Source organism: Myzus persicae, unplaced genomic scaffold (assembly GCF_001856785.1).
Source record: "Myzus persicae strain clone G006 unplaced genomic scaffold, MPER_G0061.0, whole genome shotgun sequence".
NCBI lineage: Eukaryota > Metazoa > Arthropoda > Insecta > Hemiptera > Aphididae > Myzus > Myzus persicae.
Genome location: NW_019101091.1, coordinates 186,886 through 331,064, shown reverse-complemented (window position 1 = coordinate 331,064; position 144,179 = coordinate 186,886). Strand labels below are relative to the sequence as shown.

Genomic DNA, 144,179 nt, shown 5'->3' with positions numbered 1-144,179 from the left:
TAATTCAATAATAGTTTACGATTATTTCTTTAAAATCTTAAAAACTCAAATAAAAATAATATAAATGAAACATTCAATTATGTATTATACCTACCTATTATTATTGTTATTATTAATTACCTATTATAATTATAGTTGGATACCTCTTAAATCGTATACGTTTAAATAGCGTTTATGGTTCGATTCAATTATAGGGTCTCGTTTTAATACAATTTTAAATCATGTGCGTGGTTTTTCATTACCTAGTTATTATAAATTACAAAACTTGCTGCTGTTTAATAATATCTTGGAATTAATTTGTTTAGGAAAATGAAGAATTCTAGAAATCCGAAATAATTTTCTCGCAATTTTCTTTGCTGAATGCATATTTGACATTTTCTTTCCTTTATAATTACTTTTTATCATTTTACAAAAATACTAACATCTCTTTTGATTAAAAAGTTATTCTTTGATCATGAAAGACAAAGTTATTATCATTTCTAACGAAGTTTTATAACATCTTTTATAAACAACAGTATAAGAATACATAATTAAGCAATAGATAATTTTACTAATTTTATTACTTTAAAACATAATAACTGGTGTATAATATTTTACACAAATCTGTTTAATCAAATATTATTAATTTATCGACCTACCTATAAAAGAAGTTTTTCATATTATTTAAAGACAAAGACAAGCACTTGTTAATATTTATAAATTAATTTTAATCTGTTGGCTAAGAAAATACATTAATAATTTGAATATCTAACTAAAACTCATTAAAAATTGTGTTCATTTAATACAATAACGGTTTATACTTTACAAACCAATTATTTATATATTTAAAAAAATGCCGTTTGAACTGAGATAAGTAAATAAAATAAATATTAGTACAGCTTATATTCATGTGGAGTAGCGTGTTCATTCAAAATCAATTGCATATAAGTTTCAAGCTAAAGAGAGCTTAAAAAATAGCTATAATTTGAATTGCCAAATCGTGGATGATTAATGTTCGAATTATCGTTTATATTAAATCATATAAATTGTCCATACACAATAATTATTTTAGATTCTGAGCAGATAAACAAAAGAAATTGGTTTCTCAATGATATGTCTGATTTTATTTTTTTTTTTTTTTGTGTGCGTCACCTTTTGAAGTGGTAAAAATGCTCCAATGTTTTTTTTTTTGTGCAAATTGGATCTTGCTGGTGCTTTAAGGGGTCAAGAGTAAAACAATTCCAGTACATATCTTAATATGTAATCGAGAAAACCAGGGTTACGAAAAATTAGTTTTTGACCAACATGATATTGTTATTTTGTTGTTATTTAAGAATTACAATAATCGTAAGTATTTGAAATGTTCAACAAGTGTTTAATAGTATCTATACATGAAATTATTTTTTCAAGTATTTTTACTCTTTTTTTAGCTATCTATAGAGATTTAGATTTGTCTATTATCTTTTATAGTTTTCTTCTGTAAATATCGATTAAAAAATGTATGTTAGGTCAAAATACTTGAAAATTTAAAACAAAATTCCTCGTGAGATTATTTAACTGGAATTAAAAAATAAAAAGAGGTTAGAGATACACATTTTTAATTGATTTTAAAATTCTTATAACATTTGATATTCACTTGTAAAATAACGGTTTTTCCTCAAACAATTTTTCATATTTTGTTATAATTCAAAAAAATATTAACTGTGAAAATTTAAAATATTTCACCACTAATAAAATTATAATTTCCCATATATACTGATGTGTTCAAAATATTTAGAATTTTAAACTAACTTTTAAGTTTTTTTCCTGGTGTTAGTTCAATATTTGGGCACAGCCCCAAACTTTAAAATGTAATACAAGTTCCCACATTATTTGCTCTCATAAAAATTTAAAAATATAGAAAATATGTACATTGGCACAATATTTTTTATTATTATTAATGTGTAAAGTTCAAAATTTGGCATTTTTTTTTAAATTACTAAATTGTGCATATTATTTTTCAACTATAAATTCAAGCAGTTTTAAATTTTAAAACTCATGATTAAAAACCAATACAATTTTCGTCATAATTGTATCTACAACAACCTAAGCAGTAAGCAAATAAAAAATATATCAATTTTAAATGAAAACATAAAGTTCAAATGTTGACAAAATTAGAATATTTAAATAATTTTATTGTAATTTAAAAAAATATTTTTCATAGGAACTCGAATGTTTTCGACATTATGTATATTATTATTTACTATGTACACAATGAAATTCGCAAATTATTTAGATTAATTTTAGACTATATTAATTATACCACGAACCTATTCAGCACACTTGTCCACGGACTACGGTACGTGAGTATTGACTTAAAAGTTGATAACAGCTAGTCATATTATCTCGTATGAAATAATATTATCATATTTAGGTATCATAATATAGTATACCAACGCTCAATTTATCGTTGCAAAAATTAGTTAAACTTATTATTGGTACTAAGAGAAAAAAATTACTAAACTCATAGCAACGTATTAAATGTGTTCTATAAAATATCCTTGGAAGAATATAGGCAAACGGACCGAATCGAAAGCTGAAAACCGCGTTTTTCGGATGCGTCGTTGAATTATAAAAATTTAACACAACTATTACAACAGTGAATGGGTACCCTCAACACTCGAAACATTATGCTATAAAACAGAGCGAGTTCCCCGGTTTTATGTGTTATAGCTTAATGTTTAAACGTTCTCGTTTTAGAATAAATTACAATCGATGTTTGTTTAAGAGGAACTATATTATGTATTAGGTACTTGTAGATTTACATTAAAAAAACCACGTTAGACATGAAAGATAAAAGTTAACGTGATGCACAGCAAGCATTGCCCAGCGTGGTTGGATAAAAACATATTATTTTTGAAATTATTATCCAACGGTAGACTGGAAGCATATCCCTAATTAAAACCCAAAACAACATGACAGATAAAAAAAAAACCTATTAATTCGAAAATAGACACCAGCACACCGCCAATATTGTTAAAGCTACCGTCCAAACTGCTATAAACTATAAAACACGCAAAAAAACTTATAAATAAAATATAAAATAAAGCATGAATAATTAATAAGTAGAAAAATGTATAAGTACGTCTTGTATGATATGCGCATAACACATGGTAAATAATTAATACAGAGTGTGGACCCACTTACCAGTGACAATTTATTTTATGCACAATAATTTAGATAAATATACCATATTGAATCAATGTTTTAATAATTTAATGTGCAGTGTGATTTACCGTTCATAGATTATTATTCAGATTTGCTAGCGGGCATTTTCGGTTTGGACATAAAATCCCAAGCCCCGGGTCCATAGAAGAATGTTCGAATGTACCAAAACCAATGCATAGGTCCCCTCATAAAATATTCACGGGACACATAATTGCAATTGACAGGACTCACTAAATAATCGTGATGGTTATTATGAATTGGCTGTTTATTGATTGCATACCTGCAGAAATATACTTACTAATCATGCCGATCTGTATTCCATGCCTAGTTCAATACTCTTTTCTAAAATCTGTGAAAATCCATTTGGACGAATATAAAAAATTATATATAAAAAAAAAAAACGGATTGAACTCACATTTAGAAATCGTGAGAATCATACTCTGCTGGATCGAGTCATTGATTAGATCACTGAAATCTACATACACAACGTAGCTGTAGTAATGGATGTGTTACATTTAAATTCAATAGCATTTTAATCATTGCATACGAATAACGATTCTGAGAGAAGACGGAGTCAGCTCACTCGGCTCATATAATGCTATTTTATAATTTATTTAAATTACTATTTGGTGGATTCAACTGCTTATCGCCAAACACATCGGGTTTATTGTACAGCTAAGATAATCGTCTCAATAAAGGGTGTAACAGAAAGACCTGACAAACAATTTATAAAAATGATACCTATTGGTTAAACGTGTGAAAACAATTATGAAAATGATATGCATAATAAATAATTTAAGAAATATACTTATGTTAGGACTTATGTCCAAAAAGGATATTTAAAAAAAATTAATAAGTTTAAAATTAATTAGAGCATTTTCAAAAATAAGCTATTCGACTTGAATAAATGTTTTTAACATAAAAACTTGGCTAAAAATTAGACTTACAATTTGGCCATATTGAATTTTTCCAATATAAATATAACAAAGAATATGTTTAGATGTTCACAAGAACAAAAATTATTTAATTTGTCATGTCTTTTTGTTACACATTGTATAGTGTTATTTGATTACAATTCACTTTCATGCAAATAATTTATAATAGCCATAGTATAATTTCGTGTAATAAATAACTCGAAATCAGTCTTAATATTTAGAGAACAATTTTTTCATAAAATAAAATTTTACATAATACCCATGTATTTTCGATATTTTGTTGTAAATGAAACTCTAATGAGGAACGTTGGGTTTAGTTTTTAAGCACTTTAACTTATGAACAAAAATTTAAGTAAAACAAATTGAAATGTCTACAAATGCCTATCAAAAAAGTTAACATTTTGAGACCATTTATGATTGTCCGTTTTTAAATTACCATCAAAAATCGACATTGACAAAATCTCATTTTGCACAAATATACCTGTTTTTTCGTATTTTTGTTTTTTACAATTCTTTTGAAAAGTACTGGGAATTTTTTCTTTTGACACATCAAAGTACTAAGTAAATCAAATTTTCTATCAGAAACAACACTCAAGTTGAAAATCAAGATATTTTTCCTGCTCCAAAAAGTGGTGACGGACACAAATCAATTTTTTTTTAATCCACATAATTGTAATACCATAAATACTCAGTAATAAAGTAATAAAAGATTACCAACGAATAAATTATCACCATTAGAATAATAATTATTATTTTTCCTTACGAGGTATTGATGAAATAATCTAAAAAAGCACTCAGAGTTTATAGTGCATCGGGAGTTGAAAGTTTAATGAAACACTTAATTTTTTTTTTTTTGTATGTAGTATAATATTATGCTGGTATAGCTGCCAGCACAACGTGTCTCCAGATACGTCAAAGCATTTTGACATATTCAATTTAAAAATATATTCGTTTAAATTATTAAAATTATAAAACATCAACGGTATAAGAAACTGTTAAAATATTAAACACCATAAATTAGGTAGTTTGACGTGTGACGGCTTCACGATTTGCAATTATTGTATTTTTTAATTTAAACTGTTCATTTTAATCTAAATCCTACAACTTAACACTGATGGGGTGCGTCTGATGTCATTGTTTGTGGTTTTTCGTTATTCCGGGTGGAACAAAAAATTCGAATTTAGTAAAAAAAAATATTTTTCTATGGAGAGTTAATGTTTTAAATTTCAAACTGTATTCGCACTATTCGGTCCATTTTATAAATTTTCACTTACGTTTAATACCTTTTTTTTTAAATGTCGACCGCTTGTGCAGGTTGGCCCATTGGTCATTTTGGCTTTTCAAATAGTAATGGTAGACGAATCATAGATTTAGGTCCATTACTTAAATTACCACGGCCCTTCAAAGTTTAGTCAACTAATTAATGGTTCCGATTAAAATAATTGGATTAAGTTTACTTATTAGCAGTTTACATATTTCCAATATTTTTTTTTTTTGCAAAGTCTGAAACTGAAATTAGAAATCCAAGCACATTACTTATCATACGTTGTGTTCTCAACATTATAGTAAGAAAATAATTTGTTGAGACTCAATTATAACATATTATATCTACACGAACGTATTTTTTGGAGAAATAAAATGCAATAGATTTCTTTTTTATATTCGATGTAGGTAAATGGTTTTAATTCATAGAGCAGTTATTAAAAGGAGATTAGATTGAGTTTGATTTTTGACAAATATTTAGTGTGAAAGCAGTGCTCAAAAAGTACATAAGTTTTAATTACATAATACTGATGAATTCGGTGATTTCAATACGATTCTTTTTGAGCAGTGGTATGTTTTATTTTGTGGATAATATATAATATGTTCTGAAAACTATTTTTCGAAAAAAACCGGTATAGTTTCTTGTACTCGGAGAAGAAAAATATTTAGAGTCTAAATTGATTTAATTGTTTCGGATCGATGAGACCCCTCGTCCAGGAGTTCGCTACCTTAAGGTTGAAAAACGCCGAATTTCAGACTATAATAATATTATAACTAATAAGTTAGAGTGGTAAGTTACCCTATTACACTAATCTTCTAAAGTATATTTCGGGGTCTCCAACCAGTCGATCACGATCATCTGGTCGATTTTTAGATAAACTTTGGTCGATCGTACCTATTCAAAATATTACTAACTATATCAATATCGGTTCATCACTTGATCTTAAACAAACTTTTACGTTATCTATTTATACAGATCAATTTGTATTTATTAGCCAAGACAAGTATACGATTTTCGATAGAGAAACATTAAAAGAAAAATATTATCATGCAATAAATTTAGGTACATTATATTATAATGCAAATATTAATATAAATAATATACTAAGATTAAATCTATTTATATGTAGGTAGCTAATATTATATTTATTGTGCTGTAAGCTAATAATATAGAAGTTGATGCGGTATCATAAATGAAAAACAATAATAATATACCTAAATAAATAATGGTCGATCACCAGATACTTAAAAAATGTAATGTTGCTCGCTTGTTGGAAAAGGTTTGAGACCCCCGGTTTATTTCATATGTAAGTCTAATATTTATATTATATTGACTTTACTATTTTGACAGCAATGTGTACTTTTTTGAAAATTACTATTTGATAATGTAATTTTCAAACTAACAGTTTACTCACCTAGTTTTTAGAATTTATCCTCAACAAATTAATTCGACCTGCAGAGTAAATAGTTTTAAAACGAGCTTCTCAATATTCTCAGTCAAAAAAATGTGATCAATTATCATTTGTGAATCTATGCTTCAAGCTCAAGTTTATAATAACTTCATAATAATATGACTTATCGGAAATACAGCAGTATGATGAAAACTAATTTTTAATTAATTTTTGTTAGAGTCGTGAATATGAATTTCATGGCAATTTACAGAGGTATAGTACCTCTCCAAAATTTAACACGATCTCAGAGACGCATTGCTCGAATTATTGACAGGGAGTGCTGGGGGGAATGGAGCTCGTTCACCACTTTATTTTCATTTTGTGAGAAATCTTAATTACTAATTATTTTCATTATAATGATATATACTCTTTTAAAATATTTTTTTAACTGCATTTTTAACGGCTTTTGTACGTTCTTGAAAAATTGTATTGAATATTGAAGATATTAAAATTCAATTTGGTGAATAACTGTATACCTAACTCGGTGTTATTATGATGATATAAAAACACATATTTAATGTTATTTTAATCACATATACGATGTATTTTATCAGTCGTAACTTACACATTATAGTATGGGGAGTACTCCTAAATGATATTTGTTTGACAATCAATGTTGGGGGTTTCCGACATAGCATAAAACGCCAGACCGAGTTTGTCGACCATTGTACAATGGTGCTGGTTGGGGAGAAAGGGGCTGGACGATGATTATTATTTCGCTGCATGTCCAAGAATGGCAGTCCTTCCTTAATTCTTCCGGTCCGATCACCACCGGACACCGGTTATAAGCCTATAGCCCATTATCAGCCTTGTAGAATACTTAGATAAAAGTATTCAAATACTCGAATTCGTTTCTCAAAGTATCTGTGTTTAAAATAAAAAAACTAATTTTCAAATAGTTATTCGTTTAAGTTTATATATTTTCCATTTTAGTTTGAATTATTTTAATCGCGTAAAAAAAACAAAATCAAGAATTTATTTATTTATTCTATTTTTTACTCTAAATTTAGTTACTCAACCGAAAATTCTAATGTTCCGACAAAAAATCAGATGTTTATATTATGATGGCTGTACATGCCCAAACGATATGGTATAAGGTATATGGAGTTCTGTTGATTTACAAGGTTAAAAAAAAGTGACAAAATATTTAAAAGTTATTATTTGAAAGTATCTATTGTTACTTTCTTTTTTGAGTATCCAAATGCGTTTTATAAACACTTTTCAAAATAAGTATCCGTGTCTGTTGTTCACAAGTTTGCCTAGTATTATTATCGTAGTAAAATTACAAATTATTATCATTCTCCCCGACATCGTGATGGCAAAGCGAAAGTAACTTAATTTTGTCCCGTGCCCGACAGGTCAGCACTATCAGCTGCAGCCGCAGCCACACCAGCAGTTCCGCCGGCTGTCCAAGCAGGGCAGCAGTTCCATGGACGCTGCGGCCATCCACGTGCACACGTCCGAGTGCTCTCACTTCATACCGCCGCCGCCGTCGCACCACTCGGTGGCCAACGGCGGCGTCGGCTCACCGCGGGCAGGCAGTCCAGCCCGCGGCCCGTCCATCGCCGACGGAATGCTTCCGCCGCCGCCGCCGCTGCACCACGGCGTGCCGATGCACCAGCAGGCCACGGCCGACCACCACGGGTTCGAGTGCGACTTTCACTGTTGCGCCCTGCACGAGGAGGGCCGCCGGATCGCCGTGCACAAGTCGGTGGCCACGTCGCCGATCCAGGAGTGCCACCACGTGCCGCCGCCGCCGCTGCAGCCGCAACAGCAGCCCGCGGTGCAGCAACAGACGCAGCCGCTGCAGCCGCCGCCGCCGTCCACCGGCCAGCCCGGGTCGTCCTCGCTTTCGGACGGGACGCGCCGAGCGTCGCCCAAGGGCCACGTCCGGTTCTTGGACCCGGCCGGGTCGCCGCCGCTGCCGCCTCCGCCGCTGCTTCCGCCGTCGCCTCCGGCGTCGCCGGCGCGCCAGCAGCAACCGCCGCCGCCGCCGCTGCAGTCGCTGCCACCGCCGCTGCAGCTGCAGCACCGGTCCGACAGCTCCGACTCCGAGACGGAGACCACGGTCATCGAAGACGACTCGATGACCAGCGAGAAGTTCCTGTTGCTCATCGACCAGCTGGTCGACAAACAGGACAGGCACCTGACCGTCAAGGACATCGGCATCATACTGGAACGGCTCAACTCGAAAATCGTGGACGTCGAGCGCCTGGACCGCGACTACGAGGCCACCGACTGCTACAACTGGACCATCAAGGCGACCATCAGGGGCGACGTGCTCCAGGAGTACGGCATCATATACAACGGCAACTACTACGGCATATCCGAACACCCGGGTTACCGGCAGAACGACGAGGAGCTGCCCAACGAGGACGAAGAGGAAGCGCTGGACGACGACGACGACGACGGTGACGACGGAGCCGGAGCCGGCGCGTCGGTCGCGGCCGGCGGTGGCGGCGGGAGCGGCGGAGCCGGTAGAGACGACCGCTTGCACAGACGTCGTGCCGACGAAGAGGTTAACATTTAAATATATTATTATACTATTTATAATCACACGTTGTTACACGCACAAGTGGCACACACACACACACACACACACACACACACACACACACACACACACACATACACTCACACATAGGTGAGACTTGGTGACAAACATAGGTATTGGGGGATGCAGAAATTAAAGTTTTCGGAAAAAAACTGCCATAGATAAAACGCGAAAATGCATTGGAAAATAGGTAATAAAAATATACACACACTCTCGAGCAGTTTGCAGTTTTCTTTTGCCCAATAATTGCTCACAAGGCTGGTCCTCTGATGTATAGCCAGGGGCGAAGGTATCTTTTCTCGGATAACACACGCGTACAATAATTGCACCCTCACGACTCTCTACCCAAATGTCGCCTATTCACACACACACACGCACACACACATACACACACACACACAGTGTACGTACATTATGTGCGCGCCACATTCGCGGTCGTTTGTTGTTCGACCTCCCGAGGTTAGAGTTCTGAAAATCATGGGAAAAATAAAATATATGATATGACGTATCGTAAAAAACCATTATTATTATTATTATTATTATTTATTTCAATCGACGAGTTTGACTATAATATTAATTATTTGTACTAATTATCGGTATTATTATTATTAATACCCCCGATGCCAAACCGGCCACAACTATATCGTACGACAATCGTTATTCTACTTGACGATATCGATATCATTATTATTTTCATTATTTTCATTATTATTATTATTATTATTATTATTATTATTATTGTTTTTATGCCGTGTTGTGCGACTGTTGTGCCCCTCAAACACAATGTTCACGTTCTACCTGTCGCGGTCGATTCGCTGCCTTGTGGTCGATCATACCACATTACCACCTGAGATAAGCGACGTCGGAGTTTCGTTTCGTTTGTTTCCAATAATAATACTTTTGGTTTTTTTTCTCATTATTATATTAACCGCCATCGTGACTGCCACAACATACATATTATACACATAAACATAAAACACACACATCCACACACACACACACAAATTTACCGGGTCGTATAAGTTTTCTTTGTCGGAGAAAATAGAACAACGATAAAACCGTTTGGCTATAGACGTCTCACCCGAAGTACGACCTACTGTAGTTGTTTCGATACGACATACACACTCTGTCAGTGTCCTTTTTTTAAAAAAAGACAGTTCCTGCTTAGGGTTTTATGATTTGTTTAGATGAAACACAATATTAATATAGAAAAGTATTCCCCCATTTAAGCATTTAATGTAAAAATTATCTTTTGCCGACATTTACTTACGCACGAACTTAACGTCGTCGTTTATGCGTATACCATCTTTAATATTATTATCGCAATAATATACTATCATTATTGTTTATATTATTATCATGATGATAAGTATTATTATTTCTTATTATTTTTACGATGGTTATTATTATTACTATTAAGGATTATAATTATTATGGTTATTATTATTATTATTATTATTATTATTATTATTATTATTATTATTATTATTATTATTAAGAAATACAATATATTATATTATTGTTATTGCTGCGATCTGTACAAAACATAAGTACTGTTTGTTATTTTGTTTCCTTTCAAACAAAAAAAGGCTACACAGTTTTCCAAAGGTCAAGTAACAAAAGTGATAATAATTAGGTCATTGTGTTCAATATACGATTTTAGTACCTTGAAATTTGAAAGACACTGTTTAATGCCAAAAACAACCATAGTCTCAAAATCGTAATAAATTCGTAAACGGTCATATTGTCTGAGAAGATGCAAAATATATTATAGTTTTGATTCCTAAAAATATTTCATATTGGTATACGAAAAATTGGCAAAATTAAAATCGCAATCACTATGTTAAACCAATGAAACCAAAATAAATGAATTAACAATAGGTGATGTCTATATTAAATAATCACGATTTTCATCAATCATTATAACAATTTTCATCGGTCATACTCGTGTAATGCCGTTTCACTAGGCAAGGTAGGTTATTTATTTGAGATAATATAAGTAACTTAAGCTAAAGTTGTATTTTTTTTTTTTATTATTCAGAACAGTGTTTAAAATTTTAATTTATTTTATTTTAATCATGTTGGCAGAATATAATATATATATAGGTAGTGGACGGACAAAAAAATGTTAAAGAATTAATAAAATAAAAGCGAAAATACCGTCCAACGTAATTGTTGGATTTTATATATAATTTTAACTGGATCATCTTGTGAACTTAAAGCTTACTGTTTCGTTTGTTCAACTCATTCTTTTGATTCGAATTTTGTTATCTCGGGTACATCGGAATGTTTGTCAGAAGAATCTGTATGTAATTCAGTAGTTGTGTACACTCGTGTATTAAATGCTATGTATTTGCAATTGTTCGGCAGCATATTTGCTTACGGTCTGTATATTATTTTCAAATAAATCCACCATGCTTAAAATTCTCAGTTCAAAAATAATATATTTCGTTTCGTCTCTCGAAGATATTTGAATAAGAAAATGCTTATCAATGAGCTCATAATAATATAACGGTATTATTTTCGCCTACCTAAGACAGTCAAAGAATGTATCATTTTATGTAATGAATATGGATAAACTATTTCAAATAATATATTTTACTCTGTTTCTCGAAGAAGATATCTGAAAGAAAATATTTACCGTTAAAATAACACAATGGTTATTAAAAGATTCGGCCGCGTAGGTTCGCAAAACGTCTCAGTCGAATTATAATATGTATACTTTTATAAAACACAAATAGATGTAAGCCGCGGACTAAGATGATATTAGATGTATAAACTAATTTCAAACAAAAATCGCCAATCGTTTAGTTTTCAACTGCCTATAGATTATTTTGCTGTTTTCGGGTTTCGTTATTTTGCACGTTATACTTTTTCAAATTCTCATTCATCCGGTTATGACATTAATGAAATCGATCCCAAGCGCACAATAGATCTTGAACAATGTTGAAGGCCTTAAGTAAACCGTAATTGTATTACCATACTATGTTATACGCTATCGGTATTTCCTTTGCCAAAACATTTACTATTTTAACTTTGTTTTTATAGACATATAAAAATTAAAAAATAAATATTAAAAAAACATTAGGTCGTTTCTTATAATAATTTTATTATAACATTACAATGTCGCAGGGACACAATTTTGACATGTTATGTAAACCAAATCCCGCTCAAATCACAGATCAAATTTAAATATCATCGAATGTAATTAATTACCTAACAGTTTTGTTCGCTATTGTTGGTTAATTGTTAAAGTTTAAATTGAAAAACAGATTCCGAATAGAACGCAAAAAAAAAACACTCCACACTGGCGCACGTATTTATGGTTTTGAAAAACATTCATTATAATTTATAAATTATAAAAAATGATACTGCGTCATAGATAAATGCATTATTCCGCGCATAATCGGTCAAGAAGACCTAAATAACAATATGACATGGCTCGGACAAAACCATTTTTCAGTCCCATGGTAATATTATATTACCAAAATCAAGATGGTTCTTGTTCTCCTTGTATAAGACATTCTAATTCTACAATTCTACAATCAACTCTAAATCAAACTGGTAACTAAACTACTAAAATAATATTATTATTACCTACCATTCAGATCTATTATAGCTGAGATACGAATCGGGAGTATACCATCAAACAGTTTAGTATCGTTTTTTAATGTTACCTACCGCCTCAGTGGGTACGACTCATGCTCTGAAATTATTCTGTAATATTTATGGTTTTTAGCCGAAATGGATCTTAACAACTATTGACGGACATGCGTATGAAATATTAGAGACAATCCACCGATATTTCATCCACAGATCTAGCAGATAACGTACCTACTGTAGATTTTAATATACTTGTGGATTGATTATAATATATAAATTTATATCAAATTTTAAATCATTACAAAAACATCATCAGTTCGAATATTGATTTTGATTGAAACACGCCACGAAAGTTTGGTTTTAAAAATAAAGTATGAAGTAACATTTTGACAGTTGAAATCTTTGTGTAGTAGTAAATAGTTGCCACACTCGATAATACTTAAGTGTTAACAAGTTTCTGTCCATTCACGCTATTCAATATCGATCAATGCATAACATGCGTGTGACCACATACGGACGATAATTCAACTAGATCTTGACGAATTCGTAAACATTTCGCCTCTTTCTTACGAACTGCACTGCATTCACTTTATACATCCGTGTAGGTTCATCTAATAATAAGCTAATAATTTTCACCAACAGCGTTTAGGCATTCATTTTTAAAAATCGACTGTGTTTGACTAACGGCACTTAGCCCCGTTTTATAATTATTGTTATATGGGTTCCTTATTATTATAATATGATTATGAATTAATAATAATATTTTAATTACTGGATCTCTTTGCTCATCCTTGAATCCGTGTATAAAAATGTCATTACCACCTCTGCAGTTTTAAAAATTAATTAATTGTAAATGTCTACCCTTAATCTTATAAAATCCAGTGATTTTCTTTCCATTTAATTTTAGACTTTTAATCTTATTTTTTATTTTAGTCATTAAATTTTATCTTGGAGATTTTAATATTTATTTTCTTATCCTTTAATAGCGTAATTTGTCACGAACGTATTCTACAACTTGTCCTTAAACACATTTTATCGAAAGCCTGTCATGATGTTAAATTTAATTAGTATAGGTATATAGATAGATCCTTATTCTGACGCCACTTCTCTTTGAAAAATTTGAGTCATTAACTCGAAGCTTTAGTCAGCTTCAGAAATATTCTATACACACTAAACCATGCCAGAAATCTCATTATATAATATGCCAAATACCAACTCACAAAGACAAGAAATGGATTTTTATAGATATACCTACAAAAAATTGCTTAAAAATCATTCAACAGTAATCTAGTATAATATAAAATATAAAGACGGTAAACGGATGTACACGAAATACGTATATTGGCATCACAACACGTATCGATACGCCTATCGACGAATACCTGCCTCAAATTTTATAGGTATTAAAAAAGTATTAAAAATCTGTAGAATATGATATTTTTGATTTGAGCAAAAAATATGTCCACATTTATATGGCATTTCAGACATTTGGCTCAAGAAACGGAATTTGCAAATAAGATGTTTGTAATTATTTATGCGTGACCTAGATTTGAACGATGTCTCTTTGAGCTAACGTGACTACTATTGCAAAAGGTCTAAATTTACTTTAAACTTGTTATCATCGCAGTTACCAATAAATTAATTTAATTTAGTTGGTTTTAAGATTATTTATTATTTCTATAATTATTACAGTGAAAATATATTATATATAAATACAAAATAGATTAGATTTTGCTAATATTGTATACCCAATGTTTAAATATATTATTACATATTATATAATTTTGTTGAAAAAATGTTGTAACGTTAAATTTAATTATTATTATAATCTATGGACTAAGGTAATTAATTGTTTAGAAAACTAAATTTTGTTTTAAAATATTATTAAGTTATTTAAATATGATTGTTAATAGTTATTATAGCAGTGATTTTATACATTCATATTATACACAGTGCCGTGGTCGGGATTTTTTTGTGGGAAATAAGGGTCTCAACATACTCAATGGCCAGAAAAATGTTCATTCAATTCACAGTTTGAAAAAAAGTTAATGATTTTCTGACGTCACGAGGGACGGGGGGGGGCTTAAGCTTGTTTTAGCCTCCCCTGACTACGGCACTGTATGTAGCATTATTAAGTGATAGGCATAAACGAAATGTTTAATGTATGTACTTCTAATTATCCAACTCATAAATTCATTATATACATGAAACTTGTGGAACAATAAGTATATGTATACAGTGAATTGGTTGGTTCGTCGATTATATGCACAATGCGCTACACTGCCTATTTTTTTATTTATTTTTTTTTTTTTTGTTGTTTTATATAAGACAGGAATTCGTTGTTATGTTTCGTTTAATCATTTTATGTACAACAGTATACATATATACAACAGTATTATATATATTATATATTATAATGTTTATGTATATAATATGAATATAATATTATTATATTATTATATTATAGATATGATTTTATTATTATTATTATTATTATATAATACATTAATTTTATTATAATATTTAAATATTAAAAGAATCAGTTATATATTATGACAGATAAATTATACATTAAAATGTGTACACTTATAATGTATTATTATAATATTATAGTTTGATGTAATAACAAAATAATATACCACTAGTACTTTCCTATGCGAATAAAAATTGTACGGGCAATCTGTTTTAGATTTTGTTGTTGATAAAATATAAGAAAAAACATTTTTGCTTGATAAATAAAATACGTAATTAAAGCTCACTATCCGGCAAATAAGAATTTATTGGGGCCCGGTGGTGCTCGGAGGTTGGCCTCAGTCACTAACTCGTTTTGAAGCCAAGCATCGACCGGCGATCTTAATTCCCGGATGGGTGACCACTCAGGTTTTTAGTGACGAGTTCTCTGCCCCAAATACACGTGTTTCTCAACCAACCATAACCCCCCCACAAAACACTAAACACTAATGGCCGCATAGTTGCCAACGCTTAAGATCAATAAATAAAAATTATTTTCATCAAGTACGACCACATCATCGTCAAAAAAAATATTTTGATTTTTACTGTACTATAATACAACTATATATATTTTATAGCATGTAATATTTTAATATATATCTACTATATAAGTACGACATGCAAAAGTACAATATTATGAATTCAAAATCCCAGACGAAAGGCGTGCACAGAAAAACGTGTTTGTCAAATGCAGTTGAACCTGATTAAAATATTTTCGGTAATATAATAATATTATAATTTATGATATTTATATTCATGTACCTAAGTTAAAATAATTCGCAGGAAAGAGGTGCATAAAGTCGTGGCCGATATTCGATGGATCATCTCCCATAGGTGACCACCCATTATACTAGTCAAACTACCAGCATGTATCTATGTCCTTCTCCAGGTGCCTAGTTAAGTCATTTCAATTTTATACTAAAATTTCGACCAGACTGTACTAATTAGCTATAAAGTAAGTATTTTTGAAGTATCTACATCGATCGCCAAATAATTATTATGGCAAGTACAATTTATATTTTATGCCATCATGCACAAAATTAAATTTTCTTCATTAATTCTCATACATTTCTGCTTAGAAAACATTAAAATTACACAAGTAAAAAAGATGAGTTGGAAATACCTAACAACTATTTGTATATCTTATAATCAGTAGGTACTATTGTTTTTCTTAGCCGATTACTTGAGTAAGTACCTAAATCTGTAGCAAAAAATTGCCCGGTTTTTACAATAAATTTACACTTGTACGACATCCTACATAAAATATATTGTAAAAAATCATGGTATAAAAAATGCGAATAATGATTTTATTACATAATACACCAAAAATCTCCAAACACTCTCACAGTTGCATGGCTTTACGTCCTATGTCAAATTTTTAACTCTAATATTCAATTTCAACATTTTTGTCCATACATTCTATGCCTGATGGTCTGTGATTTTTAAATTTATTAATATTACACGTTATAGATATGCACGAACTAATTATTAGACTAATCTAGGTTTGTATTTTTGGGTATTTGAACAATTTTTCAATAAAAAAAGCGCCACATAAAAGTAAGTAAAAATAAATCTTTAAATATTAATAGCACAAACGCCACAAACTATCCAGGGTATCTAATATAAAAGTTTAATAAATTGGTCCTGTTAAAAACTGGCTGACAGGAAGCAAATATGATGTATACATATATAATATCTTCCCGTGAACTTCCCATAAAAGTACAACTAGTTAATGACTCTTTTGTACCATCAAAACAGTTGAATAATAAGGAATTTTTTTTTGTTCTTAACTTTATACTAAAATTAAATTGTTTGACAAAATGTACTGAAAGAACAGATTAAATAAATAGATTTAAGTTTTTATTTTTTAATACACCTTTGATGGATTATCATCACTGTCCATTAATTCTAAAGTGAGATGAACTTCTTCGATGTAATAATAATTAATTGTATTATTGTTGAATGACCGACCATTTAATTCTGATAATAAATGCTGAAAAAAGTCGTTGTTTTTTTTTTTAATAAACTTATTTTAAAATAGGTAAAATAAATACATAAACAAATATAAATACTTCACAAACCTCCAAGCGACGACAGGACACAGTTTGAGGAGCACTGATCCACAGCATCCCTTATTGATATCATTGGTGTTCTCTATATATGTTTTGTTTTATTTTTTAACACTTGTGTAACCACTCTGCTACATAGTAGCTGTCTAGAGTAGCTCGAAATTTGATTAGTAAAGGATAGATTGTAAAGGATTTGTTACATTTGGGTTTAACGATGAATCATAAATCAGATTTGAGCTCAACTTTTTCTATTATTCTTGTATGAAAATCTTACATGGAACCATACTCAATAGTTATATTGTCAAAACTTAAATTACGAATATTGAAAATTGTATGAAAAAAAACACACATGTTTGTACAATAATATAAGAATGAGAACTAGTTTTGACTAAAAATTAGTACTTATCCCAATACCCAACGCTTAGCTGTGGCCTGTGAGACAGAAAATACATTTCAAATCGTATGAAGGAATTATAGCTCAAATAATTAGATCGTACTACAGAAAAATCCCTTTGCATATTTTATTATTATTAATAATTAAGGGCTTTTACCGAGTGACTTTTATTCACCATATCATATTTTTGTATCAAAAACTTCATACAGTGAACTGTTATCTATACGAATAATCAGGAATGTATATGCAGTGCAGTAATGATGCTATGTAGGCCAAACGAGAAAAATTTTAAGGGCTAGATAATATAAATTATAATTAATATCTGTTGTTATAATATATACAATATATAAGATTTAGAGACATTTCAAAAATTAATAATTAGAAAAATAATAATTGGACTCACTTCAGAACATGCTCTGAACAGTACACCAGCCAAATACCTTCCAACTAAAAATCAACCCAACATTTTGCAGTACCAACGTTAGACATTTTATCCAAACCATCAATGGAAGTGGGTCAAATGTTTGAAATTTTAACGCCGTAAGTTCAAAAAAAAAGTGCCTGAAATATCATTAGTTTTTTGATGTTCACATATTATGATATGAATCATAAAAGTAAGCAGAATACAAAAAAAGTCTAAATTCATAGATACCAGTTATTTTTTAAATACGTGCGAGTAGTTGGTGAAACAAACTAACTTTAGTATTGGTTAAGGTAAGTCAACATTAAAAACGTTAAGTTAATAGTAAACAAACAATATAATAAACTCTACAAGTTTAAAGTTAAAATAGAGAAAAATTTTCACTAAACTCGAATCAAAAAAAAAGAATTCATTCAGCATAATAATTATTTTTTTTTTTTTAGTTACTACCCGGGTCACATATATGTCACATTAAATTTTATTAAAAATGCATCCTATTACATATTCCTTTTTATTTCACACTAGCTGTAGTAATGTAAACAATTAGGTACACATTTTCAAGTAAATAAAATATCAGTATTATGTGTATTGTGTATTATTTTTCAAATTCACAGATAAAGCATTAACTCGTTGTTTAAATTTAAAAGTTAATTCTTTAGATTACTAGACAAATATTTTAGTTAATATATTATACTTACTTGCTTCTTATTATTGTTGTCACAAAATAATTTTTAATAGTTTTAAAATCTAAATCTGAATTTTAAATTTTTTTAAAAAAATATTTCCAAACAGAATTTGTTAAATAATGTGATCTTAAATTAAATGTTATTATGCATTCGAATACATATACATCGTTTATCAATTATCTGATATTCGGACAGGTGTAGGTACTCCACCCATCAACAATTTAAAAAGTATTAAAAAATTAGAGGCATTAAAATTAAGTTCACCACAAAACCGTTTGATAAAACAAGTTTCAACTATTGCCATGCAATTATTAAAAGAAAAAAATCTTCACATTTAGTTCATAAGTATACGCTATATATATTTAACATATAATTCATCTACCAACAGCTGCACGTGACAATGATCGACGAGATATCGAAACTATATAAGGAGTATCTGAAGGCTCAGGTACCTGTAGAATTTATGAACATTAAGTCCACAGTAAGAGCGTATAGGTACAGAAACATAGTTTCTAAAATAGTTATTTTGCTACTATAATTATTATTAAATCGTTTTAATACCGTAGGTTTTTTACTTTTTAATGTAAACCTACTGTAAAATAATATTAGAAATGCCTTCAGTCAGAAATAATTCTACTCTGGATTTCAATAGCGTGATCAATGATTTTTGTGTCTTCTCGTGAGTAATATTATTTCGTTAAGCCCGCAAGGCGCAAATAACTAAAAAAATTAAGAAAATACTTGCTCATAGAAATTGGAGTGACTATATTAATTCAAAAGTGGTAATAACTTCGTAATAATTTACAACCTTTTTACTGTAAGAAAACTTAAAGTTTACATAAACCATATTATACAATGGTGTCGTCCATAATTGGTCTGATAATTTGATAATACTTCGTACCTAATCAATCCAAATCAATTTTATCTTAAATTGTTTATATTATAATATAGAAGATAGGCCTCACATTCGACAATATTGAATAATATACCACAATACATATTAAGCAAATTAAATTTTACAGAATTAAGTTTATCCAATAGTTTTACATTCATAGTTACTAACGTATTATAATATATTTTACTATACATGTTCAATCTTTATATAATATAAAATATAAATATACTATGTACTTGTGTAATAAACGAAAAAATAATAACACTTTAAAAGTCTAAAGATTCAAAGTAAAAATATTGGGTCTAAAACTTATAAGTTATTATGCATTAATACATTATTACGAAATAACTAATAACACACAAGGCTACCTATTGAAGAAAATATTTTTGAAAATGTATTCCAACTTCTATAAGAACTCTTATAATTTGTATTATAATCAATTTTTTTTCTTGTGTTCCCATGAATTATGAGAACTAATATTTTAATACTTAATAGTAAAGTTCATAATCAATTAGCTAAGGTATTTACTAAGGTATTCAAATAAGGAAACCAGGTGGAATTTATACTGAAAACAGAATAATCTTAATTTCAGTACCTCCAACCACAACTAGGTCCCTATATTTGTTTACCTTGGCACACCACATTATTTACGAAAACATTTACAATATTGAATATTTTATTTTAGATTGTAAACAGGAGTGAAGAAGTTGTATTGATTTTATGAGATTGAATAATAACGAGTTATTTTCGAGAGAATTTCTTTAAAGTCAGTAACTCAGTACAATAGTCATATGGCAAACCTCTACATAAATCTAAATGTTTACAGAGTCGTTACTTTATTTATTTAAATCTCACAAAATAACCAATATTTTTTTTTTAATTGTTCCATACTGAGTACCTACTTAAGACTACATATTAGAACCAAATAATTCAAATTGCTTTATTTTTATGCTTTTTTCATTTTATCAACTTTATATCTTTATCTGATAGAAAAAATTCAATTTGCGATATTATGAATTCATTTTTCTATAAAATGTTACTACTATAGGTAAATAAAAAAAACAACTTTTTACATACCTACCTAAATCTAAATACTAAAAAAGTAGCCGCTATAGTACGTATACCTACAATATTTTACTAAGGTGTTTCTTGTCAGTCAAATAAAAATCTTTTTTAAGCCACTCGCTATGACGAGATTGCGAGACTTTAGACTGTTCGATTTTTAATGCTGTTAAAATAATAACATTTCTCAACATCTCCTCAAGAGAACCATAGAATCACTTTTTCGAAAGTTTGAATTTTCGACCATATTGTAGTGTTATAATATCATGAAATTTCACTTTTTACAAAATGTTTGTTCAATATTGAAGAAATTTAAATTTCAAAAAAAAATCCTCGACCGTTCTTTAGAGGGTATTATGTTAATGAATGTTAGGATTTTCACAAAATTAAAATCTCACCAGCCTAAGTCTTACGATCCTGTCACATCCAAGGTATGTTTCTGCTCAAAAAGTAACGGAATATATTTTCCTAATTAAATATAGTGATATTCGCCAACGAGTGAGAGGACACTTTAAGATACAATGCGGTGTGAAGCGGCTGCAAGGGTGACAAAAAAAGATAATTTTCCTTGTACCTATATACTATATGCCTATAGAAAAAAAAATTATTTAGTTGAATAAATATTAATTATTTTAGTCTATGAATTTAAGATGTCACTTGTCGGAACATCTAAAATTGTAATCAAATCTAAGATTAGGACTATTAGGTACCTACGTATTGGCAGAGAACGGTGTTGTGGACCTTGTTTTCGTAATATTGTTTTTTTTTGTTATTTATAATTTGTAAAGAATGACGTATACTGCAGAACTAGGACCGTCGTATTTATTTTTGCTCTCCTATACATCGTCCCTTAATACGACCCTGTGCAGCACACACGCACACTAATATTCATTTACTCTTTCACACATTGACATGACCCGCATGTACCTGTCACACAATTGTCCTAATTCTTACTCCTTAGAAAATAACCGACTGGAACCCCTTTGATAGAATATAATATTTCAATATGCTTGGAAAAATATTAAAATGAAATATTACATTATTTATGTTTGAGAATTTTGATTTACGTGAAGTACAAAATTAAAACAAAATACAGTGAAATCTATGTTATAAACACTTCTCAATAGTGATGTGCTTATAACTTCCTTATATGTGGAAAATATTGTTCCCAACAGAGGGCATCTCTGAGTAACAAATACATTTTAACTTCCTTATCTTGTCCACTGAACAAAATATGTTTCAATGTATTTATTATAAACAGAAGTAATTAAAATTACCCGTTTGTTTATCGAGTTTCCAATTAAAATAAATCCTGCAATCATTTTAGAGCTATATTATCATTAAATAACAGGGATTTGATCTGCTCCAAGCCTATGATTTTAGAGGTGGTGAGAGTTGACAATAGCTATCGTCTATATCAATAATCAGAAATTACAAAACAAGTTCCTTGTTTTTGATAATTGCCAATTAATAACGTATGGAGTTTTGGAGTGGTTAGAAAAAGTAGTTTGGGGTGAATAGTTGTTATGTTAATTATTAAAGCTATATAGGTACTACATTAGGGGTTTCCGACATTATATATACATATCTATGAGTGAAGTTAAATATTTACACAACAATGTAACAGAATGAAAAAGAAAGGGCATAAATCAAAAAATTGGTACTTTTCGGAAGATACGTGAAAACTTTTTTCTTTTTAATATTTCTTAATTTCGTATTCATAATAATTGAATAATTCTACTAAAACAATTTTATTTTTTATTTATTTTTTTTTTTTACAAATACTAATGGCTATTATGACCTATAATAAATTGCGCTGCGCGCCTATACGATATAATAATTAATAACTCTTGTGACTTGAGCCCTTTAGCATTATTGCGTACCCACAACCTACTCTATGTATACTTTTTTGCCCATTGTCATATAACATATTATTATTGTTACAACAACTTATGTGTTTCTCTGAAAATTGTGAATAAAAGCACATTATTTTTATTGATTTTTATTTAATATGTGAAATAAAAAATACAAAATTGATAACACACTATATAATAAAAAAAAACAACAAACGACTAACGAATAAGTACCTACTAACGAACTACTGTTTGTTTTTCGTACAATAATGCGGTTACTAGACTATTCTGTTTACAGTTTGTCGAAATGTATTGACCTCGCTAGCATTCGCTGTAGGTACAACCATTTAAATTCACAATAAAATCAAAATCTAATAAAAGAATAGGAATAGGAAGAATCATTAATATATTGTATTATTATGACTCAGTCGTATTGAGCATTTGCGGGATAACTGTCGCTGTAAAATAATAATCGCCATAAACACTATCGTACCAAAGTAAAAAACACGATCCTCAACGGAGTGACGACAGGCGAGGTTAGAACATATACCATCGTCGGCCGTCGCACACGATTTTTGTGACCCAGTTTAGGTCTCGTCTATGACATCTATTATTATGATAATTTATACCATGTTCTCGCTGAACGCTCTGAATTGCGCCTGAGTAATATATACTTAATATTTGATACAATAACAGCTTATTATAATATTATTGTTAATCGTCGTGAAATTATTTGGGACACGTCGAGTTAGTTATAATTAATAATATTACAATACATCCGGGTGCATCGCAACTATTTGCGACCCACATCTCGTCAAATTTCGTATTTTCATATATTATTTGCAATTATTATCGTCCCAATAGTAATTATTAATATTGACATTATTATATAGTTATACTTTCTGAAAGGATTTCAATGAGTTTTTTACTGTTTCTAGAAACAGACTGCAGTTCCTACATACTTTCAGAAGTAAAGTATATACAGCCATCTATATTCTATATACATATACATAGTAGATATATATTATATAATGTTAATTATGACTTATAAGTTATTAGTTATTCATTTGTAGTTAGATAACTATTCTAGATGTAGAATTTCTAAAATGTTCATGTACCTACCTATGTAAGAGTTCCTATTCTATAATAATTTTTATAATACTAAACGTAACACATTACTAAAGCGCAGTGTTTCTCTCTGTATAAATCGAGAGAATCCTGACTTGCGGAAATAACATAACCATAATTATTGATTTTGTTCTTATTTAACTACCTTCTATTACCACCTACAATTCCGTTATTCTTGAATTTTTTCGTAAGTAGAATAAAAATAAATGATAATAATATATAGTCATGTTATAAACCCCCGAAGTCCAAACACCAACTATAGATTCAATTTCTACCAGAAAACCACGGCAATATTGAAATTCTAAGCACTTTTATTTTTTCAAAACGTGATGACAAACACAAATCATTGTAAAATCAATAAATTCATCTCTCTGCTCAGAATATAAAACAAATTACAAACCTATACTAACGTTAATATTATTCAATAAAAGCGATGGTACATCAATATTCAAAAAAATACTTTAAAAAGTAATTTAATGGAATTAAACTAAAAAAAAATTGTTTTAAATAATAAATACTATTCGTAAAAGTAATTTAATATTATGTATATTATATTATGTACTTCTAATGCTAAAATATGTTGAGACTTCATTTCACAAATTTTCGTTAGATATTACGAACTATTCATGTTTACCTCCTTAGTCTAAAATATACCACCATCAATGGAAAATAGAATGAAGTATTCATTTTTATTCTAATTCATATTGTCGGCTAAATTACAAAATAAGTACCTCAACTTATTACAAGATTTATAGAATGAATATGGTGGACATTCCAGTATATATGCATGTGCATAAAAAACAATTTACCGAATAACTGAATCAATAAATATTAAAATTTCTATTTCGATAATGTAACATTTAAAATTTTGAATGTATATACACTTTAAGATGTTCTACATGAATGAATTTTACAAGACGCACAGTGTGGAATATATTATATTCAATGTACAGATTATGTATATTTTGTTCTAAACAAACAAATTTAATTTCCATGAATGACAAGCCTCTATATACGAGTAGTTTATCCTTAAAATTGAATAAAAGTAATGGCATGACGACATTAGGTGCCTATACTGCAATAATATACTTTATATAATATGAAAAGAAGATACAATAACAAGAGTAGTATGATGTAAATCATTATAAATGTAAAAAGTTGGCCAAAAAAAATGTGTTAGTCATTTTAACAGATTAACGTTAGAAGAATATTATTTCTTAAATGGTTATACCTAACCTTACAACTCATACGATTGTATTAATTGTACCTACTACATAAATTATATTTTTGCATTTAAATTACATATTCATACATATATTTTTTTATGTTTCGGAGCTAACATCTGAAAATGTATGTTGCATGTTTTTGTCTTTAAATAGTAAATTTATTAGTTGCATTTTTTAAAAATCCAAGACACAAGGACTTTAATTTACTTCGTCAAATAATTATTGTACAACGGGTATCATTTTAAACTTTAAAGTCGAATGGGTCTAGTAAAAAATAATAAACTGATTATTAATTGAAATAAACTAAACTTTTTTCGTACATAAAATGATCTAAATATTTAACATATTTAAAACACAAAGTTCCGTTTTACGTTCATGATGCAACGATACATAGTGATCTTAAAACGCCAACAGTTAAAGAAACTGCTAAACACGCATACTTAAAATACCACGCAAAAGCTCTCCAGCTCTCAAACCCATTAGTTACAGCTCTCTCGTCTCAAAACAATCTTAATGTATTAAATAGGCGTCTAAAACAACAATGGCGTTGAGATCTTTTAAAATAAATTCGTTCTCCATCCAAAGAAAAAATAAATAAATAAGCATTCATCGCGTATAGTGAACAAATGGTTCTCTTTCTCCTCTCTCGCTTTTTTTTCAATGTAATTATATAATATTTTATCACTTATACTTAATGTACATTTACACATCATATTATAATAAGCATATTTATGCAAGATATTTTGTCTTGCAACTATATTGAACTACTTTGAACTATTCAAAAATAAAAAGATTTAAATTTTCCTTTTATACCACATATAAGATCTAGTTAAACATCTAAAAATTATAATATTTATTAAAAATAAAATACAAACTATTAAAGCTCGTTCTCCGAGCTTGCTGAATTCCCGGTTTTTAAACGTGTTTTAATACAGCGCAATAAATTATAATTTCATATTCAATTTATATACAATATCTTACTACGGACAATGAATAAATACCTCAATGGGTATTGACAATCATAACTAAATAATATATATAGTGATAACTATAACGGACGGACGGAGATGGTGGTGATATCAAGTGTTGTTGGCTTGTGTTTGGACCAAATAAATCTAAAATTATGTTAACTTTTTTAGTAGTTAATAGTCATTAATATCGAATATTAGTAATTATTTTTCTAATATTTTATTTTATAATCTGATTAATTTTCAATTAAAATAACCACAGGAACAATAGGCACGTGTTAGATTGAAATAATACGTAGGTAGGTAATCGAAAACCAATAACATCTTAGATCACGATTCACGATATTCACATTTAAATGTGAAATAACCAAAATTACTGAGACCAACATTTTAATAGTGTTATAGTAAAGTATCCATAAACTATATACTCAAACATTTATGAAAGTTCCACTTTTGTAATAATATGTTATAAACCAGAATACAACAATAACAAAAAGGGTTAATTCAATAAATTACTCGATAAATTATTAATTGCAATTTGTAATAGTATTATCAGTATCTGACCTTATATACTATCTGTAAACATTCTTGCAAGAACTCAATTGTTATTCGTTATTAATAGTTGTGGCAATTATGAAATTTCAATTTAGTGCATGAAATATTGCAAGCGTTGTGTTCAAACTTCCACTATATTTAGAAATTAGTCACCAATACATTTTTTTTTTTTTGAATACACACACATAAACACATCATCTTGAAAATAATGGATGTTTATTTCAAACATTTTGTTTAAATAATCTGAAGTCAAAGCTGAACCACATTTATGAAAATAAAATAATTATACTTTCTACTAATCGTATCACATCACTTTTAAGTTGTGTGTAATTTTATTTGAGAAAGTAAATTTTCAATTCCATATTCTGATACTTTATATTTTAGATTCCTAGGGAATCGATAAATGTATTGATTTTACAAAGATGTGTGTTTTTATTTTATTTTGTGTCCGTCATCACGATTCACGGTCTCTTGCAGTAAAAGTGATACGAATGTTTTCAACAGCAACTTTTCTGGTAGGAAAATGAATCAAGTTGATGCATTAAGGAGGTCAAAATTAAAAAATTTCCGATAGTTTTCAAAAGCGACAGGAAAAACGGGAATTTTTAACGCAAAACCAGTTTTTAAAAAAATCAATTTTGGTTTTTAGTGTAACACTAACAAAAATGGCCGAAGATATTATATGAAATTTTCACTGAATATCTGTGTTAGCATTTTCTACACACCATATAATTTTCAAAATATTTTGACTTGTGTTGAACTTTTATTTATAGGCATATGAAATTTTCGATTTGTATTCGTTTTTTAAAACTAATATCGATAAAAAAATTTTCACTCGATAAAAAAACTTGAAAATGTAATACATGGTTCGTCGTAAATTGTTGTTAATGGAAATTTAAAAAAAAAATTGAGCTGCACAGTAATTTTTTATAAGCGTTTGACTTTGAATTTTTAATTTTGACAATATTTGTAAAAATCACGAAAATTAAAAAATTATTCTTGGTGAGAAATTCATTTTTTTTATATATCTAACATTTAAAAATGGAATACAAGATTCTACGTATATTTACTTCTGTAACCAAAAATCTATAAATAAACGTGAACAGTTTTTTTTAATAGTTATTTTAATTTCAAATACAGGCGAAATTACATATTATCACAAGGAATAAAAATGTTAGTCATTTTGTTTTTAATTCGGTTCCAAAACAGCCCAATTTTATATGACTACCTATAAATAATATCTTTCCAGCATCACTGATAATTTAAGAATACTATTATGAATAATATTAATTCAACTTACCAGCTACAGTATTAATAATAAGCAATAACAATTTAAAATATCCTAGACTGGCATACCGTAGTCTACGCTCAAAATCATTTTTCGTTTACAATGATATTATATCATTGAATTCAAATTTAAAAGCATCCATTATAACAACCTTCTAAAATTCTAGATACCTAATGTATAATGTACAGCAGAGTGACATTTCCGTAAACGTTTTTTTTTTAATTGTATTTTTATTGTTCAAAAATAATGTAAACTTGAAACATTCCACTGTTCCTTAAATTATATTTTTCTTACACAATGATTAAAAACATTTGGATTAATTGTATTTTATTAATAAGCATTATAACTTAAAAGTTTGTGCAATTTTTCCTAAAATTGTTGATAAAAAATATTATGTTTGATTAAAAAGTTGAAAATGAAATAAATACTATGTTCTTTATATTTGTACTTATAGCGATCTTAAGATTGAAAAGTATTATTGATACTAAATATGCACAATATTTTTTTAAACGTTTGAAATTCAATAATGTCTAATAGCGAATTGAAAATATAGAAAAACAAATATATGTCTAACCAAGGTACTTACACATTTCAAATTCAGATTTTGACGAAATCAGATATTTAAACAATTTAGTTATAAACAATAATTTTAGTTGTTTTTTTATAATTCAAAAAAGTAATTGTATGGACTTTGACCACTTCATATTATATTATAAATATACACAGTAAAATATTCAAAATATTTAGATTAACATAAAGTCCCGTGCAATACCACTGACGTCGGTATTGACTATAATGTTGACACATTAGGTAATTTATTATTTGAAATAATCAAATATATGTTATTTTATTTTATTTTTCAGTAATTAGTTCGACGTAACAATTACACTTATAGGAATATAAGGTACTATATACCTACAGTAAACTCTCGTTATGCGAAATTCAAGGGTAACAGAAAAAAGTTTGAGGTATCAAAAAGTTCAAGGTATTGAGTTTTATTGTACCTTGTGGTAATTATACTACAATAAGACTCAAAGAGATTTCAAGGTTTCTTACTTACTCAATCTCCTATGAATAGCATATTAATGTCAATAGCAAATGATTTAAACATTGATTTCTTTAGTTTTAAATCTTTTAATTCCATTGAATTATTTAATAATTGTGTAAACAAAATTTGTTGTATTTAAATATGTAGTACTGCTTATTATTTATTATTATTGTATTATTACTGTATTATTATTGTATTCTAATATTCAGTTATAAACTATGTTATTTTAAATGATTGTAATTGGATCGTCTGATCCGTTGAAATAAATAAATAAATAAAATATAGAGTCCGAGATTACGAAAAGTCCAAGATACTCGTATCGACGTTCGACACAATAAATAATCTACTGCGGTAGCATTTAGTAGCAGTGATTTAAATATTTAATAAAATGGCCTTAGATGAGTAGATGACATATTATACAGGCTGAAAACCAAAGAAGTCTCTATAATAATCGTTTTTCGTGTACATTGATTTATCTAAGAATTCAAATTCAACACAATCAACAGCAACGACCTACACCTCAATGACGTGGCGAACACACAAACAGAAGAGGAGTGTGGCTTCGATGGTTTGCTATTGATAAGTCATCCACTTGACACAATGCGTTGTGTAGTTATTTGGGTAGCGTGGCTGTGTGACAGACACTTGTTCGACGCTATTATCATATCATTCATATCCGACCATCGTAATATCTGATGTTGGTCTGCTACAAAATACCGGAGAATGTTGAGCCCCGTGTCAGTGCACGGTACGCACTATACGATGTAACATCAAAATTCGTACCACAATAATATTATGACATGTGACCAACTTATACACTTTGATGTTAAATACGATATTGTGCAAATACTACGAGTAGTGTGTCATTCCATAACATATTTTTTATTTTTTACTGTCTGATTTCTGATATCAAAAAATAATGCGACAAATAAAAATATAAGACACAATACAATTATTACCAATGAGGTAGTGCACATTATACGATTACCATATAATATTATTGTCATTAATGGTATCAATAGGTTATTAGGTCTGTGGTTTACTTAAAAGGCAATAGCCTAAAATTAGTAAAAAATATTGTTGAGACACTATCATGAAAGGTAAATCATAACGATTTACCCAAGTAAAAGTTCTCCACAAATAATATTTGTTGACAGGTAACTAAAAACGCTATTTTTTTTTTTTAATATGCAATGTCATCAAAATTTAAACTTTAAATGTTTTTAAAAAGATTTTTGGGTTTCAGTAAGAACTATGTGATGTTTTGGCTTTTTTAGGAACTTACTCCGCACCCACGATGTGAAGGTTACAATTACAGGGGGACCAGTGAGCCGAGCTTGCACGTGGTTCCAATGATGGAATGTCCTCGCAGATTTTTTGTACAATACATGAATTATAATTATATTTGAGAGAGAAAAATTAAAACTTCAAGAAACTATAAGAAAATAAAATTGGAGTAAACAAATCGAGTCAATTTATATTTTACATGGCATAATAATAAATAATAATGTAAAATAAATTATATCGTGCTCGAATTGGAAATTATTTAGTAAAAGAGCTAAATCCAATAATTTAAAAGCTGATTTCCAAGTGCAAAGTTATTTAACATTAACATTCTAGCAAGCCCATTCCTTAATTTTTAAATTATATATTCCAGTTTAGCTTTAAGTATTATCACATTTTAACTTTATTATAATCCTAATATTTTTGGAATTATAATAAAATAATGACAATTCGTTAAGAATAAATCTTCAGTATACGTATTAATATCTAATGTCGTAACAATTTTGACTTCAATATCTGAAAAATGTATGTTACTTTAATTTTTTTTTTTTTTCATTGATTTTTAGTAATAAGAACTTATGAGGATTCTTATATTATATTTTCATACTTAATGTGTTTAAATTAAATAATTTACGTTTTTACCAACAAAATAATTTGCAGCTTTTTGTGATTTTGATAAGTTCTGTAAAAATTTGAACTTTAAAGTTCGAAACGCATACAAAAAAAATGGATATCAGTTATTAATATATTTTTGTATCGTTGCAAGAACAACTTATATGAGAAACCTTGTATAGGTATTTGACCTTGTTCAATTTAAAAGCTCATTTTTATTGAAAATCAGAAATTTATTCATACATTTATTTTATAAATACGTATTAATTTCCCATTTTTCCATATTATTTTGAAAAATACTGAAAACTATTTAATTTTAAACCCTTCCTCTGAACACCAACTAAAAAAATTTGGTAACAAAAACCACCCTCTACGTTAAAAATCTAAGCATTTTAACTGCACCTAAGTATGATGACGGATATCAAAAACAATAGAAATTTTTTTTAAGTAACATCATTATTGTGGTGATAAATAGTATTATTAATTGTTGTACCTAGTAGTAGAGAGTTAGCACAGGTATCTAATTAGCTATATTATGAGTCGAATTTACATTAACCAAGGTTTATAGATAATAAAAGATGTATATTATCTATTACAAACCTTGCCCTGCTACACCACCTGTTAAAATTTTGACCATGATAAAGATACCCAACATGTTACATTGCCAGTTAGGTATATGACAAGTACCTATGTCCCATAGTCGCTGAGCCTACACCTACTAGCTCCGATCACAAAACTCGAGGTCCTGTAAGGACCTCTTGCACTATTACCAGCCAATTGAACACGACTACAAGAGTAATAATTGCACTAGCACCCTACGCCTACTTTCGAACTTTGAATTGGAAGGTCCACCTGGTGTGGAGGGCTATCCCTATGGGGTCAGAAATAAGAGAGGGAGAAATATCTACCTTGCCAGTTGAATATGACAAGTACTTTTTAGTTATCTGCACGCATCGCCATACACCGACAAGACACGAGTATCGTGATAAATGATAAATTTTCAAAGGCCATAACTTTGAAAGTAATTCCGACCACCAATTCTGGCATTCCTGTTGTTTTCAGTGGATATTCTATATTAACTAACTTTTTTCTTTTAAATGGTGTCCGGTGAAGAAAAGTAACAAAATTCTCAAATATTATTTTGTTGTTAAGTCATCTTTGGAGCCTTTGTGCCACATTTTTAATTTATTGTTCTTAAAAATCTCACTTGAAATTTCTAAAGAGTTCAAAATACACTTCATAAATCCCAAATAAGTTTTCAACATTTTTGCAGGAGTACAACTCAAGTCAATCTGTTTGAACACGGATAGTTCTGTTTTGATGCGAAAAACGATACCTAGTGTGGAATCTCCCTAACTGTAAATTAAGTCATTATGTGTGTATTAATCGCGAACCGATGTTGTGGGATATGGGAACGTCACTCAGGGACGGACAGGACTTTTCACTATGACATACTTCTTGACGTTATTGTATTTAATATTACCTACCAATAATTAAACGTATTATTGAATCTGAACGCAGTGCATGGATAAATTTAATACAAATTATGTAAAAAATAATAATATTTTAGCTTCTTCAAAGTTCTACCACTCTACTGCCGGGGTTGCATGCAACATGTAATAATTTAAAGGTCCGATAAAATTTAATGGACCTATCATGGGCCACTAAATCATGTTTAAAGGACCATTAGCTCACTATTGATTCATTAAATGTTTAGTGATTGTCCGTGCAACACGGTATACATTATTTAGACGACAACAATGTATAGATTACCTACCAATAATTGTTAAAAACTAAAAATTAATATCATACCTACGTATATATTTTTTATTTTGTTTTACATCAACAATGAGGTTATTCGACGATACACATATATTATTTACATTATTTTATTTTATAAATAATAGTCATATTGTATAGGTATATACGCCTACCTATTATCGATTGAACAAATTACTGTTTAAAAAATCTATTTCTTACTTTTAGTTTGTCATAACTACTTCAAATTTCAATATATAGTGCATTTATATTTTTCTATGAATAGTGATTGTCATTCATTTTAAAAGTTCATTTTGAATTAAGTATCTTTCGACTGTCATACATTTGTTTAATTGTATGCGTTAAGTACAAGAATATTTTGTATGTAAATAATACGCTAAATACCGTAAGTATAAACACATAATATAAAAAGCTAATGGCCACAGTTGCCGGGCTCAGGAACAATAAAAAAAAAAAAAACTCATAATAGCTAGTATTTAAAATCGAAAAATGCTTCGTTCGATCCTGGACATAAAGCAAAGTACCTGCACGAGTACTAAAACTAAAAAATATGAATACAAGCTTAATAATATATTATATGAATACAAACTTACTGTTTGAAAAATTAAACAATGAAAAAAAAACTGACATTTAAGCAATAAAATATTTATTTGAATCATTGTATTTAAATACTTTTATAATATTCATTATACTTTTTAAAATAAATATTTAGATAATATTTCAAAGTTCAAACACTATTTATTTGGCTTTTGTTCAAATACACAAGTCAATAAAAAAAAAATAATTTTTATTCTTATTTGCTTTTTGCATTATACTGTTTCTAATTTATATTTATAATATTATTCTAGATGCTATAGTGTTTCCTTTGGTGTAAGCAAACCTTTCAGTTTCGTTGAGACCCTTTGTTGGGATTACACCTGAGTTTTTGACATTTTATGTCTTTGCTTTGGCACTTAGAATCGAAAAATGTTACGTTACATAAAGCGTTACGAAACCGCTACGAAAAAAATTGCTATGGAAACAAATAATAAAAAGAATCGTGGACTGAAAATAAAAAGTTTATAAATATAACATAAAATAATAATAAAATAAAAAAAAAATTGTACACCAATAGCAGTCGTGTCTTTGTTTTTTATCAATTACACTATAAATATTACTTATAGGTATGTGCTACATATGATAGCAAGGTCCAGCAAAGACATAAAATGTGGTGCTTCATTGCAGACTCGTATGCAATATGTCTCACCTGTTTTTGTACTCCTCGTAGAGAGTGTCTATTGCTGTGCCGACAGTGCCCAGACACCACTGTTAATTTGTCGGCAAACCGATGGTGGTGAATTTAGGTTCAAATCTCGGTTTAAGGACATTGAGTCATTTGATCCGGGTGTAATTCGCTCGTGTGTACGTCGGAACTAGGTGGACCATCCACATTTGGTGGATTGGATACTGTGACGACGCTCTGGTCACCGGTGCATGTCGTCTATTTTATTGTGCAACCAAGTCTAGATAGCTCGAAAATCTCGAAACAGTGGCACGCCTGCTTGGCCGTCTAAATTATATTATTCTTTAGCCATACAGCCTACAGGTTGATTCAACAAACAGGCTCACCCCAATTTTTCATTGTCAAAGAACAATTCAACTGTCAAAATATGCATTTTTTACTTTTAAGTATGTATTTATATTTTGGATTTTGTACTTTTCAAGTACGTATATAGGCACCTACTTAAAATCCATATGTTTATTCGCTTAATTTAGGTATCTAAGCTTCATAGGTGCCATTTAAGGAGTGTCCTATAACTGCTGCGGAATAAATATCTTTTTTCAAATAAGAACCACTATTTTTTACTGTAAATATTGTTACGCACATGATATTTTTTAAAACGTGTAGTATGCATATAAAGCAAAACGTTAACAATTATTATAGTTTCTGAGCTTAATAAACTGTATAGTTTATGTGCTAACTTCTAAAGATTGCAATAATGATAGTACTCAAAATAATATAGAATATAATATATTGTAATGTTATTACTTTTATTCAGTCTAATATTGTTATAATACTAGAACAATTTTTACATATCATGAAAGTGTAAAATAATAATATACACCTTAATGTGAATTATTATAAATCTCAAACAATAATAGTCCCATATCGCTTAAGACCTCTGACCTATATGCATCTATTAGCATTGATTATTTTTACTTCTTAGTATGTAGGTAAGGAGTAAAAATTCAGAAACAGTACACATTCGAAAAAAAATCATCTGATTAACAACGTACGGTAAAAAAATGGTCAACATTTGAAAAAATATAGAACATTATCCACCAAAAAAAATGTAAGATAATTATCACCTGTTTGAAAATGTATAGTGTTTGTATAACTACTTAAAAGTAAAACAATTTGAAATTGAATAAAATACATAATTAAAATACAAAAAATTGGGTTGAAACACTTGATGAAACATACTGAATACTGAATGATATCCTTTTAACGTAAAACACTCATCTTAAAAAAAAATGTTGTTGGAATATTTAAAAAAAATGTTTTATCACAATACGCATTCCTTATATACTTATATTTTTTTTTTATTTAATTCCTTATCCAAAGCAGAATATATTTTTGAGTACTTCGATATATATACATGTATCAAATTTAAAACGAATGGTTTATGAGTTATATTGTTATAACTTATAAATATATAAATTTTTGATGAGCTGGGTTCAAGAGTAGAGTGGTAGGTTAGGTTAGGTAAGGTTAAAGTAGAGCTTTGGAATATGAAATTAAAAATTTAGATATGTTGTCATTCAAAATTATAGCAATATGAAACCGAAAAAATTCATTGATTTCAAATAAAAATATTTTGTGACGACTTCTTAAAATGATGAAAAAGAAATGTTTTTAAAAACGTGAGTGTTTTTTAAAAATATGAGTGCGCCTCGCTTTAAATGGATCATTCCGTATATTATATTTATACACTGCAAACATCGCCTATAAATAACCTGCAGATAACGGAGACGTGCTCAGGAATTTTGAATGTGTGGGGGGGGGGTGAACCCTTTTAGAACGCCCATGACAGATAAAGGGGTAACAGAGAATAGTATACATAATAGTATATGTATCATAAGTAAAAACACTAATAACTGATAAGATTAGTCGCAGAAGAATTTTTCGAAAACAAATAAGCAATTGAGTTCTATATTTAAAACTGAATTCCATAATTTATTTGATGATTATAGTACTAACGACTTAAGTCAAAAATGTCTATTTTGCAGGAGAAACAATTTAAAGTTTGAAAAATGTTATCAAATGGTCAGTGAATTATTGAGTTACTTTATGTGGTCATATATGATACTATTGTGGGGCTAATTATGTATTTGTATGGTATTCAATTCAATTTACTTAAAATGTAATGTTTTTTTATAACTTGAGACAATAATATCTGACTACTAACATAACTTAATACTCAAATACCACATTATTACTGATTGGTGTTTTTACTTAGTGCAACAACTTACTAAAATATTAGAATACTAAACCCAATCACATTATTAAAAATAAAAATACAGACACAGACTTAGGGTGGCCCTTAAAAATAAATATTTAAATTTTTTTGTGGCACCCACCTATTTTTTGTAAATGCCCAACTGCAAATTTTGAAATCAATTGTTCATTTTTTAGCCGCGCTCTCAGGCACTTGAAGTTCAGTAGTTTTATAATTGTTTACAAAAATCACTGACATTGTTTTATAATATTTTTTTTCAACCAAAAAACATTAACATTAAGTAGTGTATTTTACCTTATACTACATTATATGAAAATTTCAAAAATTTCGCTCTTTCATTATTACATAATTTACTACTGACACAGTTACAATTTTGAGCAAAAAATAAGTAAAAGCTAAAAATATCTGCCTAAACCATTTTTTGTTGTTTTTTATTTATAACAGCCAAACGATTAAAATTACAAATTTACTACATTTTTAAAACTAAGTTGTCTATTATATAGTTTAAAAATAATTCCTTATACGTTTAGTCACAGTTTTTTTTTTTTTAATGTTTCCTTTTTGCAGTCAGGAAAATTTGTCTGTAATCACTCACAACTTGTAACACAAGTTTTTGTTTTTGTTCCTCGTTGGTGGTGAGTATTGAATTGTGGTCTCCAATCAATTTTATTCCCCTCTCGGCCGTATCATTGACAGTTTTCAGTTTAGAGACCATTTGCAACGCATTTTGAAAAGATAAGTTTTCACTCCAATCTGCTGGGTCATCTAAAAGAAATTCCGTATCCAAGTTAAATATTTTGAAAAAATCTAAAGTTTCACTTGCGACGAAAAACTTCATTTCGTTTTTCACAAATTCTGAAATTTCTGATTATTTTAAATTTTATCGTTTGATATTCTCGATTGAGTCTGTTTTATTATTTAGTTTAAATATTATTTTTCTTTTTGATTCATTAGAAATACTTTTATCGAAAAATGCCAATGCAACTGCTTCGGGTGTTAGATACCTCAAATGATTTTGACATTTATTCAGTGCTACTCTAGATATTATATTATTATCAATAACTTTTGCCAATTGAATTGCACCAGCAGTATTGAAAAGAGTCATATTATTTGGTTTAGCGCCAAGAAAAATCATTGTTAAGTGTTAACTCGAGTAACTCCTTGTAATCGTTTCGAGGTTGTACAATTTTCAAATGTTCTTTTACAAACTCTAAGACTCTTGTTAAATGTGGGTTAATAATTTCTTTAAATTGTTTGTCCGAAATACCTGGAGAAAAATTGTCCTTGTTTATTTTACTCCACGAGAGCTGAAATACTTTGAAAATAAGAACTTCTTTAGCTGACGGTTTATTTAATTTTTCATCAAAAACGCTTCTACAATTATTTCATAAATATGATGTCTGCATGGCAAATAAAATAATTTTCTCTCGTAAACATATATTATAAGACATTATTAAACTCAAAATATTAACAACAGTGTACAAGACTATGAAACATAAGTACAAGACAACAATTTAAACTTATCTGCAGGCAAACAGTGAACAGTGAACACCATTCATCGTTGAATGACAGCAAAAGGTACAATACTATTAATTCAAAACGGATTTTGTAATTTCATCTTTATATTATAACCACAGTAATTGACTGAAATCGATTATATTATAATTTAATAGTATGGTAGATTATTTTCGGGGTAAACACAGTGTTTAGATTACAATAATATTATTAATACATGATTTTTATACAAATATAATAACTACTTCAATCTTACTAATATTTGTTTAGACTTTAGTTTAATATTACATATATATTAATTTACATACTGCAATACATTTTTTGTACCTAGGTAATATTTATGCATTCTGAACCGTTTGACTGGTATAAACAAAAAAAAACAATAAAAAAACGGTTATGCAAGGTTTTTGGAGCTTTTGCTTATTTTTTTTATAAAATTATAACTATGCCGGGTAATAAATTATGTAATAATGTCAAGTGAAATTTTTGAAATCGTCATCAGATTTGCTTCCTAGAATAGTAAATGTTAAATGCTTTTTAGTTGAAAAAAATAATTATAACCCAATGTTTAGAGAATTTTGTAAAAAATTGCATAACTACTCAACTTCAAGTGCCCGGGGGCACGGCTTAAAGTTGAATGATTGATTTCAAATTCTGCAGGTATTATTTTTTTGGGCATTTTGTCTGGTGCCGTAAACTGTGTAATTAAAAAAAAAATTTACAAGAGTAAGCTAGGGCCACCCTGCCTGGCGCTGGCACACGTACGAATATAAAAAACCATCATTATATATATTTTAAGAAAACAAAAAAAAAGCTTTTACTTTTAACAAAAATAATGCTGACAAATTGTATTTTAATAATATTTACATAATAATACTGTGCCTATTAATATGTGGGTAATGCTACAGTAGAAAGCAGTACATTTTTTTTTTTAATTGAATAATGTCAAAAATATTTTATTTATCCCTAAGCAGCTTTCTTGTATTTCCGGCATGATTATCCATCTATTTCAGTAAAAATAAATACTTCAAATATTTAATTCATCCAGAAAAAATAAATACACAAAACTACATTTTTCCAACAATTTGATGTTTGTACGAGTAATTATTACTGCTTTTTCGGGGTGGATAGGGCGAATAGGTATCGCTCATGGACGTTCTCAGATATATTTTTCTTGAGTGGAGGGGAAAGGCATAGATAATTAAAAAAATTGTATTCTTTAAGAAAAATCTTAACTTCAATGTAATATTATCATAATATAATAATAATATGCGGTTTTTATGTTATGATAATATATAAGACTGAAATGTTGTCTAAAATATTATACATTATTGCACCATTACTAAACATTTATTTACTAGGTACCTATCTACATTACATCACTATCAAATGCAAATTGTAATCTAAATGGACATCCACTAAATTGTGTTAGTTCTTTTTCAATAAACTTCTTTATCTGAATTTACATATTCATAATGAATGCTCAGAACAACTTATTCGCTCGTCGCTGATCGCAGCCGCGTTTTAACATGTCTCAAAGTACTGAAAGAACATTCTGCTGTACGCAGGAGCATAGCCAGAAAAATATTTTTTTTTTTGGGGGGGGGGGGTGTTAGAGTATAAATATGTTATGTTGTATAATAAAATACGAAATTATAAATATATATATATCCGTATAATATGTATACATAATATAATAATATCTGTTTCTTAAAAACGTTTTAGGCGCTTTAAAGTTGAAAACGTCCTTTCAGGTGTTGATGTTGATACGGATAAAGTTCCCAACACATTTAATAAATAAGAAATTGACGGAAAAAATCTAAATTGAACTGAGACAAGGCGTTAAAAACAATTGAAGGCCTATCTTTTTCCTAAATCTCGGTCCATCTTTTCTGCCATAGTTAAAATTCTGCTTCAATAGCTAGTGAGTTTGGATTATCAATATAAAAATCAACACAAGGCCATCGATTACCAATAATTTATATTAGATACCGTAGGCTATACATATGTTGTACGAAAGTACATTAAGATTAGTTATCGCTTATCTAACACAATATAATTATAAAATATACCGTTTTATTTATTGTTTCTTGTAATCACAGTGACACATGTACGATGTACAAGTTTCAAATATAGTATGCATTTAAAACTATTCAATCTTATTTTTAAAAAAAATTGAAATCGCCACTCCCCCCCCCTGGTAACGGCCTTGGCTGTACCACTTATGGCTGGAATAAGAGACATACGTATTTCCAAAGCAACTGCTATGCTTGAGAAAAACATATAGTCGCAGTTTAAACATTTTTGTCCCGATTTCGCCAAAAACTGTAACAATTGTTTGTTTCTGCTTGTATCATATATTTTTTCAGCACTTTTTCTTCAAATTCTTTTAAATTACCAAGTCAAAATGTAATAAAAAAAGCATTCTTATTTTCATTTTCAAAATATCCATTTACAAATTGTAATGAATAGGATATGGCTTAAAAACTGAGACTCTTATACTAACAATCTTCACAACTTTCAGTTTTGAAATTAGCTTTCATGCAATACAAAAATCAAGATTTTTGTGTAGAAAATTATTTTTTAATTTGTTACCGAATACGGGTTACACACACTAATGGTAATTTACTAATTTACTGGTCATTACTATTTACATTACTATTTTCACAACACAGATGCACATGTCCTTTAAAAGAAATATTCTTAAAATTAGATTTACAAATTGACTGTTTATAAGTTTTCCAAAAACAAATCAATTTAATTTAAAAGTTTTTATTTTAGGTATTAAAATATTAAAATTAAAATAATGTATACATTACTTGTAGTTCATTCGTCTTTAAATTATATTAATAAACATTTTAATATTGATTAGAAGGAAAGTAATTTTCTTTGTCAGGTCATTCTGTTAAACGTTTTGCATAATGTATGCATTATATTTTAAGATATGTAGGCACATAATGATAATATAGATATTTTCACATAAATAATTGAATATTTATCAAAATACAATATTATCTTCTGCTATACTGAACACCGTTGTAGCCAGTTGCAAGGACATTGGGCATACCACTACCAGCAAATGAATAATCATCGGTTACGTATTATAATATTCGTTTGACGAATTTATAATGATAGTATAAAATATTTTTTTTATTTTTTTTATTTTTTTTTTTTTGTTAAATAAAACAGTCCACAACTGCTATGGCCATTGTGTACATTATAGACAACAATTAAACATTTTTGAACTTTCAAAAAATGAAAATCTTTAATGATAAGTACCAAAAATAAATTGTTTTCAGCCACGTTTTATCAATTTGATCTTTATCCCTCTGCTTTGAATAATTGTAAATATAGTGTACACGCCGTATACCTACAATCGTGAAGGAGACTTTTCGTCATATTTTTTTCAAAATATTATCGATGTATAATGTACATTACAATAGAAACTAAAAATAATAAAATTATATACGAAGAGTTAAAAATGTGTCACAATAAGTTAGGCGTGTCCAGAATTTGATCATCCATCATTTCTTTACATCATACAAGAATTAGTGTATCCCACAAGTGAAAGACAAAAGAAGTTTTAAAAATTCTGTTGAATTATTATTAAGATTAGATACCGCTAATTATTTCTGTGGTATGATTTTAACTGTCTTAAATTTATAAAAAGTTATGCCCTATATTGTACAGTATATAATACATCAATTTAAATAAATTTTTTTTTTGTGGAATTTGTACGCATTTGTTCTTGCTGCTAAACCGCATTCATAAAGAGATTAATATCGTAATACATTGTTTTGGAAACTAGAGGAAGGTCGTTGTTATTGCCAGAGACTATTAAAAATGCACTTTATGATAAATTAAATGTATGTAACTTTTCGAATTTCGGTCCTCGTCCAGTTGTTATTAGAAGGCTTTCTTTTAATGAAAAGCATGATGGAGTCCATTCACTTGCGATTTTAATTTGGGGGCCATCAGCCATTAAGAAAAATAAATAATTCCATCAACGAAGATTATGACGAAAATGAAATAGTACACACAAATAAAAATTACGGGAATCGTATGGTAGGCCCATGAGCATTTGGTATTTGTTGGAAACGGCCAGACGAAGTATTAGAACGAAGGTTTTTTTATCGTAGAAAAACGGAACCGAGAAACTCTTTTACAAATTATTAAAAATGAAATAAAAACTTTAACGACAATTTATTAGAGCGTACTCAACATTAAACCATCATGGACATGCTCATCGAACAGTTAACCATTCAGAATTTTTTATTGACCCGGAAACAGGAGTACACACTCAACAAATTTAAGGCTTATGCATGGAGAATTATAAAATCCAAATATAATATTACAGAGAATGGAGTGTGTCCTTTGCTAGATATAGACAACACCAAGAAGAGTGGTGGAGATCGTGTCAAAATCCCAAAACCATTTTCGATGACTTTTTGACCGATATGAAAAAGACGTTTCATAACAATACGGACTGAAACAATGCAGTTATTGACGACACTGAGAAGTGGAATAAAAAAAAGGTTAGTTAAAATAGTTCGTATTTTACATTCACGACGTAGATCACGTGTTGGACTGTAAATCAGTCTGTGGGTCACATATTGGACCATACATCAGTGTGTAGGTCGCATATTGGACCGTTACCGAATTTGTTAAATGTAAATAGTGTCAATAGTTTTTAGATCTATATTTCACGAGTATATTTTCTTAAGTTTGTTTAAAGTAAGAATCGGTTGGTAGTAGGGCCGTATTTACGGCTAGGCCCGTGAAGCTCGGACCTGGGGCGGCAAATTTTGTAAGAAATAAAAAAAAATCATATAAATGAATGAAATTTATATGAATTTTTTTCAGATATCTGTGTGTAAAATATACGGGCGCATGACACTGAAAATGTCATTAACACGAAATCAATTGTCTCGTAATGTGAGCTATAAACATAAGATACCTAGGTACATAATAATATAAGTTGTCCCTAAAAGTAATTACGATAAAAATATAATATATATAGAAATTGGCTAGAGATATTGTGTATCCACATCGCACACGATCACACTTCATTTCAGTTTATTGTTCATCATTGTCGGGAGTGCATATTACAACATAATATTAATATATTTAATAAATAATAATTAATAATTTACAGTATTTAGCATTTTTTCAATATGAGTGACGGTCGTAAACGTTTTAGTGGTTCAGAGTATAAAAAGCGAGCCAAAGATAAAGAATATAAAGAGAGTAAAGTTCTAAATAAAACACCTAAACTAAGTACTGTAGTGCTACACCGTCTTCGATTAAAGATTATTAAGATTATTTTAAGATTAAGATTAAAAATGTATACTGATAATGCCTAATTAAGATTTATAATTATTATTTGTTTCGTTTATAATGACTATTGACCTAATTTCTTTAAAATGAAATAAATTTATTAGAAATAATTACAACATTTTTTTTCGTGGGGTAGGGGTGGCATATTTCAAAGGGCCTAGGGCGGCACTTGTTCTAAATCCGGCCCTGGTTGGTGGGTACCTTTGCTAGTGAGTAGTTACGAAAAAATAATACGTGTAACCAGGTTTCAAAAAAATTAATTATTACTAAAAATATTGTTGATATCTTTTTAAAAATTACAATGATGTGGAATTCGTGAAAATGGGGTTGTGGAGAGCTCATAAGTAAAATGTGTAATACGATTTTTTTTTTTTTGTGAGAGTATATAATATCTTGAAATAAGTAAGGTATAACAAAATAAAATATACAAACAGATATAAATATAAAAGAAAGATGTATCTAGATGTCGAATAAGTTACTTTAGAGGTTTATAATGGTATAGTGATGATATATTGTCACAGTGTGGAGGTTTGAGAATTCGCGTGACAGTATATGATGATTATGAGATGTGTTGAAATCGGCCGAGTTTCGTGATGTTAGTTGGTTCGGGGCTTAATGTTTCGGCTAGAAATACGTAGTTTTCCACAAGACATGAAATATTATTATAGATGATTATCGTCGATGAGTAGGTACACCCACACCTATGTGTCGAAAATTCCACTCGTCGTCGTGACTCGCAAAAATGTGAAAAAACGAAGAAATCCCATCCAGGCATCCAGCTACATCGCAATATTGTAATATAAAAAATGTACAACGCCATACGTATAGGTACCTATAATATAATAATTATATTATGTCAAGCGTGTGTCGGACATGTATATAGTACACGGATATATCCGATATTCGAAAGCGTGTGAAAACGCGTTGACGCTGATCGATCACTCCGGCGATCGGCCACTGATTTCGTCGAGAGCATCGTTTTTCATTATTATGTCAAATGATAATAATATTACCTTGCCTACCACGCTTGCACGCGATACATTTTTCTACCAAAAAAAAAAAAAATGCCACTCGAAAATCTTGTTACGTCAAGTTCACGCGCGGCTGAGTTACAACAGGTGGTGTCAACTGTGGTTTAAAAATCCACTTCCCATAATATTGTTATTATTATGTACTGATTGTTGTGATCGATCTGCGAGAACGCTTTGTGTTTTTTTTTCCGCGAAGCTGTTGTAATATTATTGTTATTATAAAATATTACGATGTGGCCATAAATACTTCATCAAATGTGTGATTGCTGCAGATTAAACCCCATATGGGTAATGAACAATTTTCAGTTGACAAAACTATACCCAGAAACTTACAAACGTCGTGCTTCAATATTGATTATCATCATAGTTATTTCATAATTAGGCACCTACCTGCATAACGTATGCAATGTGTTAATGGACTAAACCGTTGTTTTAATTGTCTCTAAGACTATATTATAGCCACTATGATCTATATGCATAGTATTGTTTTTTGATTCGAAAAAAAAGACAAATTTTAAATGTATACTATAGATCAGCGGTTCCCAAACTTTTACGACCACGGCACTCTTAAAAAATTGTTTGTGTTTCGCGGAACCCTAATGTCTAATCCAACTCAACTACAATTTTTCTAAATAAAAAAAGGAAAATCAATTCTCTAAACTCTCAAGTCTAAATAATATTTTAATGATACTGTTAATAACTTTTCATTATTAAACTTAGTTTAAAAAAAAATTTTCAATCAAAAATTTTTTTAATAACAACATTAAATGAACATAATTTCCTCAATAATCTCATACATCTGGCGGAACCTTAGACATTGTCCCACGGAACCCTAAGGTTCCGCTTAACACACTTTGGGAAACGCTGCTATAGATTATTAAACTGTATATTAAAATATACTTATAGACAGCATGCTATAGAATATTATTGTCATACTATACTTACTTAAGAAAAGAAAAGAAAATAATATTTATTTCATTGAAGACTGCAGCAGCAGTACATAACAAATTACAATTATTGAATTATATTTTAAACAGTTAAGACTTATAAGTTATTGTCAGTTAGTGTGTGACCATCGAGTTATAAGTAAGGGTATTAGTATGAAATATTGAAAAATTCCTTTTTTAATTTTAATTTTAATATTGTGTTTTATAAAATCACCACTAGATGGTTAGACTGATTTCATGCCCGATTAGTGATTATCAATATTTAATTCCCGAACACGATGTAGAGAAGATATTTATTATGTAATTTACAAAACGTAACGGTGTAAGCAATATTTCTTTAACATTTTCCCCTTAACATTAAAATTAATTAGAGGTGTTATAACTATACTTCCTACAGTTGTTTTAAATTAAAATTTTATTTTTTATTTTTCATAAATTTGAAATATTTCATGAAAGTTTCATGAATTATTTCAAAAAAATTAATTTCATTAAACTTTAGAACCCTAGTTATACCGAAGTCATGACTCCTTGTATAAATGAAACTAAGCGTGAAGCTACCAAGCCATAGTCTGATCTAATACTGACTGCATAAGATACCGACTTAATTAAATTTAAAATTAAAATTAAAAATTCATCATGTAATTAGAAATTGTTTACATGTTTATCATTAGACTTGTCCTAATAAAATATTCTAGTTCCGCTTATGATTCTATATGGTACATACCTACTGTAATTTATTATAAAATTAATAATCAAATATTTCAAAGTTAAATTTTCAAGTAAAATATGTATTTTGCATATGTATTATTCATAGCTAAAACTCGAAGATTATTGAATTTACACGTTTTTGTGGGTTATTCGATATTGTATTTGCAGACTTGCAGTGTTGTAAATTCAAAGTAGGCTAAAAATAAGTTTCAAGAAACTACAAAAAAAAATATTACAAGTTACAGTACATGTTATGTAGTTTTTAATTTGCAAAGATTATTTCTTAATATTGTACAACCGTTTAGACATTAAAGCATAATATTTGATGATTAATGATAATACAAATTTAAAAATTCATAAATTCGTAAATTAAAATAAAGTAGTAAGTTATAAATTATAATATACTTATACAGTTACACGTATTATTTTTAAGAGGTTTCAGTTTTCAGTTTTTCACTATACAAGATTGTACCTACCTGTCCACCTATCGTGGTGTTGAAATACCCATCTGCCTATGGTTGGTTATTAAAACGTCAGTTACCTATATATTACGTTTTAAGTTATGATTTTTAATCTCTATTCTCTAATTTGTCACAGCATAAAATGTTTGTATTTGCTAATCCATAAACTGTTTTAATTGGTGAATACTTTCACATACCTACTTCGAAATGTCCGATTTAAATTGTTCACCTATGTATGCATTCTTAGACAAAATACTTTGGCTATTTAGGAAGTCGATTTACAGTTTTCGATTTTTTAAAGAACCTCAAGATTAAGACAATAATATATTCTTTAAATTCCGTGTCACTTGTATTGATCTTGGGCACATCAGATATCACCTGGAAAAAGTGATTCGTGTACAGCCCCGTTTAGAAACTTATGAATTCAACCATTTTTTTCGAAATTACAATCGAATTCTAGAAAATGCCTACCTATAACCCAGGGCATCCACAAGGGGGGGGGGGGGTTTAACGTTTTTAGACTTGAGTACTCAAAGAATTTAAATAATTTGGTTGTTTTTGCATTAGGTAACATCAGCTTTCATAAATATTTTATTAAAGTTTGAAACATTTAATTTTATAAACAACTTAAAATAATGAAATCAATTTTGACATTTGATTTATAAAAAAATTGCATTTTTTAATCTCAAACTCAATGCTGTAGGTAAGTTTAAGTTTCATCAATCTACATATTATTATAGTTCATAAATAATTTTTAAGTACTTACACGAAAGAAACTAGTCACAAACAAAATGCTTAATCACCAATCAGATACTGAAACAAAAATTGAAAATATTTTGCCCCTCCTATCTCCCTTGACAAATTTCTGCATATGCCCTTGCCTGTAACCTATGTATAACAATGAATTTAAGTATTTTTAATGTTAATAACTAATAATTTTCCTCGGCGTATTCTTGACAATTGACATGTGCGAGTGCAGGAGTTAAATGCTATAAAGGATTACATACACTAATGGTCATTTACCAACCTCAGACGTCAGCACATGCTGGTTAAATTGCCTAAATATTACTCCTTAAAACAATTTATTATATTATTTTTCTGTAGATATCACATCATGAGAAACATATTAATTATATCATAATCCAATATTCAAATCTTAAAATAAAATTTGAATAATATCTTGATTTATCATCAAGATAATCGAACTTTTTAATTATGAGGAACCCAATCAAAGTTTTTAAATGTAATCACGATGAAATCATTTATTTAGGAAACCAAGTATTTTGTTCATTAAACCATGAATTCAGATGTGAAAACAACTATCAAATTAAAGTTCTGAGTAGGTACTACTATTGACTATATTATTTTAGTTTATTGAAAATTAACAATCCAAATAAAGCACTTAATAATATGATGCCAAGCTATCGTACATTTTTAAAACTATGGAAAATAGGTATTATATATTATTTAAGAATAACAGTCACTAAAAATAATAAAACGTAATATTGAAAAATATTATATAATGATAGTTTCATTTTGCTGTTTATATTTAATTTTTAATCATCTGTTGTAACAAAGGTTTTTAAAATAAAGTTCACTGGTAGTCCATTATATTATAATAGATGAATTTTTGAAGAAAAAATATTTTTATTCCTTATCAGATCTTATTCATTGTTATTCCATAATACAGAGCCATAAACCCGCATCCAATTATTTATTATAATTGCACATATAGCGTACATTTTACCGGTTACTATGAGAGACACTATACACATACAGAACATTTTTATGATTTATTATTCAAAAATGACAATTTTTTTATATTTTAAAAATGCTCTCTTCTATTAAATGTTTTTAATTTATTTTTATTATTTCATATCATCGTATTGTTACATTACCATATCCATCACAAATAATAGATCTTACGTTATATTAGTTAAAATTTTTTTTTTTTTAACAGTCATGCAAACAGATGCTTATGTAATCTAAGGTTTTTGAACTAACGATGTGAAAATACATTAAAATATAGAACATAGTATTTAATGATTAATGACCAAGACTATTTAAATGCTGTAACTTAAAAATGATACATTTTATAATTTAAAAGTAAAAAAAATCTGTAATTTGAATAACACATCAAAAAATTATGTTATATTTTCACTAATATAATTGTATACTCATTAATAATGTAATAACATACAAGGAATTAACTTCAATTGGATAACATAAGAAAAATTAAAATAACAATAAGCCAAATGAAATGGATGACAGAATACCTAAGTCATTATTGAAGACTTTTACAGAATATTCAAACATTTTTAGCACATTATATACATGGTATATTCATTTTAAACAGATAAATAACATACAATTTATTTAATGAATAAAATAGTTATAACATAATAGGGAAATTATCATAAATTATATCTTAATTGGGATCCATGATAGTTATTTGTAAGATTGACAATAGGTCAGTTGAAGCGTTTAGGGTTAATATTAATTTAGTACATGGATTTACATTTCAATTGGCTATTAACACACGCTGATGTTATGTCAGTTATAAAATGAGCTTAAATAATCACAACCAAATCAGACTTAAGAAGAAACAGGGGACATAAAAGCAAGGTATATAGAAATTCATAATTTATAATTCATTAGTGTTGTTTTCAACATTTTCTATACCATCATCAGTTTGATCTTTTTTCTTTTTCACTTGCTCATTTAATTCCTTGTATCTTGCCATACATTCTTCCTAAAGAACATCCAACATACTTTACAATTTACAGTTTAGTAAATAAAACAATTATTTATAGAGTATAAACTTACTTTAGTTTTATTTGGTACACATTTGGATATCTTTTCCCAGCGATTTTCAGTGGATCCTTTAGGAAACTTAATAAGAGCATTTTCAAACGTTTTCTGTTGAATTTGAGTCCAAGAGCTATCACTTGAATCAAGATTTTCTGTCGCTCTCGTTTTAACTTTCTTTGGTTCTTCGGTGATAACTGACTCAATTGTCTCTCCAGGAGTTGGCACTTTATACCCATTTTGTTTCATTTTGTTGGCCATGTATGCAACTTCAGGAACAGGGCGTTGCATTGCTTTGCCAACCTTTTGCCACCTGTCTGACGTACCAGGAGGAAATTTATTTACCATTTGAGACAATTCGAATAAATCTTCATCAGTCCACAAACCACCAGCAACTGCTGGAGTATCACTATTTTCAGTATTAACTTTTCCCCGTGTATCTCCATTAGTGTTTTTATAGTCATTAATTTCTGGTATCTTATACGGCGTTTTACGACGTCTTATTCTCTCACGAATAACTGGTTCTGGTTTTTCAAATTCCACTTTACTAAAAATAAATAAAGATTTTGTTATTTTAATTATGAAAATAAAAATAGAACATTATTGCTTCAAGAACTAAAGCTAAATATATGATATGGTTAACTAGAAAATCATGGGGCTGGTTTTTTTTTATGAACTATGTAAAAGTAATGCTATTTTATTAAATACTAGTACTAATTTAATAACTGTGCTCTGTTTCACGAGAGAACATGCAAATGATAATAAGAATGCATCAGCTCAGCAGATCCACAATCAAATTCTCGATAAGTGGCACACGATCGTAGAAGTGTAGCTCTATGTCGACAGCAGCTGATTATATTTGTTATGTGTACTAATATCAGTCATCATCGGCGACATTTAGCGACATGGAGGGGATATAACGGCCAAATCAATTGACATACCTCATTCAACACGTGCAGAACCAGAATATTCTGTCGTGGAACCAAGTATAACTACATTTTGAAACTATTTTTTTTTTGTTGATATAAAACAAATTATTTTCATTTAACAAGTAGGTAATCAATGTTACAGAAATCTATTATAGTTGTTATAAATTAAAAATTATCACCCATAAGATGGTTCTTAAGACAAAACACATCAATTATATAAATAACCACAATAACTTGAATTTATATATTACAACATTATATAGAAAAAATAAGTTTATATAACACTTATTTATACAATTAATTTTCTGAGCCCCTTTGATTAACTTTTGAGTAAAAAAGGTTTGCGATTAAGTATGTATACACTAATTTATTCAAATAAAATTGAATTGTAAGACAGCTATGATTAATACGGCAAGTGATTTAATCCAACCCATAAATTGGAAAATTATTCACAATGTTAAAGACATTATTACTGTATAGGTACCTATTAAATAAAATATATGCTTTATTTAAAAAGAAACACATATTATACTTCATAGTTTATTTCAGTCAGTGAGTAGTGATGTGATAACTATTGGCGCGCCCCTCCCTTCCTTCTATTAAACACACATATTTAAAAAAATTCCTAATTTCCCCTCCCCCCCCCTTGAGACGGCTCTGATTGCAGTATTTGATTACCTCACTATACTCATTCCAGCAACAGAGCGCAACTCTCACTCAGACGTCCCAATGAACGCATTCTGCCGTCTCAAGATCATAATCCTCCTACCATGGGGTACCTTTATGTGAATACCACGACACTACTAGTGGAGGAGGCAGCATTCAACAGATGGTGTTTGCTTAAGGACAAGTTTTGGTCATCACCTAGATTTGCTCTCTTGCTGGATAGAGTATAGTATGTAAATACTGTAAATAACAAAGCCAAATTAAATAGATACTTACTTTTGGTTATTTTTTCTCTCTTTAAACTTTGTGATCAAAAATGATATGGCTGAAGTTGTAAGTGAAGGTGATTTTAAGATGAATACCCATATCCAATAGGGTAATTGACATGGAAGTGTATTTTTCAAACTGAAAAATTATTTATGTAAGAATTAAAAATATTTAATAAAACAAAAAAAATAATAATATCAAACAATGAATAAATCAAACCTAGGTTTTGGTATGTTAACATCAAATTCAGGCGGTAACGTTGAATCACCTCGATATTTCTTTTGTTTTCGAATTTTTTTTATTTTTGAACTCAATAACTCTTCCTATAAAATATTAAAATAGATCATAATTAGTAAGCTGATGATAATGAATATTAAATCATAATTACATACCACAGTGAATTTATTTTCTATATACGATCCCCAAGCCACAAGATATTGTCCAACACTTATTATAGAAAACAGAATAACAATCATTTCTAGGAATCCCATCCTTCTAACTCTTCTGTAGTAATAAACAGCATGATGCCAATCCGGTAACCCTTCACTTAAAACTTTGTCATAATGACCACGTTTTACAGGATCCCGTAAGACATCATGGATTGAAGCTAATTCTCTGAATCTGGCTTCAGCATCTGGAGAGTCATTCTTATCGGGATGTAATATTAGTGACATTCTTCTAAATGCATGTCGTATTGCTGATGAATTAGCATCCTAAAAAAGTGTAATGACATTAAATTACATATATACATTCAAATATATTTATCAAATATAAATATACTTTTTAGTCTTACAACCTTAAAATTGGACATGCAATAAATTGCACTAGTTTATTAAAAATACTAATAGTAATGTCTGATTTTAAAACATGTTTTATAAAAAATCAATTGAAAATTTTTTTTAATGTTTTATTCATTACAAATTCTTAATTGTGTTACATATTTGAGCTATAATAATACATAAAAGAAAAAAAAATTATAGTTAAATTTGACAAACAATGTGAAAACATTTTAAGTGGGTCGTATTATTTAAAGCTGTATAAAACATGTCAGTTAATAAAAAATAAAGAAGTTATTAAAATTCTTTAATCATTATTTAAATAATTTAAATTAATAGATGATTATTTCGGTACATATTTGTTTTCCCTTGGTCATTGAGCCATGTACAATGTAGTCAACTTGTCATTGTATTGTATGTGTACATATAATTTAAGTGGGTACCTATCTTAAAAATTGTATTAACTTATTATAAAATATTGTTAAAAATTAATTGTAGGTAGTTATGATAATTTCATAGGTAATTTAATTGTACATACAATAGTTATATATAGATAAAACTCACTTCAGGTACTTCTAGAAACTGATAAAAATTTATATTATTCATTTCTTCAACCAGATCAAAAACCTCCATTTGATCAGTATCCCATGCTTGAATTGATACTGTGTTGATTGCCAACACAGCAACAAATAAAGCTAACATTTTTGAACCTGAAAAACAAATAAGTACTTAATAAACATTTAATAATATTTAAAGAATAACATGAGTCATATAAATATGAATAAGAACCAAATAAAAATATAATTAGATAACTACATATGAATCATGTAACTATTAATATTATATTATACTAGTTAACACTTTACACAAGTAAAATCCTAATTGTTTGATTTTTTTTTAAATGTATATAAATATAAAATAATAACAAAAATTACTTAAATTATTTATATAATAACTAGGTACCTATATAATTTTAATATTTTTGCAACGTTTGTGTTCCACATGTTAAGCAATGTTATTCGGTCTATTGCCACCCAGTAGTAGGATTTTAGAATAACATAGAAGGGATTCGAAACAGATTTTTTTATGTTTAGAGATCTACTTTCATTCCAACATGTTGAATACTACTCAGTGATCAACCTTATTATGCCATATGGATTTTAAAAACAAGTTTAGATTTCTCATGCAGTTCTATATAGATCTTGCTAACAGCTTTTAAACAAATTTACCTATCAAAATTTCACCAAACAAATTTAAGACTGTTGTATGGTTACAAAGAAATAAAGGAAAAAGTCGTCAGTAGTATCCTAAGTAAATATATATAGTCGTTCAAATCCATTTTCAGTATTGTAATTCAAAAAAATGTTTAAAATATAAGACATAAGGCTTAATAATTGAATAGGTATAAGAATTCTCTTACTTTATGTGACTGCAATAAAAAAAAACCGAGTAATATGCAAAGCCCTAGGACTGTAATATTATATTATAGGTGGGTAGGGGCATATTTTGGTTATATGGTTATAAATTATGACACAATTTTGAGATGGAAAACAAGAGTTATATCGTATAATTAAGTACAACTTAGATTTTCTGTTTGTGCCCCTCCCCCCCTCCATAAGGAATTTCTAGATATGCCCCTGTGGGTGAGAATTATATACACACACCTGTTAATGTCCGATATCCCTAAAAACTGACGGGTGGCAATTGACCTAGATTTGCGTAACACAGAGATAACAAAACTTGAAGTGATTCAGTGATGCACTCTTAATAATATTTATTTGATGGTATACTCTAGAGTTACCTACCAATCTTCTAATAAAATAAATACTGAAATAATAATACATGGGTAACATTACTTACTTATCAATGTTAAACTAGGACAACTAGGTACTTCTTAGGTATCAAATGTTAACTAAATGTTGAGTTTTCTCTAGATCACATTTAATTGAGTCTAACATAGGCAAAATGTGAGTGTTTTAGAATTAAATTGAGGGGGGGGGGGTACTAACAGGAAATTTTTTTAACAAATTTAGAAAAATGAAATAACACAGAAAGTTGTAATTATGTACCTACCTAAATTAAACCTGTAAAAAATATTACTTAAATGATACTTCACGCTCACACATACCTAATAGTTGATTATTAAAAAAATTAAGTATAAAAATGAATCTACTAAATAGTATGGAATATATTTATAAGGGAATATAATATTATACTTCATTGTTTTTTTTTTTTAATATAAGAGATGAATATTTTCTCAAAAACTACCTACCAATTTATTTAGAAAAATACAAATGTGACTTTGACAACAAAGGTAGGTACTTATTTTCACATTTTGGCACAATATGTTAGCATTTACAAACCATACGATAAAGTATAAAAGTCTGTAGTTTCAAATGCAAGCAATTGACCTCAAAAGCATAATATAGGTCTAGAATGATGTAAAAACGAAATTAATTTAACTATACCTACAGAATATAAAAAAAAGATGTCTAGGGGGTTTTTAGAGACTGCCTTTGTATCTATGGCCATTTGAGTTTATTTGTGTTTAGGTATTGTACAGAAAAAAAAAAAAGAATTTTCTGAAAACAACAAACTCACAGCTACAAACCTTTGATATCAACGGAATGGAGCATTTGATGAACGATAAAACCAAAATCTCATTACTAGACCGAAAGAAATAAATACAAACGACAGAACCGTGTCACCATATTGTAGCAAAACTGGGTAGGTATGACGTACCACCTGCTGGCTGCTGCTACCTCTCTATACCTATACCTGCGACTATGTGTTCCAGATTTTCGAGTGCACGCAAGTCTTGTGCGGAGCGATCGCACTGTACAAACACGCGCGCACACACACACACGCACACACATACACACTTACCCGATATCGTGATGATATTTTTTCAAAAAATTTATTGGCACAACAATCGTGTGGCGAAAATAATGGCGACAAATCATAGCAATGAAAATAATTACCGATCATGTTCGTGGCGGCGGCACTGGCTTCTCAGTGGGCGAATGTAGGTTGCCGGGAGCGGTGTTCTTCGCCAGACACAAGGGGCCCTCGTCCGTTGGCGGCACCGGGAGACGGACACTTGTCAGTCACTCGACGACCGGACGAGAAACGGATCCGCGGCCGACCGTCCGCGTGTGCGCGCGGGTTACCCAGTCGAAACGTGGCAGCCGACGGATCGGTTGGTACTGCTCCTGACGACGACGGCGGCGGCGGCGGCGGCAGGCTACGTGTTGACGCCGCACGGACTTGACGACTGGCGGTGCGGTGTGCCGTCGGTAGTTAGGCGCTCGTGTTAGACGGTTAATGTGCGAGACAGCGGACGACTGGACGACGTCGCGCGACCGGAGTAGGACTCGCCGCCAGCCCGACAAGTGATAACGGCTCTCGGACGGTGATAACGCCACGCACGCACACGCACACGGGCACACGCACCACGCAAGCAAAACGATGGCGGCGCGGTGTGTGTGGGGGGGGGGGAGTGGATCTTATCACTCCGAGCGGACGCGGTTTGTGACGCGGCGGCGCTCGGAAGTAGAAAACCACCCACCAGATGCTGCTGCGGCTCGCCGTCGTCCACCCACGACCCGGCGCCCGCCACCCCATCTGGCGGCGGTGCGGTGCGAGAGGTTCGGCCCACGCGCGCTCCACGGCGACCGTCGATAAGTATGACGAATGCCGAAAGCGAGCAAGAATGCGAATACCTGCGTCGTTATCGTCGACGTGGGTACACGTAGCCAAAGTACACGCGTAAACGGTTTTCCGACTTTCCGTCGAAAGACGGGGAAAACGTACCAAAGCATATTTTAACTTGTCATCACCTATGATACAATAATAGTCGCAAATAAGGGGGGTAACCCCCCTCACCACAAATACTAATGTCATATATACGCTACACTACGGTGTAGGAAAAATGTTTTGTATCTATTTCTGCTCGAAATATTTCATTTCATCAAAAATTCAGATCAGTACAAGATAATGATCACAATACAATTTAATAAATTGTTATACATATTTAACAGCATTGTAAGTTGATGATTTTGATTGATAAATTCTGTTGGAGCGCAGCGAGGAAAATTTGTTCGTAATATAAGTGTTAGTTGAGTGTCCAATATAAACGTGAGCTTTAGCCTCCCAAATCTCAAACACTAAATGCGTCTATGGGTGTTGTTACACAATATAGGTGCTTAAATGATTTATGTCGTCTAGGTACTCGTCTGCCTTCGGAAGTTCGGATGTCGCACGATACTCCATCGCATAAACATTCTGAGGAATAAACGACTACAGTTCTTGGTCACGTTCTCGTTGTGGTGAAGCACACCCGGAACTATTTAGGTCCCCCCTCCCCATTTTGTCGGTCATCTCGTTTGAATTTGTATTTTATATTTTTACACAGATGTCGCACACCGATGGACATACGTAAATATCATAGACTGAGATGATATTATAATGGCGGTAATCACGAATTGATATACATATATACCTATACAGTATAAATGTATATATCATAATTCGTGTTGTTAATAAAAAAAAATATACTTAAGATAACAGTGCCATTTTGAGCTCAATTTACCTACTCAAAATCCCGTTCACCTACGGCTACGACATATAACGGAAAAAAACTGCCATGATGGGAGGGGAAGGAAACGAAACCATCACCCCTCCCACAAAGTATGTACGCAACTGCAGCTATTATATGATATTATATTGTGTACACAATAGCACAGTTACGATATTTCAATAAAGCGTTTGGCCGGCACAGTACGTTTCGCGTAAGGTATAGCTCGTCACGCATTTCGCATTTCAAAAACAATTAAGCCACACAGATACAGGTCGGAAAATGTGTTTTCTCAAGGTCGTCGTCGCTATTACACGTCATGATTATCATTTATCTGTGCGACGAACCGAAGAATGACAATAATAATAATAATAATAATAATAATAAAACATTATAAATGTATTAGCGTTGGCCATTCATAAAAAAAAAAACTATAACAGGTATACATAATCAATGGTATTAGTGATTGAGCCTGCCGTGGGTAGATTAAAGCCTATATGGGGGGGTTCACACAGTGTGTTTCTCATAATAAATTAAATCATCCATTAATTTCGGGAGGGGTTTTATCCCCAAAACCCCCCCCGTTAGTACGCCACTGTTCACACTACACCATGTCGTGTAAAAAAATGTTCTCCGATTCGCTGAACCGCGTGGTTTCCATTAAAGTATACCATATTGTGGAATATTTGTCACACGATACCACAGTAACCAAAAATTGAATGTTAGGTATATAATATTATTAAGCTTTTGACTCCAGTGCTGTTGTATAGCCGTATAATAGGTATTGTACCTATAGGTTTAGGTATGCCTAATATTATGTATAGTTGTGCTGAACTGCTGACGTGATGTGTACAATTATATGGATGGCTAAAATATGTGTGTCATAAACACTAAAATGTTGAACTATTTTAAACCAAATAACATGGGTCGTAGTTTTTTGTTTTCAGTGTTACAACCTATTTATTTGTAAATTAATATGCTGCAGTAGATTACAAAAATTACTACCTACTTTTAGGTCTTAACATTTTTTTCAAAGTAGGTAATTAACATATGTCTCTTACAAACATATGTCTCTTATATGTTTCTATCAAATCTAAATGGGACTTGTTATGATAAATCGCAATATTTTAATACATTTTTACCGTGGACATAATATGAGTACAACGTTTCTATAGATATATTAAAAAATTGTAATATTATAAAATGAAAATCGAATTAATTGACTGTATTGTTTTAGATAAAATTTACAAATCTGAACTAGTTATTTATTTTTGTCACGATAAAATATTTTTTGTATGCAGGTCATGAGACTTGAGTTTATAGGACGTGTGCATTAAAAAAAAACCTATCTTGCACTAAAAACAACAATTTATGATAGTAACTATCAAAAAAACATGTCTTAATTGTAATAATATTGACTTTTAACAATGTTTTGCCGAATAAAAAAGACAATCCAGATTAGTAAACCCAATGGTCTTATAAAACGATTTTGAGAAAATTGAACTTTTAACTTTTGGTCGCTGAACATCTATAGTTTGTAAACGAGATTACTGCAGTGGTCACATTGTCACTAATGCATCAGTATAGTGCAAAAATGTAAAATGTAAATATCCTGATCTTTAAGACAATAAGTAATAGTTAAATAGTTCACGTCGATACGAAATTATCGTACCTATAAACTCGAGTAAAAATCGAAACATTAAGAGCGCGGATAATTGGAGTGAAAGCCAGACGAGATATTATATTATTAGGTATATAGGTAATGTGTATATACAGACTGATCGCGGGTGCCGAGAGTGTCCATGTCGGCCCGACGGCAATGTATTAGAATATTAGATATTTATATAGGTAGATATTATGTCTATGTGTACAGTATACACACCGTAGTTTTTTAACGAAAGCAATAATATAACAATATATTAATATTATAACAAATATCAAACCATAATAGGTACATCTCTGCGTTCGCATTTAAATCGCTCAAACATTACAAATAGAATATATTAATCTGAATATGTATAGGTACAGATTTCAAATCGCTCACTTGTCGAATGAACAATTTATTCTATTATTACTGAGGAGTGAGGACATAGGTAAGTGTTAGGTAATTAGGTAGGTACCTACTGGAAACTTGGTTCAAATATGTATATAGAAATGCTTATATATACTTGGTACAAATATGTACATATACCAATGTTTTTTTCATTTATAAACATAATAATAATATACAAGTTATGTACAATGTTTATTATTCACAAAAAATTCTCAATACCTATACTACGTATTACATATTATAAATAAATCTATAAATACAAGTTACTAAGTTAGTTCATACAATTGTCGTAAAATTTAAATAATCGACGATGGTTAAATTTTAACAGTTCATAAAAAACAATAAATATATTATTATGGCCGACATTTTCGAGATATTATTCAAGGATCAAAATAAAATAAGAACATTATTAAATTAATACTCAAAATCAAACTGTCTAATTAAAACTTACTATAAAATAGTGTTTATATTTTATGCTTGTGTTACCTAAATATCTAATATATATATATATACATATACTTACTGTCCACTGTGGTATATAAACAACATTCACCAATAAGCTATAGCGTAATGTTTTATGGTGAGGGGCGGGGGTGGGGGATTGGGATACACTTTTTAAACTTCGAAATTTTTTTTCATACAAATTTATATTGATATATTTAAACTAACAGAAAACTATAACTAACTAAAATTATTTTAAAATCACCTAGGTCGTTTATTATTACTTAACATTTAATTATACACTCGAGGCGGTATGCTTACACTAAATTGAAAAGATTGTGTGTCATTAATTTGTGTAGTTAATTTGATATATTTGAAAGTATAGTAATAGTGAGTACGTACACAATACCTACACATAATAAAAACAAAGGGAATATGATTAATTAAAAAAAGCGGGTAAGTGGATGTTTTTTTTAGGTTACAAGTGTGTCACTGTATAATGGATGGAATTAAATTTGAATTCAATGATACAATATCATTGTATAAGAAAAACGATTCTGAGTGGAGACAGTCTTGGTTTAAGACATATTAATACCAATATATCTGAGTCAAAATTCGAATTTTAAATGCTTATAAAAAAAAATTGTGCCTATGTATTTTAAATATTTTACAATTGCTATTGTGAACAATATACTAGGAGCCTTGTATTAAATTTTCAAGTTTTTTTAACCAGCAAATAAAATTGTATTGATATTTATAGAAAAAAAAAATTGAAAAAATTGAAAACTGACAATGTCCGTAAACAGTTCAAAAAGAGTCAAATTATTTTCAAAATTTTACCATGTATAGAAAATGCAAATATAAACAACCTGTGAAAATTTCATATATCTACGGCCATTTGTTAAAGAGTTACACCAAAAACCAAAATTCCCGTTTTTCCTTAATTTTTCTTTTGTTTTTCACGTCGCTTTTGAAAACTACTTGGATATTTTTATTTTTGACCCCCCAAAGTACCAACTAGATTCACTTTCCAATCAGAAAAGTTGCTTTTGAAGAAAATCGAAGCAGTTTTACTGTCCTAAAAGGCGATGACAGACACAAAAAAAAAATAAAAAATAAATTAATTTAAAAAAAAAACACACATCATTGTAAAATCAATACATTCATCTCTCCACTCAGAATCTAAAAGGTGGGGGCAACTGTGATGAATGTTATTGTCATATAAACTAATCGCTGTAGGTACACGAAAAGCGATTCCGAGCGAAAACAGTCTGTCAGCCTATAATATTAGGTACTAGAAGTTTATTTTATGATATTATTGCTATTCAAGTAATTAGTTTTACTAGGTATTAGACATAGGTAAACAAGTAAAACAGCGTAGGTTGAATACATTTTTTCTGATGAAAATTTCATTTAAAAATGTCATTACTCACTTTGTAGTTCATACATAATATAATAAAATATAATATATATTATATGCTTTAAAGTTTCAAGTACCAAAGCTTTAACCAAAATTTGTGGGGCCAAATTCACGTAGCCTTACCACATTGACGGATAAATCTCAAACTTTTTTCATAATATAGCAACTAATTTGCAACTTTAGACAACCTCCGTGAAAAAAATTAAAACCTCGTGCAGGTTACGCCGAAATAAAATTCCTAAGTTGGTAGGACCAAAATCACCCGGCAACAATAGATCAGGGAGGAGGAGGCTCGAAAAATATAAGTTCTTTGCCTAATTGTTCACAAATAGTAGTCCACGCATGATCTGTATAGTTTTTTCAATATTCCAACTTCAGAAGGATAATTTATTATTTTCTAAAATGTTTAATTGTTAAATTTTACTAGCAGGCCGAATGTTTCTGACCCCTGCCCTAAGCCTTAATACCGCTATGGACCATATTTGCAGACGCACTAAACAGTGAAAACTGTAGATAAAAATGTTCTTTGGACAACTGCTCCTACTGCTCCCCCACGACCTCACTTCACAGAGTTCTCGAGGCTTTGATTCAAATCGAAAAAAATATGGCTACAATAAATGCAAAAACTACCTGTAAATATACCTATATCAATTTAATTGTACTTATACAATTTTATTACTTATAATTTATCAGTAATTCAAATATCCAATATACCTATAGAGAAACGCTATAGCAATACGACAAAACTTTCTATTTGAGCTATTTAGGTAGGGGTAAAATAATAAATAATAATATTTATTAACATTTTTTAATTTTGTACACATCATATTCATAGAAACAATACGTACACGCACGAATTTACGGGACCTTGATGCGCACAAGTGCTACATCCATTTTTTGTAATTTTCGGTAAACGCAAAAATAAGTCGCTGTTGTCTGATATTTCTATTTCAATAGATGATCATCACAAAATATGTTCTATGTCACATTTTAAAAATTATTAAAAGCTCAAACCTGTTATGTCTGAACTCCAGATATAAATACAAATATAAATAAATATACATAACATTATTGTGTCCAATCGATTCTGTTTTCGATGAAAACTTCGTGGATACCAATAACCAATATCACGATAATCAAAAAAAATAACATTTCTATTTCTATTTTTTTTTACTGACAATTGTGTGCTTTAAGGTATCGACATTATAGTTATTAGGGTATTTACAAGGCCGGAACTAGAAAACAATTTCGGAGAGGTCCAACATTATTTTAATACTGTCATGCTGGACAATTATCATTTTAACGTTTAAAATATGAAAACTCTTTATGCTCATTATTACTGTTTTAACGGAAATTTAAAATTGTACTTAATGTTATAAGAAATAAACGATATACTCACAGTTCAAATTGTTATGATCCGATCAGAAATAATGTCCATGGCACTGGACGCATATATAGTAGTATAGAACCTATCCACTAATACTTAAACAATAAAGTCTGAACAATATTAGATTGATTCGTCATTTTTATTTATAAATTTATATTTTGTTATTTTTAACTTGATATAATAATTTGTCATCAAATTTTAAAATGGTATTCCTTCAAATATATTATATTTAAGCTACCGTTGGTGGGAGTATCGGAATACTATAGGGGGGCTAAAATAAAAGGTAGCCCCCCTAGTTATGCCTATGGGCTTTAGACTCCATAAAAAGTTTGGGGTATTTTCATCTATGCCCGCTATGCTGACATAATATACTATAATAATTAATAGTTATACATATTATATGGTTCATAAAAATGAAATTCCGTTGTGTTATGTGTTGTTTAATGTGAATGAAATATATTTTGACCTGTATTATAGGCATTATTTAGGTTTAGTATACTCGTAAAATAATATTATTCTTTTATAGCTATATCAGTAAACAAATAAACATTGATTTTCTTGGTTAATCTATTTATTTAAAAAAAATATATTTTATGCATAATTTGAAGTAGGTAATTAATTAATAGGTAACTAAATTAATTACATATTTTTACGTCTTATGTTTTTTTAATGACAACATAAACATTAAATATTAGGCAGGTAGGTAGGTAAGTATATTTTATAGTTTTGTAAAATAGTTTTCAATGGCTAAATATTATTCTTAATTTATAGGTACCTATATTTGTATAACTCATCAACTGCCTACTAGGCAGTTTAAATTATTATTTTGATACCTACATCATTATTTTCATACAAAACAATTTACAGTAAGAAAAATTCATTAAAAAACAGTCATTAAAAAAAAAAGTTTGTACTGCCTTTAGATTCCTATGATAGCATTAAATTATATTTTTAAGAATGTTTTAATTTCCATCAGCCTATTGTTGGGCATCCCTAAACGAAAGCTTTCAATTTGTACCAACATTTACAGACATTTCATCAGATAGAAAAAAGGCCATTTAACCTCAAGTCAGTCTTGTTAAGAATACTTTTCAAATGTATTCAGAATACATATTTAAATACTTACTGCCAAAATTGTATTTGAATATTATCTTTCGAAAGTACCTACCTACCTACATAAATAGTTAAATATCAATGCAAACATCAATATTTTAAAAGTACTCAAAATACTTGACAAATACTTTTTGTTAGTGAATTAAAATTCTTTTACGTGTATCACAATTATACTTGAAATGATTAATAAATACATTCTTTAATTGGTTCAAGAATGTCACATGTCACATATTAAATTTTCAAGTTAAATTTCAGCAAGGTAGATATGAATTTTAAGTATTGTGTCATCTGCATATTCAATGAAATTCTTTTAAGCATTATAAAATATTATTTTAAGACCAAATTTTAAAATTGTGGTAGGTATACAAAACAAAAATAATATTTCTTGAAATACGATAGTAAAAAGAAAAGAAGTACTTGGAATTCTGGAATGAAATATAAAGAAAAAGTATTTTGAAAGTATTTAAATTCACTTGTCAAATAAATTTTGACTACCCTAAGCCAGAATATTGTAATCACAGTGTGCTTTTACCAAATTTTAAAATGGAGAGTACTTACTTAAATGAGTGTTAAAATAACTATAATAATATTGTATTATTATGTATGTCCAAGGATGGATCCATGATCCATGATCTAAGTAATTAGTTTGGAATATTTATTTTGCTGGCTACTCGGGCTCGCTACTCACATTGTATAATGTTATAATAATATAATATGGATAAGTACCTAATTCAAATAAATTAAGCTTACTTATAATTGTTTAAATTGTATTATTTTATTTTAATGATTAACAATAGGGTATTTATTACATAACTAATAGAGAATTATAGGCAATAGGTAGGTATATTGACTTCGTCCGAAAATTATTCACCTTTTTATTAAACTGATATAGGTACCTAATTAATATAATATTATGTTATTTACCATACTACATTAGTATAGGTAATATAAGAATAATATAACCAAAATATGTAATACATTAAAGACAAAGAAATTAAGAAATACAGTATCAATATAATATAATGTAGAAATATTCAATATCAAACTATTCATGACAACGATAAATTATAATTTATAAGCAAATACTATATAGGTAAACTATACTATATTATACTATGTAAATAAATATATAAATATATTATGTAAAACATTGAACAAGTGATTAGTAGGTAATAATATGTAGGTATACAATTTAAAATTATATCTTCAAAAACATAACAATACTACAAGCTATCCATAATAACTCTAAGGACTGATGATAGGTACCTAGGTATTATTAAATTCACTTTTTAAATCCAATAATGGTTTCATTCTAGAGGCTTACAGGTTATACTTGGATTATACAATGGATCTGTTGGAAATGCAGGTGTTAAATATTTAGAAATGATTTAATCAATAATATATTAAGTAGAATGATTTGAGTATTTAAAAATTAGAAAAGTTTATTTTTGATAAATGGACGGATTAAAGAATAACCATACAATTTAAAAAGTCTTAATTAAAAACTGATTTTACTCTTGTATTGTGCCGAAATTGGCATAATTATTAAATTATGTTAGCTCAATTATAATAACAACAAAATTTAGAAATATATATATATATTTAGGTGGTTCTCTTTAATGTCTTCAATACAATATTAGGTATTGGTAGAAACATAAATATATTTTAATCAAACTGCAAAACGAAAATATACGTAATAATATTATTTTAGATGATTACTTATAAATTGAGAGAGTTAGAGCAAACAATTTTTCTAAGACCTTTAAAAAAAATTTAATTTTTAAATTTTTATTTTACCTATTATAGTTTTTATGTATAAAAATCATTAATTAAACTCATTATCAATAAATGTATTTGATACACATTCAACGTCAAGTCGCTAAACTTTAAGCTTTTGACAAATAAGTTTTTAGAATTTTATTTCTTGTTCTGCTCATCTAATAAATGCATAAGCCATAATTCAATAATGTACAAAAAGATATAGTAAAACTTAAAATGTCGACAAGATCAGTAAAATTTAATTGTGTATGATTGATACCCACTAACCCCAAAAAGTTATATATTTTTTATTAAACAGTAATAAATTAAAAACAAATAATCATAGAATTGGCTAACTTATGTAGGTATTTTATTATTTCGTAATTTATCCATGCATTAACAGTAATTTTTCTATTATATGTCAAGCACTCAGCAACCCAACCGGCCGCCCAACGTCAAAAAAACTCTGGGGAATTGGCCTGCTCTTGACCTATATGGCTGGGTATAATGTGTTTAAAACATAAATATTGTGTTATTTTAATGTAACAAGATAATTGAAGCTCATAAACATCATAGTACATTATTTTCCTATTTTTTTTTAGATTGTAGGTAGGTAACTGTTTTCAATTGTACTGCCATGTTAGTTGAAAAAAAATTGATTCAACATTTTTAAAAGATTCATTATTAGATGCAATTATTATTTAAATATCGGAATAATATTGTTAGCGTTATTACCTAGATAAAAAAATAGTATTTTGTAAGAATATATAAAGCTTAACTGGTGTATATAATTTAGTCAGATTATTGTAATGAATAAAGTTTTATAAATTAAACACATAAAAAAATTTGAATTGGTAACATGATTTAAGGCCGCATTTTAAATAGACTTAAAACATTTAGGTAATTTATGTAATTAATACTTTTAAAATACAAGCAAAATATATATAATTTTATTTTGTTAAATTTAAATGTCTTGCCTACATAATGTCATACAAATTGAAGATATAAAATTATGTTTTAAATAAATGGTCTTGGCCACTTCGTGAAATCAAGTATTTAAAATGTACGTAAAGACATACAGTTTAGACAGATATTTAAGAAGCTAGTACAAATTAAACTTTATAAATTATTTGTATTTTTTAATAAATTATATAATAATAATAATAATTAATGAGCTCCACTAACATTTTTAAGTATGAAAATTTTTTTTATATTATAATATGAACTTTTATAATATTGTTATTCTTATCAATTTAATGTTATTAAAATATTACATTTGTATTAAATTGTTTGTTTCGTTATACATGTTGTAGGTAATAAAATATATGCCTTAAAACAAATTTCTCAAGTCTTCCTCTAAATGTATCAAATCGTAATACTGTTAATACTGTTATAGGTACAGTGTTAGAATTGGATAATATTATAGGCATATAAAGAACGTGAGGATTCATAGTACTATATTTAAATTTGTTTTTAAATATTTGAGCGTACCTTAACTAAAATTTTACAAAAGTAGATTGGCGGGTGTTACTTATAACATTTTAGAATATCTATGTATTTTTTTTCAAATTCTAGCATTAATATTAATACAATATGATTAACCTATTTAAGTGTATATATAATGTTAAAAATGTTAATACAACTGTTCATTTAATTGACTTTCGATTCTTGACAAATTCACTGATCATTTTAATGTTAATAAGTTAATTATATAGAATTCATCAGTTATCCGATAAGTTAATTATTATACCGATTTCCAACTTAAACCATGCATTAAACCTACATAATATTTTTATATCGTTATTTATTATACTTTAGAGTTTAGAAGATAATATTATAAGTCAATAAATAGAAACATCAATATATTAAGATTGGTACGAAATCATAATTTATCGAATAGGTACCTACCAACGAAATGGGAATATGTTTAAGTCAAAGGGATGAATTATATTCGTAAGTACTTTCATGGATATATATATAGGCCGGTAGCTAATAATCAATAATAGCTAGACTATTACAGCCTTATTAGTAAGTATGGACCAATAATGAAACGTTTATAGGCATATAATGTTATAATAACTGTTAGCCTGCAACCTTTGCCGTTGTTTGATCACGGATATAACTTATAAAATATATTAAATTTAAATCCATGCAACCATAATATTATGTTTTTTTCTGTTTTGTTAACAAAAACATATATTTAATGCAAATGCAAGGCTGGATATTTACTTAGATACCTAATATAAAGTCCATAGGTACAACACCTAGACGTTTTGATGAAAAATATAATTAAATGGCACAAGCCTAAACAAGAGTTAATAATTATTAATTATTGTAACTCTCTGTCATTTTTATAAAGTATGACGTAATAACTTTAGGAAGTGAATAAAATCGTCTTTTAAACGACATCACTCACGTCTCTATTATATGTGCATAATATAACATATGTTAACGAATCGTTTAGAATTAAACGCTTTAAAATAATATTTGGTCATAACACGTAGTTCGTTATATGAATCATAAGTAATATAATATAATATTTGGTTCACGCGGTAATGACCATGGTCTTACAAGACCGTGATAACCGTGACCAAATTAACAACAATCAGATAATAATTAAATGATAGATTATAATAATAATATTATCTATATAATATAGCAGTTCATTTTTTTGTTTTAGCAGTTATAATGTCAATGCTCATATCGAATAAAGTTGCGCGCGCCTTTCACTATAACAATAACACTAAATCGAAGAGGTTGCTGCAAAAACCACCAGATAAATTCACTTATTTTGGAAAATATACATTTTCAAGAAGAATCGAAAAAAAATTCCCCCACAAGTTGGTACAATTACATACCCCGGATATAGGTAGGTACTATTTATATATAATAACATAATATAAGACATAAGGTTAGGTTAGGTATAGTTTTTATGAACAGACTTATCTGGATTTATTATTATTATTTAATTTTGGTGGAAGAATTAAACAAGTCCCTGGACTTTACTATTCTCGCTGCAAATAATGGTTACCTGCATTATAACATAAAAAATAATCACAAGCATAGGCTCTATTTGGGGGTGCTTGATTTTTAATAGCATCATCAAATTTTCATTGGTTATAACTTATAATATTATATCAAAAGCTTTATGATAAATTTATTACTAAGACATAATTTTCATTTTCATAATTATAATAATAATAATACACATATATATTTTGGTATTAGGTAGTATAGGTAATTGTTTATATTAAGGCCACGCAAACATTTTATTTTTAAGGAATTGTGTTTAGGCAATTATTTCGTTCCTTGCAGTGACAACTCGTCTTTGTGTGTAGTACCTAAATGATTATTATTGGGTCTTTTTTACTGGCCCGAGCTAGATTTTCAAATTACATCATACAATTTTAAAGTTTATCGTCTACACTATATAATCTATTTAACATCAATTAAAATGTATATTTTGAGTGACCCTTTTTTTTGCTTTCTATGGCCTGCTAGATTTTAATTTTCTAAAAATTGGCAGTCCACTAACTTTGAATTGCCCGTCTCTGGTATATTATAATTCTTACCAATCACCCTCATCATACATATTACACAATCTCATGCACATTTCATGTAGCCACTAGATCAAAATATTCAAAATCAATTTATGGACTTGAAATAGCTGTACGCCTGACAAAATTGTGAGTACTTCCGATTATCCGATTAAAAAATGTAATGTAATGTTTGAACGCATAAACAATATATTGATTTGCATTGATCGGAACACTTTTCAGTTTTAGCAAATTCATGACTGTAACAAAGTATTAAATATGTTGAATATGTTATGACCTATGCAAGTTAAACTTTTTTAACCAACTCAACAATTTTTTAATTTTTTTAATTGGTCCTTAAGAAGTAGGTACCTTCATTTTTGTTATTCGATAAGGTCGTTTTAACAAAAAATTGATGTAGTTTGCAGGGACTTAAAAAAAGTTAGTCTAATGGTGGCGTATGAATGAAGTGGCTTTTTAGCCACTTTGGTCGACATGAATTTAACACCCCCATAAATTTAACCCAAGTGGAGCCTACGATCACAAGTAAACATAAAACTATCATAGGTTAGACATACAGGACTGTCATACATTCCTTGACTTGATAAATGTCAAACATGGTTTGAAAAAAAAAAAATAATAATTTAGTTGGGAAGAAACCAGATAAGTCAATGGCGGTGAAAGTCTGTTACGTTTTTATGAAATTAAGGTGCCTACATAGAACACGGACAGTGTCCCCTGCCCATTATGTACGTCCTGTAGTATATTTTACGGAATTCAAAACCGTAAATACCTGAGTATATAATCTACCTAATTAAAAAATAATAATAATAATAATGCGAAACACTCAAAAAACGCTGTATATAATGCATTGAACCTATTTCAAAAAGTAAACTTGTGTGGTGGTTTTTGCGGAAAGTCCTTCAATTATTCAATTATTATAGTATAATATCAATGATCGATATCGCATGCGTATGTATGTGTGTGTGCATTATTGATCTTCCGTGGTGGTGTTCTGAGGATCGATGTTGTCCAGCCAGTTGACTATGAACATGTTCCTGTCGTATCGGGTAAACGCCTTTGGCTGATATCGCTTTATGGTGTCGGTGCACACGGCAATGTCGTCCGGGCACAGCGGCTTGCCGGTCCTCGGTACGCTCAAATATTTGTTTGAACCCGCGGCGACAGCTATGGCGGCCGCGGCTGCATCATTGCGGTCGGGCAACTGCAGTTGTTCTGGTACGTGGTCGGCTCCTCCTCCGGAGCTCTTGTCTAAATTGAATTCGCTCAGCGACAAACGTTCCAATGTCTTGTAAGTTATCAGTAGACGCCGTTGAATATAATTTTGCCGCACCTACAGTGGACACATGTACATCATTAATCATAATAATATATAGGGTTTGGATTTAAAGGCAAATTTAATTTTTGATAAAGATAGAAAAATAGTTATTATATAGTCATATAAAAATGTGTTTCGTAGCATTTCGATGCTATTGAAAAAACACTTTTTTTTATGAATAAATGCCATTTTTTTTTTATGTTTTGTGTTAAGGTTGATTTGATCGCGATAATTTTAATCGTATTTACCGTGTAAAATGTAAATTGATAAAATAGATCGCAAAAAAGATACATGTTCATTGTTATGTTTAAAATTAAAATTACTTATAATGACTAGAAATTAAGTGGGTGAGTCGTTCGCAAACATATTTTTTAATAAGTTTGTCAAAGGTAGGACAGGTAGGTATTGAAAAAGGGTTGATAAACGGTGCTGACTCCATGATATAATTGATAAGATTCCTTGTTAAAGAAAAGTGCATACCCACTAATTTTGTATTGTTTTAAAATAAAAATATCGAAAATGATATAGTACTATGTATACGCTATTGTTTGGTATCTATTGTAATAATTTCTACTTTCTTATTCCAATACTCTAGTTTTAAATTGAATTATTGAAACACTGAAAGTGTAATGTGGGTGAATCGATCAAATTTTTTTCCCCTTGGTGATTTTGAGATATTTCTCTGTAACAAAAAAAACTACTTAATCGCCACTGCCAATACATACTCGGATACGGTACGACCTGCTGAATGCTGAAGGCCAATAAATCATCAGATGATGTATTCATCTCCGTAAGTAATGACAAAATGTATGTGTATTGGCTATTTACTCAAGTTAGTACACGAATGTTTTACCTGCACAATTCAAGCTCTTTTTTTGTTAAAAAAAAAGCACTTATAATTAATAAGTTTCTATAGCCCACACACCTAATATTATTTTTTAAATAAACATATATGATACGTCAATTTAGTCATATTTAGACATATTTATACTTAACCTCCATTAAAGTCGTGTGGCTATAATGACGTGAATGAATATTGTGTCAACAGTGACTGTTGACTAAAATATAAAATATATATTTTTTCGTTCTACACACATTATTTTAGGTCATACACATTACACAAGACTTCATCTAGATTCCTATAATAGCCATCAACTATTTTGGTGATTGCAGGTTTTGATTGTTATAAATACATTACCTATCGGTTAATAATAATAATTGGGTACACGTTCCCATAGGTACACATTCAGTGTATATATACATTTACCAAATTAGGTTAAGGGTGATTAAATATTTTATTTTCCACATAACCACGGGGTGGGTAAAATCATGATATAAAATATAAATTTAAACCATTTAAATTTGAATGTATTATGGATTTTGTATAATCAGTTCTAGTTATTTCATAATTACCCAGGTAGTATCTTATCAGTATATTCCCAGAAATCGTCTACTTAGGTTTATTATTATGTAGATCATAGGTTGGGTTCTAAACTATAGTACGCTAATAAAAGGTCACACGACCGTAACCAAAGACACCTAGCTATAATACCACTATAAGACAAATACGATAGAACGGAAAATAAATTTGTTTTTTATTCATTTGATGTTTGTGGGGCATTTAGTATTATCTTACATTTTTATAAATTATATTATCATATTATTGTAAGTTATTATTAAATATTTGTTTCTTAAATTGCCGAAAATTCATCAATATACTACAGTAGATAACCGTAAATACAGGCGGAAGTAGATAAGAAATAAAAAAAACTTATAACGTAGCCACGTAATTAATATTTTTTTGCTACTTTATCATTTTGATATTGACGATTTTTAGCGAATTTTAAATAGTTCTATCTTCAGCCATTAAAGTGGTACGTGACTGATCTGTAATAAACATGAATGGTAGGTTATTTACCTTTTAAACTTGAAAAACAAAGTTTGAGACCAACTGATTTACACTATTGTATTTAATAATATTTGTTAATTATTAGGTATCTTATTTTAGACAGGTTTACTATTTAATTACCTACCATTTTATTTTACAGTAGGTTTTTATACTGAAGTTCCCCTGGGTAAGACATGCGCAGGGTGCCCTGCGTAGACACCATGAGGAAATTGGCTACCTTAATAGTTCCCTAAAATTTGGCAACTTTAATACAAAAATATTTTTATTATTAAATACTGTATGAAATATAAAAATATTTTAATATTGTGTAATATTATTACATAAAAGTAGATTAATCATTATGTACGACCTATACTAAATTTATTAAAGCCAAAAATCTTTATTTTTGTCTTTCATCTTTTTTTGGGAACTCAGTCAATAACAGTACATCTGTTTATTACCTAACCTGTGTACTATGTTGGGTAGGTACTTATAATTTATTTATTTATTTTTTGATTTCTCTGTGATTATGGTCATGATGTACCCAAATACATTTTATTCTATGCGTCCAAACGTTGTATCTATTTGTACCCAAAAGTGTTGAATTTTTGGTCAACTTGTCAGTCTGTTTCAAACAATCACACACACACACACATACTCCTGTGAGCTCAAATAATAATTATTTGCCTATACCTTTTTGTTGACGGATCTCACGAGATCGGTGGGGCTGAACGCGGACGAAGCATAGCTGTTGTGCAGCGAGCTAGAGTACCGGCTCGGCGATGGCAGCTGCGACGTAGACGCCATGTCGCCGACCACCACGCACGTGGACAGCGACCGCGACGTGTTACCCAACCGGCCCTGCATGGTGGTGGCCATCAGCAGCACGTCCGAGTTTATGCGCAACTTGTTTATGGCCAACTCGGAAGCGCTGTGCGGCATGCGGACGTCCTCGCTGTCCGCCAGCCAACATCCGGCGTCCATGTTAGTCGCGTCCGCTATGTCGCTAGTGCTGAAGCTCTTGGACAGACCCAACGCCGACTGTAGTGCCCCGCAGCTTTTTATCAAATCGTTCTCTTCCTCGAACCACACCGAGTTCGTTATATCCTGCGACATTCTGTTCCAGACACAAGAAACAATAATATTATTGTTTAAGTATAATATATAATGTGTAAGATAGAGGTATGACCTATGACCTATGTATATATATATATATATGTCATGTGAGGTTTGGCGCGATCGAATAATAATTAAGACGATTATCGTTCCAAGCAAATCTAATTTTAAAACGTGTGTGTGTTAAAAACAAATAATAATTGGTCGAATAATCTACATTTTGTCGAAAATTGACGTCGGCCCTTATTTTACCAATGAAATCCAACAGATATAATATAATATATGTAGCAGAAATCACTATAACTAGTGGTGATCAAATGAGAGTGGGTGAGAAGAATAAATCTTCTCATGACCTTTTTTCAATATTTTCATGGTTCTATAACTATAAATTATATTTTTAATAATAAAATAGGCTATCTTGAAAAATCAGCCACAACTCCTCTTGAAAAAATAGTTTGACCTCCACTGATTTCAACGAGAAAAATGTCAAGTCCCAGCACAAGTCTATATGATTGTACCTAAATTAGATTATAAAAATATACCATAGGTACGTTTACCAATAATTTCCAATTATTTATGTAGTTTTACGATAAGTTGATCTTTTAAAAATTAAGGCACTTTTTAATAATTTTTAAACTATAACAATAAAAATATTATACAATAAATTCGTATTATACGTGTATATATATATATATGTGTATTGTATAAATAAATAGGTATATTGAATATTGATGGGACGGTACGTATCCGACAATCTTGTGACTTCTGTAAATACCGGTACATAATAATTATAAAATGTACCTATTAATGTACTACTTTACAACAACGTACTGCCTATATTAAATATAAGTACCTATTAAATTGATTAATGTCTATATGTTTTATACTTTTATACAAACAAACTGATTCAGCATTGAAAAATAAATATTGAACGTAATTAGTATTAATATGTGTTCTACAAAATTGTAAAATGTAAAACTACTCTGCTGTAAAATTTGATGTTAGTGATGTACAAGTTACTCGTAGATATTGTGCGCCGGCTAAACACGTGATATGTTCCATAAATTAACGATATTATCAGATTTTAGATAGGAATCTGCTATACTACGAAAGGGATATTTTTCGCAAATTTTATAGTTCACTGAAGGGTTTGTTTACGGACAAAATATATTATTTGTTAGACTCATATACCTTATACTGCACGGCTAAACAGTTTTGCAATTGATTACTTAAGACGAAGGTCATCGTAACGAAATTGGAACGACTACCTAAATTCAAAGTAGGTATAAATATAATGAATAATGACCAATATGAGTAGGTAATAACCTACGTTATTTTGATACGTTTGAAAATTAAGATCCAAACTAACCTAACCTAACGGTCGACGGATAAATATTTTAACTTTAGTATAAGGTATAAACATATATTTATGTACATATAGTATACTCAGATCAGTCAGATCTTATATACAATTTAAAAACGTGATATAGGTATATTATATTTCCATTGAACAGTTTGGATCTTTACGCATACCTATGTAACAATAATTATTTAGTAATCAGCACAAAAAAAAATTTTATTTTATCTAAAACATAACATAATTATTATTATTTAAAAATATTCAGCCTGATGATTATTATTGTTATTTTTTTTATGGTATTAGCTGCATAGTGCATATTATGGTTATTACTTATTACTACTAGACGATTTTACTGCGAAGGAGGACACGATTGATTTGGAATACGTGTATGTATGGCAAAGACTGATTACTAAGAACCCGGGTGGTCACCTAACCAGGAACTAGTGACACCGGATGATGCAGACACTCAAAAGACGTATGCAGACTGTAACTGAAGCTAAACACCGCGTCACACAATCGTCACCAAGCCACCAAACTACTATTATTATAGGTAGGTATCATTAAATACAAATTAAAACAGAAACTCATTTTAAATATGATATAATATCAGTGGTGAAAAATGTATACACCATGTTTACAAACACTAGTCAATATACTACTATAGTCTGTATAAGTATCGATAATTGATTATCAGATTATTAGACATTTCGATAAATACATAAACCTCCAATTCATATTTCTGTTTTAAAGTAATTTTCTGAGGAAATTTTTTTTATACATTCTAACAAATTTTGTGTGGGTTTAAATTTAAATTAGATATTGATTTTAAAATACTTTTTTATTTTTGTTTATTCTATATATAATAAAATCAATACATGTGGTGCACAATTTATTTATATAGGTAGGTATATGTAACTTGTGACAATATAATCAATAACATATAAGAAATGGTTCAAGACAAAACCTGCACCCTTCGGCGATAAGTGATAACATATGTAGAGATTTTAATATTTTATAAATATCGAAAATATTCTTACACGTGTTTGATTAAGTATTTGATTCAAATGAAAACAATTAATGTTGAAAAAACCTACGTAAACCTTAATGAAAAAGTACGAATTGTTTTCAATGAAAATCAGGCTACATATAGGAGATAAGTGGTAACTATGATTTATAATTTTATCCAAGAATAAAAATTAATTTTTTGAATCTGTTTAATAATATTATAGTATTTTTGAAAAATAAAAATTGTTGATAATTTTAACTTTTAATTTATTTGTACTGTAATATATTTTAAGAAAAAAAAATGTATTGTTTTTAAAAATGTATTAAAATAATTTTTGCTAAAAATAAAAAGGTATGTATAAATATATTTTATACGTATCTAATTTATTGTTGGGCACTTACTCGTAAACAATTTGTACGAGTAAATGTTGTTCATCAATTAAGTATATTATAGGTAGGCATACCATTTTGTTTATAAATTATTAAAATATATAAAAAAACACAAACTTTTTTATTTTATATGTGGATCTCACATAATATGACATAATTAAAAACATTAAAACTAACATAATATTATATAACTACCTAGTTTTCAAAAAACGTTGTCAGAGATAAGATAATCACCAATAATGTGTATTGCAATATTTATTTAATCAAGTAGGTAATTCAAAAAAAAAACACAACATGTTTTTTGGTTATACTAAAAGAGAGATACGAAGGGATTTCATCCCTCCATTTATTTTGAGCCACTTCGACCACTGGTTGTACTAGTTTATTTGTATATTATTATAATTATTATTATATTCACCTGTGAAGCTTTATTATGTCTTTAATAAAGCCTATATTCTACCAATTATTAAACATAAAGTTAATAAAAAAAATTATTTCATACAAAAATATGGTATAGAATTGTAGAACGTAATTTAATATGTGAATATTTTAATGAGAATAAGGAGGTAATAACTTTAAATGAACTTTTCAATTCAATATTATCATTAATTACAAACACTTTTATTATAGGTACATTCTTCTATTATACACACCTATGGTATTTATAAATTTATTATGAATGTTATAAGCAAAAATATGTCAGTCCTTGACATAACTAAGTTGATTAAATATCTTATTTTACTGAAAAAATTTGATTAAATTTAATTATCTATAAAAACATTAGGTAGTGAAATCTCAAAAATAATAATTTATTAAAAACATTTTATTACGTGCCAGTGTAATGTACGTCTTAATTTATAAAATTATTTGAACAAGTATAGACACTTAAAAATAGAACATAATACAATGTTATTCGAAAACATAACAAGTAAGAATTTAAAATTAAATGTTTAGTTAAGATAAATATATGTGTATCGAAGTATAAGTATTGCGATTCCAGATATGTATCATTTTATTTCAAATAATTCGAATAATGAAATTACACATCAAATATTATGAGAATCGTGGAGTTTAAAATATTTGGGTTATTTACTATTTATTTTATTGCATACCTACTCAAACATTAAAAACATTTTTTACCAGAATTAATGCCACGTCATTTTTCATGATCCATATTTTAATATTCAGTGGTGAGTACCTGCATTCGATTAATTTTAATTATTTGTGCGTATAATGCATATTGTTTAAAATATTAATTAACTCATATTTTTTAGAGTAAAATAGCTTGTTATATTCAAACGAATATACGATATGATGGTGATACGTTCTGACAATTTTTATGACATCTCTATTTGAAATACATTTTTAGAGTACAAGTTGCGTGTCAATAAATTATTTACTATACCAAACTCGACTGTTTTAAACTTTTAACTGTATGATGATAATACTCATGTTATGTATAATTCATTCATATTTAATTTATATTGAATATTTCATATAATTATGTAGATCATGTAATCAATACCACCTACCTATATTTTTTTACACAATTCCATGGCCGTTTAAAACATTTTCACTGCATATTGAATAACGAGAGTATCTACATAATATTAAAATTGAGTAGACTCAAAAATCATAAACTTATACACTATAATAATATAATTGTTCATATAGTATAACTTATCACAATCAATTTATATAAAATGGAATATGCCTTTAAGTTGAACTTAACAAGTGGTTGAAACAGGCTTGTAGAACTTGATCCTTTACAATATTTATACGGTACGTAGGTACAGTGAAAATCGGTTATTGCAACAAGTTCCAAAGGTCAGTGAGTTTTTCTCATCATAACTGATATACCTCTTTCTATATGGATAAGAACTTAGAAAGTGTGTTTGTTGTAAATTAAAAACTGGAAAATACTAAAAGAAAACCCCGTCCTTTTTCCTTACTAAAAACTGAAAACCCGTACTTAGACTGACTGTGTGATATTATTGGAAGTTTTCACTAAAAGTACTCGTATAAGCAGTAATACAGTACATTTATTTATAATACTATACAATATTGAAAAACAGTTAAATATTATAAACGTTTTAATAAAATAACGTTTTTAGCAATAATAATATTATAATATTTATAAATATGTTTTTTTCTCCTCAATTAAACGGTACTTATGATTTATTTAATTGTTTTTGTTCTTGCCTATATTGACACACGGGTACTAAACATTTTTAATTGCTAGTTAATTTTTACCTATATGGTTTTACTAATATAAAAAAATGTGTGTACAATGTCAGACAAGTTCATACCTTATAAAATATAAATGTAGAGCTAGTAGGTATACCTATATCAATAGTATAATTATATTCCACATCCGGACATAAGATTGTAAGATATTTCATTTCTCTCCAAGCGATTGAAATCTATTGCTTCTGACAAAAGTAACAATAATTGTCCGTTCATGTTATATGTGTGGGCTTATTGGTAAAGATTTTTACATTTATTATATAATTCTGTACATGATATGTTAAGTGTCATATGTTATGCAGAAAATAGAGTTATTTAGACTTATTACAACATTTTCAGGCTGAACGATAAAATGATAAAATTAACCTTGTTGTAGTCAGTTGACTGCTAGTGAAATGATTTCGAGAAGAAGAAAAAATTGAAGCACAACAGTACCTATCGCAGGAGTTGTATATCTACTGAATTACGTACGATACGTTATGCGTTATGGGTAAAGTAGGTAGGAAATTCGTCCGTTGCCCGATAAATTAGGAACATTTATCTGAAAAAGATAATATTTAAAGTCCAATATTTCCTCAATGCTCAAACACAGTATAAGGAAATGTAGGGGAAAAGGATATACCTAACCAGTGGATAAAGTTAATTAAATAAAATAATTGTTAAAAAAAAGATAATGGATGATGTGCCTGTACTTTGTACATATTGCACACTGGCCACTGGCCAGTATTATAGTATCACAATAATGCTGAGTAAATTATCCAATTTTCAGAGTGGTTATGGATACGATAGCTGTACATCACGACCACGTATGACTCTGTGAAAGAAGCATATACATGTGGTTGCAAAAGTCCCATTATAGTCGTTCATTAAAACTATTATTAGTTTTGTGTAATATATATTTGATCAAATTTAAACTTAAGTTCTTTATAGTAATTTTAACTAATAATAATAGAGGTTCGTATAAAAAATAACTTAATAACAATTAGGTAGGTATTGCTTTTAGTTCTAACAATATTTTGTTTTAATATGTTAAATAAAATATTGTTATACACTTTAAAGCTAGCTGTTTGGTTGTAAAAAGTCAAATATTAAATCTATTTTAATTATCGTAATTGTGGTTAAAATTAAAAATAATATTAAGCACCCCTAAAATTATTTTGTTATTTAGTTATTTATTTTTTTTAATTAAATACTAGGTAGGTGCCTACCGTGTGTGTTCGAATTTCTCTAGTTTTAATATGTATTCCCAAATGCCCACTATGTCCGGACAAGATAAACTATATACAATGTTCCTACTTTAATCACTAAAATTACGGGCAATGTACACGGTTCTACGAAAAAAGAATGATGTTAATTTATTTTAAAACTATTTGGAAATTGAATATAAACAAACTTTTTTATATACCTTTAAATTTTAATGATTTCGTTTATGTACGTATAAGTTCTATGTTTGTTATTAGGTAATACTGGTTATAAACGCTTGAAAATAAAATATTGATTTCTTAAGAGAATCGATCCTTAAAAGAAAATGTATATTATATGATCAGTAAAACTTAATCGAAACGAGTTCGGCCACCCCTGTAAATATAATAATAGTATCACCATGCACGTCCGCGTCGTCGTAATAAAATTATTATTTACCTTTTGAAAAACGCTTCGGGATAAGAGCTGGTGACGCGGTTCAGGACGACGGCTGTGGTGGCGAAGGGCTGTTGTTGCTGTTGATGGGCGCCGGCGGAAGTCCTGGAGGCGGTGCACGAAGCAAAGTCCTTGTCGCGAGACGGCGACCGCGGCATCCGACAACCGGTGGCCATTATGATCGGCAGGTTTTGGCCGACGCCGCCCCCGCCACCGCCGCGGTTGTCCTGCCGGCGACACGACTGCAGCCCTCCGTCGCTGGACGTCATCGTTGCCAATAAGCTGCGGGCGCCGCGGTATTCGCGGTATATACCGCGACTTGACAGCGTTTGTCAATATAACAGTGCAACGATCAAAATATAAGGTCGCTAGTATTACACTCGCTGCCGGGTTCGGAGGTGTCGGTGGCGACTGGGCGCCCGGCACGACGTTCTGCTGCAACTTGTGGCGCGGCGCACTTTTGCGCGCTTTCCGCTTCGGCGGCGACCGGTGGTGTTTTTGCGGCGGCAGCGATGGTGCGCGTTTTCAGGCCGACGGGCGCGTACTGCGCTCGCAGCCGGGCCGGGTCGCGCGCGTAACACAACAACAATACAACTTTAATCGATAGCGTAGAGAGACTCCCGTGGTAGGCGGCGTCGGCGGTGTCTGCGATATCGGCGGCGGCGGCGGCGGCGTATCATAATACATTATATTATTATTATTACTGTATATGTACATAAATTATGATGTCACGTCCAGTGTGACCGCTTCGGCGGGGCCGGCGAGTGTATAGGTCATATTATCTGGTATATATGGTATACCATACACGACCGGGGTTGTGAATTTGATGCACACGATAAGACCTCAAGTAATGTATAATTATATACTAGGAACCCGGAAAAACGCCGTTTCAAATGCACCGAAATTATATCCATTTAACATTTTGTTTAAACGTTTAAAAGTTACGAAGGTCTTTAAAAGTTTTTAGTTGCGACCAAGAACATTAAATAAAGTCCATTATTTGCAGGGTAAACCGCACTCGTACAAATCATAATAACGAAACCGCTCCGTACAAAATACTTCATAAAATGTGAAAAAAAATTATTAATGGCAGGAAATTATTTAAGGAGGTGAATTGTGTCTAAAAAAACAAAAGAGGTTATAGCCATATTATTCTACGTAGGTGCTTTAACTGCGTCCCCCAAAATTTTGTTTATTTCCATTCGGGGTGATACAATTTAAAAGCAAGTACCACCTACCTGAATAATGATCTACAATGACGTGTTATGTTATTGAAGTGTTAATTTCACTAATTAATTTCATTAATTGAGTTTACCGATTGAAACTAACCTTGAAAGAACTTAAATACCACACCACCCAGTGTGTGCATTTAATCGTATATAATCTCGTGTTAGTGAACAGTTAGTGTTGCAGGAATTCCTCACGAATATAAAAAAAATTAAGCTTATGATGAGTGAAAAGAAAAACAATGAAAGGGGTCTATTGCTAAACATTTTTAAAAAAGCCATATACAACGTTGGATTCCAGTCATTACAATATAAACGTGTTTTTTCTTTTAATTCGATGACAAAAATATTATGTGATATATTATTCTTTTTATTTTAAAACCATCATAAATTGTATAGAATGTATAGTGTGGATAATTTTAGTGATCGAAATCATACAAAAATAAAGGAAAAACAAATAAATCTTAAGTAACTTAAGATACGCTGAACTCTACATGTGTAGTCTTCATCTTATACAAACTTTTTTAACTTTGATAACTATATTTACTCTAATGCAAAAGCTTACAGCACAAAGTTAGTTCTACTGAACACAATTTTATTTTGTTTGATGTTTGTAGCCCGAAACCTTCTTATGGAGGGCTTGGGGGGGGGGGGTTCCCGAGCCCTGACATTATTAGGGGGCTATGGGCATATATTACTGTAAAACAGTCATGTACGTTCTATTAATACCAATCAACATTAAATAATTACTTATAGACTTATGGTATTATTCATTAATGACCTTAAAAATAAATTGAATATAAAAAAAACGATATACCTACCTAGCAAAAACAACTAAAATTAAAATTTAGGTTGAAGAGCCTCACCAAAAATTTAGTTTCGGGTCAAACAAATCTTAAGTAAGGTTCTATTTGTAGCTTTGTAAGACTGGTAGATACTACACGTTATGTGAGTTTGTCGTCCTTACAACCTGACGTTATGTTCAATAAGACTTCTAAAATATTGTTTATGCTGAGTTAAAAAACGCAGATACTGAAACGTTAACATCTTAAGACGTAAAAAATTAAAAGAAATTTACCCAATCATCTCGAGCATTTATATCTTATAGAAACTCCCTGCTACTTTTATAAAACTAAAAGTGACATTTTTGACGATATGGAGTTTATAAAAAAATGTATGACAATGAGCTACAATTTAACACATTCGTTACAGTGATCAACTAGACACCTATACTGTACAGCATATAAACTACTAGAAAAAGTTTATTCTGGCATACAAATTAATTAATCACATAATTGTAAATAGGTAATCAATTTAGTAAAAAATAGAGTATAAAATAATAGTATATTTTATTTCTCTATACCTACATGACTACATTAAACAATTTGAAAGTGCAATACAATAACGTGAAAGCTTACAATATCTGTATACATTTATTTATTTGTTTTATTGATCTCAAAGCATAAGCCGGGCATCTAGGGATATTAATTATAGTTAAGTAATTTACAGTTATTTACAAATATATATTTAATAATAATACCCAGGGGCGTACACAGCTATTTTCAATGGGTGGTAGGGGTATATCAATACAACAAAATATTATGCTGTTTTACAAGGATCTATATTATAATTTATAATTAACATTTTAATAAAAAATTTTATAAATACAATAATGCTACTATAAAATACCTTATTGTATATAAAATTCAAAGTAATATCCAATATCCAATGTCCAATATCTAATAATAACATCAGAGGATACTGTCTTCTCACAGTACATTTTTAATCGAAACTCTATGGTGAAAATAACACTGCAATTCGTTTATATTTTTTTTTTAATAAATTTACTATGAAAAATTTTTTTTTTAATTTTTAATTCATTTTTAAATATTTTTACGTAATTGCGTATAGTGAAAAAAATACCAAGGGGGGTCCTAATATCCTAACCTGATAGACGATAGTATTGTGTTAAAAGTAAACAGTATTGTGAAATTATTCATAAAGCTAATTTTAAGTAATTATAGAGCTAATGATATAGGTTATCATATTTTAGATTCTGAGAAGAGCGATAAATGTATTAATTTTACAATGATCTGTTGTTTTTTTTTGTGTCTTTTGTCACCTTTTGGCACAGTAAAAATGCTTTGATTTTCTTCAACAGCATATTTTTAGATAAGAATATGAATCTTATAAGTACTATGGGAAGTTTAAAGTAAAAAATTACCATTAATGAAAATTGTTGAACAGGCGATAGTTCAATCACAAATGGATGGTACAATAAAAAATGTACTGATTATACGTATACCTATCACCTATAGTATTATAAACATATTATGCGTATGTATCCATCAATGTTCCAGAATTCCCAAGACAGATACAATCCTCAATAATGTATGCAAAATAAATAATAATTTCTAATCATATTATCATATATAGAAATAAAACTGTTTATTCAATTCATCGCGCCCAAATAATATATTTAATTTCGTCAAAGTTCTTAAAACTTGCAATGTTCTATGCATACCTACATACCTAATATTATAATTCATGTACAGTGGCGTATCAACTAGGAGGGGGTGTTTATACCCTTAGGTATTTGTTACTATATGTATATAGATGTCTAAAAATGAATATAATTTAAAAAAACATTTTTATATAATAAATATATATTATATACACATACATATACATTTCTTATATAAGCCTCCCATCGAAAATATCTGTGCACGCCTCTGTAAATGTAGTATAATATAATACGCCATAATATATATTAGTTTGAGAATTAAGGGGGGAAAAGTACAAAAAATATGTAATTACGTTTTTGCTACTTACAAATTTATTGTGAGAGTTCTAACGAGATATATGTTAAGCTGGGTTCTGGGACTTAGCATTCATTGCAATATTATGCTGTCGATAATACGCTGATGTTCGATTACGATTCCATCTATAATGGAAAATCAGAAACATCGTGGACTAATACAGTATCGGAAACATAATATTATGACAATATATGCAAAGTCTGTACCCGGCTTTACGTAATTTCGTTAGAATTTTTTATAATGCTACCCAACACTGCAACTATTTAACTATTGCAATACTTGCCTAAACGGTAATAACGATTCCAGAGATATTTTATGCACTGCACGTTATGTACGGTTCTTCCGTCCTTTTCATCCTTCTAACCTAACCTTACTGCTGACCTAACCATTTAAGATAATCCATTTTAATTATAATAATAAATAATAATATGATCGGGACAATACAGCAATTATTGCATAATATGTCGTAGATCGTGTATATTTTTAGACGAAAAAAACGTCAAATTGAAACGCATGGGGTAATTTAATTTTAAATAGACGGAAAATAAATAAATATGAAATAACCTATGTTATAGCCGTTATAGGTACAACTATTGTACTATTGTGCATAATATTCCAAGAACCGATGAACAGACTTTAATTGTATATGCAGATTGCTGTCTTTTTAAGTACCTATTCAAAATTCAAATATTTGTACTTGGTACTGTCCAATTTACAAATATAAGGTAGTCTATATTCTTATGCAAATGACACACCATTAATTGTGACTGGTAAATGGCAGTTAGTAATTAAAACAGCAGAAAATTCATTGAAAAAAACTAATTAGATGGTTCTCAAATAATAACTAAGCATTAAATTAAAATAAAACTGTTTTATTGACATTTTCAAATTTAATTAAAACATCTCCTAATATCTCCAATATCCAACATTTCTATGTCCATTTCACTTGATGTACAATAATTATAAACAGAGTTCCAAGGGCTTCACATATAGAACATGGCAAAACATTTTTCATATAAAAAAATACATATTATACTTCAATATAATCCCTCACAGAATATGGTATAGTAGTCTAGATGAGTGCTACACAAATCCAAATAAATATATGGCAGCTATCTGATACCGGGATTGAAATTATGTGAAAAAGTTCCGACAACAACAAAAAATTGCCTGTCATTTGATGTTTTTAAATTATTAAAATAAAGAGATAGTTGACATAATTATGAAGTAAATCCTTATTATAGCTATGTTTTTATTAAATTTGTCTTATTATCTTTCATCGCTTATATTATATAAAACTTATTAACTATTATTATTATATATAGGTACATATAAATATTTTGTATGTTGTATATTTTTTTCTATCTTTGGGACTTGCATCTATCAAAACAGGAAAACATCCTTAGTGGTAGACTATGCAGTGTAACAATATTATGTAAATAATTTCAAAACTGATAAAAATAAATTATTTTATTTATATACTTTTTTAGTATTTCAAATACGCTTTAAATACTTTTTTTTGTACTTTTATTCCAGAATACAAAATAATTTTTTTTCGTTTTACCGCTGGATTTCAATTACCAATATTTTCGTATTTTCGTATTTTTAATTTCGTTTTTAAAATAATATCTTATAACAGTTGTAAGAATGTGTTATAAGATATCACCTAATGTTTAAAACACCTAAAATGTACATCTGCCTAGCTGAAATTTAACTCTAAGTGATTAATTTACCTATTACCTACTATATTATAACAATGTGTGAGATCTACAATTCTTGATCTTATTTAGTATGTAGGTAAATCATTATTTAATTTAAATGTGTTAAGTATGTGTGTATGATTAACGTACAAATGCATTAAACTAAACAAAATATATTTGAATTTACATTCAAATACATTTTCCAATTACAGATAACAATTGTAGGTATTTAAATATTTTTGAAAAGTAGCATATCTTTTTTTTTTACCAAATGATGACTGAACAAAATATGTAGAAACAATTTTTACTTATATTAAATATGATGAATCAAGTGTTTCGAACAATATAATACAAATGTAATGGTTCTATAATGAAACAAGTTATGGGCTGCGTTCAAAATGTTTAAACAGTAGGTACCTATATTGGTAATGAACTGCGTTAGACCAAAGTCAAAAGTGACTTGTGATAAGTTATAAACGCTAAAACGCATAACGGTAGAAAAAATGGACATAAATTATACAGTTTAAAATTAAATTATAACACATTGAATGTATTTTATTAAAAATGTTATTTTCCCCCACAAGTGACGTATTTTCGTGAAGTGTACAACAAAAGTTAATAATTATATGGCTATATATTATAGTTTGCATAATAATATCAAAGAAAGTGTTTAGTGTATGAAAATTAAATCCCCATCAACTAAATAATTATAATTGTATGATTAAAAAACTCTTAATTTTTTTTTATCCTTCTCCCTTTCTATAAAACATATTTTCACTGCTGTCAAAATGTTTACTGAACGTATTGGTCCGGAAAATAATTAATAAATTACACTAATTTGTTTTGACTCAGTTCCAACGACGAACGACAGTAATGAAATTACTCTCAAACAGTTTGAACATACGTATATGTACACACACGCCCAATGTTTGACACTTGTTTCAGACTTTTCGCTACGATTTTCGTTTGGATTGCGTCTTACGCAAGATGTGACTCAAATCTATTAGCACAATGTGCTGTGCAGTTACTGAACGTAAGTAATCTAATGCGGACCACGGTTTACGTGACAATGAGTCCGGGAGTCACTCGTAACTTTCAATCGGAGCTGTTGTTTTCTATGCACCAAAACTATAAGCCCGCGTTATTATTGAACGAATTTCACGTGAAACTATTCAATCCGAATCGTTATATTCTGCCACACGCGTACCTGGTGGCCGCGCGTAACACATCCGATTTGGTCGATCATTTGGACACGATTAACGTCACAGATGCGTTGTGGCAACCGGAAGCGAATTTCATAGTGATCTTGGAAACATTCACTGAGCTGTCTCAACATATACTAGAGCCGGTGTTTCGGCGATTCTGGACTAACAACATGTTCAGGTCGGTGTTACTGATACCGGCGATCGACGGCGATGCAATTGAGGCGTTTTGCTGGTATCCGTTTCAGAAGAGGTGTGGCGAGTATCACACACCGACGCTGGAGGACTTGTGCACACGGAAAGACATCAACGACAGCCAATGGACCGTTCTCGACGTGTTTGAAAAAATAATACCGGACACGTTCTACAACTGTGTGGTGAAGATAGTAGGGTTCAATTGGGCTCCAATGACTTTGCTGTCAAATCACACGCCTCGGAAGATGTTACACGGCATGGACGTCGAAGTGGTCAAGCTGATGGGCCGGATAGGGAAGGTGAAGCTGGAGTTTCACGAGGTCAAAAAGAATCAACGATGGGGCGTCAAGTTGTTGAACGGAACTTGGAATGGTGGGTTTGGAGAGTTGAGCAGACATCGAGCTGACTTTCTAATCGGTGGTGGAATTCTCACAGCCGAGCGTAGGGAGATGTTCGATTCGTCGCCGGCACGACAAGTCATTCGATTCCCAATTTACACACCACTACCCAGGAAGTTGCCGTACTGGCAAAACATGTTGAACGTGTTCTCCGGTAACTTTTGGCTAACATTATTCGTTGTTTTCTTCTTGACGTCTACCCTGCTCTGGATGTCCGGTATTAGTTTGCCGTCGGAGAAACGTGCGTTTGCCGACTATGGTTACTGTCTCGTTATTTCTTGGGCCATATTGTGCAGCGTAGCCAGTGGACAACAACCCACATCGGTGTCTTCGAAAATGATTTTCCTCTCGTGGGTCATATACATGTTGCACATTAGTGCTGTGTACACTTCGATGCAACTGATATACCTGTACAAACCAAAGTACGAGCAGCCTATGCGCACCATAAACGACGTCAGGGAGTCCGGACTTGTAATATGCAGTGTACCGACTTTTATACCGATCGCGCATGCGATGGACAAAGAAAATTTCAACTTGACCGAGTATACACCCTGTATAGATATGGTAGCATCTGCAAAAAGACTTTTGAAAAAAAAAGATATCATTATACTTGACCCGGAAGACCATTTCGAGGCGTTGATTTCGGGTTCGATCAAAAAAGTCAATAAAGTGGAAGAAGTGGTTATTGTTTACAATATTGGAATATTTATGCAAAAGGGGAATCCGTACAAAGGAATACTGTCGAAAGCCCAAATCACTGCATATGAAACTGGATTGCATGACAAATGGAGACAAGATGCAACACCATCGCGTCCAATAAAGAAAGACAGAAACATCAAAGTGAAGAAATTAAATGTGGATGAATTACAGGGCGCGTTTTTTATACTTATATGTGGACTTGGCATGAGTTTAGTGCTATTCATTTTCGAATGGTTAATCGGACCAAATTAATTTATTATATCATAATCAATAATTTGTACAATACATTTGACAATCTTGATATTTCCTACACTTCATGGAAAATCAATTAAATCAATTATATATTTTTGTCGGTCACCTTTCTAATATAATAAATCTATACATAAAAAAAATAATAATACGTCAACAAATACGGTTTATGGAGTAGTGCAAAATCAGTAAGCAAAATACTTTTTATTTATATGTTAATGTAACAAATCGCAACTGTAATGCGTAATGATCATTATCATTAATATTATTTTTTAATATTATTTATTAATCATTATAATTGAATATGCAACGATCAACCTATACAACTTAATAACGATTAATCGATATAACTTGATAATAATCGTTAAGAACCAAATAGATCAAATTTTCTATCAGAAACCACCCTTAAAGTTGAAGATCGAAGCATCTTAAAATTATAACGTGTACTCGCTGACACCCACATATATTACTGTAAAATCAATACATTTGTCTCTTCTTTCAGAATCTAAAAGATCGATTGGTGAATTTTATCTCCCTATTCTCTTTCCCTTTCCCAAATACGCCATAAATACAAATTATGTAAAATCAATTTTTACTGGGTCGAGATTTTCTTGATTTTTAATTTTCGGAGAATTATTAACTATAATTTATATGTATATGAATTTTATTACAATAGGATTAAGCCACTAGGCACAGTACTTTAGCCAGTACTCGAATTTTCTGAACCAGTATGCGTTTTTTTAAGTAGATATTCAACATTTTAGTGGTCTGTTTCTAACATTGTAACAATTTTATAATAGTTTAATGATTCTATTTTTACGGAATGCACTTTCGTACTCTATAAAATTGACTGTACCTCTCAAAACATTAAACGAATTGTTCGCTTAAAACTCAGACCTTAGTCTTTATCTACTATCTAAACACTTGTGTATGTGTAAGTGTAATTGTATGATACAAAACTTTAAAGATGCTATGTACTCTGTATTGAATGAACTATTAAATATAAAGGTCTGAAACTCTTTACTGCACTTCTCGCAGCCAATGTATTATTCCTACGTCTCTCCAAATAACAAAAATCGTTCTCCAGTTTCGGAAATCTGTGTAAATACCTACAGAAAAATCTAGCTACAATTGACTACTTTCAGTTAAAATGTTAGTTGATCAATTTTTAAATTTCATATTTCGTAAAATTACTTGACAAGTCCATTCTATTCAGTTATCAACCAACTTTCTAGCACTCGTAGTTTCAGAGTTAAAACAGAGTTTTCATTTCTAAACTCGCGGACTTTACCTATTTTGGATTCAAATCTTTAAACTCCTATATACTATAGTACTTGAACATGATAAAATCAGATCTATTAGTTCTTTAATATATACTATATTAAAGCTAACTCAACCTATTCATTATTACTGGGTTACATTTTATTATTATCCAGGCATCCAGCTATACCTACCACAAATTCTTGAAGTTTTCAAAATTCAGATTTTTTCATTCCAATTACTTACTATATGTAGGTACTCGCTTGATTAAAAAGCAAGAAAGTAAAAATAGATTTTTTAATAACGTTAATACTTTTTGAGGTAGGAACCTACCTAATGATAGTGTGTTCACTGCTTAGTGCTTACAGTTAAAATAGAACCGGCACCCGCCAACCGCCCCGAAGTTGTTCGATCGGCGAGACATTTACGTAATTGCTAGCGACTGCAGTACACGACATAATACAAATTTCGCTGATATCAATGATATTATATTATCCACGTTATTTTAGTATTATTATTTCAACAGTTACGGTTGGGTAGACCCGAGACCTGAAACATCGCCGCCGCTGTGGTACACGTCACATCACAGCGATCGCGAGTGGTCTGCGCTCGTTCTCGTAAAAAAACCGTAATAATAATAATAATATTATATTACATAGAAATACGCGCGTGCTGCGTGTGACTGTGCTGCGTGTGTACATACAATATACTTTTACTGTGTACACGAGCCGTATAGGTATATGCTGTATGTATATTATAAACTGCAGCTCGAGTGGTGCCCCGGATATACGAGAGCGTAACGAACGGAGCCGCCGACTTGTGAAATTATGTTTAGGACATCTCGTATTAGAGGTACGTTATGTTGTGATAGCGGGGCTGCAATGTAATTATAAATGCGGAATGCGTGTATATACTTAACATATAGGACATATTAGACTCGTGGCTCCAATATATAGGTATATTGTATTACACTGCTGCTGCAGTTGCACAGCACTGGGCACCGGTAGTGTGACAAACTACTGCAATCAATTATAATATAATAATACGATACCGGGTGTGATCCATTTAATGTAAGACGCACTCGTTAATATTTTAAAATTGTTAACGTTTATGAAAATATTTTTTTTCGCGTAATTTGAAGTCGTTAAAACCAGGATTTTTTTTAAAAATGTGTTTTTACTATTTATTTTTTTTGTTGTTGTCATTGTTTTTTCACTCGTTTTTCCGTCTGACAACACAATAATTCCTTATTCAAAATCAGAATATTTTCGATAAATAAAAAATCTCGAATTTTAGACGAGTATAGGTATATGAGTTATAACAATTAACAAGTATTTGAAGATAGTGATTATAGTGGAGTGGAATTTTACAGGAATACTATACGCAAAATGTTGACCCACTGCTACTATCCCGCTTGTCTAAACTTTGAATAGGTACCTATAAAGTTATAACTTATAACTAATGAGCTTAGGACTACTCATCCAAAATTCGATTTTTATTCATTGAAGATAGAAATATCCCGAATAATATGCTGCTTCGGAACATGAAATTAAAAACGTGCGTTGCCATTGAAAAGAGTAAGAAACTTAAAAAAACGATAATGACAAGAAATATCATTTTTTTTCCAAAAATTTTATTCTGTACCTACCTAAAATGATTTTCAACAAATATTTTCAAAAAGTTGGTGCTTATGAATGGCTAAGTGTCTTACATGAAATGAATCACCCCGTATATATTTATAATACCTGTGTATAAGCAGTACCTATCTATATAAAGTTACATAAAAGAGAAAACTGCAGTCGGTTGACGGGCCGTCAGTTCAATATCACTCTATTCGCTACATTATATTATCGAACTGTGAAACCTGTATATAATGGTATATATAGTTGCCTTCCGAAACCTCCCGATAATTTTTATACTAATTATTGCCTCCCTACTATATGCGAATTACATCCCACTACACTCTAAATTTTATAGTAATCGAAAAACGTTCAACAATTACACAACATGTGCATTGGTATGCACAGGTTATAAATAATAATTTCCTAAACAATACAAATGTTTTAATATTTATAGGTATAACTATATTTTATTTTATTTATAATTTTAATTATGTTACCAAATGTTTTTTTATCCTTCGATAAAATAAAATTTAAAAAATGAATAAAATTTTTAAAAAAATCGTAAACATGAAAATATTATATTTATAATTATTTATAAAATGTCCTTACTTTTAACAATTGTGTTTACAGCCATATACATGTATATAGCATAAACTTATACGTAAGACTGATATTTTATTAAAAGTACCTACATATTTTGTACTACATAATTATAAAAAAAGTATTCAACAATTACATTATTCTCAATAAATGTAGAATAATGAAGTTATTCATGAAGTTCTTCTTAGACTTAAAATAAAATCACTATGTTTACTATTAAAAAATATCTATAGTAATATACCTATCTATATGAGAGACACTTATGTTTATCATTATTATGTAATATTATTAGTTACTAGTTATTAAATTGGTTTGTAACACAAAAAATATATGTCACATATTAGGTACATTTTAATGAATACTTTGTCATAGTATACATCACGGTAGAATAATAATGTATTTTTGGTTGCCTCATGTAAAAATACATGTCAAAACAATAAAACATTACCACTGTAATTGTACACTCTTGTACACAGGCACAATTCCAAGGGGGGAGCTAAGGGTCTTCAGCCCCTCTCCACGTTGAAAATGTTGGATAATATCAAGTGTTAACTTATGTAATAAATAAGTTATCATATCATAAATTTAAAATACAGGTGTCAGGTGATCAATAAATATGTTAACATTATTTTCAAATCATATCTATAATGTATTATCTATATTATTATCTAGTATTTAATAATAATATTATAATTATTGTGTTTTTTTTTGAAAAAAGTTAAGAGAAAAAAATTTAGATTTCCTTTTTTTAGATTTCTAGGTCCACTCCTACGTAAGTACCTATCTACGTCATATACTCCGCGACAGATTAGGTTCATGTACAGTAAAGCTTTGACGGTCAAGGCCACACGAATGTCCCATTACAATATGTCAATATTTACCTATACTCCTGTGGTATATTGTTGCATTAAATATAATTATATATTTATGTACGTACGTTTAATTGGCCTGCGATGTATCAAGTATGTGTGACCCTTATACAGTTAAAATACGTAATAATATGTATGAATATTTGTTATTAGGTTTTTTTCATAAAAATACAATAGGTATATTTTATATTTTTATATCTGCACAAGAAAACAGGTCCCAACGTTTGTTTTTCTCAATACACACCTTACATGAAAAACTCTCAGGGCTCGTGGACTGAAACTATTTTGATAGTTATTAATTTTTCTGTTATAAAGAATTCTTACAGTGCACGTATATTGGAAGTCAATTAAAAAAATTATATTTCTAAATCATTTAGGATAAGTGATATAGGTAATTACTATGATTTTAAATATATTATTATTACGACCAACTTTTACAAGATTTGTATATTGTTTTTCATTATTTTTGTTGTAAGCAACGTAATCATGAATCAAATTCCACTGCGCCCTGTAGAATATCAACCTCAAACCACTCTGTACACAATAAAGGACAGTTTTTTTTGTTAATTGTATGTTTTGAGCAAAAGATCAATTTTTAATTTTTGGGCGGCGGTGCCGTTGACATGTTTTCGCAACGTGTGCATTGTTGAATATTATAATTTACGACGAGCTCAATATACCTACCTAATATATTTTAACATTATTACATATTGCCTAAGTACTACCCCTTTTTAAACAGACATGAAGAAAGCCCTTGACACTTATTAAACTTAACTATTAAAATACTAAAGCCTGTCTACGATGGACCACACCTCTGTATTGCTGACCATGGTTTATAACCACGTTCCCGCTTTTTTATGGTACCGTGGGCCATGGCTCTCCGGCATATACTACATGTTTCACTGGACTGGATAATATAGGTGGTAAGTACAGAATTTTAATCGTATAGATCAAATTAATTTCTTCAGCTCTGGAAAAGAGAATATTTGTTGTACTTACCTATTTAAATTGTTCGTATTGGTTAAACATAAAAATAAACTATTAAAATTAGTAAAAATATAGCATATACATTTTTTTACAAATTAATTTATAAAAAAAAGCATCAACAAATATTTTATACATAGCTACCAATATATTTTACATTAATAAATAGATAACTGAAAAGTCCACTTGATATACCCTTAAATACATAGCACATAATAGTATAATACATATTATATCATACCGTATAACTTAAAAGTGTCTCAATCTTAAAAAAATTTCTTTACATAGAAAATTTAGTAACTTTAAATTTATGCTCAGCTCTCCGTTTTTAGATTTGTTAGTTTTAATATGAGAGTAAATGATAACTGACCAAAGATCCAATTTAAAGATAATTTCTAACTAGTTTACAATATTTGCCATGTTTTCACCTAAGTAATCGATTTTTTACGATATTTAAATCTTTAGCAAGTACTTATGTAAAACTATAGTAATTTTAAAAAGCACAAATAAATCACTTAAAAATTAAAATAAATACCATGAAACCTGGTATATGAACCAGATAAATTTATAATGTTATTACTTATACCTAGGTACTTGACTTAAAGTTTTCAATTTGATGTTATATGAGAATGTGTACTATGTTTTTTTTTTATCTATTTTAAATATTTTATTTAAATAATGCTTATTTTTGTGTCGATGAAAAAAAACATGACATATAATTTATTATTGGTATCACATAAAAACTTATATTCGTACATAGGTACTTAAAATTTTCATTTTAGTTTCTGATCACGATTTTCTGAGCTATGAAAGTCCGTCAGCTTATGTTACTAGGTATATTTTATTATGTCATTATTATTAAAACATCTAATTAATTGTACTATTAGACATTCGTAGTATAGTAAATTAAATTGTATTAACATAAACCAAATACATTGCGATTAAAAAAAATAACAAAATGAATAATATTTTTAAATTACAGCAAAATAACTAAAATCGTTATTCATTGTTAAAATACCTATCTAATGTTGTCCGAATTTGAACTTAAATTGTCAATAAATAAAACTATATTTATACTTATACATTTTATAAAGATTTTGGTTACAGTATGAACTTTCTACTATTGAGAAACTGTGTATGACTTGTTCAACTCTTAACTATAAAAAATGAACATTTTTAAAATTTAAAATTATAAAATATGTCCAACATTTTTTGATTTTGATAAATTTTATCTAAATTGTATCTTTAAATGCTTGTACAAAAACAAAATTGTGCCGGTGAATCGTTAATGTTTTTTTTTCATTTTACTATCTTAAAAACCAACATAAGAACTCAGTTAATGTTTTACCATCAAGTTTCATAATAGTTCGATTCATTCTAATTTTTAAAAGTGATCTGCTGAGAGTAAATTTAAGCTCCCACCCTTTAAATCAAACTTTCCTATTCCTGATTAATGTATACTTAATTTGTAATCGTTTTAACTTCGGTTGTATCCTTGCACTAAATTAACTAATAGTTCTCACACAAACTATTTTCCAATATTATTCCCAATATATAGGTTCATTTTTTACGTACAAACTACGAAGTAGTACACAGGAGAGAAAGTCACCCCCGAAATTTTTTTAAGAACAATTGTGTTATAAAATAACAAGTGATGAATATTCTAGTTCTACAAAAACAATAGAAAAAAAATGTTTTGGCTTCGTCATTGGAACGAATTATGCATATTATGTTTTATTGTATTTTGTTGTACCTACCTACCTAACTTCAAAGTATATTATACTTTATTTTGTTGCGATTTTGAAAGTATATTGTATAATATGCAATATGCATTTATTTTTATTGTTACAAACGGTGATGACTGGCCCACATAGATAGTTATTCTGAAACCGATAAATTCATCAGAACCTAAAATACTTATATCAGATGAATAACAATACATTATATAAGTATCCAGTTGTCACAATTCACAATTCTACAAAAAATATAGGTAATTGTTTATAGTAAAATTGTTGGTGTTAAATAATAAAATATTTGTTTTTTCCAATCTTATTGAAACAAAATAAATGCATCGAAGAAAAATTAACTTTTAAAATAAGTTTAAATTCATCAAAAATATAAATTGTGTAAAAATTGAGCAAGTCGTTATTATAGAAACATATTTAACAGCCATACATAATAATAAACCGTAATTGTGTATTAAACAATTCATAAAATATTAAGAGTTCATTGTTTACTTTTAGTTTCATAATATTTTTCAAATAATGTAATAATTTTTCTGTAGACTGTAATCAGACAAACTAATACTTTGTTTAGTTTATAACAATTGTCCATTTTCAGAAAATTGACTATTACAACTTGTTTTTAACATTGGGAAGGCTAAGTATTTGTTGAATGATACCAGTGTGACACTTATATTCTAAATAATATCATAAACAAGGTAAATACTGTAATAGTAATGAAATAATAGGTAACTACATACAATAACAACATATTAGCGATTGAGATATGTATTATAAATTCATCCAAAATAAAGCTATACAATTCCAATACATCTATGACAGCTAAAATTAATAAACATAATCAAGAATAAAGTGTTCGAAAAATAAAACATTAGGTCACCTGCTAGGTACAACTTTACAAGATAAAAAAATACAATAACATATTTGAACACTAATTAGTCAGTGTGGTTATGGTTATAAACCATAATAATAACAAAATCACAGTAAGAATTAATGTTTATGATAATATGTATGTGATGTGCGAATAAAAATTGTTAACATTCAAATTAATATTAAAAAATGATATTTCACTTTTAAAAATGACTTTCAGTTGCATATTGAAAAGTTTAGAAAAAACTGTTTTAGGTTTTTGAATCGAGTCAACGTCAACAAAATAGATCCATGACATCAGTGAGACAAACACCTCGTGGAGGAGGCGACGGGAAAAAGTGAGAACACGACTGTTGCGGACTGACGTATGTAGGTGGAAAACGAGGCAGGAGCGGCGAACGCAACGTCGACTCGATGCGGTAAAGTGCGTGCCCCTAAACAATCTAGGCCGTCTAGAAGACTACCGCGCGTTCTGCAGCTGCCACTTTTGGTAGGCTCTAGGTTAGGGACTCGGGACACCCGTAAAAGCAGACATTCATTTTCGGCACCTCGTCGAACATATCGACACCGTAGAACACGATCTCGTTCGATAACACTAGGAACGACACGTCTGCATCGGGGGGGCGCACGAATTCGTGGTTTCGGTACCCGTGCGGCTGCGGATTGAGCGTGTTGGCGAACCGCGCGCACATTTCCGCGTCCAGCACGGTGCACGGCGCCAACAGCGAGTACGCCTTGACCGACCGGTCGGCGTCGAAAGTGTCGCTGACCAGCAATTGGCCGGCGAACTTGTTTTCCGGGAGCGAAGCGTGCTGCCGGTACTCGGCCAACAGAGCGGCCGGGTTCCGGCCGACCTCGGCAATGGCCCACTTTAAGTACTGGTCCGCGGCGCACCTCTCCAGCCCGAACATCAAGCAAAACTCCTCGTCCACCTTAGAGCTCGTCTCGCCCCGCCCGGCCAGTTCAGCCGCGGAATCGTCGTGCAGCGAGGACAGCTTCTCTGCTTCCCGCACAACGCGATCAACGCAATACTTGGCCTGGGCACGGTGGGTTGCAGGACTCTCGGCCGCGTCCCTTCGTAAGCCGTCCAGCAGCTTCGTCAAGCACCGGTCGCGCAACATGTCCTTCTCTATCCCGTCCGCTTCGATGCCGTCCACGACGTGCCACAACAGGTCGCTGACGTCCAGCGCGGTGATTTGTTTCTGGTAGACGTTCATCAGACGGTAGATCTTCTGCCACGCGAACAGCAGATTGTCCATCGTGAGTTCGCCCAAGAGAAACATCTTTACTCGCTCTGCGAACACGCCGAAGTGCATTTTGAAAAAGTAAACGGATTTCCAGAAGTGTTGACTTAGATAGTACGGAAATGTCTCCATGGTTTTGAAAATCGGTAACCACACGGCTTCTGATGACATGCCCTAAAAAATGATTCGATTAGAAATTACGCAATATCTGAATGTGTAGTAGGAGGTGCCTATAATATTAATTTACGAAATTACCTACTGAAAAATCAGTGTTCTTTTTAACATAACATAACATTTTTGAAATATGGAGAGAAAAATGATGTACTTAATTATAATTGATGGAAAGTATTTACTAGGATTATGCGTATAGCGTATCACAGCATGCAGAACGTAACCAAGTAGATACCTATTTGCAATGGACGGGAAGTATTTTTAAAAACAATTTGGTATAATCATTTAGTATTCAAATTTATCAAACAATTGTAAAATATTTTTAATATTGTTTTGTTTAAATGTTATCCTTAATAATATGTTTGTCTATTTCTTTTTATACTTGACATAATGATAATTATATTTACATATTACTACCAATAATTTATAATCAGTATAATAACTCTTAAAAATTAAAAAAGTTGAAGTTTGTTAGAACACATGTGGCTACTTACAATTATAATATTCTTTATATCTTTTATAGGAGTTAGTGATCCTGTAATAATGAACAAATCTAAACTGAGTGATAAGACATCTTTCCATCTTGGCTTAGATTTCTTATCCATGGTATTCAGGGTAGTATGAATGATTTCTAATGAATATCGGGTAAAACAAACACCTCGTTGTAAAAGAGCCATAGACTTTCCCAGTCTTGATGTATTTGTTATCGCATTCATTTCTGTAGTTACTGAAGCTATGGCTTTCACTGGTAATAATGATGTTACTATACCAGTTGCAGCAATCGAACATTTAGCCCATTCTTTACATAATTGTGATGCTGTTAAACATTGTTTGTGTCGGTGAATGTCTATTAGATTTTGAACTTCTCTTCCTGTTTCCCATATAGCAGAAGATCCAAGTGATGCTGCACCCAACACTACAAAAGGTGCTGTCAATGGATTTAACAAACCATAAAATAATGACAAGGAACCAACAGTATTTACGATTCGCATGGATAAGTCAATATTTTTTAAAATTTTTTTGCTTTTTCTAGAAGCCGGCGTTGTATACGGTATTAAAGGAATTTTTTCATCATAAAACCCTGATTTTGGGTAGAATATATTTCCTTCAGGAAGTGTATTATTTTCAATATAATCATCCCAATTTTTGTATGTTCTTCCAAGTAAGAAATCAACAAAATAAATTTGACTATCTACCTTTATTCGGATTAATTTCCATTGATGTATAATATCCTTGTCAGGAGTACTACCACATGCATTAGTAGTATCAAACAATTTGCACTCTGTTCTACAAATACTATATGTTATGGTTACTCCTACTTCAATACTACTACTTTGATCATTTGGTTGAATACATTTCTCTATTTTCTTAACTATATTTATAATATTTTTTTGAACTTCATTTTTATATAGCATGAATATATCATTAACATTTTCATTATCAATATCTTTTAAATCATTATTGTATTCATCGCCTAATGGGTAGTCATAATATGTGTATGCCATAAATAATTTTAGATCATTATTTTTTAAGGTTGTCCATTCTGGCCGACCGTCAAAATACGAATATTGCAAAAATTCTAAATGCCTGAGTAATTTAAGTGTTTTCTGAAAAAATAAAATAATAGATATTACTTTTGGATAAATTAAATAATAATGTTAGGTAACTTTTAAATGAACAATATTAAAATATATTGTAAATGCATAATTATTTGAAAACATTGTTGAAATTACAAGTGTTGTTTTTTTTTTAAATCTACTTAAATATAATGTAGGATTTTTTTATAAATTGGATATGTTGATTTGTACACCTTTACAGTATGATATAAATTTGTATTAATGTTAAATAGTTGTAAATATAATAAACAAGGCCTGGATTTTATAGCACTAAAAGGAACTGAAATATGTGCTATAATATGACCTAAAAAATCTTAAAATAAGTGCTACAGTATGCTCTGAAAAATAACAAAAAATAACAGGTTTTTAATCATTTTCTCTTCTGTTGACAATTTTAGAAAACTTATATTTATTAAATAATTGTTGGTCAAAAATAAATAAAACACAACTGATACCTATGGAATTATAATTGTATATATTGTTCGATGGGAAAATGCCTAATACAGCAGGCTACCTAAAAATATATAATATAAAATAAAAATTGTGCATATTTTTAGTATGGATTCATATTTTAAATGCTAAATTGTTTTTAATATTTTTCATTCAGTATAATAGAGATTTACAAAAATGTAAAATTAATCCTTGTTAATTATTATGCATATTAGCACAAAAAAATAGAAGCAAAACTTGAAAAAAGCACAATTAAAAATCTAAAATACTTCAAAAAAAATAGGAATATAAAATTTCATATTTGAAGTGAATAAGAAAAATGTATTGTTTAGCTCTCTCTCTCTGCAATTTTTATCTGTATTCTATAGTAATTGGCAAATGCTATACAATCTGTGCCTTGGTAGTAAATAATAATAATGAAAACTTAATTAATATCTTTTATCATTTGTATAGGTAGTATAGGTAGTATTTATTATTAAATTGAATTAGACTTAAAAAAAAATGATATATTTATTTAATCAAATGTGATATAACTATGAATAATTAATTGCTGTGAATGGTGACAAAGTCATTAAGGTTATATTAATTAATTTATATTTACTTTAATGGTATCTTCCTTGCTTTTATCCATATTGAAAATCAATCAAATTCGTTCACTAGCCAACAGGAAGATTTCCTTAAAAATATAAAATATAAATATGAATATATTAATATTAATTCATTTTATAAACACAGAAACACTTAATTTTCATTTAAGTTATAATATCAATGTTGGAAAAATGAAACAAGTTAAATGATACTAGGACATTGGGCTAGGTTTAAAATAAAATCAAACATAATGTCAGTATTCAGTGTTTAAATAAGGATGTGAGAAGGTTCATAAAAAATACAATTTTGAGCAGGAAAAAAATACTGAGAGAAATACAATTTACATGTACTTTACACTGGACAGTCGATACAATTTAAATTAAAATACATTAGAATATATCCAGAAAAAAATAACTTAATTGATCTATACAAATTAATAATTTTGGGTTTTGTTAACTGAGGCATATATATCTAATAAAAAAGATTTTTTTTTAACGCAAAACTTAATTATTGTCTGAAATTGTAGGAATGTACATATTATCATTATAGAACATGTGCAGTTTTTTTTATAAGAGTACAAAATGTGAATGATTCATTCAACAAAGAATGAACAGGAAAAGTTGTATTCTGTATATTTTAAAATATTTTAGATGTTATGGAGTATTTAGTTTATTAACATATCTTGAAATATTGCATAAATTAGGAGAACAAAATACTTCTAAATTAAATTTTTCAAGTAGGATTACATTTTCAATTATGATTTTTATTTAAAAATAATATAATCATTTATTTTGATTATTTTTAAAATACCCTAAAGCAAAATAGTATTTATAGATTTTTTAGAAAATATTAGTATTATATTTCAATTTTTTTATAAACCTAGAAATCCTGACTCTAGTTACTATAAATTAAAAATACTATAATAAGTAGTAAAGACTCAAATTTTTTTTGCATATTATAGTAGAATAAATCCACCCTATATATTAATACTTGAAATCTGTAAATTTAAGTTAATGACTTTCTTATTTTAAAAAATTTAAATAATTTTTGAAAAAAATCTGATATCAGTGTATATAAAGTATTGTTAATAATATTTATTACTATTTATTAGTTTTAAGGACATATTATGATAATTATTATTGTTATTTATGAATGGTGTAGTGATTATCAAAAAAATGTATAAAATATAATAAGACATCAAAAAATGTAAATTGTCTTTTTTATACTCTGACATTTTTCACATTGAGGTTTAGTAGTCCAATACGATGACCATATATTATATAAATAAGATCAATAAGATCACATTTTTGGTTGATTTAGACATTTTTATAGTTCCAAAAGTAAAATTTCTATAGGACAGCCAATGAATGTTTAAAACTTTTTTTCTAGGAACAAGTACCTATAAGGGCACAACCAAAGTATTTTTTTTTTTTTTAAATTATTGTAGGTACTATTCTTTTAATTTTATCATTAAAGACTTACTTTGACATAAGTGCAATTTGCTAAATGTTTTCATGTTACGGCCAAATCTGTAATTCAATCGCCTATGTATCTTTTCAAAAAATGTGACTTCAAATATTTCTTAACTTGGAACATGAATTAAGATCGTCTGGAAATAGAATGAAATATATTTCAGTCTAAGTGAGTGATAAAAAAATATTGGTTAAACCATGATAAAATCGTCTAAAACTTCTTCTTAAACCTCATCTTAAACCAAAATTATAAATTAGTATCAACAACATAAATTAATAATTATGGTACCTAGCACACTAGCACAGTATATAAATATACCACTTATTAAAATTAAGTGTAATAATTATGTCTCGTGTAAAACCAGTTAATTTGGATTTGAACAGTGTATAACAAATAATGAATACTTTTATTAAGAATTTGTTCAACGGCAATTTTCCATTACAATAAGCAACTGGTTCAAACTATTGTCCAACAATTATACAGATGGTACCTATGAGTATTCATATTATTAAACTGGTAAAATATTATGTTAAAATGTTTAATATAAGTGGCTCAACCTTAGACTTTATGATGGAGCTTCATAAAATAAAAAACTGCCCTACATCTGATTTGAAAATACCAAAAATATTACAATAACGCTTTTAGGTCAATCAACATAATTAACAATGTTTTTTGCAGGTAGGTACCTTAAATAATAAAGCCAAAAAAAAAATAGACCACAGAAAGGCTTGATGATTGTGTTGCTATCCGCCTTAAGTTTTTGAAGATATGGAATAGATGATGTACCTCGGATACGTAATTATTATAGAGACAATTATTTTTCATAGTCATTCACAACTTACAAAGCAGACTGGGAATCAGACATCTTATCGAATCATTCATAATAATATGAACGTCGACAACAATGAACTGCAGCACTGCGTATTGATATTTGATAATATCAAAATGGACATAAATAGTATAGTCTCGAGATGTATCTAATTTAGAATTAGTTAATCATGATTCAGGCCTGTACTTTGTAGCCTGTGTCGGGCACTTACATATATATCTGTATTCCGTGGGCACTTATGATCACACATGATATCCCAGAGCCTTATCTTCTGAGTTCTGAGGTTCCAAGAACTTCCCACTGAAGTAATTTCAAAGTTTTCGACGACACTACAACGGCCAGTGCGCTTATCTGCGGCTATCAAAATCTAGTCTCGTTATCAGTTGTTATCACTTGTGAGCAAAAGCGCACCGACACGAAATCGAAAATAATAATATTCCATGTTGCACTTATTACACTTATTACAGTATTATACACATAGTAGCAAGTAACCCTTCATCGTTCATCGTTGTCGCGAGTTTCCGTTATGATCGGACCCGCCGAAATAATAATAGAAAGGCATTCGTCGTAGTCGGGCCACTCGGCCGACGTGATAAATATTAAAGAGGAGTACCTCTCATTCTACAGTACTCTGTCTATTCTGGTGCTCCAGTCATTAACCAGTAGGCAGTAGGCACTGTCAAACCTTTTTTTTTAAACCTTCATCATAACAATTTTACTTACTGCCTAATAGTCAGACGGCTGCTGTCTCAACGATGGACGGCATGCATTTTGTTGTGGAATAAACAATCATCATGAGAAATAACAATCATCATTCTCTGACGGCCGTGTAAAATGATCGGACCGCCACCACATTCCGCCCAACCGGACATCGTCTGGTTCCAATGATACAGGTACGACAAACTTTGCACATGCACATTTATATCATAGCATTTGGCTTACTCATACTTGTGGCATTTTAATAACCAATCATGTATCACCTTGATTGGGCCAAATAGTGCCTACAATCAGGACTCTATAATATGATTCATAGCTTATGTAGAATTAATGTTGTGTGACTTATCAACTCTGCTCTCGGATAGGTAATATTTAAGGAGTGGCATAATTTTAGTTTTTTATAGGAAGGGGCAAATGTTTTGACCAGCCCAAAAACCTGAACAAAAAAAAAACAAATAGTTTTGCTTGCAAACTAATTTCTACTTACATTTTTATCTTGATACAATTCACATCTTACATAACTTAATACAAGTCTAAGGCAAAAATACGTGCCCCATTTTAAAGCAAAAAAGATGTAGAGGGGCTAAATAATTATTATGGTACCTGTCTCGGTGGCGTAATTTTATATTTTTCTAGATGGGTCGATCAAATTATATTGCAATATGAAACATTGCTGCTAAAACGTATTTGAAAAATCGAAAATCTTAGGTTAGGTACCTTCTGTAGTGGGAGATTTTTTCAAATCATGGAGAAATTCAAGAGTGATATAATTTTACTTTCTATAGTGTCAGCATCTATTTATTTGAAATAAAAAATCATAAATAATTTTAAAGATAGATAATAGTTTTATAGTGCTTTCACAATATAGTTTACAATCAAACAGGGGGAAAATGGAAACCTTGCAACTCGAATTGTGCAATTGTTTTCAAATTGCTTTCAAATACCCATACATTTATTTCAACTGGAAATAGGGACATTGTCGGCTAAGTTTTAAATTTTACATAACTTTCTTAAAATGATTTAACATGAATAACGAAAGTAGTATCTAATAAATTCTAATAGACCACCATGGTAGTTAAGACTTAATAGTATATAATAAGCTAATGGTTTTAAACTTATATATTTTTAGACTTTTCTTTCTTTGGATTAGTTTTCAAGATACAGTAAACAATATAATACTTACTTATTTAAACTTTAATTTTTTTAATGAATGTATAAAGTGTATAGTGTATGAGTGCCTAACTTATTTATAACCAATTCAGATTGTATATACTGCAGTTTTAAATGTATTCAATAAGATCATCAGTTAATTATTCTATAATACAATTAGGTATCAAATATATTTCTATAAGTATCTAAAAAACAACTTCTTTATATCATAATTTTTTAATGAGGGTGTAATTAATTTTTCTATATCCAATCAATTTGCATATCTACTCAATTAAGAATTTATAATGTGATTACCTAATCCTAAAATAACCATTACATTGCAAATAATATACTTATCTATAAAATAAGATTGCAATGCAGTTATTTTTAAAAATAATAACAAGTCTATAAGGTTACTATTTAATTGTATTAATTTTTGCAGTTATTCATCATTCAATTATTCAAATGATCATTAAACCAGTATGAGATTAAACATAAGAACTCTCTTTTTAGTTCTTTCGTCTTTAATTATAGTATGCACATTATCATTATGGTCCAATTGCTCAAATCAAACATTTGATACATTTTCAAAGAACATTAAACCAAATTATGAAGTAAGTAACAAATTATTATGATATTTATCTATTAAAATACCAGTTATAATTTAATCAGTATCAAGTGTATTAAAAATATTTGTTTTTTTTTTTAATATGACTGTGTTTTAGTCTTGTCTATACATTTCATAACGTTATTTTATTTAGTTCCAGCTATTTTTTTTTCTTTGATTGCTCACATATACACAATACATATCTAGGTTTATAGTATATTTATATTTTATATCAATATTAACTGTGAAATAATATCAGGTAATCAGCATTCAAAAAAAAAAAAAAAACTCGGTGTACTAAAATTGGTTTCTTTTAAATTCAAAATACTACTGAAGATTGAGTAGTCTTCTACATGTTACTATATTATATAAATGCGAGTATAAATGTGAATTGATGGTGTTAATTTATTAGTGATTTCATATAATTCTACATAGTGTCCCATGAGGATACCCATTAGCTATAGAGGGGGACTCACTGCTCAGACAAAACCCTGTTTTTTGCCATTTTATCCATCAACTAAAAAAATGATTAAAAATCTTGAAATTAATGAAAGTATCGTTAAACTATAGTTAACATGTTCAAATATTTTTTTTTAGATTTTTTGGTTACAATATAAACTACTTATGAGATACCTTGTTTTACATTCTCAATCCTTAGTTATAAAACTATTAACCAACTATTAAGCCATTAACAACATTTCTTATTTTTATAAACCTTTTTTTAATTCTTGTAGACAAAAAAATGTTTATTTCATAGTAAACTTCAACATTTAATACAAGGCTCCTTGTAAGATGTTACTAGTGTAAGTAAAAGAGCATAAAGAGCATAAATTCACAATAGTTTTTTGAGTTTGTAAATGCATGACATTTTTCTTCTTGTGTCTAAGATTTTCAACTCAAAAACACTTAATCGTAGATATGTGACATTTTCACTGAATAATGTTTATGTTAGCATTTCTATACAAAATAAGATTTTCAAAATATTTTGACTTGCTTTTAGCTGTTTAAGGACATTTTCAATTTTCAATTTTTTCAATATTTTTTTTATCATTGTCAATAAAATTTTATTTGTTGGGTCTAAAAGCATAAAAATGTTATACAAGGCTTCTAATATCCTGTCACATACTCACATGTCAGTTTAAAAATATCAAAAATGCATAAGCACAATTTCTTTTTATGAACACTTAAAGTTAAAATGTTGACAACATTTATATCATTTAAAGTTTACAAATATTTTTATAGTTTAAATTTTGTAAGATTTTTGACTTATAGCTAAGAGTTGAAAATTTAAAACAAGGTTCCTCGTAAATGGCTTATTCTGTAAACAAAAAGTCTAAAAATATAAAGTCATCATTTTTTTATGTTCAAATGTCTACATGCAATGACTTTGAATGAATTTAATCTACCGGGCAGTACTAATGCTTACAAAAATAATAAATTACTTTAATCGCAACAATGTCATTAATACCATGACTAAATAGATAGGTATGATCACATCGATATGTGTTCTCGATCATTCTAGAGCACCATGCCTACTGTAGTTCTCGTTATTTCATTGGTCGTAATAATTTTGGTGCCAATATTTTATAATATGTAAATATTACAATATACTACTGTGTTGATACCATCACATACTTATGCACTATTACATGACTCAAAACCAGTCATAAGATTATAAAAAAATATAATTCAGAAAATCAAAAATAATAATTTTGAATTTATTTAAATTAATTATTAAATATTAAAATATAAACTAGTGTTGATAATATGAGTAACCAATGAGAACTGAGTAATAAACATGGTCTGAAGGGGAATCTGCGTATCAGTAACAATGTGATCATAGCTATCTATTTAGTCATGATTAGTACTAAATAACTAAGTCATGTTATAGACTGGCAGAATCATTTTTCATATACAATGATTTACATCAATTTGAACACCATGTATTACAGTGACCTACTTGTAACCTTCCGTACAGCAGAGCAAAATCCACTTGCCCGCTTTTTTTGATTTTTATCCTATATATATATTGATCAAAAAAGTTTGCTGAGTCAAAAAGATATAAAATTGAATTCAAGGCTCATCATCTTGTTATAATAACAGTTCAAAAATATTGCAGATGGATAACAACAATTTTTTTTGTAACCTTTTGAAATTTAAATGTTTACAAAATTCATTAAAATTACTAAGATTTGCAAATTATTTTATACATGAAATGTATAAATGTTATACATATTTAGATTCCCCACAAGCAAAGACTCCCACTAGTCAGCTTAACATTTGTATGGGTACATGGTGCTTTATATGTTTTTAATAAAATCAATGCTCAGATGCATTATTTAATGATGAATATGTAATAAGACGGTCTTAACTAAGATGTTGTAAATCGTAATGTACAGTATTTAAATGTTGTATGAATTTATAAAATACCATTTAAATTTTACAAATAATTCTTTCCCTCTATTGTATTTGCATTTTTTTTCAGTCATTAGTTCAAAATATAAAACCAATAGACTGTCTCATTAATGGAAATAATGTTCATGTGGATTGCCTTTTAAAAAATAACACAGTTTATATTCCATTTTCATTTCTAAAAAATTATTTTGAGGTATGTATTTCTTTGATATTATTTTCTATCATTTGCATGAATGTATACGTAGATGATTTATCAAGCTATTTATGTTATTATATCATGTACCAATTTAAAGTAATCGGTAAAAAACATTTAAGTCTATCCATTTGTTTAGTAAATTCTAATGAATATAAACTATTAACTATCTTAAATAATACTAATTTAATTTTCTGTTTAGGTTTATGGAAAAATTATTGAAACAGATGAAAACAAAAAGAAATTCCTTTGGTCGCATAGTTATTCTAAAATATATCATCAAAATGGAAAATATGACTCTCGGGGTGTGTTCACGAATTTCCAAAATTATAAAGTTGAAGAAAGAGATCGTGTAAAGTGTGTTAGTGCTTCTGAAGGCAAGTTTTAAGTTACCATTAATCATCTTAATATATTCATATATTAATAAGCAATAAAATAAGTAATTAATTATTTTTTAAATTAAAAAAAAAATAATTTTGTATTTGATAATCATAGGAGTCCCAGTATCGACTCAGTGGAATCCTCATGGTTATTATTATCCAACACAAATAGCTCAATTTGGGTTATCTCATTATAGTAAAAATCTTACTTTACCATCGCCAAAAGTAAAGGTCTTAGAAAGCGGTCAGTTAAATCCTCTATGGAATGTTCCTAAAACTTCAAAAATACAAATAGCATTCAATGCTCAAGTCAATAGTGATGTTATTGATTTTTTCAGTACCGGTAAATTAAATATACAACATTTTAATAACATTATAAATGTTTTTTAACATCCTCTGTTAATTCAAACAACTCAATATACTTATACGCCATTAAAAATTACTCATATTGTAAAATTATTTTATTTAGATCAACCAATTTCTTTAAAAATTGACAGCAAAGAAGATTTTTTCATTAGTTTTGATGTTGCTTTGTCTTTATCAACAAGTAGTAGTATCGTTGTTAGTATAAAAGAAATAAAGGATCAAGAAGTATGGAATCTTCATTACATATGTTCTAAAACATTTATATTTGCAAAGGTAAAATACAAATGTCATATTATGACTTTAGTATGACAATATTATTGAAGTATTTCCTCTCAAAGCATTATAATTTATAATTTTTATCTAAAAATAATAATATTTTACTTTCAATTATAATATTATAAGGTGTCCTATTATAAGGTATATAAAGCTCCAAATTAGAATAATTAAGCAATACAATAATAATAATACATGCTGTTTTATCATTAGTTAATTTTTATTGTATTGTATAACCTTTATTATACAAACCCTCTATTATCTTTCAGGGTATTATCGGATATTCTTCATTGTTTGTTTACGTACAATTTTGACATTAGATATCCCCCTAAAAGGTATCATACAGTGTAAGATTGCAAGATCTAGAAGGCCATTCAGGGTACCAATGCAATAAGCTGTCCATCTACTCCATTATGAAAATAATCAAAATCAAATAAAAATTCACAAAAAAAACGGCATTTCATAAATTTAAATAACAACTTATAACAAAAATAAATCATTTTAAGAACAAATGCTGCTAAGTTCAAATTCAACACTAAATCCCAAACACCCTTTAATTTTAAAAAATATTCAAATGGTTTTTATTTCAAAGTTATGCAGTTATAATAGTGCAAACATAGATTATAAATGTGAATTTAATATTTATGATAAATTATACAAAGATATAATATTATTTAATATTGCAGTATATACCATAATTATTTATTGTTATTTTTTTGATTAGGGTCATAATATTTATCATGGAATGCATTGTGGTAAAGAATTTGGTTGGAAAAAATTGACGAGAAATGTATTAGTTGACTTACAAAAAGGCTTACATGTATTGAAAAAAACAACAGCAAAAATGTTTCGTTCAAAATATAAGGTAGAGTCGTTTTCCTTCATTATCAAAATACATATTATTTTGTTTATCGTTAGAATTGAATATTAATCATGCTTTAAATTTTCAATTATGATTTTATTTAGTTATGTGATTTTAAGCTGTATGGAGTTGGATTCTTGGACAACCTAACACTTAGTTCTAGTGATCATATTAGTCAATTTTATGCTGCAGCACATTGGTTCAATAAACATCAAGATAAAGAGTCTGGAGGTTGGATTAATCCTGTTACTCGTAAAATATCACCTGTTATCAAACCATTAAAGCCAGGATGGTAAGTTTACTAAAATGTTGCTAATTATAAAATAAATGTACTCTTAGAATCAGTGTGTAACAGAAATAATAGACTACGTAATCAGCGATGTAATATTATATATATATATTACCGTAACAACCCGATTACTATATTCCGTTCAGCTAGAGAATGAAAGTGGATGCAATCTAAAGCTCGTCTATTGCTGCGCATTTTCACCACTTTACCGGCACGAGTACTGCCATCAAACACCATCGTTGTCACTAGGTTTGCTCCTTGGTAAAAAAATGTAAACCTTATGATTTGTGCATGTCCATTTGGATCCTCAAGCAACTTGCTTTCTCTCGCCAAATGGAGTATAGGTAAAACTAGGTTTTACTAATTAATTAAATGTTTTTCTGTTTGTAAATTCTGAAAATTCTAATTTTATTTGGGCTTTTACTAAAGATATTGTATAAATCCTAGAATGTACGAATTAAGTTAGTAAAAGCTATGATAAACACAAATTAAAATGATAGTTGTATTTTATGAAAACAAATTTCTAGTGATTTCAATTTTTTATTCATGCATTATGTACTATAGTTAAATAAAAACTACAATGTACAATTAATTATTTGTGCACAATGTACTATTATAGCACCCAATGTTACATTTAACACCTAAAGTTACAAGTGTACTAAGTATACTCAAATATACAATGTAACAGTAATGAGTTCTGACTCCTTCAGCTTATATATCTTAGGATATACACAATGTGTCTAGTAAATGTTCAAATAAAGTTATTATTTTCAGCATTTACTGAGTAAGAACAGTAAATCCTAGAATTAATTATTGAAACTTAGCTTTACCTAGTAATTAGGCTTTTATGGTAACATATATATTTTTAATACGTTATTAATTTATATAATCTTAATAATTGAAAAATTGATTAGAAGAAAAGTGATTACATATTTAGTTAATCATATCTGTCAGTTCTTTCTTTTACATCCTGTATTATTAATTTAAATATTGAAGACAATTTTATTATAAGACCAAAGTTTTTTATACTGATAATAACATATAATTTATAAAATGTCTAATGCTGTCAAAATTTGTTCAATAATTGAAAATTGTATATTATTAATAAAACAATTTTACTCTATAGGTTATCTGCTATGGGGCAAGGCCAAGCAATATCATTGCTATCCCGGGCATTTTTCCATTCTGGTGGCAATGAAGTATATTTAAAAACAGCTCATACGGCTCTAAAACCGTTTAAAATTCCGACTAAAAATGGTGGCGTTTTGTCTGAATTTATGAATGTACACCCATGGTATGATGAATACCCTACTGTTCCACCAATATTTATTTTAAATGGTTTTATGTACTCCTTGATTGGATTATATGATTTGTTTTCATTAGCTCCTAATGGTTCAGAGGTAATTTAAAATATGTACTTTTTATAATTCTATATTTCATAAACACAATGATTTTAGGTTTCCCAAGAAGCTCATTTACTATGGAAACAAGGTATGACATCATTGAAAAATCTGTTACCATTGTTTGACATGGGTTCAAGATCAGCATATGATCTCAGACATGTAACACTTGATATAGCGCCAAATATTGCTCGATGGGATTACCATGCTACACATATCAACCAACTATTGTTGTTAGCAACGCTGGACAACTCAACAGTTTTACAAACTACAGCTAAAAGATGGATTGGTTACATGAATGGTGCTCGTGCATCGCACAATTAAGTTATTTAGACACTAAGAGTATTGAACATAAATTTAGTAAAATATATTTAAGAAAATGTTGGGTAAAAAGTATGGCTGTGACAATTTTTTTTTCCTAAATATGTTGCATTTTTAATTTTTTTTATATTTTTAGGGGAAATGTGCATTAACAAAAAAGCTAACTTTATTATTTGAATATAAAACAAGTAATTTAAAATTAAGACCATGAGTTCACAGCAAGTAATAACATTTAGTTTTAGTGAAGTGACTTCTTTTAAAAATAACTAAATTTATTATGTATTATTTATTATAATCTATATAATATCTATAAATCATGTTGGATTTGTCAATCAGAATATCAAAAATTAAATAATTAAGTTCTGAACTCGGTTGCATCATATAATTTAGTGATTTACAACTAATATTTAGTTGAAATTTTGTTGGATTGGTTAAAACTATTGTTAATACATTAAAAAATCATTACCTTTGATTTTTGCCTAATCAGTATTAAAAATAACATAATATAAGAAATAATTGAAACACTAGGTAGGATTTTATTTGACAACAATTAATTTGAATAAATATTTTCATAGTTTGAACTGCTTTAATATTATTTAACTCTGGTTACAAAAGTTTTGAAGTATAGCTATTCTAATGAGATTATTATAGAAACATGACATATTGTAATTTGTTACATGAGAAATATTATGTAAAGATGGTTTTATTCCTATTTTAATTAAGTTTATTAACATGTACCATAAAACTCGCTTAAGACACTTGATTTGTCTCTATCTGATGAGTCCGATGAGGCGCTTTTTTTCAGCAGATTTCAATAAGTTTCAGTGATTATGAGACAATAAAAATAGGAATTAGGAATGTTACTTATTTACATGGAATAGTCTAGTATCGATCCAGTATCGACTCCTACAATTAATGCTGGTTTACAACACCTATCAGAAGTATGAAAAGTACTCTCCTCTGTAGAAAATTCTGAAGAAATTTTGGGTCATGTTAACAAAATAAAAAACCTTCTTGCCAGTACCCACTCTCAAGCACTCTCAAGCAAACAAAAATAGATACTTTTATTCATAATAACTAAAATATGTATACGTAAATGGATTTCTGTTTTAATCAAATTCAATAGAAAAAATAATAATGAATCCAATATTTCAATCACTTACATATTTTTTTTTTTCAATTCCTGCATAAGATGCTTTCTCGGTTGAGACGCTCTAGAAAGCGGGTATCTTGAAGAGCGTTTTAATCGAGTTTTACTGTAATTCTAAATACTAACACAGAATTGTTTCATGTATGCAAAATATCACGATTCCTGTGTATATTTAAAAATTTATGAAATATTTGTGTAACAGTTAAATCTTCTGATATAACTTTTATAAAAAATAACCATCTGATAATATGTTGTTATAAATAATAATTTAAGTATATTAAGTCATATCTAACAAAAAAAAAAGAAAAAATTATTTAATGTTTAAAAATAATTAAACCATTACATCATAATAGTTTTGAATTTTTGATCAAATTAAAAGGAAATCAAATTTTAAAAAAGACATAGCGCCCTACTTGATTTTTTACCTTTCAATGAAAATCTATGAATCATAAATCTGTTTTTAATTGGGGAAGAGACACTAAAGTTTCTCTGAGAACTATTTTTTTTTCTAAAAATACCAATTAAAAGCTGACTTTTCCATATTATATCATTAATATTCATTGTAGATTTTTGCCAAAATACCAGATACCCTATATCGTTTTTAGGTACTAGCACTCTTAGGTGGTGTTCCTGGTGGACGTTTTGATGCAGGGGCTTTATAATGCACTGATCAAAAAGCTCAAATTTAAATTAATAATTTAAAGCCACATATGTCTCTTTACCAATCAATGTTAAGAAACACTGTATTTCAGAAATTGCTTCACCAATTACGCTTTTGTCGATGGCCGCTTTTCCTGAAAACGGCTATAGTTGTTTATTGATATCAATATTATCACAAAAACCACGGTAACAATAATAAATGTTATAAACGTCACAAAAATCGGTCAGAAAAAAAATATTTGTAGCTAACCCAAAAACATATTTATATTAAAAATCATAAATATTTATTTCAGATGATTATTGTTTAGTTTGTATACAAATAACTAAATTAGAAAGTTGATAGAAAAATAAATATACTCCTTCTGTTAAAATCATATCTGCTTAGTCGACAAATTTAACATGTATTACTGAAAATGTTTGAAATCATTATAATTAGAAATAGTATTAAATAAAATTGTTATTGATGAAAAAAAAATAAGGTAGTTAATTATAATATATATATTAATTTAGGGTGGTTTAATTTATAAATGTACAATTAAAAGAAAAAAGTATTATTGTTAAAAAGTATTTACTTTGGTATTATTATTTTTTTTTTTAACAGTTATGTTTTAGTTTTAATTTACTTTCAATGAAAAATATGTACCAAATGTAATGTTATTTTATGTGGTTTACACATATGATATTTATGGAACTGTTCTGTTTTTAGGGTTTTTTTTTTTTACCTTGCTGTTATTTGTTTATTATATGATTATCATGTAGTGTTAAAATTTACAAACAGAACCATAGAAAGTAAATTTATAAATACACTCCATTAGAATTATAGCGACAATCAAAAGTTATAATAACATCTTATTTTTATACAGTTTATACTATTAACTTCATAACTATACACTATATGATTCCCATTGCTCTTAACTTGCCTATAACTGCACTAGTGATCTCATTATAAGTTATTATAAAATCTATGTATAAGGATAGTATTAACAATTATTAATAATAGAAATTATTATAATATTATGCTCTATAACTATATTATTTAATATATAAACATATATGTTTGATTTAAAACTGCTAAAAATATATTTATGTGTAATAAATATTTGTAACCAACACTAGTTTTGTTTTTTTGTATTTAAATTTTAAATACATGTTATAACTTATAGGTAAATATTTGTACCATACAATAATATGCGCCTAAGACATGGTGTCGGCACCAATGCGGTCAGGACATTTGCGGTCAATTTATTTCTATTTACCTGACTATAAAATTTGGGTGCTATATATAATATATATAAATGTATTGTATACTTAATTTGTGCTAATAGGTATATATTTAATATTTTATTATATTTAAACTTCCCTTCACACTTTTCCAGGCTAAGGACTGACAATATTTTTTACTGCCATGTTTAAAAGCTTATTATTATAAATAACTCATATAATATTAATATATTTGTCAATCACATTACATAATAGAGTACTCATTTTTTTTAAACCTTATTACAATTATTATAGAAAATTCACATGATAAGAAAACAAAAGAAAACATATTATTTTTAAACTCAAAATTTTCCCACACAGACGAGACATTTTAAATTATTTTTAAAACAGAAACTAAGCAAAAACCAAACATTGTGTGGACCTGTCAGAATATAACAAACATATCAAGTATATAGATATTGAAAAATAAAAACTATGGCTTATTTTAAATTTTGATTAGGCTAGGTACATATAATATGAACAATTTATTTAAACATTGGATTTATATTATAACTATTGGACAAATTTTTTAAAACTTTTTTTTTTTCATGAAATTTACAATATGTACCAGTGGCATGTAACATAGGGTCCAAGTGTTGCTCAGGCAACACCTTAAATATGGGTGGGTGGGTATTGATAGAAGAAAAATAGGACATTTTATAGGTCGCTATAACAGTATAATGAGAAGCAGGTCACCTAAAATTATTTGAGCAACGCCTATTTTTTTTATGATACACGCCACTGATCTGTACCTAATTGTACAATGACTAAATGCTACACAGAAAAACATACATACAAGTTTATAAGACAGTCAATCAATCAAAGTGAAGAAAAAAGTTAACAATAATTACTTGAACAAAACACACGTGACTAGTTTGTGGAAAGCAGCCACATATTAGCATCACTTTCATATGGAAGAATTGATTTTCTTAGGCCATGACACCATTTACATTTTAATGTTCATGGAGGGTAGCCGGGAATTGTTGGTGTAGCAAAATGTCTAACAAGTGGATTGGGATGAGATAGCAAGCAAAGGAAGAAATGTTTATAATATGATTTTATTTATGTTGGACTTTTTAGTATTTCCTTTAAGTTGTAGGTCATGTGTCCACACAGGTTCAAGCAAGGATTTATAAATAATAATTTTTTGTATTGACTTGTGTATGTTTGTTATTTTAATGAGGTTTATAGTAAACGTAACTGTCCATTTGAGTTGACGCTTCTGGATTTAATATGCTGGGCCTAAATCAGGCTTTTATCTAGGATTATGGCAAGATGTTTATATATTAGAGCATATGAAATTCGTCAGCCATAAACAGTGACGTCATGGCTAAGAGGTAGTCTAAGGGTAAACGTTAAATGAATAGATTTTGAACGGTTGATTTTAAATCTCCAGTTAGTGTACCATAATAAATTTAAAAATCTGTCTATTTCACAATTTTTTGGTGAAGTGACACAGGTATTGTTGCTTTCAAAAATCTTTAGAATGTATTTCAGTGAACATGTGAACATGGACCATATTGCAATGTTTATTGATGTTTTGATGATTTTTCAACAATGTTAGAAAACAAAATTAGTAAGTTATACAAATTTAATATATTAGTCATTAGGCATAATATTTAATAATTGATCAAATAAGTTTAAGTACTTATTACTTCAATACTTCAAATACTAATACATAGTAATACCATTGATTAAATAGGTTTAACATTATGTATAATAATTAAAATTATTATTATAAATCTTATTTAGTAAGTGTGTAATGGTGTGCTTCATAACAGTATGTATCTTATGTTTATCGTTCAATATCACTTTAATGAGTTTTTAAGCATTAAAGTGATTTTTTTACATTTTTTTATTATTGTTTACCCTATCGTGTATAATATATCATACATGGGTATATTTTTTTTTTACAAAATTGGCGATTGTTGTTAAAAATCCATTTCTTTGTATAATTTCAACAATGCTTAATGAATAATTATCTTGTGATGATTGCTCCATTCAATTTTTTTCAATATTGTAGTTCAGTAGTATAAATTTGTATTTATGTTTATATAGATTAGAGATGGCAGTGGCGGCGGGATATAATACTATTTGAAACAATTGCTTCATAGCTTCATAGCTTCAACATAGTAAATTATCATTTTGATGTAATAAAGGGGATGGTTGGTGGTAAAAATTATTATAAATGTACAATTTGCTTCAAAGACTCAAAAAGTTTGCGCCGCCACTGAGATATGGTATGTGTAGATTTAAAAGAGAAAATAAAGCCAGTATAATATATTATGGCGGAACTTGTACAGCAGTTGCATAGAGACTGTGACCTATTGATGTAGGTACCTATTCCTAAAATACAACTGCAGGTCACCGCCTTAATAATATTATGTTTATGTAGTTACGTTTAATAGGTATCCAATTGGTCCATATAAACCATAGGTCATTGCATACAATTAATTTCAATTTCATTCATATGAACAATAATATTATCTACAAAAAGTTAACTCAACAAAAAAATAGTGTAGGTAATCAAATTATTCAATTATTAAATTGAGGAAAATGCCTTCTCATAAATTATATCACTTAATTTTTTTTTTATTATAATATATTTAGCTCAACAATTACATAAAATTACCTCATAAAATATCTGTAAATAATATTATTGAGTATTTATACTTTCGTTTTTCTTAATCAATATAATGCATAGGTAGGTACCTACATCGTTTGACATTCTGAGCGGATCGATGAATGTACATATTAATTTTACAACGATATTATGTATGTGATTGTTTTTTTAATTATTTGTGTCTGTGTACACGATAAGAAGTCGAAATAATCCTTCGGTTAATTTATACCGAAATACTTATATATCTAACAGTATCTTTTCCGGAAGAAAAGTGAATCTAGTTGATTAAAAATTAGACTTAAAATAAGCAGTGGTTTTCAAAAGCTCCGGGAAAAAAAAATTTTTAACTTGAATTTTCACTCAAAATCGATTTACACACACCGAATGGTATCATTTTTCTATACTTGATAATATTTTCAAAATTCTCAAAATATTTTGTGTTGTTTTGAGCTGTTAACTGAAATTTTAAGTAAGCATTTTAAGTTCAAAGGTTGATAACATTTATCAAATTAAAAATTATTTTGTAAAATGTTCAACTTTTGTTGCCAACGATTGAAAATTTAAAACAAGGTTCGAGGTTTTTATTCTGTTACCAAAAAATCTAAAAAAAGATGTAATTTAAAAATATTATTTCATACTTGAAACATTGAAAGTATATTATTATAGTATGCGAATAATATTCATTCAACCTCCTGGCTACAGTAATATTATAATAATAATAACAATATAAAATATCCTGGGCCGACAAACCGTCTCCGCTCAGAATCGTTTTATGAACAAGCACAACGATATTTCGTAACAACTAACATTATATCGTTGAATTCAAATTTAATACCATCCGTTAAAGTGACCCACTTATAACTTACTAAACAGCTGAGCGTCACCCACGACCCACATACCGGCTTTTTAATAGTTGTGGCCCATGATGCGTAATCTATTTTTAGTAATTCAAAAATAACTTAACAAGTATAGTATAAGTAAAATAACCTAAAGGGAGTGTTGCAGTTCGTATAGTGAATTTAAAACCATCATCAGATTGATCAATTTCTAAAATTCTTAATTCAGGTGTAAGTCGTTCTTCAGTTGGTATTGATTAGGTAGGTATTTCATTACTGTTTCTTATTTATTTCTTAAACATTTCAGTTATAAAAATAAAAGAGCAAAATATGGAAATAAAATTGCAAATAGTTTTCCCTTGTTATTGTTGGAATTTTCTTTTCATATCTAAGATTTGAAAATTTAATGCAATATTCCTTATAAGTTTATCTACCTTTGTAAAAAAAAGTCAAATTCAATTTTGATGAGGGTTTGAAGTTGAAATTTTTACTACGTTACAATATATTCACTAGATGTAGCGATTTTCTAATTTTGTTGCAATTTAAAAACGAATAACCGTAGATACTTGAAATCTTCACTATATGTTTATTTCATCAATCCATATAATTGATAAAATGTTCAAAATATTTTAACTCATTTTGAGCTGTTTACAGACATTTTAAATTTTATTTTTTTAGATTTTTTTCCAAAAATGTCAATTCAATTTTACAGGTTGTGATAAAAAGCTTAACAATTTAATACAAGACTCTTGATAAATTGTTACAATAGCAGTTGAAAAATATTAAAATACATAGGTAAGTTTTTGTTTTATAATCATTTACAGTTCAAATTATGACAACATTTCTAGAATTGAAAATTGAAAAATGATTTAGTAATTAAAAATGCATTAAATGTTAAACTTTTAAAGCTAAGGATTGAACATTTAAAACAATATACTACGTAGGTAATTAATTCTGTGACCAAAAAGTCTAAAAATAATCATTAACACGGCTTTTTTTATAGTTAATTTAAGTTCAAATTTAGACGAAATTACATTTTAACCCAAAGAATAACGATTTTAGTCATTTTTGTTGTAATTCGATTCCAAAACATCCCAATTTTACACATAAATATAAATATATTCGTCGAGCATTACTATAATTAAAAAAAAAATATTATTAATAAAATAAATTTAACTTGCCGGTTACAGTATTAATATTTAATTATAAGTTATAACAATAAAAAAACATCCTAGACCGAAATATCCTAGACCGATCGTTTTTCGTGTACAATGATACCATATCAATGAATTCAAATTTAATACCATCTATTGTAGTGAACTCCTATAGACGGCTAGACACCTAATATACAGCAGAGCGACATCCACTTACCTGCTTTTTTAATATTACTAATAATATAGTCATACATAATTAATATTTAAGGTGCCTGCTGCCTGCACTTCGCCTTTTTTCTCTCAAAAACATGTCTCGCACGAAAAACTCGAGTGCCTCGTAGAACTACCCGTGGTCCAATTTTTAAAAATTTTTTTTTTAAGGAGATAGACTTCTTAAGTGGCCGAGCATTGCAGTACTCCGATTTTCACACCATACAATGTGATTTTGAATATTATCAATTTTTACATGTTTTTGTTTTTTTCAAGCGAGTTTTGGGCAAAAAATCACACTTTTCATTTTTGGCTGTTGCCCCTTCCCCTTGGAATGTGCATTTGCCGTAAATAGTTCGGAATTACGACCGTATACTCATACTTGAATAAATTATCATTTACAACCATGAACTATAATAACATAATATTGGCGACGAGATTGCATAGCGTTACCTAAATATTGCTATTTAATATTTATTGAATAAACAGAATGGCTTTTAATCGAATCTATAAAAAAAAAATGCAAAAGAGCCCCTTACCAACAAACACTAAACATTCAATGCTCTAATTATTGATATTATTTTTCATTCATTTTAAAATAATGTATTGCAGTGATTTAAATATGTTTATAGTATACCTAATTTATAATAGCTTAGGTACTTTTACATCATATTTATTTGTTTATTTGAATAAAAATTCAGGGGCGTCATTTGGGGGGGGGGGCAAGAGTATGCATTTGCCCAACCCTAGATTTTAAAGTAGCCAAATGGGCCGGTGGCCCACGGTGGTCTAAGCGGGCCGAGTTTTCTATAATCAATATAATCTTAAATCTACTAACTATGCTAGAATATATTACATAATATAAAAATAGAAATTTGTGGTATATCCATAGACCTTATACTAATACAAATATATTAATTAATACGTTATTATTATTATTATTCTATTCTATGGAACTACATTCGTTATCTCAACAATAACGATTGTTGAATTTTTTATTTTGAATATGATTTGACTTAGGTTAGGGTTTGAAGAATTTTTAATAGTAAAATTGTATTTTGGACGGGCTTGGACTTCAAAAGTTAGGCCCGTGCAGGCTCTAGTGTCTTAGTGAAACAGTGCCACAGTTGTGGTACTTTAATGCATATTTCATTGGGAAACTATCATTAATATTATACAAATATAATTAATTATTTGGTTTTCAGAGTAAACTACATTGAAGATTATAATAATATGTTAATATGAGTTAAGATTAGGTATTTATGTTTTAATAAGTAATATGTTGACAAAAGCGGCTACAGTTTGTGTTATATAAATTATAAAGTATAAAAATAATATTTGAAATAAAAATTGGGCTAGGTAGCGAGCGGAGCGAGCTCCTTTTTTCATATATACTTAAAAGTGTTAAAGTTATAGGGCCAGTCATTATTGTGCCCTACCCTATCAAATATTGAAATGACGCCCCTGTAAAAATTATTACAACACGCTGTACATATTTACATGACATATTGAATACTATATCGTCTTCCTTAAAAACGGATTCTTAATGTTCAATTACATTTCTATTATTATTAATTTACTCGATAGTCGGTACGACGATACCTGATTCCTTTAAGTAAAACCTTGCGGTGGGACTAATGGGAGTTCACGATTAATTAACCGTAATAATTTTAACGTAGAAAATAAGAAATTACATGAACGACTTGCAGAGAATCAATACAATTCTGCATATTATATATATTTTTAATTATTTCATATTTAAATTTGCTTTGTATTGCCCAACATCAGGTAAGTACACTAAACGTTGTTTTTCAATCATACGATATATTTTTGTAATTGCAACAGAATACCTTCGTCATTTTCAAGAACAATGTCAAGTACTTTAGTTTTATTTCCAATACATCACATTATTACAGTGCAGCGTGTTCAAAAAAAATATACATACCCATTACTCATATTATATTCCATAACAGTTGACTTGAAAATTACTGTAGAAAAAAACCGCTTGATTTGCTGTGGATATAACAAGGGCGATACGGGAGTTTTTGGACACATAGTATGTTATATGGGTATATGATTATTTGTATGATTTTTTTCCGGGGCAAATGTTTCTCAAATGTTTCTCCCGTCAATCAGAGCAGATGATAATATTACGTATTATCTTAACAGTCGGTAATAATAACCAATATAATTGTTATTATTATTATTTATTCGTCCTGAAACTCGAATCTTACACAATAATAATATATTGTATTCTGAAAAATAAATAATACGTTTAACCCCCTTCGAGAGATGTGAGTAGGCAATCGAACATGCGCAGCAGACTGCCGGCATCGCCTTATCAGAAGCGACGAGTGGCAAACGTACCGCCACAGCAGTAATAATTGTTAATGTTATCTTCGCGGACGTGAGCGGCAGGCCAAGGCATTTCATATCGTACTGGATGCGTTTCCTTATCATTACTCGTCGAAGGTCGAACACCTATCAATGTGACGGATCCACAAAAAACCGGGCCCATTGCTCGTGACTCGTAAGTTGCCGAGATTATTAATTATTCTCTATGGTCTATGATATTTTTGTTTATTCTCTCACCGTGACTGCGAATCGCGTCGTCTCCGGACGATGCGCTTCCAGTCGGCACACGGCGGTCGCTCGTACTCGCCGTTTGGCCGTGGTTTGACGGACGTCCGTTCGTCGGTCGATATTGTCGCTGTGACGGTAGTCGTCGCCATGTACGCCTACCACGAAAACGGTCGTCGATTAAGAATGACTCTGCATCCATGTCGTGGCCGACCGTACGTTTGACGGTCGCATGTTTTTCCCAACAACAGTCGATTACGCGTTCCGGAGTTCTGAGCACAAAACTGTAGTAGTAGTTAGATGCCTGACTCGAATGTTACAAAATATGATCCACTATGAGCCGAGCCCTTTGCTCGTAAGTTGCAGAGATTAATTGTACTTCTATTTACGTAACTACTTAATATGTTACTCGAACTGTGACTTGCACCTGCGTCCCTGAGCGATCTGTGTCCCACTAGCAATCGATTGTAGTTGGACGGCAGTTTATTCACCGACCAATATTGTTGTTGTTTGATATTATGGTTTTCCAAATAGCGGTCGATTACACGCCATGTTCATTTCAGAGTTTTGAGCACAAAGGGTGGGCAGATTCTTATTGGGAGTTGGGCGCTTAGTTGCTGTTGAAGCATAGGTTTTAGTCGGGTCTCAGTTTCAAATATTATATTTATTGGTTTTCATGTTGAAAACCATACCACGCCAGTTGGATTCCATGTTAAAATTCATACTTCACTAGTTAGAAACAAAAACATACTACTTTCCATTTCAACAGACTAAGGACTTTCTATAGAATTGGTGAGTGAATGAAATGATTTTATCATATCACGATAACATGTTTAATTTTCTGTGGATCTGGTTGTATTTGAACACACAACTTTATACTTCCAGACCCAATTAGAACAGAATATTTACTTAGCTGTGTTTATTACTTAAACCTATTGAAACGCTAATTATGATTTCATTTATATGCGATATGCCTATTGGGTATTCAAATTCAAAACCCTCACCAATTCACACAGAGTGTTGACCTCCACCACCGTGTGACCACTATTGTTCTTATCACCTATATAACTTGATTTCTGTTTGAGAGTATATTAAATATTAAAGAAAAAGAATACAATGTCATTACAATTTATGATGTATGTGTACTTGTATAATTATTTTTCCTGTTTTTGATAAGGTTCATGCATGTTCTAAAGAAATATTACTGTCAACTGTCTGTACTTAAGGATCTCATTGATGACGTTAGATATTAGCAATGCCGAAAAAAAATCAACGTGGTTGTTACATAGCACAGCTGGCGCGTGTAGTGGAGCTTTTACACGTTTGGTCTGTCAACCATTTGATGTTCTCAAAATACGATTTCAGGTAAATTTAAGTTGGATCCTGGGATTATTTATCTTTAATACTGAGACTACTGGAGTCTTTTAAAAAATAAATAGGTCACTAATAATTATTATTTTAAGCTAAGAGTGCCCAATAAATATTTGAGTAAATCATAATTCATATTTGTAGTTTGATTGTGATAATGTTTTGTTTTGATAGTTTTTAGTTTTTTATTGAGTATTTGGTTTTTAGTTGCAAGTTGAGCCATTATCGAGAAATTCAAACAACTCCAAGTACAAATCTATTTACCAATCAATTAATCTTATATACAAAGAAGAAGGTTTTAAGGCATTATGGAAAGGTCTTTTACCGGGACAATTTTTATCAACTACCTACGGATTAACACAAGTAATTCATTCCTTTCCATTTAAAGTTCAACCTTTTATAAACTTATTTTTTTTTGTGTTAAGTACCTATGTGATTTTGTTACACGGTTTTTATTCACTACATAGTATATACTACTAAGTATTAAGCAATACAAGAATTAGGTTATATTTTACTAGATATTATATTTAATTATTTTTATTTACCAAATAATTTAACTATAAAGTCGCAACTACCTACTTCAGTTATGCTCATGAGCTATTTTATGTTATATTGAAGTACTTAACAAGACTAATATCATTCCACAATCAAGTTTTGTGTAAGTGTCTGGTTGTTATTCCGTGAATGAGTTGGTTAGATATAGTCATAATGAATGAAAATTATATTTATTAAATAACAAAATTACTACCATAAAAATAAAATCAATAAAAAAAGTAGTTTTTGCTATTTGGTTTCCATAATATTTTTAACAAAAGAAGTTCTCACTTTAAATATTCAATATTGTAATTGTATGCAAACTTATAAAACACAAAAAAATTAATTCAGTTTTAATTTGTTGTAGTAATAGGTTAAAAAATCTCTTAAGAATCTTGCTTCATCAATAAATAGATTTCCTTAATTACTTATTCTATACAAAAATAAACTATAGTAATAATTGTTTAAAATTTGTTGTAAATATTATATTTTTAAAAATGGTTAACTTTAGACACACATTTTACATTTAATTTTAATGTAAAATAAGATTGTACAAACTAAATTTTAACATGTAACATTGATAATTATTAAATATTAATTAATATACTTATCAATAGTTGTAGGTAGTCAACGCAACGTGAGATAAATTCGTTATCTCTCCTTTATAAAATATATGAAAATAACCTTTGTTTAATAATACATTTATATTTTTTAAATTATACTATTTACAAGTTGTAACATTTTTCTTATAAATATAATTATTTAAAATAATGTAATATATTAATATATCTATTGCATACTAAATTTATTATTTTTAATGATACTCCTATAGCCCCACATAATAGTAATTACCTAAGAAGATACTTGATATCATCGCTTATCGGATGACATTTTTTTTCTATTATTACTTTTTTCTACCAATGATGTGATAGTAGTATAAAGTACCCGCACAGTTTAATGTCATGCATGTAACTAAAGATTTTATACTACTAGACATGGACTGTGTATGATAACAGAATTGCGAGCGGTGTAACAACATCTTGCAGTGATGAAGGCTGTCTTGATATAATAGTCTATAAATCTATAATATAACTTACCCTACTACTCACGCTAGTGTGCGCATGAGTATTTGAATAATCAAAAAGCACCTTCTATGTTGTTACCCTTTCCATACACTCATTGCTCGTCTATTAATATAAGGTCTATACATGTAAAACAAAACAGTTTTGTATTATTATTTTTAATTTTAAAGTAACAATAAATAATTTTTTAATAAGTTTATGTTTAAAATGTTAAAAAAAAATTAAATATTCATAAAAATTAATCTGTAAATATTTAAGTGTATAACCAAACATTTTGAGTTCATTTAACGAGTTACTTTCAAAAACCAAAATGTACAAAAAATTCCTTTATTTACGTTTTGCTAGCATCTTCACATCATACTATTTTTATTAATAAATAATTTTGCTGTCGACTATTGAGGCTCCATTGTATTTATAATTGCTTGGATGTATAACATAATATTATCTCTTAACTCTAATCTGTAATTTTTTTTATAAAGTATGGTTTTAGTTTCTAGTCTTTCAAAAAACTCTGGCATTACTATCAATAACTGAGAAAGAATTAAATCAGACTTCAAGTGTTCATTTTCTATGTGGCGTTTCGTCTGCCACTGCTGCTACTTTGGTGTCATATCCATTTGATGTTGTGCGCACTCGTCTAGTAGCTCAAAAATCTAATCAAGTAATGTATATATGAATATGGCTAATATATAAGATTTTCAACACAAATTTAAATTAGATAGTATAATATGTAAAATTCAAAATCATTTTTATAAAAGAATGTTAAGTCTCTTAAATAAATAAAATAAAACAAATTACCTATTTAACTTATCATATTATGATTTATGATTTTGACTAATTCTTAATCTAGCCACAGGAACCTTTTAGTGTATTTACTGTATTATAATACATTGGGACTGTATAAATAATCAATTAATCACATGTTTTTTAAAGAAAGAAAAAATCACAGAATACATTTTTATATTTATGTTGTAGATCTATGCAAATATGAGAAGTGTGGCCATATCCATGCATCGGACTGAAGGTGTATCTGCATACTACAGAGGGTTTTTTCCTACCATACTGCAAAATGCTTTGCAAGGCGGATTCCTGTTCATGTTTTATAATACATTTTCTAAGTTTTCCTCTGCGAATACTAGTACTAATACAAGTATGTTATCTGATCAATGCTAAAAATGTTAAATAAAAAAATGTATGCGTTTAACTTTTTTATTTATTTTCCTTATAGCAATTCATGACGACCATATGAACAGTATTAAACAATTTAGTTCTGGATTCATGGCGGGGGTAGCAGCAAAAACAATTGTATACCCACTAGATGTAGCGAAAAAAAGGCTACAATTACAAGATTTTATTCACTCTAGAGATGGTTTTGGCAAGGTAAAGATGTCGTGTTTTACTATTTTATCATTTCTTCCTATATTTAAATACCCGCTGTACCTTGTACTGATATCTAACAACAAATGCCTTCAAAGTTAAAATTTCACATTTAAAACTTGTTTAATTCTATGTTAATCTTTTTTTTAGAAATTTATGTGCAAAGGATTATTGGACTGTATTTATGTGACACTTCGAGAAGAATCTATTAGTGGTCTATTTAAAGGACTGTCTCCATCATTGATCAAAGCTGGGTTCACAACTGCGTTACACCTAACCCTTTACGAGCAAACCTTAGAGTTACTTCAACCTTTAGTCAATAATTATTAGTTATAATAGCTATAAACCAATTTGATTACCATTTATTTTAGAAATGTAGTTAGGAAATATATTACCAAATAATGTACAATTTTTCTTAACATTTATTTGTCTTGTTTTTTAAAACGATTGCTAATTAAAGACCCATATAATTACATAATGTATAGTATTTATAATTGTAATTTGGCGGTGTCCCTAGACATCCGTACAAATCGTTTATTTTCAAACAGTCTGTTTTGCTCATCATTTTTCTCTGACCGATCGTTTTACCTTCCATCTTCGGTACAATGGTTTGTTTTCCTTTGGCAATACTGCAGTAAAAAAAAATCGTTTTTTAAAAGTTGTAAAAACTGTTTATGCATTTGATTAAATTGTAAAAAAAAAAATAATTTGACTGTGATAGTGGTGTCACCACCTCCTACTGAACATTAAACTCAATCATCAAAAACAATAATTTATCAATTATAAGCTAAGTTTTTGTTAGTGTGTTACCACTGTTTAAGAGTAAAAAATATTATTGTTCGAGAAATTATCTCTTTATTTTGATTCTGTAATATATATATATGGAATATTATATATTACTATGAACAATACAATTAAAGAAAATTGTTTTAGTAATTCAAATTTGGCATTTTCAGAATGTGTTCAAAAAATAATTTCCTAATGAAAATCAATGTTAATTAGATACTCTGCTAGAAAATGCCTACTCATGAATAAGGAATATAATATTTTATCATCATTTTAATACATTCAATTTTTTGAATAGAAGAAAATAACTTGCATTTGTTTCCCGAATAGAAAAATTTCAGATTTGGTAGTGGCCTATGCATTATTGTATACATTTCACAATTTATAATTATTAATTACTAAGGCTTGAAACTCGTTGATATTGCATATTTGTTACAAATCATTGTATAGGTATGAACTTAAGTGAGCTATAATTTTGTGTTAGAATATTGTAAGGCTAAACAAAAAGTATTTTAATTTACTATTTTGTATAATAATGCATATTTAATCTTTCATAGCAGTTTTAAGCAGTTTTTATGTCTTTGCATTTTAGTATACATTTTTCTGTAATATGTATACCGAATTGAAGTCTACAACTAATATTTATGAGATAAAACTGATATTGACGGTTTTCATTATGAATTACTATCTCGTTTGTACTTTATTAATAAGTCGAGGGTAACCTGTTAATTGTTATTATGAAACAATTATATTAACTAGGTACATTTCGAAATATAAGCAGGAACTAATTCCGTAGTTTCTAGGTTTCAACTAGGTTAAAGACGCTTTAACATTTTCTGATCGTTCGACTCATAGTAAAATTAATAATTGGGTTTATTATTATTAATGTAATACTATGGTTTGACTTACCTGAAAAAATTTTTGCCATAGTGCATGACACTGTCATAATCGTATTCAAACTGGTAAGTGGTGTTTTTCAAACTTTGCTTATCAAAATTAGAACGATATTCTAGAAAACAGTTATAATTATTGTTATTTAAGTACCTAGGATCCGACGTTAAGAAATGAATAATACTTTCTTAATAACGTACGTGGTATGACGTTTTCAAAATTTATCTTAACAAATTTATCACGGTCGGATCTGGATTGCTCGTGGAAAACGCCTAGGGCGTGTAATAATTCGTGAATAGGTCGTCCGTCGGTACCTAAGCAATTAGCTCCTGTTTCGTCCGGTGGCTGCAGAGACACAACTTGCGGTCCCCCGTAACGGCCCACGTACGACCAACACCTGTATAGTTAAAATGTATTAATTAAACAAAAATTAGCTTGACACAATATTAAAATGAATCGTAACATTTTAGTATGACTTTTTATTTTACGATTGCCAAGTATAATATTTATTCTTTGTACCTACTGGCTATCCAGATACATTATTTTATTTTATTTATCATATGTTTTGAAATATGTCGACTGTTACGATAATAAGTAAGTACCTACTTAGATGTTATTACAATTTATATAATTTTAGTAGGTACCTAGGTTTATATTGTATACAATTATTGATTACACAAATGTTTTCTTCTAATTATTATTAAAATGATTAAAATCGGAAATATTAATCATAACTTTGTCAAAATTCAATGTAAAAAAAATATTATTTTAATATCTATAGAATGGCCGGAGTCAATATAATTCCGTATCTTACACATGTAAAAGTTGCTCAATTTACCCAATGATTTATCACCCTAAACATTTTGTTAGATTGATGATAGATAGATTAGATGTTTGATTGACGTATACATGTCAGATTTTTTGTGCTAAACTCGATAAAATTCAAAATTGCTATAACTAAAACTTTGAGCTTTTTTTTGGTGTAACTCATTAACTAATAATCGTAAGCACTTGTCATTTTTATCCCTTGACTGAAATAGCTCGCTTCCTTGCCACACATATACTACTTCGTATACGTACAACAAAAATCCAAAAGTATACGTTAAAGGTAAGTAAATTATTGTGTAAAGTGAGTAACTTTTGTATACGTACAAGATATGCAATTACGGCGTGCCCTGCATAGGCGTAATTAGGGGGTGGTTGGGGGGGGAGAGGTAGCCACCTAACTTAGCCCCCCTGTCATAATTCCTATGCTCCCGCCAACGGTAGCTACGTTTATACATTTCAATTTTAAAAAATGGTTTTATTTTTTTAATAACATCTGCGAAATTCTTGTTGTTGTTGCTGTTAAACTATAAAATATGTATTAAATATTATCATTACACGTGATGACCCTGTGTCATGACGTATCATGTTGTGTAGTTTTTACTAGATAAGTACATACTTAGAAGTTGTCAATAAAGTAAGCACAAAAATAGTCGTCATCTAGTATTAGAATTTAGAATAGACTCGTGATTTTATTTTAGTAACATTAATGTATAAATAGTTAATGACGATAACTAGTAACACGATTACTGGTCGATGATCACCGCCTTGCCGAATACTTAGTACTATCATACAGGGGTTCGCTAAAAACAGAATTAGATTTTTTATTATTTCATTACATTATCATCGTCCTTCGATATTCATAAGTACAGCGATTGTGTGCTTGTGTCTGATAGTTTGTATTCTGGTCAACGTCGTTATTATTATAATAAATTAGTCGATTTTTCTTTTTTATGTTTTCAAGATGTATTAAACAAATGAAACTGAATAAAAATCAGAAATTTTGTTATTTAATCAAATAGGTAATAGAAAAAATTAACTGTTACCTATCAAGGAAATTTAAAGTGGTTAAAAATATTATTCAAAAATTTGTTCTTCCGAATTTTTATAAAACGTTACATATTCTATCACTTCTTGTTCCAACAAGTTCAGCTTCTAGTGATAGAACATTTTCAGCAATGCGTCGAATAAATAAATAACTTTATGAGGTCAACTATGTGTTACCTACCAAATCTCTAATGTTTATTATAGCTAAGGATATTGAAAGAGTTTTATCAAATGTTCTCACTAAGGAAGACATTTTAAAAAGATTTGCTAATATTGAGTGGAGGCTTAAACCATAATGACTAGTGTATTATTATAATGTTACCCATATAAATTATTTAACTTTCACTTATGTTTACGCGTATGGTGCCTTGTTTAATGAAGTGCGTTACGCGTATTTTTGAATAATGTAAGTAGACATTTTTTAACTTATACTACTTTTTTTAGTGTTGAAAATTCTTTCAAATTAAAAAAATATTTTTTGTGTTTTATGGTTTGTGCTTCTTTAAGTATCTGGTAATCTTGGAAACTACTAAACTAATAAATTGACACCATCAAATATCCTTTGAGATTCGGGGAGTGTTTATTTATCTTCTTCTTGTTTTTACCCATATAGGTTGTTAAAGAGTAACCACGCGGGAATTTAATTTTGGTTCATGAACATCGAACATTAATTTCCCACGGGTAAAATTAATCTATCTTTCTAGTTTCTATCGTCTCAATTTTGCTTCAGCTGAAATATAATATTATATGAACAAAATAACAATAATTATAGTCTTATGATTTTAAACTCCATAATTCTGAACATATTTTTATCGAAACACAAAAGACACTTAAGATTGGCATTCGTTCTTATGTGTACACACAGATACATACAAAATATGTCCATAAATTAATGATGTAAATCATGGTTTAAAATAATAAAAGTAGCTAATTGTAATAACTCATAGTAATTTTGTTCATACCTAAGTATTTGATTTGAATTTTGGTTTTTTTACACTTATTTGCAAACATCTTTACATGCAATATTTCTACTAATAATTTATTATAATAGTTATATACTCTTGATATACTCTGTAACCAATGGTGCTTAATTAAACAAATTTTAAATTTCGTGAGCCAGAACAAAATGCATGTGGGATTGTGCGAGCCACCTTTAAACCACCTAGTGGGTTGAACATGAAGGAACAAACTCTCTCAGAGGCCCAAGAAATCTATTGAAACAATTTTAATCTAAAACGGTTCAGTAGTTTTTGAGTCTATAGCGGAAAAACAGACAAACATTCATTTTTATATACCTATTGTACCTACCTATATATATATAAAGCGAGCAAGTGGGTAATGCTTTGCTGTAAAGTAGGTGTCTAGAAGTCACTCACTGTAATGGATGTGTTAAACTTGAATTCAATGAACTATTATCTAACATCATTATTCATTGCACAAGAAAAACAATTCTGATCGAAGATGGTATCCCGGCCTATACTACTAAGTATATTTTATGATATCATTGTGATTAAAGTAATTTATTTTACTGTTAGGCATTAGTATTACAGTAGTTTAAATTCATTTTTGTCAAAGAATTTCATTTGTAATTGTCATTGTGTGTATAAAATATAATAATATATTCTAAAAGTTTCAAGTACCCACAAATAATATTTTTAAATAACAACAAAATAATTAAAATCGTCTTTCTTCGTAAATATCTCATTTCGTCCAAATTTGAACCTAAAATAACTATTAAAAAAACTGTGTTTATATATTTTTAGATTTTTTTTACAGTATAAAAATATTTTTTTTTAATTTTATAGAACATTTTAAAAATTTAACAGATTATGATGAATTTTGTAAAAATTTGAACTTTAAATGCTTTTAACAATTAAAAAATAATTATGTATCCTTAATATTTTGCAACTTTAGTTATAACGACTTATGAGGAACCTTGTAAAAAAATTTCAAATTTTTTTACCAACGGAATTTTTTATTGACATTCATAAAAAAAACTAATCAAAAAAAATGAAAATTTCTGTAATAACTCAAAACGAGTCTTTGAAATTTGTATCATGTGTAGAAAATGATAATTTGAACATTTGATAAAAATTCAAAAATCTTTGATTTTTAGTTTTTGAATTACAACAGAATAAGAAAATCATTCTATCTTCTATGAGAATTCTAGCGCATATTATCAATGTCATAAAAATTTGAACTTCAGATACTCATAAATTATCTAGTATTTATGCTTAACTTTTTTTTAACTTCCTCTAACAAACAGTTATGACAGACACAAGAGAAAATAAAAACACTTATTTTAAATACTAAATTTAGTACATTCATTGTTCCGCTCAGAATCTAAAATGGATGTATATTTGTAGCTTATATATTTAAAGACTACTCTATCGATCTTATGGTTTCATTTTTATACGACTATACTTCATGATACTACTTATTATTCTTATTCGTAAAACAAATCGCATAATATTTTGTACAACATATTATTATTATGTATAATATGTATAAATATAATCACCCAGAAGGATATTTCACTGGCCATATCAGCAAATAATCCTTTTCTTTTCCGGTCCATGGCACGAATTTGATGCAAGTCAGAAAGTTGATCGTCCTGATTGCTTGGTATATTAGAATCCGGTGTTCGGTTTCTACAACGGTAAGACAAAAAAATATTATCCCGATATCAAAATAAAAACTGCGTTGATGATTCAATCCATCGTATATTAACATGTCGCGATCGGTACGAAATTATTTTCAAACATTATATTATATGGTACAATGAAAATAAATCAATTTATAAATATGACGATTATTAAAATGCTATTATTGCATGCATACCGTAAAGCGGACTGATCAAATATGGCACGGTACGGTTGAGCCAGAGTTTCTCCGGGAAAATATCCCATCGCAGGCCTACTCGCCAATAATCAAAAATCTGTAAATTCAAGTACAAGATTACATGTTAAACGTAGCAAGATCTAGTGAAACTATATGCGAGACTAGTCGATCGATGCCACACATGACTGGTGCAGTATGCTTACCTCGTTATTCATCGCCATGTCTCCTTGAAAAAGGCCCGGTCTTACCTCCGGATCGATGTCCTCCTCAAACTGGAGACCATCCACATCATCTCCTCTTATATTATATCCGGCTGTAAATCATAATTTTGCAAACACATTAATGTAAGCACAAGATATACTACTACAGTATATAATACATTAAATATTAATACTATGTTCCTATTTTACAAAATATCGTCAAATTTATTGATTTATTTGATATTAGATTATACCATTCAAACATGGCCCGAGATAAATAAGTAAACTTAGCTACTTTTATTATATGAAATACAATATCATTTACATCTTTTTTTATTAGAATATTCTGATTTGGAAAACATAATATTATTATACTTGATATGTTAGTATAAATTAAAAATACATGCATGCATATTATATATTATACGTGCATGGTCATACGGTACGTCGGTATACATACACACACCTAATAAATATTGCTTGAACAATGTTCATAATACTTGGGTATCTCCAAGACCACAATAACAGAAGTCTGGTTTCTACTACACTGTGCCGTATGTCATGTGATGAATGTATAGTAGTATGAAAGATGTATTAATTGAATGGTTTAATAAAATGTAATGGGTCACTTAATCATGTTTAAGGGATCATTAGCACGCACTATTGATTCGTTACAAGCTAAGTAATAATTCATACAACCCGGTATCAATATGTAGCTAAGGAACAACATGTGGCCAACGATCGATAGGTACTTATAAGCGGAATATTAGGTAAGTACTAGGGTGGTCCTTATTTTTCATTTTTTATTTTTTTCAAATTACCCCCCCTAAAAAGGTTCAATTACTAACAAAAACCATACAAAAAAGTTTCGTGCACATTTTTTAATTTTAACCCGTGCCGCAAAAGCTCTAAAGTTATAAAAATAGAACATTTTCAATATTATTAATTTTTTTTGATATTCTTAAACATAACTCAGGAAATAAATATGCTACAAAAAAAATCGTTAATACATAAATGATAGACAACTAAATTTACAAAAATTTGTTTCGTATATATTAGTTTCCAAATATTTTAATCGAAAAGTTAAAAAGAAAATAATCTTGAAAATAGAGATATTTCCAGTAACATAGTATACAAATAATCATGAAAACAATTTACAATAAATAATAACATAATGACTTAACATATCTTTAACATATTTTAAATATAAATGATACAACTAAATTTATGACTGTTTAACTTGTGTTAACTTACTAAGTACCTATATTATAATTTATAATAAATTAATAATTTAATAACTAATAATATAATAATATAAATCTAAATTCAATAAATTTAACAGTTTAGTGAAAATCTGCAGGGTAAAGCATTGTATAGCGGTACCTACTTTAAATATCAGAGATTAAATCTAACTTACTTAATTAGGTAATTAATTACTGAGTTAGGTACTCTATCATAAGCGCAACTGGGGAGGGCTCGGGGGCTTAACTTCCGACAACTATTCATAAGCTCCTCAAGATAAATTAACCTTTGAACTCATACAATATAAATTCAAAATTAAGAAATAATAATAAAGTATTTACTATATTTCTCGGCAAAATAATGTACTTGACACTTACAAATTCACCACTAATACCAACGATATCGCCACGCATATCCCGGAGGAAGTGGGGATTAAGGGGTCGTGACGACTCCTCACTCATAATTGAGCGTCATTTTCAGTCACCAGGTCACCTATACTTTCAATTTGCTTCTAACCATAAAATAGTTTTAAGACTTCTGTAAAAACAAACAATTAGGTACAAATAGAAAAAAGTGTGTAAGGGGATGTCGCTCCGCTATACATTAGTTGTCTAGGCGCTAGAAGGTCGCTATAGCCTATAATGGATAGTATTAAATTATAATTCAATGATATAATATCATTGTATACTAAAAACGATTCTGAGCGGAGATGGTATATTGGTATGTCAGTCTAGGATATTTTTATTTTTTGTTATTACTTATCATTAATACGGTAGCCGGTGAGTTTAGTTTTTAGATTTTTTGGTTACAGAATTAATTACTTATGTAGTACATTGTTTTAAATTTTCAATCCTTAGCTATAAAAGTTTAATATTTAATACATTTTTAATCACAAAATCTTTTCAATTTACAATTTGAGAAATTTTTTCATAATTTTAACCTCTAATGATTATAAAACAAAAACGCACCTATGTATTTTTAATATTTTTCAACTGCTATTGTAATTTGTAACAATTTATCAAAAGTCTTGTATTAAATTTTTATGCTTTTGGACCCAACCAATAAAATGTTATTGTCATTTATAGAAAAAAAAACTAAAAATGAAATAAAATTGAAAATGTCTGTAAACAGCTCAAAACGAGTGGAAATATTTTGAAAATCAATTACACGAATTGATAAAATAAACATATGGTTTATATTTTAAGTGTCTACAGTTATTCGTTTTTGAAATCCAACAAAATAAGAAAATCGCTACATCTACAGAAATCGAGTGAATATCCAATGTTGTAAAAATTTCAACTTCAAACAATCATCAAAATTTAATTTGACTTTCCGGTAGAATTTTTTTTATAAAGATAGACAAACTTATAAGGAATCTTCTATCAAATTTTTAAATCTTAGATATAAAAAGAAAATTTCTTATGAATTTCTAACTCAAAATAATTTGTTGATTTTCGGGATTTTCACAAATTTTGTCAAAATTCTAAATTCAAATGCTCATAAAAAATTACTGTTTATAAACGCTCAACTTTTTTTTTAATTTCCACATAATATAAACGATAGTACATTTTTATGCATTTAAATTTCAATGTTAATATTTTTTAATTCTGATACCTAATATACTGGGTACATTAATTTATTTATGTGCAAAACCACAAAACACCTCAAAGACCTTTACATAGATACATTATAAATGACGTAATAATGTGAATAATAAACTATATACATAGGTAGGTATATGTTATATGTAAGCTACCCACTAATAACAAACAAATTTATAATCAGTGCTAGTATTAGCGTGGTATTTGGGTCTCTATTGCCGCTGGGACCAAATTATATTACTAGCAACTATATTATATAGATACAAATATTTCAAACAACAACGAAAAAAAATATTAATTTTTTCAAGATATTGAGCATTACTGGGAATACTAGCTGTATACGAAATGTCCAATAGGTAATGGATTTTTACCACCGTTAACATAAAACTATATAATTATATACCTCCTGGTGTAGTTTCCCACTTTTTCCCCAAACATTATAATTTATATTTAAATCAAATACGAAAATTTGTATACATTCACCATTTGCAAATATTATTTTTGTTGGTCGGTAGTATTTGTATATAACTTTTTTTTTTTAGTGTTTTATTATAGTCATAATATAATATATTATAAATACATAAATTGTTACGGAAGTTCAATTTGTTGGTACCTAATTAAATGTAATCACGAATCACGCCTTTAAAAATTGTAACATAATACTTTATTGTTGAGAGAATTTTTTTGTTTGGTCAGTCACCTGAGTGTTAAAAAGTAACTTAATTACAATTTACAATTAAAGTTAGGTACTTCTTATTTTTTATTTTCAAAAATATCACTGGAGATTAATATTTACCAATGTTGTCAATATATTAACTAAGTAATGACTTATGATAATCAATAATATATAATTGAATAAAACGTTTTTTTAAGAACTAAATAAAGCAATACACATCTTTTAACACATTTTATTCTTTATTTTAAAGAGTATATTTTGTGGTTTTTTTTTTATTAAATTTGGTAGGCCGTAAGGTAATATAATATGATATTGTGCCAGTCTAACTCTAAACCTTGATAAATAATTAGTGTTATTGATCGCCTTTTATATGGCGATGAAAATACATATTTCTGCTCCCATATTATTATCTCGTTCTTCAAGACCTATACGGTAACGATGTATAAAGAACTGCAGAAGACAGAACCGACTCGGTGAACTATTCTTTTATCCCCGCCATCGTTAAATTTCTAATTTCGTCCAAATTTGAATTTAAACTATCTATAAAAAAATTTTTGTCAAGATTCTAACTTCTGACGCTCATAATAAATTTTTGTTGATTTAAGCTCCACTTTTTTTAAAAAAAAATTTACCAATAAAAAGTTAACAGGAACATAATACATAAATTTTAAATTTTTCGACTCATTGAAATTATTTTTATCGACAATAATTTTAAAAAACTTATAAAAATCGACATTTTCTTATGCCTATAAAAAGATAAAAAAATGTCGGTATATATACCTAGTAAAGAAATAAGAGGTATAGGTATAGTCAAGGTATATATAGAAAATGCTAATATGCACATTAATTGAAAATTATACGTATCTACGGTTTATTTTTTTTAGGATACACCAAAAACCAAAATCGATTTGGTCAAAATCTTTTTGCGTTTTTCAAACACTTTTGAAAACTACTGGAAATTTTCAATGCCGACCTCATCTTAAATGCACCAACTAGATTTTCTTTCCCAGTTTCTCAGCAGAAAAGATACTTAAGTTAAAAATCAAAGCATAATTTCTATTAGAAAAGTGTTAACAAACAGAAAAAAAAACATACATCAATGTGGAATAAGCACATTCAGTGCTCCGCTCAGAATCTAAAATGAGGGTGAGCAATGAGCATATTAATGCTTGGCGAATCAACCTGTATAATATACGTTGTTGACGTAGGACGTAGGTACTGCAGAACATTTTTTACGTTCTGCCGTAGTGTGGCAAATATATTATGCATAAATTATATATTATACACTTTTGGCATATTTAAACAAATTTGCGAATTTATATACCATACATATAAAACACGTACGTCCTCGAAACCACCTTTCCCTCGACTACATCGCACAACCACTCTTATTATAATTTGCTAAAAGCGCTTTCTCCGAGTTTAATATAATAATATATATTATAATCATAATCATAAATTACACAAATATGTATATTCTTATGAGTTCTACCTGATTTAAAACGTGATCGATCGGTGTACATTTGTCGGATTCGTGCTCAAATGGTTTTTTTCTCCATCATTTATTAGCCGGAAACCGGAGTAAACGAGAAAAGGTGTCACATCGAAAACATCACCAATTCAACATGTATAGACAACACAATATAAATGATATACACCAGTGAATCTGAACAAATTCAGTATTTATATATACATTTTTGTATATATTTTTATATTGTATTTTAGATTTTGACTGGAGCGATAATCAAACATGTAATGACTAAAATTATCTTTACAATTTCGACAACATGTGATTTGTATGTGAAAACATGTTTGCTGGCAGAACAATTAATGCTTCAATAATCAACTTCGATGAATGTTTCAGGTAGAAAACTGAATATTTACTTTGATAAGATATTTTTCAGTTTGTTTAACTCGGGGGAGAAAAATACGACAATTGGTTAAAATGTATATATCAATTATTTTAATTATTAAAATAATTGTTTGGTACATATTTATCAAACAGTTAGACCTTCGCTAGTCCTCTCAGAATCTAGTACACTATCAAAAATCCGTGCCCTTGACTTATTACCTACCTAACGGATTTTTTTATTTACTTAGTTCTATACATTTTTTATTATGTTACATTTGTATTATGTTTTCAGCGGGGAGGGTTTAGAGAAAATCGGTAAATGCATAAAAGTAAATAAATACTTATATAATATTATATGGTACGGTTTCTAGGGCGATGAGGAAAAAAAAATGCGAAACCTCATTTTCCTTAAAGAAAAAAACGATCGATTCATAAATATAAATTATAATATTTATACTGATATTATTAGCATAAATTCAGTCCCGTTATACAGGTTATACTATATATTATAATACATACAATATGTACTTGTTATTTATATATTATACCTATTTATTTTAAACGCAATACTTCCACAAACCGTTCAATCCGAACACTGTTGAATATTTTTAAATTTGATTTTTAGCGAATAACTATATAATTATATTGTAGGTCTATACAATTCTCGTTAAAATTTAATGTATAATAACCGTATGCGAATAAAAATCATTAATTTAAACGATATCAATAGTTTCAGAGGATGTCATACTACACACACAATATGATACACGTATAATATATTATGTTGTTCCCCGCGTCTTACAAAACACACCAAATTTACATTCAGCAGAACCAATATTTTGTGTATCCACTCGTTAGCTTTAATATCAGACTGAATTGAAGTAAACCTTCGTAAACCTTATAGGTTTGAATATCGTAGTACGTAGGTTAGTTTGTTTTTAGTATATTTTAATTTTAAAGCGAGTGATACCTATGTCAAATAATACAATTTAAATATACTCATAACTCACTTTAAAATTGAAATATCAACAAAATTGTATGAGGTTCCCTATGGATTTAATTTCCCTATAATTCAATTTATTATTTAAGTTATTAATAGAAATTTGGTTCTGTTGAATGCAGATTTGATATACCTCTGAATTGAAAACCAAAAATAACGATAGCGAAAAAATCGTAATAAAAAGTAATAGGGACCGTTCACCGTACACATGGTAACCACCCTTTTACCGCACTGGTACCCACTGGTAGGAAAAGGAATCTAGGTCAAAATATCCAATTTTAAAAAGTAGAAAAATGTTATCATAAATAAGCACAAATATTTTGAAACGTTGGTATACTGCTCAAATAATATTAAAAAAATTGAAGTTAAAATATAAAATAATTCAATTACGTAGATAATAGATTAGCAGATAAATAAATACCACTATATTTTCTAATAAAAATTAAGTTAAATTTTTTGTAGAAAATAAATAAATGTACACAGAATTTATGAGTCGATTATTTTTTTACATAATATGGTAATATATTGTAAATATGTTAAGGAACTATAGAAGCTTGCAGCTCATGTCAATAGAAAATAATTTAGCAACCAATCCGGTTTCTATATATTTATATATATCTCCCCTTCAATACACCCCTGATTTGAGCTTTTAAATTTTGTTAAAAGCTTATAATAATAATAATAATGAAAATTACAATATATTATGTAATATTACTAAAGCTCAGCAAGCTGAGCTCATAGATCGACTGCTGTATACATACACGCTTGATAAAGGAGTTATATTGCTATTAAAGTAATGTATTTTACTATAAGTACCCAGTACTTAATATCTAGATTGAATTAATTTTAAGGGATAATTTTATAATTTATTATTTGAGCCTATTTTATTAGAAATTAAAGTGTTATATACTAATTTATGTGATTGAATTATTTTACATTTTATTTTATTGTTTTTTAAAATGTTTGTGTTTATTTATAGAAATTTTTTTCTACATTTTTAAATTTGGATATTATGACCATTGGATATTTTGTCCTTGGATATTTTGACCGATTACCTAGGAAAAGTTATACGAGCGAAAAAATAAACGCAACGCACTTATTATCTACCTATTTTCGCTACGTTCGCATCGCAAGCAGTGCACACGAATTCATATATCTAATTTATTATGATTTATGGGTACTTTTCGGTCATCGTACCTGTGATATCTGTCGATCTTTATTGGTTGTCACTAATGGCACGTACAGTGGCCGACCCAGACGACTATAAGATTATAATTAATTATAAATTCAGTCAGTGTTTATTGCGACGTTGAGTTGCGAACTAATGAACTTATACTTAATGTATATAATAAACATATTAATATATAAATCTTATATTATTGATTCGTCTAGAAATATTACAGTACCTACTTCCAACTGTTTAAGTAGTTACCTATTTGTTAAATAAGTATTTGTTGTGAGATATATGAAGGCAAATCAAAAAATATATAACTGGAGTAAACACTTAAAATATTGAACTTTATTATTTATAGAAATTGGCTAACTTATACGTTCGGAATAAATTAACTCTCGGGAACTCATCGGTGTATACAATGTTATGTTAGTTTCCACCCATGTGGATTTCTCTAACACAAAAAAAAACAAAAGTTGGTACTATCTAACTTTTTATTTACTCAAATAATAATAGTGATTAGAACATGCTACATGTCTCCTTTAAAAATATATTTGTACCGTAGCTATAACTGTTTACAGTTTTATATTCATATCCTACATATTATTTATTTACCGTTACAGTTTATTTACTATAATTGATCAACAAGTACCTAACTATAACAACTATATCCACCGCATGTGCGTTCTCAAATAACAAATTGAACCTAAAAGAAATACGATAAACAGTAGTTAGGATAGTACCTATACCTCCCTACCCATAACCTATGTACGACAACCGGATCGAGATTTCCGCCGACAGTCGATCGGCCCCAAGAGGCCACCCGCTATGTAATAATTACCGAAAAGTACCACGATTATATTATTATGTTGCGTATCAACACGAAATACTGAAAAATAATTTTTAAAAAACTGACCTTGGGAGGACGGCACCGGAGGATGTAAAACGTCCGGCACGCTGGGCAATATCAGATTGATGTTCCTGCACTGGACGACTATTCGGGTCGACTGCAGCAGAGTTCCCATCAACAGTAGACGCCACATACTATATAATATTACATATACACCTAACGTATACGTTTGTCGTAGTCGTCTTTGCGTCCGTCGTCCCTACACATGCGATTTCGGGTATGGAGGTGTCACCTTTATTATCTATATCCTATATATTATGAATTATATCATAAAATAAATAGTAGTGGCGGTCTTCGGCGCGGCTCTACCTCCGTCTCTGCAGGGCGGCGCTGGGCGGTCGTCCGGCGGCACGGCCGTGCAGCATCACTGCGGCGGACTGCAGTAAACGCGGTAGCAGTAACAAAATACACGGTGTGTTATATACCTGGCAAACTGCACCTACCGTTACCGCTGTATATATTCGCCGCGCGATATATATTGTTATTACAATAATATCGCGTACCTAGGTATATTACGCGAGCGGCGGCGGCGGCGGTGGCGGCGACAACGGGCCGGGCGTGCAGTGGACAGACGCGCGCGAGACGGAACGGTCGGGAGACGGAAGACTACTGACGGCTCGTTAGAGGTTTAACGATTGATATATAAACGCGGACGCTCGCGCGTGTCTACCTATATAATATGATGTGTGGTGCGCGCGTAGTGTGATCAAATCGACCAGGATGTGCGTGTCGATTTCGACGTACACATGCACACACGTGTATACAGGGTGATTCGCCGTGCGCGATCACCCCCGTTTTCCCCGTCGACGCGACGCATATTTTATTCGAATCGTGATTTTTCTGAATTTTCAAGCGTCTATGGGTAGGCACTAACAGTTGTAGGTAGGTAAACCAGGTCATTTTACCCGCCTACGCGGACCGTTTTCAGATGTTCGGATTTGTTGTACCGTGTCCTGGGTTCAGTGTGTCGCGTGATGGGAGTTGTGCGGCGAAAAAATGTTAGGTAAACATGCAGTTAAAATAGTTAAATTCTACATTGACTTGTTTTTGTAAACCTGTGTAGGTATATAACTGGTCAATAAGATCATAATAATATGAACTCGATAATATCTGTATCATTAGTTATAACGATTGATAACCTGCAATTTATTACTATCTTATTTTACATTTACATTTCTCGCACTTGTGAACCAAATATTAATAAAATGATGTTATTGTTCACGTCAAAATGATATTGCAATGAGGAGTCGCTCAATTTGATGAATGGCAAAAAAAAAAATATTTGTAAAATTTACCTTACCGTCAATATTTACCAAATCCCGATTTCCCATCTCTAGTCCAGTGGCATATGAACTACTTTGAAATGAAAACCACTCATTTTTTATTTCAAAATAGTTTGTTTTTTTTTTTGAAAAAAGTTCTTGTATATAAATCATTTGAATTTGAGTTATTCCAGAGTTATAAACTACTTTTACTAAGGCTAATTTTAGTATTACGAGGATAATGGGTTTATCTGAAATTAAAAATAAATGCAATTTGTGTACATTTATTAGTTATTATGCTCTGACCGTTTTTACTGGTTGTTAATTTGTACCCTGTACTCTGTAGGTAGGTCGTACACTCGTACCTACTATCCTAGTATCCTACTATAATTTTCAAATCATCATAGTCTCTAAATCTTAAAACTTTTTATCGTAAGCTATAGTACCCTTAGTGATTAAGTTTAATAATTAAAATTCATACTCGATCGAATTTCGATTTAAATACGCCTAAAATTTAAAAAAAAAACAGCAATAATGTACCTACAGTCAAAAAAACTGATTCTCATTTGTAAAAGAAATTAGTTTTCATCGATACAGCGCTGCAGGACACTTTTAGAGTGACATCAAAGTGTTTGAAAATGTAATATGGACTTATGACTTTTGAGTATAATAATGGCAGGTTTGGGCACTTAATAATGTTAAAAATCAGGATTTGAATAAATTCGTTATGATGATGGAAACATGGGATCGACCATACTTGGTGAATCACTCTGTATAGCACGCTTGGGCCTGTCTGTCATCGACTGCATCGATTTATAATAACATAATATATCTTTATTATTATACACTGCTGCCGTAGCCGTTTTCGACGTGATCCCAGTGGTTGGCAAAAACTACTTTGATTTAATAAGTCGACCGCCGCCGCCGTCGACGACGACGACCGATTTCGTATATTTGTAAATGAAAGTTCGCGGACGTACCTATATATGTATAGCTGCTATTATCGATCATTTCGTTTTGTCAAATTAGGTACGGCTGCTTCATTGTGTCGATATATACATATAAGCACGCGCGACGATGACAGTATACCTGTATACAGGGTGATCCGACAACTATGCTCACCCCCATTTACTCCTCAAGTTGTGCATTTATTCAAATTCTGATTCCTAGAAATTTTAGGTAGGTAGGTATATACTAATGACTTAAGGAAAATATTTTTAAATACTTCGATTTTTCGATTATTTAAGGAGTGCCTAGTATGATGATACAAATTTCTTTTTTTTTCAAACAAAAACGACTTATATTACTGTAATTCATTTAGCAGATGATTTTTTTAGGTCCCCAGTTAACAGGGAAATTGATGATAATCGTTTAAAAAAAAATTAGTATCGCCATAGGGGACACATAACCTTGAATGGTACACCTAAGTAAAAAATCTGAGTACCCATTTGAAAGTAAGGTATACCTGTACTTGAAAATTCCAAAAATTATAACTTTAATGAAAGTATGGGGCATATGCCACGTGGATCACACTGTATAATAGAAATGTGTACGCTGGTACAGTAAATAATATATATATATATTGTTTTATGTAGATAAAATGATAAATCTATGTAGTATAGGAACTATATACTATATCTATAATAATATTATGCGCGCGTGACATTAGTTGAGCACATTATAGCTTATGATATAGCGATTAGCGGTACATACTTGGTTTTCGGACGTGATATATTAATATACGTATACCTATTTCTATACTACGAAACATCATGGAACCGTTCGCAAAAAGCAAATGCCATACGCTCAGACCCGCCAGCAAGATAATCTACGAGCAATGCATAGGTATATTATACGCCTCGTGAATCACACTGTATAATAGAAATGTGTACGCAGGTACAGTAAATAATAAATATATTATTTTATGTTGATAAATCTATGTAGTATGGGAACTATACTGTAGATAATAATATTATACGCGCGTGACATGCCAAGTGAAGAAAAATATAATTTCCCTCCAAATAAATGGTCGTACTACCGTCACCTTAAAAATATTTACTATTTTAATGCTTCGTATTAAAAAATAATGGAAACAATTTATTCGACATTTTATTTACTATGTAGCAAAATAAAATAAAAAACTTTTTTATAGGTGTTCTTCAAAATGATAAAATTTGATGATTCTTGTCACATAATTTAGCTGTAAATTGTAAACATCGACCGTACCCGTACTAAGTAGGTACCACAACACATATATTTTGTTATGCTTTTCTTCTAAAA

The 144,179-nt window shown here is 29.3% G+C and overlaps 7 protein-coding genes across 17 annotated transcripts in view; 3 read left to right on the top strand and 4 right to left on the bottom strand.

Annotated features, from left to right (window-relative positions):
• Nucleotides 1-10,458, top strand: part of LOC111027700 — a 113,761-nt gene extending 103,303 nt beyond the window's left edge. Inside the window, exon 6 of the mRNA XM_022306116.1 lies at nucleotides 8,194-10,458. Within this exon, the coding sequence (XP_022161808.1) occupies nucleotides 8,194-9,365 (1,172 nt within the window). The 3' untranslated portion in view covers nucleotides 9,366-10,458. The remainder of the gene's footprint in view (nucleotides 1-8,193) is intronic.
• A 37,651-nt stretch (nucleotides 10,459-48,109) lies between these two features.
• LOC111027695 (dnaJ homolog subfamily C member 1) lies at nucleotides 48,110-55,096 on the bottom strand. 3 transcript variants are annotated; one of them, XM_022306111.1, is made up of 7 exons: nucleotides 54,698-55,096; nucleotides 52,281-52,426; nucleotides 51,333-51,653; nucleotides 51,160-51,263; nucleotides 50,950-51,078; nucleotides 49,097-49,625; nucleotides 48,110-49,022 (listed from the first exon to the last, which is right to left on the bottom strand). In XM_022306111.1, exons 1-7 carry the CDS (start codon nucleotides 54,702-54,704, stop codon nucleotides 48,915-48,917), a joined length of 1,344 nt encoding a protein of 447 aa, XP_022161803.1. In that variant the 5' UTR covers nucleotides 54,705-55,096; the 3' UTR covers nucleotides 48,110-48,914. The 3 variants fall into 3 exon arrangements, with proteins under 3 accessions (XP_022161803.1, XP_022161802.1, XP_022161804.1); XM_022306110.1 differs by lacking the exon at nucleotides 54,698-55,096 and adding an exon at nucleotides 54,328-54,453; XM_022306112.1 differs by lacking the exon at nucleotides 54,698-55,096 and adding an exon at nucleotides 52,680-53,026.
• Nucleotides 55,097-66,632: 11,536 nt separating this feature from the next.
• On the bottom strand, nucleotides 66,633-79,568 carry LOC111027697. Its single transcript, XM_022306114.1, has 3 exons — nucleotides 78,987-79,568; nucleotides 71,921-72,344; nucleotides 66,633-69,354 (listed from the first exon to the last, which is right to left on the bottom strand). Exons 1-3 carry the CDS (start codon nucleotides 79,250-79,252, stop codon nucleotides 68,992-68,994), a joined length of 1,053 nt encoding a protein of 350 aa, XP_022161806.1. The 5' UTR covers nucleotides 79,253-79,568; the 3' UTR covers nucleotides 66,633-68,991.
• A 15,732-nt stretch (nucleotides 79,569-95,300) lies between these two features.
• Nucleotides 95,301-102,625, bottom strand: LOC111027685. 7 transcript variants are annotated; one of them, XM_022306090.1, is made up of 5 exons: nucleotides 102,513-102,625; nucleotides 100,970-101,096; nucleotides 99,501-99,575; nucleotides 97,328-98,440; nucleotides 95,301-96,836 (listed from the first exon to the last, which is right to left on the bottom strand). In XM_022306090.1, exons 3-5 carry the CDS (start codon nucleotides 99,528-99,530, stop codon nucleotides 95,916-95,918), a joined length of 2,064 nt encoding a protein of 687 aa, XP_022161782.1. In that variant the 5' UTR covers nucleotides 99,531-99,575; nucleotides 100,970-101,096; nucleotides 102,513-102,625; the 3' UTR covers nucleotides 95,301-95,915. The 7 variants fall into 7 exon arrangements, with proteins under 7 accessions (XP_022161782.1, XP_022161779.1, XP_022161780.1 ...); XM_022306087.1 differs by lacking the exon at nucleotides 102,513-102,625 and adding an exon at nucleotides 102,001-102,132; XM_022306088.1 differs by lacking the exon at nucleotides 102,513-102,625 and adding an exon at nucleotides 101,647-101,994.
• Nucleotides 102,572-112,030, top strand: LOC111027686 (D-glucuronyl C5-epimerase). Its single transcript, XM_022306095.1, has 10 exons — nucleotides 102,572-102,682; nucleotides 104,098-104,269; nucleotides 106,748-106,870; nucleotides 107,073-107,247; nucleotides 107,366-107,593; nucleotides 107,720-107,889; nucleotides 108,614-108,754; nucleotides 108,856-109,043; nucleotides 110,167-110,440; nucleotides 110,498-112,030. The coding sequence occupies exons 2-10, from the start codon at nucleotides 104,138-104,140 to the stop codon at nucleotides 110,762-110,764; spliced, it is 1,698 nt and encodes a 565-aa protein (XP_022161787.1). The 5' UTR covers nucleotides 102,572-102,682; nucleotides 104,098-104,137; the 3' UTR covers nucleotides 110,765-112,030.
• A 9,023-nt stretch (nucleotides 112,031-121,053) lies between these two features.
• On the top strand, nucleotides 121,054-126,018 carry LOC111027693 (mitochondrial thiamine pyrophosphate carrier-like). Of its 3 annotated transcripts, none has more exons than XM_022306106.1 (7): nucleotides 121,054-121,184; nucleotides 122,412-122,599; nucleotides 122,810-122,965; nucleotides 124,709-124,879; nucleotides 125,194-125,368; nucleotides 125,447-125,598; nucleotides 125,746-126,018. In XM_022306106.1, exons 2-7 carry the CDS (start codon nucleotides 122,471-122,473, stop codon nucleotides 125,923-125,925), a joined length of 963 nt encoding a protein of 320 aa, XP_022161798.1. In that variant the 5' UTR covers nucleotides 121,054-121,184; nucleotides 122,412-122,470; the 3' UTR covers nucleotides 125,926-126,018. The 3 variants fall into 3 exon arrangements, with proteins under 3 accessions (XP_022161798.1, XP_022161799.1, XP_022161800.1); XM_022306107.1 differs by lacking the exon at nucleotides 121,054-121,184 and adding an exon at nucleotides 121,196-121,589; XM_022306108.1 differs by lacking the exon at nucleotides 121,054-121,184 and adding an exon at nucleotides 121,615-122,026.
• Nucleotides 125,936-141,258, bottom strand: LOC111027694 (astacin-like). Its single transcript, XM_022306109.1, has 7 exons — nucleotides 140,644-141,258; nucleotides 132,189-132,298; nucleotides 131,986-132,082; nucleotides 131,666-131,795; nucleotides 127,473-127,669; nucleotides 127,291-127,390; nucleotides 125,936-126,224 (listed from the first exon to the last, which is right to left on the bottom strand). The coding sequence occupies exons 1-7, from the start codon at nucleotides 140,768-140,770 to the stop codon at nucleotides 126,050-126,052; spliced, it is 936 nt and encodes a 311-aa protein (XP_022161801.1). The 5' UTR covers nucleotides 140,771-141,258; the 3' UTR covers nucleotides 125,936-126,049.
• Nucleotides 141,259-144,179: the final 2,921 nt, after the last annotated feature.

Excerpts from the sequence above, each read along its gene's own strand:
- LOC111027694 (XM_022306109.1), bottom strand. The coding sequence starts at position 140,770 with ATGTGGCGTCTACTGTTGATGGGAACTCTGCTGCAGTCGACCCGAATA. Across the intron at positions 131,796-131,985 it reads TTTGATCAGTCCGCTTTACG|AAACCGAACACCGGATTCTA; the intron begins GTATGCATGCAA and ends TTACCGTTGTAG. Across the intron at positions 126,225-127,290 it reads TATGGCAAAAATTTTTTCAG|TATTGCCAAAGGAAAACAAA; the intron begins GTAAGTCAAACC and ends TTTTTACTGCAG.
- LOC111027697 (XM_022306114.1), bottom strand. The coding sequence starts at position 79,252 with ATGACGTCCAGCGACGGAGGGCTGCAGTCGTGTCGCCGGCAGGACAAC. Across the intron at positions 72,345-78,986 it reads CCCGAAGCGTTTTTCAAAAG|AATGTCGCAGGATATAACGA; the intron begins GTAAATAATAAT and ends TGTCTGGAACAG. Across the intron at positions 69,355-71,920 it reads TGAGATCCGTCAACAAAAAG|GTGCGGCAAAATTATATTCA; the intron begins GTATAGGCAAAT and ends TGTCCACTGTAG.
- LOC111027686 (XM_022306095.1), top strand. The coding sequence starts at position 104,138 with ATGAGATTAAACATAAGAACTCTCTTTTTAGTTCTTTCGTCTTTAATT. Across the intron at positions 106,871-107,072 it reads TTCTAAAAAATTATTTTGAG|GTTTATGGAAAAATTATTGA; the intron begins GTATGTATTTCT and ends TTTTCTGTTTAG. Across the intron at positions 107,248-107,365 it reads GTGTGTTAGTGCTTCTGAAG|GAGTCCCAGTATCGACTCAG; the intron begins GCAAGTTTTAAG and ends TGATAATCATAG.
- LOC111027693 (XM_022306106.1), top strand. The coding sequence starts at position 122,471 with ATGACGTTAGATATTAGCAATGCCGAAAAAAAATCAACGTGGTTGTTA. Across the intron at positions 122,600-122,809 it reads TTCTCAAAATACGATTTCAG|TTGCAAGTTGAGCCATTATC; the intron begins GTAAATTTAAGT and ends TTTGGTTTTTAG. Across the intron at positions 122,966-124,708 it reads CTACCTACGGATTAACACAA|TTTCTAGTCTTTCAAAAAAC; the intron begins GTAATTCATTCC and ends GTATGGTTTTAG.
- LOC111027695 (XM_022306110.1), bottom strand. The coding sequence starts at position 54,352 with ATGCTCCATTCCGTTGATATCAAAG. Across the intron at positions 52,427-54,327 it reads CCATTCCGTTGATATCAAAG|GTTCAAAAATGTTAGCTTTA; the intron begins GTTTGTAGCTGT and ends TTTGTTTTTCAG. Across the intron at positions 51,654-52,280 it reads AGTTTCTAGAAGTACCTGAA|GATGCTAATTCATCAGCAAT; the intron begins GTGAGTTTTATC and ends ACACTTTTTTAG.
- LOC111027685 (XM_022306090.1), bottom strand. The coding sequence starts at position 99,530 with ATGGATAAAAGCAAGGAAGATACCATTAAA. Across the intron at positions 98,441-99,500 it reads GCAAGGAAGATACCATTAAA|AAAACACTTAAATTACTCAG; the intron begins GTAAATATAAAT and ends TTATTTTTTCAG. Across the intron at positions 96,837-97,327 it reads ATATAAAGAATATTATAATT|GGCATGTCATCAGAAGCCGT; the intron begins GTAAGTAGCCAC and ends ATCATTTTTTAG.